The following is a 138,117-nucleotide window of genomic DNA, read 5'->3' as shown; positions in this document are numbered from 1 at the left end:
CTCTCTCGGACTCTCTCTCTCTCGGACTCTCTCTCTCTCGGACTCTCTCTCTCTCTCGGACTCTCTCTCTCTCTCGGACTCTCTCTCTCTCTCGGACCCTCTCTCTCTCTCGGACTCTCTCTCTCTCTCTCTCGGACTCTCTCTCTCTCTCGGATTCTCTCTCGGACTCTCTCCCTCTCGGACTCTCTCTCTCTCTCGGACTCTCTCTCGGACTCTCTCTCTCGGACTCTCTCTCTCTCTCGGACTCTCTCTCTCTCTCGGACTCTCTCTCTCTCTCAGACTCTCTCTCTCTCTCTCTCTCTCGGACTCTCTCTCTCTCTCTCGGACTCTCTCTCTCGGACTCTCTCTCTCTCGGACTCTCTCTCTCTCGGACTCTCTCTCTCTCTCGGACTCTCTCTGTCTCTCGGACTCTCTCTCTCGGACTCTCTCTCTCTATCTCTCTCGGACTCTCTCTCTCGGACTCTCTCTCTCTCGGACTCGCTCTCTCTCTCGGACTCTCTCTCTCTCGGACTCTCTCTCTCGGACTCTCTCTCTCGGACTCTCTCTCGGACTCTCTCTCTCTCGGACTCTCTCTCGGACTCTCTCTCTCTCGGACTCTCTCTCTCTCGGACTCTCTCTCTCTCGGACTCTCTCTCTCGGACTCTCTCTCTCTCTCGGAATCTCTCTCTCTCTCGGACTCTCTCTCTCTCGGCTCTCGGACCCTCTCTCGGACTCTCTCTCGGACTCGCTCTCTCTCGGACTCTCTCTCTCGGACTCTCTCTCTCTCTCTCTCGGACTCTCTCTCTCTCTCTCTCTCGGACTCTCTCTCTCTCTCTCTCGGACTCTCTCTCTCTTTCTCGGACTCTCTCTCTCTCTCGGACTCTCTCTCTCTCTCGGACTCGCTCTCTCTCGGACTCGCGCTCTCTCGGACTCGCGCTCTCTCGGACTCGCCCTCTCTCTCTCACACTGTCTCTCTCGGACTCGCCCTCTCTCTCTCACACTGTTTCTCTCGGACTCGCCCTCTCTCTCTCACACTGTCTCTCTCGGACTCGCCCTCTCTCTCTCACACTGTCTCTCTCGGACTCGCCCTCTCTCTCTCACACTGTCTCTCTCGGACTCGCCCTCTCTCTCTCACACTGTCTCTCTCGGACTCGCTCTCTCTCTCACACTGTCTCTCTCGGACTCGCCCTCTCTCTCTCACACTGTCTCTCTCGGACTCGCCCTCCCTCTCTCACACTGTCTCTCTCGGACTCGCCCTCTCTCTCTCACACTGTCTCTCTCGGACTCGCCCTCTCTCTCTCACACTGTCTCTCTCGCACTCGCCCTCTCTTTCTCACACTGTCTCTCTCGGACTCTCTCTCTCTCGGACTCTCTCTCTCTCTCGGACTCTCTCTCTCTCTCGGACTCTCTCTCTCTCTCGGACTCTCTCTCTCTCTCGGACTCTCTCTCTCTCTCTCTCTCGGACTCTCTCTCGGACTCTCTCTCGGACTCTCTCTCTCTCGCACTCTCTCTCTCTCGGACTCTCTCTCTCGGACTCTCTCTCTCTCGGACTCTCTCTCTCTCGGACTCTCTCTCTCGGACTCTCTCTCTCTCGGACTCTCTCTCTCTGACTCTCTCTCTCGGACTCTCTCTCTCTCGGACTCTCTCTCTCTCAGACTCTCTCTCTCGGACTCTCTCTCGGACTCTCTCTCTCGGACTCTCTCTCTCTCGGACTCTCTCTCGGACTCTCTCTCTCTCTCTCTCGGACTCTCTCTCTCTCGGAATCTCTCTCTCTCTCGGACTCTCTCTCTCTCGGCTCTCGGACCCTCTCTCGGACTCTCTCTCGGACTCGCTCTCTCTCGGACTCTCTCTCTCTCTCGGACTCTCTCTCTCTCTCTCTCGGACTCTCTCTCTCTCTCTCTCTCGGACTCTCTCTCTCTCTCTCTCGGACTCTCTCTCTCTTTCTCGGACTCTCTCTCTCTCTCGGACTCTCTCTCTCTCTCGGACTCGCTCTCTCTCGGACTCGCGCTCTCTCGGACTCGCGCTCTCTCGGACTCGCCCTCTCTCTCTCACACTGTCTCTCTCGGACTCGCCCTCTCTCTCTCACACTGTTTCTCTCGGACTCGCCCTCTCTCTCTCACACTGTCTCTCTCGGACTCGCCCTCTCTCTCTCACACTGTCTCTCTCGGACTCGCCCTCTCTCTCTCACACTGTCTCTCTCGGACTCGCCCTCTCTCTCTCACACTGTCTCTCTCGGACTCGCTCTCTCTCTCACACTGTCTCTCTCGGACTCGCCCTCTCTCTCTCACACTGTCTCTCTCGGACTCGCCCTCCCTCTCTCACACTGTCTCTCTCGGACTCGCCCTCTCTCTCTCACACTGTCTCTCTCGGACTCGCCCTCTCTCTCTCACACTGTCTCTCTCGCACTCGCCCTCTCTTTCTCACACTGTCTCTCTCGGACTCTCTCTCTCTCGGACTCTCTCTCTCTCTCGGACTCTCTCTCTCTCTCGGACTCTCTCTCTCTCTCGGACTCTCTCTCTCTCTCTCTCTCGGACTCTCTCTCGGACTCTCTCTCGGACTCTCTCTCTCTCGCACTCTCTCTCTCTCGGACTCTCTCTCTCGGACTCTCTCTCTCTCGGACTCTCTCTCTCTCGGACTCTCTCTCTCGGACTCTCTCTCTCTCGGACTCTCTCTCTCGGACTCTCTCTCTCGGACTCTCTCTCTCTCGGACTCTCTCTCTCTCAGACTCTCTCTCTCGGACTCTCTCTCGGACTCTCTCTCTCGGACTCTCTCTCTCTCGGACTCTCTCTCGGACTCTCTCTCTCTCTCTCTCGGACTCTCTCTCTCTCGGACCCTCTCTCGGACCCTCTCTCAGACTCGCTCTCTCTCGGACTCTCTCTCTCTCTCTCTCGGACTCTCTCTTTCTCGGACTCTCTCTCTCGGACTCGCTCTCTCTCGGACTCGCTCTCTCTCGGACTCGCGCTCTCTCGGACTCGCGCTCTCTCCGACTCGCGCTCTCTCGGACTCGCGCTCTCTCGGACTCGCGCTCTCTCGGACTCGCGCTCTCTCGGTCTCGCGCTCTCTCTCTCACACTGTCTCTCTCGGACTCGCCCTCTCTCTCTCACACTGTCTCTCTCGGACTCGCCCTCTCTCTCTCACACTGTCTCTCTCGGACTCGCCCTCTCTCTCTCACACTGTCTCTCTCGGACTCGCCCTCTCTCTCTCACACTGTCTCTCTCGGACTCGCCCTCTCTCTCTCACACTGTCTCTCTCGGACTCGCCCTCTCTCTCTCACACTGTCTCTCTCGGACTCGCCCTCTCTCTCTCACACTGTCTCTCTCGGACTCGCCCTCTCTCTCTCACACTGTCTCTCTCGGACTCGCCCTCTCTCTCTCACACTGTCGCTCTCGGACTCGCCCTCTCTCTCTCACACTGTCTCTCTCGGACTCGCCCTCTCTCTCTCACACTGTCTCTCTCGGACTCGCCCTCTCTCTCTCACACTGTCTCTCTCGGACTCGCCCTCTCTCTCTCACACTGTCTCTCTCGGACTCGCCCTCTCTCTCTCACACTGTCTCTCTCGGACTCGCCCTCTCTCTCTCACACTGTCTCTCTCGGACTTGCCCTCTCTCTCTCACACTGTCTCTCTCGGACTCGCCCTCTCTCTCTCTCACACTGTCTCTCTCGGACTCGCCCTCTCTCTCTCACACTGTCTCTCTTGGACTCGCCCTCTCTCTCTCACACTGTCTCTCTCGGACTCGCCCTCTCTCTCTCACACTGTCTCTCTCGGACTCGCCCTCTCTCTCTCACACTGTCTCTCTCGGACTCGCCCTCTCTCTCTCACACTGTCTCTCTCGGACTCGCCCTCTCTCTCTCACACTGTCTCTCTCGGACTCGCCCTCTCTCTCTCACACTGTCTCTCTCGGACTCGCCCTCTCTCTCTCTCACACTGTCTCTCTCGGACTCGCCCTCTCTCTCTCACACTGTCTCTCTCGGACTCGCCCTCTCTCTCTCACACTGTCTCTCTCGGACTCGCCCTCTCTCTCTCACACTGTCTCTCTCGGACTCGCCCTCTCTCTCTCACACTGTCTCTCTCGGACTCGCCCTCTCTCTCTCACACTGTCTCTCTCAGACTCGCCCTCTCTCTCTCACACATTTTCTCTCTCATACTCTCTCTCACACACTGTCTCTCAGACTCACTCTCTCACTCACACTGTCTCTCTCATACTCAATCTCTCACACACTGGCTCTCAGACTCACTCTCACACACACTGTCTCTCTCAGACTCACTCTCTCTCACACTGTCTCTCAGCCTCAATCTCTCACACTGTCTCACTCAGACTCACTATCTCACACACACAGAAGATAGGAGCAGGAGTAGACCATTCGGCCCCTCGAGCCTGCTCCGCCATTCAATGAGATCATGGCTGATCTTCCAAATTCAGTACCCTGTCCCTGCTTTCTCCCCATATCCCTTGATGCCTTTAGCCTTAAGAAATATATCCAACTCCTTCTTGAATATATTTAATGAATTGGCCTCCACTGCATTCTGTGGTAGAGAATTCCACAGGTTCACCACTTTCTGGGTGAAGAAATTCCTCCTCATCTCAGTCCTAAATGGCTTACCCCTTATCCTTCGACTGTGACCCCTGGTTCTGGACTCCTTGGCCATCGGGAACATCTTCCTGCATCTAGTCTGTCCAGTCCTGTTAGAATTTTATATGTTTCAATGAGATACCCTCTCGTTCTTCTAAACTGCAGCGAGTATAAGCCCAATAGATCCAATCTCTCCTCATACGTCATTCCTGCCATCTCAGGTATCAGTCTGGTGAATCTTCACTGCGCTCCCTCCATGGCAAGAACATCCTTCCTCAGATAAGGCGACCAAAACTGCACACAATACTCAAGGTGTGGTCCCAACAAGGCCCGGTACAACTGCAGCAAGACATCCTTGTTCCTGTACTCGAATCCTCTCACTACGAAGGCCAACATACCATTTGCCTTCTTAACCGCATGCTGCACCTGCATGCTTACCTTCAGCGACGGGTGCACAAGGACACCCAGGTCTCCTTGCACTTCCCCTTCTCCCAATCTATTGCCATTCAGATAATAATCTGCCTTCCTGTTTTTGCCACCAAAGTGGATAACCTCGCTTTTATCCACGTTGTACTGCATCTGCCATGCTTCTGTCCAATCACCCAACCTGTCCAAATCATACTGGAGATTCTCGGCATCCTCCTCACAGCACACATGCCCACCCAGCTTTGTGTCATCTGCAAACTTGGAGATATTACATCTAGTTCCCTCGTCTAGCTCATTTATATATATTGTGAATAGCTGGTCTCTCACGGTCTCTCTCAGACTCACTCTCACACAGTCTCTCTCAGACTCACTCTCTCACACACTGTCTCTCTCAGACTCTCTCTCTCACACACTGTCTCTGTCAGACTTACTCCCTCACACGCAGCCTCTGGGTCTCTCTCTCACACACGGTCTCTGTCAGACTCTCACTTCTTCTTAGGCAGTCCCTTGGAACAGAGGATGACTTGCTTCATTACTGATAATTAGTTCTCAAGTGACTGATGAGTCCAATGCAGGACCTACAGTCTCTGTCACAGGTGGGGCAGATAGTGCTTGAAGGGGTGGGTGGGTGTGGTGCCTGGGTTGACGTGCGCTCCTTCCACTGTTTGCGCTTGGCTTCCGCTTGCTCCCGTCGAAGAGACTCGAGGTGTTCGGCGCCTTCCCGGATGCTTCTCCTCCACTTTGCCTGGTTTTGGGCCAGGGACTCCCAGGTGTCGGTGGGGATGTTGCACTTTTTCAAGGAGGTTTTTAGGGTGCCCTTGAAGCATTTCCTCTGCCCACCTGGTGCTCTCATGCCGTGTCAGAGCTCCGAGTAGAGCGCTTGTTTTGGGAGTCTCGTATCGAGCATGCGGACGATGTGGCCCATCCATCAGAGCTGATCGAGCGTGGTCAAAGCTTCAATACTGGGGATGTTGCCTGAGCGAGAGCACATACATTCATGCGCCTATCCTGCCAATGGATTTGCAGGATCTTGCGGAGGCAGCGTTGGAGGTACCTCTCCAGGGCTTTCAGTTGCCTGTTGGACATGGTCCATATCTCTGAAGCACACAGGAGGGCGGGAATCACGACTGCTCTGTAGACCATGAGCTTGGTGCCGGGTTCGACGCCCTGGTCTTCAAACATGCTCTTCCTCAGGCGACCGAAAACTGCACCGGCAAACTGAAGGTGGAGTTGCACTTCATCATCTGCCTCTGAGTCTCACTCTCTCATACACCGTCTCTCAGACTCACTCTCTCACACACTGTCTCTTTTAGACTCACTCTCTCACACACTGTCTCTTTTAGACTCACTCTCTCACACACCGTCTCTCAGGCTCTCTCTCTCACACACTGTCTCTCTCAGACTCACTCTCTCTCAGACTCACTCTCTCTCAGAAGGTTGTGGTTTCAAGTCCCATTCCAAAGACTTGAGCACATAAAGCTATGCTGACACTCCAGTGCAGTGCTGAGGGAGCTCTGCACTGTCGGAGGTGCAGTCTTTCAGATGAGACGTTAAGCCGAGATCCCGTCTACTCTCTCAGGTGGATGTAAATGATCCCATGGCACTATTTCGAGGATGACCAGCGGTCCTGGCCAATATTTATCCCTCAACCAACATAACAGAAACAGATTATCTGCTCATTATCACGTTGCTGTTTGTGGGAGCTTGCTGTGCACTAATTGGCGGCTGCGTTTCCCACATTACAACAGCAACTCCACTTCAAAAGTACTTTCTTTGTTATTATTGCTATTGTCATATATTCCTATCGCACTTTTGCCCTGAATTACATTGAATTTACAGCACAGAAACAGGCCATTGGGCCCAACTGGTGTATCGCGGTGTTTGTGATTGACACAAGCCTCCTCCCAGCCCTCTTCACCTCACCTTTCAGCATCTCCTTCTATTCCTTTCACCCTCAGCTGCTGATCAAGCTGCCCCTCAAATGCGCCTGTGCTGTTCGCCTCAACTACCCCTTGTGGGAGCGAGTTCCACATTCTAACCACTCTCTGGGCAAAGAAGTTTCTCCTGAATTCCTGGTGGGATTTATTAATGGCCAGCTTGTATTTATGGAGCCTAGTCCTGGTCTCCCCCCACAAGTGGAAGAATCTCTCCACGTCTACCCTATCAAACCCTTTCATAATCTTATACAACTCTGAGCTCACCCCTCAGCCCTCTCTTTTCTACAGTCTTGTTCTGCCTTTCCTGATAATTATAACCTCTTAGTTTTGGTATCAACCTTGTAAATCTTTTTTGCATCTTCTTCAGTGTCTCTCCATCCTTTTTATAATATGGAGACCAGAACTGTGAAATTAAAGTTAAATGTGGTCTAACCAAGGTTCAATACAAGTTTAACAAATCTTGTCTGCTTTCAATTCGATCCCTTTAGAAACGAACTCAAGGACTTGGTTTGGTTTTTTTGGCCTTATTAACCTGGGTCACTACTTTTAGTGATTTGAGTATCTGTCCCCCAGATCCCTTTGCTCATCTGCCCCAGTTAGACTATTAATTTCCAAGCAGTCTGTGGCCTCCTTATTCTTCCTTTGAAAATGTAAAATCTCTCGCTTATCTATATTGAAATTAATTTGACAATTACACGTCTATTCTGCAAGTTTATTAATGCTCTCTTGTATTTTGTCGCAGTCTTTCCCAGTATTGACTAAACTCCCCCAATTTGGTGTCATCTGCAAATTTTGAGATTGTATTTCCGATTCTCAAGTCCAAACCGTTTGTGTAAATTGTGAACAGTGGTCCCAGCACTGATCCTTGTGGAACAGCACTTCCCAACATTTTCCAGTCAGGGAAGCTCCCCTTAACCCCTACTCTCTGTTTTCCATTCTGCAGCTAGCTTGCTATCCATTCTGTTACCTGTCCCCTGAATCCACATGCTCTGACCATAGTCATGAGTCTACGATGCGGTACCTTATCGAAGGCCTTTGGAAAATCCAAATCTATTACATCTACTGTATTATCCTTGTCTTCTCTTTGTTACTACTTCACAGAATTGAATAAGGTTGGTCATGCATGACCTTCCCTTTTGAAATCCATCCTGACTATTCTTTATTACGTTTTCTGTTTCCACATGTTTTTCTACTGTGGGTACATTGCAGGATATTGTCATACATGCTTAGTGGCCATATGTGCGGGTATCATAGATATTGTTGACATGAATCAACTGAGCGGCCTGCGGTTGGCGCTGTCCAGGGAGAGTATGAAAACTTGGGCACGGGCCCAACTTGCGCAGGACATACATGACAGGAACTAGTGAAGGACACAACTGGACATCCATCTTGTAAAACATTTGATTAAAGCTTTGTTTAATGCTTAGACCAAGTGCCCAGTAGTTTTCTTACATCAATTATCATATTGCTTTCCCTGTTCTCTGGAGGTATTGTATGATATGGGATATACCTCAAACATCCATTGCCTTTATTACCTCTAGACTTGACGATTCCAACGCTCTCCTGGCCAGCGTCCCACCTTCTACCTTCCGTAAACTGCAGGTCATCCAAAACTCTGCTGTCCGTGTCCAACTCGCACCAATCCCGTTCACCCATCACCCCTGAGCTCGCTGACCTACATTGACTCCCGGTTAGGCAACGGCTCAGTTTAAAATTCTCATCTTTGTTTTCAAATCCCTCCCGGGCCTCACCCCTCCCTATCTTTGTAATCTCTTCCAGCCCCACAAAACTCCCTCCGAGGTATCTGTGCTCCTCTAATTCTGGCCTCTTGAGCATCCCTGATTTTAATCACTCCTCCATTAGTGGCCGTGCCTTCAGCTGCCTCGGCCCTAAGCACTGAATTTCCTCTCTAAACCTCTCTACCTCTCTTTCCTCCTTTAAACCTTTGAACAACATTTTGGCCATTTACCCTAATGTGGCTCGTTGTCAAATTTTGTCTGAAATGCTCCAATGAATCATCCTGGGAATTTTTACCATTTTTAGTACGTTAAAGATGCTATATATATACACAAGTTGTTGTTGTATTACCCTCATGTCGAAGCTTTGTAGGATATTGTCATATATCCCTATTGCCCTTATTGAGGTATTGGAGGATATTGTCATATATCCCTATTGCCCTTATTGAGGTATTGGATGATATTGTCATATATTCCTATTGCCCTTATTGAGATATTGTAGGATATTGTCATATATCCCTATTGCTCTTATTGAGGTATTGGAGGATATTGTCATATATCCCTATTGCCCATATTGAGGTATTGGAGGATATTGTCATATATCCCTGTTACCTTATTTAGATATTATAGGATATTGTCACATATCCCTATTGCCCTTATTGAGGTATTGGAGGATATTGTCATATATCCCTATTGCTCTTATTGAGGTATTGGAGGATATTGTCATATATCCCTATTGCCCATATTGAGGTATTGGAGGATATTGTCATATATCCCTGTTGCCTTATTTAGATATTATAGGATATTGTCACATATCCCTATTGCCCTTATTGAGGTATTGTAGGATATTGTCATATATCCCTATTGCCCTTATTGAGGTATTGGAGGATAATGTCATATATCACTATTGCCCTTATTGAGGTATTGGAGGATATTGTCATATATTCCTATTGCCCTTATTGAAGTATTGGAGGATATTGTCATATATCCCTATTGCTGTTATTGAGGTATTGTAGGATATTGTCCTATATCCCTATTACCCATATTGAGGTATTGTAGGATATTGTCATATATCCCTATTGCCCTTATTGAGGTATTGTAGGATATTGTCATATATCCCTATTGCCCTGATGTGGAATATGAGAAGCACAGGACATAGAAACAGGAAGAGGCCCTTCAGCCCATCGAGCCTGTTCCTTCATTCAATGAGATCGTGGCTGATCTGTGTCCTAACTCCATCCACCCGACTTAGCTCCAGATCCTTTAATACCCTTGGCGATGATAAATCTATCGAACTCAGATATGAAATTATTATTTGAGCTGACTTCGACTGCTTTTTGTGGGAGAGGGTTCCACACTTCTACCACCCTTTGTGTGAAGAAGTGTTTCCTAAATTCTCTCCTGAATGGCCTGGCTCTGATTTTAAGGTTATTACCCGTTGTTCGAGACTCCTCCACCAGTGGAAATAGTTTTTCTCTGTCTATCCTATCAATTCCTTTCAAAATCCTGGAAACCTCAATCAACTCACCCCTTAACCTTCTATATTCCAGGAACAGAAGCCAGGTTTATGTAATCTCGCCTCATACTTTAACCCTTGGTCCCAGTTAACATGCTCCAAGTCCAGGATATCCTTTACCAGGTGCGGTGCCCAGAACTGTACACAGTGCTCCAGATGAGATCTAACCAGGGCTTTGTATAGCTCGAGCAATCCCCCTTGTATTCTGGCCCTCTCAATATAAAGGGGGAGGAATTGGGTGAGTAGTGCCACCTGTTAGCGCCTAAAGAGGCAGGCAGTGGCTGTAGCGCCACTGGCTGCACCTCCCGTGATATTCAGGAGGGGCGCTAGTGGTGGCGTTAGCCTGTTGTGCTGCGCCACCACCGATGATGTCATCGGTGTGCGCAGCGCCCCATTCATGCCCCGTTAGCGAAATTTGGTAGCGAATGGCGCAGTTGCGCTGTTCGTTACCCGCACCCGGTTCACGGGGCATTACTGTGCCGGCAGCGGCGCAAGTTAAGGTGGAGGTGCGGGGCGGCCGCCTGCCAGCACCTCCATCCCCGGCCTCCTAACCCCACCCCCCGCGGCATTGCCGGCTGTTTCCCGAGAGCCCGGCACTTCTCCTTGCTGCCGGGCTCATTTGCCGGCACTCGCGATCGGGGTTTGCGCTGTTGCAGTCACCTCCCCCTTAACAGTGGGAGGAAGGCCTGCAGTACCGCAGCGTGCCGTGCTGCAGCGTGTGGCGCTGCGGCACGTTGCGCTGCGATAATCAGTTTCAGCACCCTAAGAGGGACGCGGAGCGACACGAGTCTCGCCCCGTGTCCCTCGAGGGGCACTGAAACTGAATTTCTGGCGATCGGTATTACTACGATCGCTGCGCTAAATCCTGCGCTCAGGCGACTTTTGCGCCACTTTGGCGCCACAACCCAATTTCTAGGCAAAGGCTCACATTCCATTGGCTTTGTTGATTATTTTTTGTACCTGATCACTATATTTTAGTGATCTCTTTACACAAACCCTTAAATGTCTTTGGACCTTCACTGCTCCCAGCTTTCCACCATTTAAACAATACTCACATCTGTCTTTCTTTGGTCCAGAATGGATGACCTCACATTTAACTGTTGAATTCCAGCTGCCACAGTTTTGCCCACTCAGTTAATCTATCAATGTCTCTTTGTAATTTTATGCTCCCCTCTGCACTACTTACTGTGCCACCTATCTTTGTGTCATCGGCACACCTGGATATATGGCTCGCTATTATGTTATCCCTGTCATTAATAAATATAGTGAATAGTTGAACCCCCAGCACAGATTCTTGTGGACACCACAAGTCACTTCCTTCCAATTCGAGTACATTCCCACTGTCCCTACTCTCTGTCTCCCACCGCCTAACCAATCTCCTAACGAGCCCAATAATTTGCCTTCAATTCCATGACCTTTAATTTTAGCTAACAGTCTCTTATACGGAACCTCATTGAATCCCTTCTGGAAGTCCATATACAACATATCCACAGACATTCCTCTGTCTACTACTTCAGCTAATTCCTCAAAGTTCAATGAGGTTCGTTAGACATGACCTGCCCTCTACACATCCATATTGCCTCTCTCTAATCAACTCACATTTCTCTCAGTGCTCAGTCACTTTTTCCTTGGCTGTAGGAGATTGTCATATATTCCTATCTCCCGTGTGGATGTATTACAGGATATTGTCAAACATCCTTTATCTCCAATACAAGTTCGAGGTGAAGGGAAACAGTGAAAAAACCTTTGACTTTGTTCAATAAAGTTATAATCAATCAGATACTGAAATATAACCCCTTCCATGCAGTGTATATGAGATATTGGTACCAATAAAACTCACACACCCCAGAGATACCGGCTTTGCTCCTCAAAGAGTCGATTTGAAGAGTTCCCCTTTTTTATCACTCTGAGCTTCAGATTGTTGTATTCTTATATTTATCATATTGGGACACGTGTGTGAATCATAAACCATCACTCCCTCCCTGTGTGTATCCTGATGATACAGTGGTTCTCATTTGTTCGGGAAGCCTTGGATGTTTGATCGCTTCCAACCTTTATTACAAAGACAACGTTTGTCTCTTCTCCACATGAGCAGTCAAAATTCCTGCTTCACACTCCCCCCTGCTGTGATAAAAGTCTGTCTCTTTCAGTGTGTGTCTTTCTCTCCTGTGTTTTAAACTTGCTCCATCCGGAGGGACCACCCGGCATCGAACTCGGCACCAGCTAAGAACACGGCAATGGCACACCCAGCCCGGTCGACCCTGCAAAGTCCTCCTCACCAACATCTGGGGAATTGTGCCAGAATTGGGAGAGCTGTAACACAGACGAGTCAAGCAACAGCCTGACATAGTCATAATCACAGAATCATACCTTTCAGCCAATGCCCCAAACTCCTCCATCACTATCCCTGGGTATGTCCTGTCCCACCGGCAGGACAGACCCACCAGGGGTGGCGGCACTGTGGTATACAGTCGGGAGGGAGTGGCCCTGGGAGTCCTCAACATTGACTCCGGACCCCATAAAAGTCTCGTTGCTTCAGGTCAAGCATGGGCAAGGAAACCTCCTGCTGATTACCACCTCCCTCCCACCCTCAGCTGATGAATCAGTGCTCCTCCATGTTGAACACCACTTGGAAGAAGCACTGAGAGTAGCAAGGGCACAGAATGTACTCTGGGTGGGGGACTTCAATGTCCATCACCATGAGTGGTTCGGTAGCACCACTACTGACCGAGCTGGCTGAATCCAGAAAGACATATCTGCCAGTCTGGGCCTCCGGCAGGTGGTGAGAGAACCAACATGAGGGAAAAACCTACTTGACCTCGTCCTCACCAATCTACCTGTCGCAGATGGATCTTTCCATGACAGCATTGGCAGCAGCGACCACCGCACAGTCACTGAGGAGACGAAGGCCTGTCATCACACGAAGAACACCCTCCATCATGTTGTGTGGCACTACCACCGTGCTAATTGGGACAGATTCAGAACAGATCTAGCAGCTCAAAACTGGGCATCCATGTGGCGCTGTGGGCCATCAGCAACAGCAGAATAGTATTCAACCACAATCTGTACCACCAAGGCCTGGCCTGGTTCAATAAGGAGTGCAGAAAACCATGCCAGGAGTAGCAGCAGGCGTACCAAAAATGAAGTGCTAAAAAGCGGAAGCAGCATGCTATAGACAGGGTGAAGTGATCCCACAATCAATGGATCAGACCAAAGCTCTGCAGTCCTGCCACATTCAGTCGTGAATGGTGGTGGACAATTAAACAACTAACGGGAGGAGGAGGCACCATGAATATCCCCATCCTCAATGATGGCGGAGCCCAGCACGTGAGTGCAAAAACACGGCTGAAGCGTTTACCACCACGTTCATCACCATCTCACCCCCTCTCACTCTCTCTTGGCCCTCTCTCTCTCCCTCCCCTCTCTCTCCATCCCCTCTCTCTCCCGCCCCCTCTCTCTCCCGCCCCCTCTCTCCCGCCCGCTCTCTCTCCCGCCCCCTCTCTCTCCCGCCCCCTCTCTCTCCCGCCCCCTCTCTCTCCCGCCCCCTCTCTCTCCCGAACCCGTTCTCTCTCTACCTCCGTTCTCTCGCTCATCCTCTCTCTCACTCCCTCCCCGCTCTCTCTCCCTCCCCCTCTCTCTCCCTCCCCACTCCCTCTCTTTCTCTCCCTCCCCCCTCCCTCTCTTTCTCTCTCTCCCTCGCTCCCTCTCTCTCCCACCCTACGATTCACACTGTTGTCTCCCTATTAATGTGTCCAGTTTTAGATGTGGCCGTGTAATAATACTGTGTAATGTCGATGTAATGAGTACAGACTCTGAACACAAAGCTTCCTGTGGGTAATTGGGGAGAGGAACACCAGCAGACTCTGCAGGAATTCCCACTGGGAGCACAAATTCATAACATCAACTAGTTTATGTCGATTAGATTTGATTGGCTTTCAGGGAAATATTTTTACATCAATTTAAACATCAACCCACAGCTGTACGATGGGGTTAATTATGAGGTCATTGTGATGAAATATTCCATTCATCACTGCCTGTGACTGTGGTTGGTTTCAGGTTCCCCCTTACCATTGTATTGCCTGTGACTGTGGTTGGTTTCAGGTTTCTCCTCACCATTGTATTGTGTATTGGAATGTATTGAATGTGTTGTGTGTAGGGCTCCGCCCATACCTGGCCTCTATGTAAGCCAGCTCAGTCTGGCCTCACAGCCAGTACTGCAGACCTCCAGGGAAGATACCTCTCTCCACTGCGTGTTATCTTCTAAGTTAATAAAAGCCTTGTTTTGTTTCGCTAACATCGAGTCTCGGGATTATTGAGGCACATCAATTTTATTAACTTATTTTTCAACACAATGGATCAACTCCTGAAACCCGAACGTTTGGATTTGGATCAGCATGCTCCGGACGCATCAGCACGCTTCGGACACTGGTTTATGTGTATGGAATTCTTCCTGGACAATTCCGCAGCCGTCAAAGACGCTACGGACGCTGCGAGTATGAAACTCGGAATTCTGCGGAATTGGGTAAGCCACCGGGTTTACCCCCTCATCCAAGACGCCGACACGTACCTGGCCGCCTGCGACATCTTAAAGGCGCATTACCAGCAGCCTACGAATGAGGTGTATGCTAGGCATCTGCTCGCCACTCGCGCACAGCGACCTGGGTAATCGGTGGAGGAGTTCCTAGGCACCCTGAAAATGCTTGGCAAAGACTGCAAGTGCCGAGATGTAAAAGCCGCAGTGTACACCGACGAGCTTGTTCGCGATGCCTTTATCACAGGCCTCAGCTCCACTTACATCCGGCAAAGACTGCTGGAAAAAACGGGATTGGACCTGAAACAGGCTGCGGACACCGCGCGATCACTGGATGTGGCCCAGAGAAACTCGGACGCCTACTCTTCAGCCCATGCCGTCCACGCCGCCACGTGTGCACCAAGGGCGCCGCCATCTTGGAAGGCATCTTCCCCGCCCGGCAGCCCGACACCGTCGGGGCCCCGCTCTCCCCCCCAGAAGCCCTACGACAGCCGCGACGCGTCGGGGACCCAACTGCTACTTCTGCGGGCAGCCAAAGCACACCAGAAACCTGTGCCCGGCGAAAGGCACCACCTGCTTTAAGTGCGGTAAGAAGGGGCACTTTGGGAAGGTGTGCAGAGGGAACCCCGCTGGAAAACCAAAACCCGCCACCGCCGCGTGTGTGCCGTGGGAGCGGCCATCTTGGACGCCATCTTGCCCGACCTCGTGGGGTCGCCATCTTGTGAGCAGACAGCGCGGACGCCATCTTGTCTCGATCAGGGCCCTACAGTGGCATCGGTCACAGTGGACCAGACCAGGCCCCACCCGCTATCCAAATCAATGCTGGACATCGAGGTAAACGGGTGCGGGGTTAAATGTTTAATTGACAGTGGAAACACGGAGAGTTTTATCCACCCGGAACTGGCATGACAACTCTCCCTAAAGGTGGTCCCCACTCGGGGTACCATGTCTATGGCTGATAAAACCCAGACATCGACCATTCTGGGTTACTGCACGGTACAATTGTCCGTTAACGGGACTGTATACGATAATTTTAAAGTATTAATCATGAAGAATCTATGCGCGAGCGTGATCTTGGGCCTGGATTTCCAGTGCAACCACCAAAGCATCACGCTCAAGTACGGTGGGTCCCAGCCGCCCCTCACAGTGTGCGGCCTGGCTACCCTGAAGGTAAAGCCGCCTTCGCTATTCGCGAACCTCACCCCTAACTGCCGGCCAATAGCAACCAAAAGCAGGAGGTACAGCTGGGAGGACAGGCGGTTTATCGCAACCGAGGTAGACACGCTCCTGAAAGAGCGCATTATTGAATGCAGCAATAGCCCGTGGCGCGCCCAAGTGGTGGTGGTAAGGGGTAGCGAGAAGAAATGGATGGTGATCGACTATAGCCAAACGATCAACAGGTACACCCAACTAGACGCCTACCCGCTACCCCGCATATCAGAAATGGTGAACCAAATCGCCCAATACCGGGTGTTCTCCACCATCGACCTCAAGTCAGCGTACCACCAGCTCCCTATCAGACCAGAGGACCGCCCGTACACCGCCTTCGAGGCGAACGGACGCCTCTACCAATTCCTCAGAGTCCCCTTTGGGGTGACGAATGGGGTCTCGGTCTACCAGAGGGAGATGGATCGCATGGTCGATGACCACCACTTGCAGGCAACCTTCCCCTACCTCAACAACGTCACCATCTGCGGTCACAACCAGCAGGATCACGACTCGAACCTCGAGAGTTTCCTGAAAACCGCACAAAAACTCAACCTCACCTACAACGAGGACAAGTGCATTTTCAACACCACGCGCCTCTGCATACTAGGCAGCGTGGTGGAGAATGGGGAAATCGGACCTGACCCCGACCGGTTGCGCCCCCTACGGGAGCTGCCCCTGCCCAACACTCCCAAAGCCCTGAAAAGGTGCCTGGGGTTATTTTCTTATTATTCCCAATGGGTCCCCAACTACTCCGACAAAGCCCGCCCCCTCTTGAAAGCATCCTCTTTTCCGCTCTCTGCTGAGGCCCACGCCGCCTAAAAAGCATTAAGCAGGATATTGAGCGGGCCACGCTACAGGCAGTGGACGAGAACACTCCATTTCAAGTGGAAAGTGATGCGTCTGACTTTGCCTTGGTGGCCACCCTCAACCAGGCGGGGCGGCCCGTAACTTTCTTCTCGAGGACCCTCCAAGGGCCCGAGATCAGACACTCCTCCGTGGAAAAGGAGGCCCAAGCCATCGTGGAGGCAGTGCGCCACTGGCGCCACTACCTAGCCGGCAAATGCTTCACCCTACTTACCGACCAGCGGTCGGTAGTGTTTATGTTCAATAACAAACAGAGGGGGAAGATCAAAAATGATAAGATTCTTAGGTGGCGGATCGAGCTCTCCACCTTCGAGTATGACATCATTTACCGGCCAGGGGCCCTTAACGAATCCCCAGATGCCCTCTCAGGAGGGATGTGTGCCAGCGCCACCGGGGATCGGCTACAGACCCTCCACAACGACCTCTGCCACCCAGGGGTCACGCGGCTGTTCCACTTCATAAAGTCCCGCAACTTACCCTGCTCGATTGAGGAAGTTCGGTCTCTGACCAGGGACTGCCGCACTTGCGCTGAGTGCAAGCCTCGGTTCTACCACCCAGATAGAGCCCACTTAATCAAAGCTACACGGCCCTTTGAGCGGCTCAGCTTAGATTTCAAGGGCCCCCTCCCGTCCGTCGACCGCAATGTTTACTTCCTGAACATTGTGGACGAACACTCCCGGTTCCCATTCGCCTTCCCCTGCCCAGACATGACCAGCGCCACGGTCATTAAATGCCTCAACAGCCTGTTCTGCCTGTTCGGTATGCCGAGCTACATCCACACGGATAGGGGGGCGTCCTTCATGAGTGAAGAGCTACGCCAGTACATGCTGTCCAGGGGGATCACCACGAGCCGTACCACCAGCTACAACCCCCGGGGTAACGGTCAAGTGGAGCGAGAGAACGGGACAGTATGGAAAGCAGTCACTCTAGCTCTAAGGACCAAGGGCCTCCCTATCTCCCGCTGGCAGGAAGTCCTCTCAGATGTGCTCCATTCGATACGGTCGCTATTGTGTACTGCCACTAATGCCACGCCTCATGAACGAATGTTTAGCTTCCCCCGGAAATCCACCTCAGGCGTATCCATGCCGTCATGGCTCTCCACCCCGGGTCCGGTATTCGTGCGAAGGCATGTGAGGGGCCATAAGACGGACCCTCTCGTGGAGCCAGTGCACCTACTCTATACCAACCCCCAATACGCGTATGTCCGGCACGCCGACGGAAGGGAGGACACCGTGTCAATAAAAGATGTCGCCCCAGCCGGTAACGACAACAACCATGGCAATAGCAGCAACAACGACCACAGCAACTCTTACCCACCCACTACTCTTTCATCACCCCCGGAAGAACATCGACCAACGGCACCCCCACCAGCTACCCCTTCAACAACCCTGGCGGCACCCCCGGCAGAGACCCAGGAGGCCACCGGGGATACCCAGCCGACACCCGCGACACCACAACAGCCACGTCGGTCGCAGAGGACTACCAAACCCCCGAACAGACTAAATCTATAGAAGGGGTGAATGTGATTAAATATTCCATTCATCACTGCCTGTGACTGTGGTTGGCTTCAGGTTCCCCCTTACCATTGTATTGCCTGTGACTGTGGTTGGTTTCAGGTTTCTCCTCACCATTGTATTGTGTATTGGAATGTATGGAATGTGTTGTGTGTAGGGCTCCGCCCATACCTGGCCTCTATGTAAGCCAGCTCAGTCTGGCCTCACAGCCAGTACTGCAGACCTCCAGGGAAGATACCTCTCTCCACTGCGTGTTATCTTCTAAGTTAATAAAAGCCTTGTTTTGTTTCGCTAACATCGAGTCTCGGGATTATTGAGGCACATCAGTCATCATCAGCAGTGAGGTCATCAGCTGGCAGGTCAGGTGACCGCTTGAGCCACAAGGCATCACAACCCGATCTGTGACTGGATTCAGAGCCCAAACCCTGTCACAATGGCCTTTTCAAATCAATTTACTGGCTGCTGGAAAACACAGCAGGTAAACTTTGTGTTTGACCGCGAGGAGAGCGAGTGAGAGATTTACAAAACACAATCAACTCTTGTGAAGATCAGTGAGTAAAGGCTGAGAGCTCTGTGCTCGAGCAGACCGTGAGTTTATCAATAGGAGATAGGCCGAGAAATTCCTTTCCCCGAGAATGGGTGCGGGGATCGGGATGGGCTCGCAACACAGGCCCGTTCGGAGGACTGCAGGCTGTTTGCCAACTTCGTGCTGCCGACTCTGCTGAGCACTGAGCACGGGGGGGTGAATAACGCCAAGGGCGCGGGTCCGATCCCCGTACGGGCCATCAGCCTAATTTTATGGTCTTTCCGAAAACATAAAATACAAACTTTAGAAGGAAGCCAATGCAGACAGAATCTCACGGGGGATTTATTTGGATTAACATCCACTGCACCTTTGCCACCGGGGCTGAGAGACACGTCTTTCCGTTTATTTGTCTTTCTGGGTTTGCTGATGAAAGTTGAACAGGCGGCCTGTTCCCGATAATGGTCACAAGCAGGTAAGAGACAGACAGAGCGGCTCTGACCCCGTGAGATGGGCAAAAGGCTTCAGTTCAGGAGAAATGCATCAATGAATTGTTCGCCCAGCACCGAGAGAGACAACATCCAGAGAAAAACACAGGAGGAAATCGATTTCAAGTGGATGCCTACCCGCACTTGGTGCCGTGCTTTCGCAAACACGTCTTTTGTGTGCTCGTCTAAAAAATGTCATTTTGTCCGAACAGTTTGCCTGTCGCGAAAGGATCTGAATTGCAAAGGAGCAGGCAGGAAAAACTGCATTGCTGCGCTTGCTGGCAGGAGGCTTGCTGCAGCTTCCCTGGTGGTCTACTGGTTAGGATTCGGCGCTCTCATCGCCGCGGCCCGGGTTCGATTCCCGGTCAGGGAACAGTGCGTTTTGGGGCTGTTTGAATTGCCCGATTTGTAGAGCCTCTCAATCGAGCTTGAGCGCACCACAGTCCGGAAGGGTCAGCGCGCTACCTGCTTCCAGCACGATTCGCTGGAACCACAGTCTCTCCCGCAATTCTCCAAACACCGATGGATTCTTTGGGCGGTTGCCCTCGGTCGGCGCCCGTTGCTCAGACTACGACCTTCCAGGACCTTCCTTTCAGGTGAGATCCCCGAGAGATGATGCCACACTGCAGGTGAGTTCGAACTTACTCGTCGCCACCGTAAAGTCTGCACCTCAATAATACACGCACTTCGGGAGAACAGTTTAACATGTACTTTACTGAACAAGAGGCAGCTTGAAACTGAAACTACAGAAGCCTGCTAGGGCCTTTTATACAGGGGTGGTCACTGCCAGTACTGCAGTCTAAGACCAGTTATTCCCTTAAAGGTACATACACAACAGAGAACAATAAATCAACCGTCATTGATTCAGGCAGCAAACGGTCCAGCAACCGTGGTTGGTACGCAGATGCCTTCACCCTGTATGTCCGAAATTTCCAGCAACTGGGACAACAAGAATTCAGGTTCCACAGAGATTTGAACTCTGATTGCTGGATTCAGAGTCCAGAGTGCTAACCATTACACCATGGAACCGTTGCTGAAGATTTCATTAGCTCTTTTCTCAAAATCAACAACCTTAACGTCTCCACCATTCAACTTTGTCTCGGCATGGTCTCATCCTTAACTTCAGCTTGCCCAATTGCCCCTCTGCTAAGTCTCGTTTCTGAGCAAATCACACAGCCGCCTTGATGGATCTTGGTTCTCAAAACGCTGCTTCTTTCTCACACTGCTCAGAGCAGCTTGTATTACAGTCCTGCCTGATAAAATGTGTATAAACCTTGCAAGGCACTGCTGCACTAAAGAAAAGCAATTGTTAACTTTTTTCGAGAATACGAAGTGCAATGCCTACGTTTCAAGAAGCTCTGCTTTCAATTACAACAAGTATGCCAGCCGAATGCAGCTTGCAAAGAAAATGCTGAGCGATCTGCTGTGGAATCAAATGAAGCACTGAACAATACATATCTTTCTGCTCCGCTCATTTGGAACAGGGAATGAGAGGTTCAGCCTATCATCTGATGTCGAGAACAATAAATCAACCGTCATTGATTAAGGCAGCAAAAGCCCAGTAACCGTGGTTGGTATGCAGATGCCAAGCATGTATGCCCCAAATTTCCAGCAGCTGGGACAACAAGAATTCAGGTCCCACCGAGATTTGAACACGGATCACTGGATTTAAAGTCCAGAGTGGTCACCATTACACCGTGCAACCGTCGCCGAAGAATTCATTAGAATCTTTTCTTAAAATCAACAACATTACCGTCACCACCATTATACTTTGTCTCGGTCTGGTCTCATCCTTAACTTCAGCTTGCCCACTTGCCCCTCTGCTAAGCCTCGGTTCTGAGTAAATCACACAGCTGCCTTGATGGCTATCGGTTCACAAATCTCTGCTTCTTTTTCACACTGCTCATAGCAGCTTGTATTGCAGTCCTGCTAGGTAAAATGTGAATAATCTTTGCAAGGCACTGCTGCACGAAAGATAAGCAATTGTTAACTTTTTTCGAGAATACGAAGTGCAATGTCTACGTTTCAAGAATCACTGCTTTCAATTTCAACAAGTATGCCAGCCGAATGCAGCTTGCAAAGAAAATGTTGAGCAATCTGCTGTGCAGTGAAACGAAGCACTGGACAACACACATCTTTCTCCCCCGCTTATTTGGAACTGGGAATGAGAGGTTGAGCCTATCATCTGATGTCCAGAACAATAAATCAACCGTCATCGATTCAGGCAGCAAACGGTCCCGTAACCGTGGTTGGTATGCAGATGCCAAGCTTGTATGTCCCAAATTTCCAGCAGCTGGGACAAGAATTCAGGTTCCACCGAGATTTGAATTTGGATCGCTGGATTCAGAGTCCAGAGTGCTTACCATTACACCATGGAACCTTTGCGGAACAGTTCCCTAGATTCTTTTCTCAAAATCAACAACATTACCATCTCCACCATTATACTTTGTCTCGGCCTGGTCTCATCCTTAACTTCAGCTTGCCCACTTGCCCCTCTGCTAAGCCTCGGTTCTGAGCAAATCACACAGCTACCTTGATGGCTATCGGTTCACAAATCTCTGCTTCTTTTTCACACTGCTCATGGCAGATTGCATTGCAGTCCTGCCAGGTAAAATGAGTATAATCTTTGCAAGGCACAGCTGCACGAAAGATAAGCAATTGTTAACTTTTTTCGGGAATACGAAGTGCAATGCCTACGTTTCAAGAAGCACTGCTTTCAATTTCAGCAAGTATGCCAGCCGAATGCAGCTTGCAAAGAAAATGTTGAGCAATCTGCTGTGCAGTCAAACGAAGCACTGGACAACACACATCTTTCTCCCCCTCTTATTTGGAACTGGGAATAAGAGGTTGAGCCTATCATCTGATGTCGAGAACAATAAATCAACCATCATTGATTCAGGCAGCAAACGGTCCCGTAACCGTGGTTGGCATGCAGATGCCAAGCTTGTATGTCCCAAATTTCCAGCAGCTGGGACAACAAGAATTCAGGTTCCACTGAGATTTGAACACTGATCGCTGGATTCAAAGTCCAGAGTGCTCACCATTATACCATGGAACCGTCGCCGAACAATTTATTAGAATCTTTTCTTAAAATCAACAACATTACCGTCACCACCATTATACTTTGTCGCGGTCTGGTCTCATCCTTAACTTCAGCTTGCCCCTCTGCTAAGCTTCGGTTCTGAGCAAATCACACAGCTGCCTTGATGGGTTTCGGTTCACAAATCTCAGCTTCTTTTTCACACTGCTCATGGCAGATTGCATTGCAGTCCTGCCAGGTAAAATGAGTATAATCTTTGCAAGGCACTGCTGCACGAAAGATAAGCAATTGTTAACGTTTTTCGAGAATACGAAGTGCAATGCCTACGTTTCAAGAAGCACTGCTTTCAATTTCAGCAAGTATGCCAGCCGAATGCAGCTTGGAAAGGAAATGTTGAGCATTCTGCTGTGCAGTCAAACGAAGCACTGGACAATACACATCTTTCTCCCCCGCTTATTTGGAACTGGGAATGAGAGGTTGAGCCTATCATCTGATGTCCAGAACAATAAACCAAACGTCATTGATTCAGGCAGCAAACGGTCCCGTAACCGTGGTTGGTAGGCAGATGCCAAGCTTGTATGTCCCAAATTTCCAGCAGCTGGGACAACAATAATGCAGGTTCCACCAAGATTTGAACTCGGATCGCTGGACTCAACGTCCAGAGTGGTCACCATTACACCATGCAACCGTCGCCGAAAAATTCATTAGAATCTTTTCTTAAAATCAACAACATTACCGTCGCCACCATTATACTTTGTCGCGGTCTGGTCTCATCCTTAACTTCAGCTTGCCCCTCTGCTAAGCTTCGGTTCTGAGCAAATCACACAGCTGCCTTGATGGGTTTCGGTTCACAAATCTCAGCTTCTTTTTCACACTGCTCATGGCAGATTGCATTGCAGTCCTGCCAGGTAAAATGAGTATAATCTTTGCAAGGCACTGCTGCACGAAAGATGAGCAATTGTTAACTTTTTTCGAGAATATGAAGTGCAATGCCAACGTTTCAAGAAGCACTGCTTTCAATTTCAGCAAGTATGCCAGCCGAATGCAGCTTGCAAAGCAAATGTTGAGCATTCTGCTGTGCAGTCAAACGAAGCACTGGACAACACACATCTTTCTCCCCCTCTTATTTGGAACTGGGAATAAGAGGTTGAGCCTATCATCTGATGTCGAGAACAATAAATCAACCGTCATTGATCCAGGCAGCAAACGGTCCCATAACCGTGATTGTTATGAAGATGCCAAGCTTGTATGTCCCAAGTTTCCAGCAGCTGGGACAACAAGAATTCAGGTTCCACCGAGATTTGAACTCGGATCGCTGGATTCAAAGTCCAGAGTGCTCACCATTACACCATGGAACCTTTGTTGCTAAATTCATTTGAATCTTTTCTTAAAATCAACAACATTACCGTCTCCACCATTATACTTTGTCTCGGCCAGGTCTCATCCTTAACTTCAGCTTGCCCAGTTGCCCTTCTGCTAAGCCTCGGTTCTGAGTAAATCACACAGCTGCCTTGATGGCTATCGGTTCACAAATCTCTGTTTCTTTTTCACACTGCTCATAGCATCTTGTATTGCAGTCCTGCCAGGTAAAATGTGAATAATCTTTGCAAGGCACTGCTGCACGACAGATAAGCAATTGTTTACTTTTTTCGAGAATACGAAGTGCAATGTCTACGTTTCAAGAAGCACTGCTTTCAATTTCAACAAATATGCCAGCCGAATGCAGCTTGCAAAGCAAATGTTGAGCATTCTGCTGTGCAGTCAAACGAAGCACTGGACAACACACATCTTTCTCCCCCTCTTATTTGGAACTGGGAATAAGAGGTTGAGCCGATCATCTGATGTCGAGAACAATAAATCAACCGTCATTGATCCAGGCAGCAAACGGTCCCATAACCGTGATTGTTATGAAGATGCCAAGCTTGTATGTCCCAAATTTCCAGCAGCTGGGACAACAAGAATTCAGGTTCCACCGAGATTTGAACTCGGATCGCTGGATTCAAAGTCCAGAGTGCTCACCATTACACCATGGAACCTTTGCTGATAAATTTATTTGAATCTTTTCTTAAAATCAACAACATTACCATCTCCACCATTATACTTTGTCTCGGCCAGGTCTCATCCTTAACTTCAGCTTGCCCACTTGCCCCTCTGCTAAGCCTGGGTTCTGAGTAAATCACACAGCTGCCTTGATGGCTATCGGTTCACAAATCTCAGCTTCTTTTTCACACTGCTCACAGCATCTTGTATTGCAGTCCTGCCAGGTAAAATGTGAATAATCTTTGCAAGGCACTGCTGCACGATAGATAAGCAATTGTTAACTTTTTTCGAGAATATGAAGTGCAATGTCTACGTTTCAAGAAGCACTGCTTTCAATTTCAACAAGTATGCCAGCCGAATGCAGCTTGCAAAGAAAATGTTGAGCAATCTGCTGTGCAGTGAAATAAAGCACTGGACAATACATATCTTTCTCTCCCGCTTATATTGGAACCGGGAATGAGAGATTGAGCCTATCATCTGATGTCCAGAACAATAAATCAACTGTCATCGATTCAGGCAGCAAACGGTCCCGTAACCGTGGGTGGTATGCAGATGCCAATCTTGTATGTCCCAAATTTCCAGCAGTTGGGACAACAATAACTCAGGTTCCACCGAGATTGGAACTTGGATCGCTGGAGTCAAAGTCCAGAGTGCTTACCATTACACCATGGAACCTTTGCTGAATAGCTCCCTCTATTCTTTTCTCAAAATCAACAACATTACCATCTCCACCATTATACTTTGTCTCGGCCTGGTCTCTTCCTTAACTTCAGCTTGCCCACTTGCCCCTCTGCTAAGACTCGGTTCTGAGTAAATCACACAGCTGCCTTGATGGCTATCGGTTCACAAATCTCAGCATCTTTTTCACACTGCTCATAGCATCTTGTATTGCAGTCCTGCCAGGTAAAATGTGAATAATCTTTGCAAGGCACTGCTGCACGATAGATAAGCAATTGTTAACTTTTTTCGAGAATACGAAGTGCAATGTCTACGTTTCAAGAAGCACTGCTTTCAATTTCAACAAGTCTGCCAGCCGAATGCAGCTTGGAAAGGAAATGTTGAGCATTCTGCTGTGCAGTCAAACGAAGCACTGGACAACACACATCTTTCTCCTCCTCTTATTTGGAACTGGGAATGAGAGGTTGAGCCTATCATCTCGATGTCGAGAACAATAAACCAACCGTCATTGATCCAGGCAGCAAACGGTCCCGTAACCGTGGTTGTTATGAAGATGCCAAGCTTGTATGTCCCAAATTTCAGCAGCTGGGACAACAAGAATTCAAGTTCCACCGAGATTTGAACTCGGAATCGCTGGATTCAGAGCCCAGAGTGCTTACCATTACACCATGGAACCTTCGCTGAACAGTCCCTAGATTCTTTTCTCAAAATCAACAACATTACCATCTCCACCATTATACTTTTCTCGGACTGGTCTCATCCTTAACTTCAGCTTGCCCACTTGCCCCTCTGCTAAGCTTCGGTTCTGAGCAAATCACACAGCTGCCTTGATGGCTATCGGTTCACAAATCTCAGCTTCTTTTTCACACTGCTCATGGCAGATTGCATTGCAGTCCTGCCAGGTAAAATGAGTATAATCTTTGCAAGGCACTGCTGTACGAAAGATGAGCAATTGTTAACTTTTTTCGAGAATACGAAGTGCAATGCCTACGTTTCAAGAAGCACTCCTTTCAATTTCAGCAAGTATGCCATCCGAATGCAGCTTGCAAAGAAAATGTTGAGCATTCTGCTGTGCAGTCAAACGAAGCACTGGACAACACACATCTTTCTCCCCCTCTTATTTGGAACTGGGAATAAGAGTTTGAGCCTATCATCTGATGTCGAGAACAATAAATCAACCGTCATTGATCCAGGCAGCAAACGGTCCCATAACCGTGGTTGTTGTGAAGATGCCAAGCTTGTATGTCCCAAATTTCAGCAGCTGGGACAACAAGAATTCAGGTTCCACCGAGATTTGAACTCGGATCGCTGGATTCAGAGCCCAGAGAGCTTACCATTACACCATGGAACCTTCGCTGAACAGTCCCTAGATTCTTTTCTCAAAATCAACAACATTACCATCTCCACCATTATACATTGTCTCGGACTGGTCTCATCCTTAACTTCAGCTTGCCCACTTGCCCCTCTGCTAAGCTTCGGTTCTGAGCAAATCACACAGCTGCCTTGATGGCTATCGGTTCACAAATCTCAGCTTCTTCTTCACACTGCTCATGGCAGATTGCATTGCAGTCGTGCCAGGTAAAATGAGTATAATCTTTGCAAGGCACAGCTGCACGAAAGATAAGCAATTGTTAACTTTTTTCGAAGAATACGAAGTGCAATGCCTACGTTTCAAGAAGCATTGCTTTCAATTTCAGCAAGTATGCCAGCCGAATGCAGCTTGCAAAAAAAATGGTGAGCATTCTGCTGTGCAGTCAAACGAAGCACTGGACAACACACATCTTTCTCCCCCTCTTATTTGGAACTGGGAATGAGAGGTTGAGCCTATCATCTGATGTCGAGAACAATAAATCAACCGTCATTGATTCAGGCAGCAAACGGTCCCGTAACCGTGGTTGGTATGCAGATACCAAGCTTGTCTGTCCCAAATTTCAGCAGCTGGGACAACAAGAATGCAGGTTCCACCGAGATTTGAACTCGGATCGTTGCATTCAGAGCCCAGAGTGCTTACCATTACACCATGGAACCTTTGCTGAACAGTCCCTAGATTCTTTTCTCAAAATCAACAACATTACCATCTCCACCATTATACTTTGTCTCGGACTGGTCTCATCCTTAACTTCAGCTTGCCCGCTTGCCCCTCTGCTAAGCTTCGGTTCTGAGAAAATCACACAGCTGCCTTGATGGCTATCGGTTCACAAATCTCAGCTTGTTCACACTGCTCATGGCAGATTGCATTGCAGTCCTGCCAGGTAAAATGAGTATCATCTTCGCAAGGCACTGCTGCACGAAAGATAAGCAATTGTTAACTTTTTTCGAGAATACGAAGTGCAATGCCTACGTTTCAAGAAGCACTGCTTTCAATTTCAGCAAGTATGCCAGCCGAATGCAGCTTGGAAAGGAAATGTTGAGCATTCTGCTGTGCAGTCAACCGAAGCACTGGACAACACACATCTTTCTTCTTCTCTTATTTGGAACTGGGAATGAGAGGTTGAGCCTATCATCTGATGTCGAGAACAATAAACCAACCGTCATTGATCCAGGCAGCAAACAATCCCGTAACCGTGGTTGTTATGAAGATGCCAAGCTTGTTTGTCCCAAATTTCCAGCAGCTGGGACAACAAGAATTCAGGTTCCACCAAGATTTGAACTCGGATCGCAGAATTCAAAGTCCAGAGTGCTCACCATTACACCATGGATCCTTCGCTGATAAATTTATTTGAATCTTTTCTTAAAATCAACAACATTACCGTCTCCACCATTATACTTTGTCTCGGCCAGGTCTCATCCTTAACTTCAGCTTGCCCACTTGCCCCTCTGCTAAGCCTCGGTTCTGAGTAAATCACACAGCTGCCTTGATGGCTATCGGTTCACAAATCTCAGCTTCTTTTTCACACTGCTCATAGCATCTTGTATTGCAGTCCTGCCAGGTAAAATGTGAATAATCTTTGCAAGGCACTGCTGCACGATAGATAAGCAATTGTTAACTTTTTTCGAGAATACGAAGTGCAATGTCTACGTTTCAAGAAGCACTGCTTTCAATTTCAACAAGTATGCCAGCCGAATGCAGCTTGCAAAGAAAATGTTGAGCAATCTGCTGTGCAGTGAAATGAAGCACTGGACCATACACATCTTTCTCCCCCGCTTATATTGGAACTGGTAATGAGAGGTTGAGCCTATCATCTGATGTCCAGAACAATAAATCAACCGTCATCGATTCAGGGAGCAAACGGTCCCGTAACCGTGGTTGGTATGCAGATGCCAATCTTGTATGTCCCAAATTTCCAGCAGCTGGGACAACAATAATTCAGGTTCCACCGAGATTTGAATTTGGATCGCTGGATTCAGAGTCCAGAGTGCTTATCATTACACCATGGAACCTTGGCTGAATAGCTCCCTCTATTCTTTTCTCAAAATCAACAACATTACCATCTCCACCATTATACTTTGTCTCGGCCTGGTCTCATCCTTAACTTCAGCTTGCCCACTTGCCCCTCTGCTAAGCTTCGGTTCTGAGCAAATCACACAGCTGCCTTGATGGCTATCGGTTCACAAATCTCAGCTTCTTTTTCACACTGCTCATGGCAGATTGCATTGCAGTCCTGCCAGGTAAAATGAGTATAATCTTTGCAAGGCACAGCTGCACGAAAGATAAGCAATTGTTAACTTTTTTCGAAGAATACGAAGTGCAATGCCTACGTTTCAAGAAGCACTGCTTTCAATTTCAGCAAGTATGCCAGCCGAATGCAGCTTGCAAAGAAAATGTTGAGCATTCTGCTGTGCAGTGAAACGAAGCACTGGACAACACATATCTTTCTCCCCCTCTTATTTGGAACTGGGAATGAGAGGTTGAGCCTATCATCTGATGTCGAGAACAATCAATCAACCGTCATTGATTCAGGCAGCAAACGGTCCCGAAACCGTGGTTGGTATGCAGATAGCAAGCTTGTGTGTCCCAAATTTCAGCAGCTGGGACAACAAGAATTCAAGTTTCACCGAGATTTGAACTCGGATCGCTGGATTCAGAGCCCAGAGTGCTTACCATTACACGATGGAACCTTCGCTGAGCAATCCCTAGATTCTTTTCTCAAAATCAACAACATTACCATCTCCACCATTATACTTTTCTCGGACTGGTCTCATCCTTAACTTCAGCTTGCCCACTTGCCCCTCTGCTAAGCTTCGGTTCTGAGCAAATCACACAGCTGCCTTGATGGCTATCGGTTCACAAATCTCAGCTTCTTTTTCACACTGCTCATGGCAGATTGCATTGCAGTCCTGGCAGGTAAAATGAGTATAATCTTTGCAAGGCACTGCTGCACGAAAGATGAGCAATTGTTAACTTTTTTCGAGAATATGAAGTGCAATGCCTACGTTTCAAGAAGCACTGCTTTCAATTTCAGCAAGTATGCCATCCGAATGCAGCTTGCAAAGAAAATGTTGAGCACTCTGCTGTGCAGTCAAACGAAGCACTGGACAACACACATCTTTCTCCCCCTCTTATTTGGAACTGGGAATAAGAGGTTGAGCCTATCATCTGATGTCGACAACAATAAATCAACCGTCATTGATTCAGGCAGCAAACGGTCCCGTAACCGTGGTTGGTATGCAGATACCAAGCTTGTGTGTCCCAAATTTCAGCAGCTGGGACAACAAGAATTCAGGTTCCACCGAGATTTTAACTCAGATCGCTGGATTCAGAGCCCAGAGTGCTTACCATTACACCGTGGAACCTTCACTGAGCAGTCCCTAGATTCTTTTCTCAAAACCAACAACATTACCATCTCCACCATTATACTTTTCTCGGACTGGTCTCATCCTTAACTTCAGCTTGCCCACTTGCCCCTCTGCTAAGCTTCGGTTCTGAGCAAATCACACAGCTGCCTTGATGGCTATCGGTTCACAAATCTCAGCTTCTTCTTCACACTGCTCATGGCAGATTGTATTGCAGTCCTGCCAGGTAAAATGAGTATAATCTTTGCAAGGCACTGCTGCACGAAAGATGAGCAATTGTTAACTTTTTTCGAGAATATGAAGTGCAATGCCTACGTTTCAAGAAGCACTGCTTTCAATTTCAGCAAGTATGCCATCCGAATGCAGCTTGCAAAGAAAATGTTGAGCATTCTGCTGTGCAGTCAAACGAAGCACTGGACAACACACATCTTTCTCCCCCTCTTATTTGGAACTGGGAGTAAGAGGTTGAGCCTATCATCTGATGTCGAGAACAATAAATCAACCGTCATTGATCCAGGCAGCAAACGGTCCCGTAACCGTGGTTGTTATGAAGATGCCAAGCTTGTATGTCCCAAATTTCAGCAGCTGGGACAACAAGAATTCAGGTTCCACCGAGATTTGAACTCGGATCGCTGGATTCAGAGTCCAGAGTGCTCACCATTACACCATGGAACCTTTGCTGATAAATCTATTGGAATCTTTTCTTAAAATCAACAACATTACCGTCTGCACCATTACACTTTGTCTCGGCCAGGTCTCATCCTAAACTTCAGCTTGCCCACTTGCCCCTCTGCTAAGCCTCGGTTCTGAGTAAATCACACAGCTGCCTTGATGGCTATCGGTTCACAAATCTCAGCTCCTTTTTCACACTGCTCATAGCATCTTGTATTGGAGTCCTGCCAGGTAAAATGTGAATAATCTTTGCAAGGCACTGCTGCACGATAGATAAGCAATTGTTAACTTTTTTCGAGAATACGAAGTGCAATGTCTGCATTTCAAGAAGCACTGCTTTCAATTTCAACAAGTATGCCAGCCGAATGCAGCTTGGAAAGGAAATGTTGAGCATTCTGCTGTGCAGTCAAACGAAGCACTGGACAACACACATCTTTCTCCTACCTCTTATTTGGAACTGGGAATGAGAGGTTGAGCCTCTCATCTTGATGTCCAGAACAATAAACCAACCGTCGTTGATCCAGGCAGCAAACGGTCCCGTAACCGTGGTTGTTATGAAGATGCCAAGCTTGTATGTCCCAAATTTCAGCAGCTGGGACAAAAAGAATTCAAGTTCCACCGAGATTTGAACTCGGATCGCTGGATTCAGAGCCCAGAGTGCTTACCATTACACCATGGAACCTTCGCTGAACAGTCCCTAGATTCTTTTCTCAAAATCAACAACATTACCATCTCCACCATTATACTTTTCTCGGACTGGTCTCATCCTTAACTTCAGCTTGCCCACTTGCCCCTCTGCTAAGCTTCGGTTCTGAGCAAATCACACAGCTGCCTTGATGGCTATCGGTTCACAAATCTCAGCTTCTTTTTCACACTGCTCATGGCAGATTGCATTGCAGTCCTGCCAGGTAAAATGAGTATAATCTTTGCAAGGCACTGCTGCACGAAAGATGAGCAATTGTTAACTTTTTTCGAGAATATGAAGTGCAATGCCTACGTTTCAAGAAGCACTGCTTTCAATTTCAGCAAATATGCCATCCGAATGCAGCTTGCAAAGAAAATGTTGAGCATTCTGCTGTGCAGTCAAACGAAGCACTGGACAACACACATCTTTCTCCCCCTCTTATTTGGAACTGGGAATAAGAGGTTGAGCCTATCATCTGATGTCGAGAACAATAAATCAACCGTCATTGACCCAGGCAGCAAACGGTCCCATAACCGTGGTTGTTATGAAGATGCCAAGCTTGTATGTCCCAAATTTCCAGCAGCTGGGACAACAAGAATTCAGGTTCCACCGAGATTTAAACTCGGATCGCTGGATTCAGAGTCCAGAGTGCTTACCATTACACCATGGAACCTTTGCTGAACAGTTCCTTAGATTCTTTTCTCAAAATCAACAACATTACCATCTCCACCATTATACTTTGTCTCGGCCTGGTCTCATCCTTAACTTCAGCTTGCCCACTTGCCCCTCTGCTCAGCTTCGGTTCTGAGCAAATCACACAGCTGCCTTGATGGCTATCGGTTCACAAATCTCAGCTTCTTTTTCACACTGCTCATGGCAGATTGCATTGCAGTCCTGCCAGGTAAAATGAGTATAATCTTTGCAAGGCACAGCTGCACGAAAGATAAGCAATTGTTAACTTTTTTCGAAGAATACGAAGTGCAATGCCTACGTTTCAAGAAGCACTGCTTTCAATTTCAGCAAGTATGCCAGCCGAATGCAGCTTGCAAAGAAAATTTTGAGCATTCTGCTGTGCAGTCAAACGAAGCACTGGACAACACACATCTTTCTCCCCGTCTTATTTGGAACTGGGAATGAGAGGTTGAGCCTATCATCTGATGTCGAGCACAATCAATCAACCGTCATTGATTCAGACAGCAAACGGTCCCGTAACCGTGGTTGGTATGCAGATTCCAAGCTTGAATGTCCCAAATTTCAGCAGCTGGGACAACAAGAATTCAGGTTCCACCGAGATTTGAACTCGGATCGCTGGATTCAAAGTCCAGAGTGCTCACCATTACACCATGGAACCTTCGCTGAACAGTCCCTTAGATTCTTTTCTCAAAATCAACAACATTACCATCTCCACCATTGTACTTTGTCTCGGCCTGGTCTCATCCTCAACGTCAGCTTGCCCACTTGCCCCTCTGCTAAGCTTCGGTTCTGAGCAAATCACACAGCTGCCTTGATGGCTATCGGTTCACGAATCTCAGCTTCTTTTTCACACTGCTCATGGCAGATTGCATTGCAGCCCTGCCAGGTAAAATGAGTATAATCTTTGCAAGGCACAGCTGCACGAAAGATAAGCAATTGTTAACCTTTTTCGAGAATACGAAGTGCAATGCCTACGTTTCAAAAGCACTGCTTTCAATTTCAGCAAGTATGCCAGCCGAATGCAGCTTGCAAAGAAAATGTTGAGCATTCTGCTGTGCAGTCAAACGAAGCACTGGACAACGCACATCTTTCTCCCCCGCTTATTTGGAACTGGGAATAAGAGGTTGAGCCTTTCATCTGATGTCCAGAACAATAAACCAACCGTCATTGATCCAGGCAGCAAACGGGCCCATAACCATGGTTGTTATGAAGATGCCAAGTTTGCATGTCCCAAATTTCCAGCAGCTGGGACAACAAGAATTCAGGTTCCACCGAGATTTGAACTTGGATCACTGGATTCAGAGCCCAGAGTGCTTACCATTACACCATGGAACCTTTGCTCAACAGTGCCCTAGATTCTTTTCTCAAAATCAACAACATTACCATCTCCACCATTCTACTTTGTCTCGGCCTGGTCTCTTCCTTAACTTCAGCTTGCCCCTCTGCTAAGCTTCGGTTCTGAGCAAATCACACAGCTGCCCTGATGGCTATCGGTTCACAAATCTCAGCTTCTTTTTCACACTGCTCATGGCAGATTGCATTGCAGCCCTGCCAGGTAAAATGAGTATAATCTTTGCAAGGCACAGCTGCACGAAAGGTAAGCAATTGTTAACTTTTTTCGAAGAATACGAAGTGCAATGCCTACTTTTCAAGAAGCACTGCTTTCAATTTCAGCAAGTATGCCAGCCGAATGCAGCTTGCTAAGAAAATGTTGAGCATTCTGCTGTGCAGTCAAACGAAGCACTGGACAGCACACATCTTTCTCCCCCTCTTATTTGGAACTGGGAATGAGAGGTTGAGCCTATCATCTGATGTCGAGAACAATAAATCAACCTTCATTGATTCAGGCAGCAAACGGTCCCGTAATCTTGGTTGGTATGCAGATACCAAGCTTGTATGTCCCAAATTTCAGCAGCTGGGACAACAATAATTCAGGTTCCACCGAGATTTGAACTCGGATCGCTGGATTCAGAGCCCAAAGTGCTCACCATTACAACATGTAACCTTTGCTAATAAATTTATTTGAATCTTTTCTTAAAATCAACAACATTACCGTCTCCACCATTATACTTTGTCTCGGCCAGGTCTCATCCTTCAATTCAGATTGCCCACTTGCCCCTCTGCTAAGCCTCGGTTCTGAGTAAATCACACAGCTGCCTTGATGGCTATCGGTTCACAAATCTCTGTTTCTTTTTCACACTGCTCATAGCATCTTGTATTGCAGTCCTGCCAGGTAAAATGTGAATAATCTTTGCAAGGCACTGCTGCACGATAGATAAGCAATTGTTAACTTTTTTCGAGAATACGAAGTGCAATGTCTACGTTTCAAGAAGCACTGCTTTCAATTATCAACAAGTATGCCAGCCGAATGCAGCTTGCAAAGAAAATGTTGAGCAATCTGCTGTGCAGTCAAACTAAGCACTGGACAACACACATCTTTCTCCCCCGCTTATTTGGAACTGGGAATGAGAGGTTGAGCCTATCATCTGATGTTCAGAACAATAAATCAACCGTCATCGATTCAGGCAGCAAACGGTCCTGTCACCGTGGTTGGTATGCAGATGCCAATCTTGTATGTCCCAAATTTCCAGCAGCTGGGACAACAATAATTCAGGTTCCACCGAGATTTGAACTCGGATCGCTGGATTCAGAGTCCAGAGTGCTTACCATTACAACATGTAACCTTTGCTGAATAGTTCATTAGATTCTTTTCTCAAAATCAACAACATTACCATCTCCACCATTATACTTTGTCTCGGCCTGGTCTCATCCTTAACTTCAGCTTGCCCCTCTGCTAAGCTTCGGTTCTGAGCAAATCACACAGCTGCCTTGATGGCTATCAGTTCACAAATCTCAGCTTCTTTTTCACACTGCTCATGGCAGCTTGCATTGCAGTCCTGCCAGGTAAAATGAGTATAATCTTTGCAAGGCACTGCTGCACGAAAGATAAGCAATTGTTAACTTTTTTCGAGAATACGAAGTGCAATGCCTACGTTTCAAGAAGCACTGCTTTCAATTTCAGCAAGTATGCCAGCCGAATGCAGCTTGGAAAGGAAATGTTGAGCATTCTGCTGTACAGTCAAACGAAGCACTGGACAACACACATCTTTCTCCTCCTCTTATTTGGAACTGGGAATGAGAGGTTGAGCCTGTCATCTGATGTCGAGAACAATAAATCAACCGTCATTGACCCAGGCAGCAAACGGTCCCATAACCGTGGTTGTTTTGAATATGCCAAGCTTGTATGTCCCAAATTTCCAGCAGCTGGGACAACAAGAATTCAGGTTCCACCGAGATTTAAACTCGGATCGCTGGATTCAGAGTCCAGAGTGCTTACCATTACACCATGGAACCTTTGCTGAACAGTTCTTTAGATTCTTTTCTCAAAATCAACAACATTACCATCTCCACCATTATACTTTGTCTCGGCCTGGTCTCATCCTTAACTTCAGCTTGCCCACTTGCCCCTCTGCTCAGCTTCGGTTCTGAGCAAATCACACAGCTGCCTTGATGGCTATCGGTTCACAAATCTCAGCTTCTTTTTCACACTGCTCATGGCAGATTGCATTGCAGTCCTGCCAGTTAAAATGAGTATAATCTTTGCAAGGCACAGCTGCACGAAAGATAAGCAATTGTTAACTTTTTTCGAAGAATACGAAGTGCAATGCCTACGTTTCAAGAAGCACTGCTTTCAATTTCAGCAAGTATGCCAGCCGAATGCAGCTTGCAAAGAAAATTTTGAGCATTCTGCTGTGCAGTCAAACGAAGCACTGGACAACACACATCTTTCTCCCCGTCTTATTTGGAACTGGGAATGAGAGGTTGAGCCTATCATCTGATGTCGAGCACAATCAATCAACCGTCATTGATTCAGACAGCAAACGGTCCCGTAACCGTGGTTGGTATGCAGATTACAAGCTTGAATGTCCCAAATTTCAGCAGCTGGGACAACAAGAATTCAGGTTCCACCGAGATTTGAACTCGGATCGCTGGATTCAAAGTCCAGAGTGCTCACCATTACACCATGGAACCTTCGCTGAACAGTCCCTTAGATTCTTTTCTCAAAATCAACAACATTACCATCTCCACCATTATACTTTTCTCGGACTGGTCTCATCCTTAACTTCAGCTTGCCCACTTGCCCCTCTGCTAAGCTTCGGTTCTGAGCAAATCACACAGCTGCCTTGATGGCTATCGGTTCACAAATCTCAGCTTCTTTTTCACACTGCTCATGGCAGATTGTATTGCAGTCCTGCCAGGTAAAATGAGTATAATCTTTGCAAGGCACTGCTGCACGAAAGATGAGCAATTGTTAACTTTTTTCGAGAATATGAAGTGCAATGCCTACGTTTCAAGAAGCACTGCTTTCAATTTCAGCAAGTATGCCATCCGAATGCAGCTTGCAAAGAAAATGTTGAGCATTCTGCTGTGCAGTCAAACGAAGCACTGGACAACACACATCTTTCTCCCCCTCTTATTTGGAACTGGGAGTAAGAGGTTGAGCCTATCATCTGATGTCGAGAACAATAAATCAACCGTCATTGATCCAGGCAGCAAACGGTCCCATAACCGTGGTTGTTATGAAGATGCCAAGCTTGTATGTCCCAAATTTCAGCAGCTGGGACAACAAGAATTCAGGTTCCACCGAGATTTGAACTCGGATCGCTGGATTCAAAGTCCAGAGTGCTCACCATTACACCATGGAACCTTTGCTGATAAATCTATTGGAATCTTTTCTTAAAATCAACAACATTACCGTCTGCACCATTACACTTTGTCTCGGCCAGGTCTCATCCTAAACTTCAGCTTGCCCACTTGCCCCTCTGCTAAGCCTCGGTTCTGAGTAAATCACACAGCTGCCTTGATGGCTATCGGTTCACAAATCTCAGCTCCTTTTTCACACTGCTCATAGCATCTTGTATTGGAGTCCTGCCAGGTAAAATGTGAATAATCTTTGCAAGGCACTGCTGCACGATAGATAAGCAATTGTTAACTTTTTTCGAGAATACGAAGTGCAATGTCTGCATTTCAAGAAGCACTGCTTTCAATTTCAACAAGTATGCCAGCCGAATGCAGCTTGGAAAGGAAATGTTGAGCATTCTGCTGTGCAGTCAAACGAAGCACTGGACAACACACATCTTTCTCCTACCTCTTATTTGGAACTGGGAATGAGAGGTTGAGCCTCTCATCTTGATGTCCAGAACAATAAACCAACCGTCGTTGATCCAGGCAGCAAACGGTCCCGTAACCGTGGTTGTTATGAAGATGCCAAGCTTGTATGTCCCAAATTTCAGCAGCTGGGACAACAAGAATTCAAGTTCCACCGAGATTTGAACTCGGATCGCTGGATTCAGAGCCCAGAGTGCTTACCATTACACCATGGAACCTTCGCTGAACAATCCCTAGATTCTTTTCTCAAAATCAACAACATTACCATCTCCACCATTATACTTTTCTCGGACTGGTCTCATCCTTAACTTCAGCTTGCCCACTTGCCCCTCTGCTAAGCTTCGGTTCTGAGCAAATCACACAGCTGCCTTGATGGCTATCGGTTCACAAATCTCAGCTTCTTTTTCACACTGCTCATGGCAGATTGCATTGCAGTCCTGCCAGGTAAAATGAGTATAATCTTTGCAAGGCACTGCTGCACGAAAGATGAGCAATTGTTAACTTTTTTCGAGAATATGAAGTGCAATGCCTACGTTTCAAGAAGCACTGCTTTCAATTTCAGCAAATATGCCATCCGAATGCAGCTTGCAAAGAAAATGTTGAGCATTCTGCTGTGCAGTCAAACGAAGCACTGGACAACACACATCTTTCTCCCCCTCTTATTTGGAACTGGGAATAAGAGGTTAAGCCTATCATCTGATGTCGAGAACAATAAATCAACCGTCATTGACCCAGGCAGCAAACGGTCCCATAACCGTGGTTGTTATGAAGATGCCAAGCTTGTATGTCCCAAATTTCCAGCAGCTGGGACAACAAGAATTCAGGTTCCATCGAGATTTAAACTCGGATCGCTGGATTCAGAGTCCAGAGTGCTTACCATTACACCATGGAACCTTTGCTGAACAGTTCCTTAGATTCTTTTCTCAAAATCAACAACATTACCATCTCCACCATTATACTTTGTCTCGGCCTGGTCTCATCCTTAACTTCAGCTTGCCCACTTGCCCCTCTGCTCAGCTTCGGTTCTGAGCAAATCACACAGCTGCCTTGATGGCTATCGGTTCACAAATCTCAGCTTCTTTTTCACACTGCTCATGGCAGATTGCATTGCAGTCCTGCCAGGTAAAATGAGTATAATCTTTGCAAGGCACAGCTGCACGAAAGATAAGCAATTGTTAACTTTTTTCGAAGAATACGAAGTGCAATGCCTACGTTTCAAGAAGCACTGCTTTCAATTTCAGCAAGTATGCCAGCCGAATGCAGCTTGCAAAGAAAATTTTGAGCATTCTGCTGTGCAGTCAAACGAAGCACTGGACAACACACATCTTTCTCCCCGTCTTATTTGGAACTGGGAATGAGAGGTTGAGCCTATCATCTGATGTCGAGCACAATCAATCAACCGTCATTGATTCAGACAGCAAACGGTCCCGTAACCGTGGTTGGTATGCAGATTCCAAGCTTGAATGTCCCAAATTTCAGCAGCTGGGACAACAAGAATTCAGGTTCCACCGAGATTTGAACTCGGATCGCTGGATTCAAAGTCCAGAGTGCTCACCATTACACCATGGAACCTTCGCTGAACAGTCCCTTAGATTCTTTTCTCAAAATCAACAACATTACCATCTCCACCATTGTACTTTGTCTCGGCCTGGTCTCATCCTCAACGTCAGCTTGCCCACTTGCCCCTCTGCTAAGCTTCGGTTCTGAGCAAATCACACAGCTGCCTTGATGGCTATCGGTTCACGAATCTCAGCTTCTTTTTCACACTGCTCATGGCAGATTGCATTGCAGCCCTGCCAGGTAAAATGAGTATAATCTTTGCAAGGCACAGCTGCACGAAAGATAAGCAATTGTTAACCTTTTTCGAGAATACGAAGTGCAATGCCTACGTTTCAAAAGCACTGCTTTCAATTTCAGCAAGTATGCCAGCCGAATGCAGCTTGCAAAGAAAATGTTGAGCATTCTGCTGTGCAGTCAAACGAAGCACTGGACAACGCACATCTTTCTCCCCCGCTTATTTGGAACTGGGAATAAGAGGTTGAGCCTATCATCTGATGTCCAGAACAATAAACCAACCGTCATTGATCCAGGCAGCAAACGGGCCCATAACCATGGTTGTTATGAAGATGCCAAGTTTGCATGTCCCAAATTTCCAGCAGCTGGGACAACAAGAATTCAGGTTCCACCGAGATTTGAACTTGGATCACTGGATTCAGAGCCCAGAGTGCTTACCATTACACCATGGAACCTTTGCTCAACAGTGCCCTAGATTCTTTTCTCAAAATCAACAACATTACCATCTCCACCATTCTACTTTGTCTCGGCCTGGTCTCTTCCTTAACTTCAGCTTGCCCCTCTGCTAAGCTTCGGTTCTGAGCAAATCACACAGCTGCCCTGATGGCTATCGGTTCACAAATCTCAGCTTCTTTTTCACACTGCTCATGGCAGATTGCATTGCAGCCCTGCCAGGTAAAATGAGTATAATCTTTGCAAGGCACAGCTGCACGAAAGGTAAGCAATTGTTAACTTTTTTCGAAGAATACGAAGTGCAATGCCTACTTTTCAAGAAGCACTGCTTTCAATTTCAGCAAGTATGCCAGCCGAATGCAGCTTGCTAAGAAAATGTTGAGCATTCTGCTGTGCAGTCAAACGAAGCACTGGACAGCACACATCTTTCTCCCCCTCTTATTTGGAACTGGGAATGAGAGGTTGAGCCTATCATCTGATGTCGAGAACAATAAATCAACCTTCATTGATTCAGGCAGCAAACGGTCCCGTAATCTTGGTTGGTATGCAGATACCAAGCTTGTATGTCCCAAATTTCAGCAGCTGGGACAACAATAATTCAGGTTCCACCGAGATTTGAACTCGGATCGCTGGATTCAGAGCCCAAAGTGCTCACCATTACAACATGTAACCTTTGCTAATAAATTTATTTGAATCTTTTCTTAAAATCAACAACATTACCGTCTCCACCATTATACTTTGTCTCGGCCAGGTCTCATCCTTCAATTCAGATTGCCCACTTGCCCCTCTGCTAAGCCTCGGTTCTGAGTAAATCACACAGCTGCCTTGATGGCTATCGGTTCACAAATCTCTGTTTCTTTTTCACACTGCTCATAGCATCTTGTATTGCAGTCCTGCCAGGTAAAATGTGAATAATCTTTGCAAGGCACTGCTGCACGATAGATAAGCAATTGTTAACTTTTTTCGAGAATACGAAGTGCAATGTCTACGTTTCAAGAAGCACTGCTTTCAATTATCAACAAGTATGCCAGCCGAATGCAGCTTGCAAAGAAAATGTTGAGCAATCTGCTGTGCAGTCAAACTAAGCACTGGACAACACACATCTTTCTCCCCCGCTTATTTGGAACTGGGAATGAGAGGTTGAGCCTATCATCTGATGTTCAGAACAATAAATCAACCGTCATCGATTCAGGCAGCAAACGGTCCTGTCACCGTGGTTGGTATGCAGATGCCAATCTTGTATGTCCCAAATTTCCAGCAGCTGGGACAACAATAATTCAGGTTCCACCGAGATTTGAACTCGGATCGCTGGATTCAGAGTCCAGAGTGCTTACCATTACAACATGTAACCTTTGCTGAACAGTTCATTAGATTCTTTTCTCAAAATCAACAACATTACCATCTCCACCATTATACTTTGTCTCGGCCTGGTCTCATCCTTAACTTCAGCTTGCCCCTCTGCTAAGCTTCGGTTCTGAGCAAATCACACAGCTGCCTTGATGGCTATCGGTTCACAAATCTCAGCTTCTTTTTCACACTGCTCATGGCAGATTGCATTGCAGTCCTGCCAGGTAAAATGAGTATAATCTTTGCAAGGCACAGCTGCACGAAAGATAAGCAATTGTTAACTTTTTTCGAAGAATACGAAGTGCAATGCCTCCGTTTCAAGAAGCACTGCTTTCAATTTCAGCAAGTATGCCAGCCGAATGCAGCTTGCAAAGAAAATGTTGAGCATTCTGCTATGCAGTCAAACGAAGCCCTGGACAACACATATCTTTCTCCCCCTCTTATTTGGAACTGGGAATGAGAGGTTGAGCCTATCATCTGATGTCGAGAACAATAAATCAACCGTCATTGATTCAGGCAGCAAACAGTCCCGTAACCGTGGTTGGTATGCAGATACCAAGCTTGTATGTCCCAAATTTCAGCAGCTGGGACAAAAAAATTCAGGTTCCACCGAGATTTGAACTCGCATCGCTGGATTCAAAGTCCAGAGTGCTCACCATTACACCATGGAACCTTTGCTGAACAGTCCCTTGATTCTTTTCTCAAAATCAACAACATTACCATCTCCACCATTATACTTTGTCTCGGCCTGGTCTCATCCTTAACGTCAGCTTGCCCACTTGCCCCTCTGCTAAGCTTCGGTTCTGAGCAAATCACACAGCTGCCTTGATGGCTATCAGTTCACAAATCTCAGCTTCTTTTTCACACTGCTCATGGCAGCTTGCATTGCAGTCCTGCCAGGTAAAATGAGTATAATCTTTGCAAGGCACTGCTGCACGAAAGATAAGCAATTGTTAACTTTTTTCGAGAATACGAAGTGCAATGCCTACGTTTCAAGAAGCACTGCTTTCAATTTCAGCAAGTATGCCAGCCGAATGCAGCTTGGAAAGGAAATGTTGAGCATTCTGCTGTGCAGTCAAACGAAGCACTGGACAACACACATCTTTCTCCTCCTCTTATTTGGAACTGGGAATGAGAGGTTGAGCCTGTCATCTGATGTCGAGAACAATAAATCAACCGTCATTGACCCAGGCAGCAAACGGTCCCATAACCGTGGTTGTTTTGAATATGCCAAGCTTGTATGTCCCAAATTTCCAGCAGCTGGGACAACAAGAATTCAGGTTCCACCGAGATTTAAACTCGGATCGCTGGATTCAGAGTCCAGAGTGCTTACCATTACACCATGGAACCTTTGCTGAACAGTTCTTTAGATTCTTTTCTCAAAATCAACAACATTACCATCTCCACCATTATACTTTGTCTCGGCCTGGTCTCATCCTTAACTTCAGCTTGCCCACTTGCCCCTCTGCTCAGCTTCGGTTCTGAGCAAATCACACAGCTGCCTTGATGGCTATCGGTTCACAAATCTCAGCTTCTTTTTCACACTGCTCATGGCAGATTGCATTGCAGTCCTGCCAGGTAAAATGAGTATAATCTTTGCAAGGCACAGCTGCACGAAAGATAAGCAATTGTTAACTTTTTTCGAAGAATACGAAGTGCAATGCCTACGTTTCAAGAAGCACTGCTTTCAATTTCAGCAAGTATGCCAGCCGAATGCAGCTTGCAAAGAAAATTTTGAGCATTCTGCTGTGCAGTCAAACGAAGCACTGGACAACACACATCTTTCTCCCCGTCTTATTTGGAACTGGGAATGAGAGGTTGAGCCTATCATCTGATGTCGAGCACAATCAATCAACCGTCATTGATTCAGACAGCAAACGGTCCCGTAACCGTGGTTGGTATGCAGATTACAAGCTTGAATGTCCCAAATTTCAGCAGCTGGGACAACAAGAATTCAGGTTCTACCGAGATTTGAACTCGGATCGCTGGATTCAAAGTCCAGAGTGCTCACCATTACACCATGGAACCTTCGCTGAACAGTCCCTTAGATTCTTTTCTCAAAATCAACAACATTACCATCTCCACCATTATACTTTTCTCGGACTGGTCTCATCCTTAACTTCAGCTTGCCCACTTGCCCCTCTGCTAAGCTTCGGTTCTGAGCAAATCACACAGCTGCCTTGATGGCTATCGGTTCACAAATCTCAGCTTCTTTTTCACACTGCTCATGGCAGATTGTATTGCAGTCCTGCCAGGTAAAATGAGTATAATCTTTGCAAGGCACTGCTGCACGAAAGATGAGCAATTGTTAACTTTTTTCGAGAATATGAAGTGCAATGCCTACGTTTCAAGAAGCACTGCTTTCAATTTCAGCAAGTATGCCATCCGAATGCAGCTTGCAAAGAAAATGTTGAGCATTCTGCTGTGCAGTCAAACGAAGCACTGGACAACACACATCTTTCTCCCCCTCTTATTTGGAACTGGGAGTAAGAGGTTGAGCCTATCATCTGATGTCGAGAACAATAAATCAACCGTCATTGATCCAGGCAGCAAACGGTCCCATAACCGTGGTTGTTATGAAGATGCCAAGCTTGTATGTCCCAAATTTCAGCAGCTGGGACAACAAGAATTCAGGTTCCACCGAGATTTGAACTCGGATCGCTGGATTCAAAGTCCAGAGTGCTCACCATTACACCATGGAACCTTTGCTGATAAATCTATTGGAATCTTTTCTTAAAATCAACAACATTACCGTCTGCACCATTACACTTTGTCTCGGCCAGGTCTCATCCTAAACTTCAGCTTGCCCACTTGCCCCTCTGCTAAGCCTCGGTTCTGAGTAAATCACACAGCTGCCTTGATGGCTATCGGTTCACAAATCTCAGCTCCTTTTTCACACTGCTCATAGCATCTTGTATTGGAGTCCTGCCAGGTAAAATGTGAATAATCTTTGCAAGGCACTGCTGCACGATAGATAAGCAATTGTTAACTTTTTTCGAGAATACGAAGTGCAATGTCTGCATTTCAAGAAGCACTGCTTTCAATTTCAACAAGTATGCCAGCCGAATGCAGCTTGGAAAGGAAATGTTGAGCATTCTGCTGTGCAGTCAAACGAAGCACTGGACAACACACATCTTTCTCCTACCTCTTATTTGGAACTGGGAATGAGAGGTTGAGCCTCTCATCTTGATGTCCAGAACAATAAACCAACCGTCGTTGATCCAGGCAGCAAACGGTCCCGTAACCGTGGTTGTTATGAAGATGCCAAGCTTGTATGTCCCAAATTTCAGCAGCTGGGACAACAATAATTCAAGTTCCACCGAGATTTGAACTCGGATCGCTGGATTCAGAGCCCAAAGTGCTTACCATTACACCATGGAACCTTCGCTGAACAATCCCTAGATTCTTTTCTCAAAATCAACAACATTACCATCTCCACCATTATACTTTTCTCGGACTGGTCTCATCCTTAACTTCAGCTTGCCCACTTGCCCCTCTGCTAAGCTTCGGTTCTGAGCAAATCACACAGCTGCCTTGATGGCTATCGGTTCACAAATCTCAGCTTCTTTTTCACACTGCTCATGGCAGATTGCATTGCAGTCCTGCCAGGTAAAATGAGTATAATCTTTGCAAGGCACTGCTGCACGAAAGATGAGCAATTGTTAACTTTTTTCGAGAATATGAAGTGCAATGCCTACGTTTCAAGAAGCACTGCTTTCAATTTCAGCAAATATGCCATCCGAATGCAGCTTGCAAAGAAAATGTTGAGCATTCTGCTGTGCAGTCAAACGAAGCACTGGACAACACACATCTTTCTCCCCCTCTTATTTGGAACTGGGAATAAGAGGTTGAGCCTATCATCTGATGTCGAGAACAATAAATCAACCGTCATTGACCCAGGCAGCAAACGGTCCCATAACCGTGGTTGTTATGAAGATGCCAAGCTTGTATGTCCCAAATTTCCAGCAGCTGGGACAACAAGAATTCAGGTTCCACCGAGATTTAAACTCGGATCGCTGGATTCAGAGTCCAGAGTGCTTACCATTACACCATGGAACCTTTGCTGAACAGTTCCTTAGATTCTTTTCTCAAAATCAACAACATTACCATCTCCACCATTATACTTTGTCTCGGCCTGGTCTCATCCTTAACTTCAGCTTGCCCACTTGCCCCTCTGCTCAGCTTCGGTTCTGAGCAAATCACACAGCTGCCTTGATGGCTATCGGTTCACAAATCTCAGCTTCTTTTTCACACTGCTCATGGCAGATTGCATTGCAGTCCTGCCAGGTAAAATGAGTATAATCTTTGCAAGGCACAGCTGCACGAAAGATAAGCAATTGTTAACTTTTTTCGAAGAATACGAAGTGCAATGCCTACGTTTCAAGAAGCACTGCTTTCAATTTCAGCAAGTATGCCAGCCGAATGCAGCTTGCAAAGAAAATTTTGAGCATTCTGCTGTGCAGTCAAACGAAGCACTGGACAACACACATCTTTCTCCCCGTCTTATTTGGAACTGGGAATGAGAGGTTGAGCCTATCATCTGATGTCGAGCACAATCAATCAACCGTCATTGATTCAGACAGCAAACAGTCCCGTAACCGTGGTTGGTATGCAGATTCCAAGCTTGAATGTCCCAAATTTCAGCAGCTGGGACAACAAGAATTCAGGTTCCACCGAGATTTGAACTCGGATCGCTGGATTCAAAGTCCAGAGTGCTCACCATTACACCATGGAACCTTCGCTGCACAGTCCCTTAGATTCTTTTCTCAAAATCAACAACATTACCATCTCCACCATTGTACTTTGTCTCGGCCTGGTCTCATCCTCAACGTCAGCTTGCCCACTTGCCCCTCTGCTAAGCTTCGGTTCTGAGCAAATCACACAGCTGCCTTGATGGCTATCGGTTCACGAATCTCAGCTTCTTTTTCACACTGCTCATGGCAGATTGCATTGCAGCCCTGCCAGGTAAAATGAGTATAATCTTTGCAAGGCACAGCTGCACGAAAGATAAGCAATTGTTAACCTTTTTTTAGAATACGAAGTGCAATGCCTACGTTTCAAAAGCACTGCTTTCAATTTCAGCAAGTATGCCAGCCGAATGCAGCTTGCAAAGAAAATGTTGAGCATTCTGCTGTGCAGTCAAACGAAGCACTGGACAACGCACATCTTTCTCCCCCGCTTATTTGGAACTGGGAATAAGTGGTTGAGCCTATCATCTGATGTCCAGAACAATAAACCAACCGTCATTGATCCAGGCAGCAAACGGGCCCATAACCATGGTTGTTATGAAGATGCCAAGTTTGCATGTCCCAAATTTCCAGCAGCTGGGACAACAAGAATTCAGGTTCCACCGAGATTTGAACTTGGAATCACTGGATTCAGAGCCCAGAGTGCTTACCATTACACCATGGAACCTTTCCTCAACAGTGCCCTAGATTCTTTTCTCAAAATCAACAACATTACCATCTCCACCATTCTACTTTGTCTCGGCCTGGTCTCTTCCTTAACTTCAGCTTGCCCCTCTGCTAAGCTTCGGTTCTGAGCAAATCACACAGCTGCCCTGATGGCTATCGGTTCACAAATCTCAGCTTCTTTTTCACACTGCTCATGGCAGATTGCATTGCAGCCCTGCCAGGTAAAATGAGTATAATCTTTGCAAGGCACAGCTGCACGAAAGGTAAGCAATTGTTAACTTTTTTCGAAGAATACGAAGTGCAATGCCTACTTTTCAAGAAGCACTGCTTTCAATTTCAGCAAGTATGCCAGCCGAATGCAGCTTGCTAAGAAAATGTTGAGCATTCTGCTGTGCAGTCAAACGAAGCACTGGACAGCACACATCTTTCTCCCCCTCTTATTTGGAACTGGGAATGAGAGGTTGAGCCTATCATCTGATGTCGAGAACAATAAATCAACCTTCATTGATTCAGGCAGCAAACGGTCCCGTAATCTTGGTTGGTATGCAGATACCAAGCTTGTATGTCCCAAATTTCAGCAGCTGGGACAACAATAATTCAGGTTCCACCGAGATTTGAACTCGGATCGCTGGATTCAGAGCCCAAAGTGCTCACCATTACAACATGTAACCTTTGCTAATAAATTTATTTGAATCTTTTCTTAAAATCAACAACATTACCGTCTCCACCATTATACTTTGTCTCGGCCAGGTCTCATCCTTCAATTCAGATTGCCCACTTGCCCCTCTGCTAAGCCTCGGTTCTGAGTAAATCACACAGCTGCCTTGATGGCTATCGGTTCACAAATCTCTGTTTCTTTTTCACACTGCTCATAGCATCTTGTATTGCAGTCCTGCCAGGTAAAATGTGAATAATCTTTGCAAGGCACTGCTGCACGATAGATAAGCAATTGTTAACTTTTTTCGAGAATACGAAGTGCAATGTCTACGTTTCAAGAAGCACTGCTTTCAATTATCAACAAGTATGCCAGCCGAATGCAGCTTGCAAAGAAAATGTTGAGCAATCTGCTGTGCAGTCAAACTAAGCACTGGACAACACACATCTTTCTCCCCCGCTTATTTGGAACTGGGAATGAGAGGTTGAGCCTATCATCTGATGTTCAGAACAATAAATCAACCGTCATCGATTCAGGCAGCAAACGGTCCTGTCACCGTGGTTGGTATGCAGATGCCAATCTTGTATGTCCCAAATTTCCAGCAGCTGGGACAACAATAATTCAGGTTCCACCGAGATTTGAACTCGGATCGCTGGATTCAGAGTCCAGAGTGCTTACCATAACAACATGTAACCTTTGCTGAACAGTTCATTAGATTCTTTTCTCAAAATCAACAACATTACCATCTCCACCATTATACTTTGTCTCGGCCTGGTCTCATCCTTAACTTCAGCTTGCCCCTCTGCTAAGCTTCGGTTCTGAGCAAATCACACAGCTGCCTTGATGGCTATCGGTTCACAAATCTCAGCTTCTTTTTCACACTGCTCATGGCAGATTGCATTGCAGTCCTGCCAGGTAAAATGAGTATAATCTTTGCAAGGCACAGCTGCACGAAAGATAAGCAATTGTTAACTTTTTTCGAAGAATACGAAGTGCAATGCCTCCGTTTCAAGAAGCACTGCTTTCAATTTCAGCAAGTATGCCAGCCGAATGCAGCTTGCAAAGAAAATGTTGAGCATTCTGCTATGCAGTCAAACGAAGCCCTGGACAACACATATCTTTCTCCCCCTCTTATTTGGAACTGGGAATGAGAGGTTGAGCCTATCATCTGATGTCGAGAACAATAAATCAACCGTCATTGATTCAGGCAGCAAACAGTCCCGTAACCGTGGTTGGTATGCAGATACCAAGCTTGTATGTCCCAAATTTCAGCAGCTGGGACAAAAAAATTCAGGTTCCACCGAGATTTGAACTCGCATCGCTGGATTCAAAGTCCAGAGTGCTCACCATTACACCATGGAACCTTTGCTGAACAGTCCCTTGATTCTTTTCTCAAAATCAACAACATTACCATCTCCACCATTATACTTTGTCTCGGCCTGGTCTCATCCTTAACGTCAGCTTGCCCACTTGCCCCTCTGCTAAGCTTCGGTTCTGAGCAAATCACACAGCTGCCTTGATGGCTATCAGTTCACAAATCTCAGCTTCTTTTTCACACTGCTCATGGCAGCTTGCATTGCAGTCCTGCCAGGTAAAATGAGTATAATCTTTGCAAGGCACTGCTGCACGAAAGATAAGCAATTGTTAACTTTTTTCGAGAATACGAAGTGCAATGCCTACGTTTCAAGAAGCACTGCTTTCAATTTCAGCAAGTATGCCAGCCGAATGCAGCTTGGAAAGGAAATGTTGAGCATTCTGCTGTGCAGTCAAACGAAGCACTGGACAACACACATCTTTCTCCTCCTCTTATTTGGAACTGGGAATGAGAGGTTGAGCCTGTCATCTGATGTCGAGAACAATAAATCAACCGTCATTGACCCAGGCAGCAAACGGTCCCATAACCGTGGTTGTTTTGAATATGCCAAGCTTGTATGTCCCAAATTTCCAGCAGCTGGGACAACAAGAATTCAGGTTCCACCGAGATTTAAACTCGGATCGCTGGATTCAGAGTCCAGAGTGCTTACCATTACACCATGGAACCTTTGCTGAACAGTTCTTTAGATTCTTTTCTCAAAATCAACAACATTACCATCTCCACCATTATACTTTGTCTCGGCCTGGTCTCATCCTTAACTTCAGCTTGCCCACTTGCCCCTCTGCTCAGCTTCGGTTCTGAGCAAATCACACAGCTGCCTTGATGGCTATCGGTTCACAAATCTCAGCTTCTTTTTCACACTGCTCATGGCAGATTGCATTGCAGTCCTGCCAGGTAAAATGAGTATAATCTTTGCAAGGCACAGCTGCACGAAAGATAAGCAATTGTTAACTTTTTTCGAAGAATACGAAGTGCAATGCCTACGTTTCAAGAAGCACTGCTTTCAATTTCAGCAAGTATGCCAGCCGAATGCAGCTTGCAAAGAAAATTTTGAGCATTCTGCTGTGCAGTCAAACGAAGCACTGGACAACACACATCTTTCTCCCCGTCTTATTTGGAACTGGGAATGAGAGGTTGAGCCTATCATCTGATGTCGAGCACAATCAATCAACCGTCATTGATTCAGACAGCAAACAGTCCCGTAACCGTGGTTGGTATGCAGATTACAAGCTTGAATGTCCCAAATTTCAGCAGCTGGGACAACGAGAATTCAGGTTCTACCGAGATTTGAACTCGGATCGCTGGATTCAAAGTCCAGAGTGCTCACCATTACACCATGGAACCTTCGCTGAACAGTCCCTTAGATTCTTTTCTCAAAATCAACAACATTACCATCTCCACCATTATACTTTTCTCGGACTGGTCTCATCCTTAACTTCAGCTTGCCCACTTGCCCCTCTGCTAAGCTTCGGTTCTGAGCAAATCACACAGCTGCCTTGATGGCTATCGGTTCACAAATCTCAGCTTCTTTTTCACACTGCTCATGGCAGATTGTATTGCAGTCCTGCCAGGTAAAATGAGTATAATCTTTGCAAGGCACTGCTGCACGAAAGATGAGCAATTGTTAACTTTTTTCGAGAATATGAAGTGCAATGCCTACGTTTCAAGAAGCACTGCTTTCAATTTCAGCAAGTATGCCATCCGAATGCAGCTTGCAAAGAAAATGTTGAGCATTCTGCTGTGCAGTCAAACGAAGCACTGGACAACACACATCTTTCTCCCCCTCTTATTTGGAACTGGGAGTAAGAGGTTGAGCCTAACATCTGATGTCGAGAACAATAAATCAACCGTCATTGATCCAGGCAGCAAACGGTCCCATAACCGTGGTTGTTATGAAGATGCCAAGCTTGTATGTCCCAAATTTCCAGCAGCTGGGACAACAATAATTCAGGTTCCACCGAGATTTGAACTCGGATCGCTGGATTCAGAGTCCAGAGTGCTTACCATTACAACATGTAACCTTTGCTGAACAGTTCATTAGATTCTTTTCTCAAAATCAACAACATTACCATCTCCACCATTATACTTTGTCTCGGCCTGGTCTCATCCTTAACTTCAGCTTGCCCCTCTGCTAAGCTTCGGTTCTGAGCAAATCACACAGCTGCCTTGATGGCTATCGGTTCACAAATCTCAGCTTCTTTTTCACACTGCTCATGGCAGATTGCATTGCAGTCCTGCCAGGTAAAATGAGTATAATCTTTGCAAGGCACAGCTGCACGAAAGATAAGCAATTGTTAACTTTTTTCGAAGAATACGAAGTGCAATGCCTCCGTTTCAAGAAGCACTGCTTTCAATTTCAGCAAGTATGCCAGCCGAATGCAGCTTGCAAAGAAAATGTTGAGCATTCTGCTATGCAGTCAAACGAAGCCCTGGACAACACATATCTTTCTCCCCCTCTTATTTGGAACTGGGAATGAGAGGTTGAGCCTTTCATCTGATGTCGAGAACAATAAATCAACCGTCATTGATTCAGGCAGCAAACAGTCCCGTAACCGTGGTTGGTATGCAGATACCAAGCTTGTATGTCCCAAATTTCAGCAGCTGGGACAAAAAAGTTCAGGTTCCACCGAGATTTGAACTCGCATCGCTGGATTCAAAGTCCAGAGTGCTCACCATTACACCATGGAACCTTTGCTGAACAGTCCCTTGATTCTTTTCTCAAAATCAACAACATTACCATCTCCACCATTATACTTTGTCTCGGCCTGGTCTCATCCTTAACGTCAGCTTGCCCACTTGCCCCTCTGCTAAGCTTCGGTTCTGAGCAAATCACACAGCTGCCTTGATGGCTATCAGTTCACAAATCTCAGCTTCTTTTTCACACTGCTCATGGCAGCTTGCATTGCAGTCCTGCCAGGTAAAATGAGTATAATCTTTGCAAGGCACTGCTGCACGAAAGATAAGCAATTGTTAACTTTTTTCGAGAATACGAAGTGCAATGCCTACGTTTCAAGAAGCACTGCTTTCAATTTCAGCAAGTATGCCAGCCGAATGCAGCTTGGAAAGGAAATGTTGAGCATTCTGCTGTGCAGTCAAACGAAGCACTGGACAACACACATCTTTCTCCTCCTCTTATTTGGAACTGGGAATGAGAGGTTGAGCCTGTCATCTGATGTCGAGAACAATAAATCAACCGTCATTGACCCAGGCAGCAAACGGTCCCATAACCGTGGTTGTTTTGAATATGCCAAGCTTGTATGTCCCAAATTTCCAGCAGCTGGGACAACAAGAATTCAGGTTCCACCGAGATTTAAACTCGGATCGCTGGATTCAGAGTCCAGAGTGCTTACCATTACACCATGGAACCTTTGCTGAACAGTTCTTTAGATTCTTTTCTCAAAATCAACAACATTACCATCTCCACCATTATACTTTGTCTCGGCCTGGTCTCATCCTTAACTTCAGCTTGCCCACTTGCCCCTCTGCTCAGCTTCGGTTCTGAGCAAATCACACAGCTGCCTTGATGGCTATCGGTTCACAAATCTCAGCTTCTTTTTCACACTGCTCATGGCAGATTGCATTGCAGTCCTGCCAGGTAAAATGAGTATAATCTTTGCAAGGCACAGCTGCACGAAAGATAAGCAATTGTTAACTTTTTTCGAAGAATACGAAGTGCAATGCCTACGTTTCAAGAAGCACTGCTTTCAATTTCAGCAAGTATGCCAGCCGAATGCAGCTTGCAAAGAAAATTTTGAGCATTCTGCTGTGCAGTCAAACGAAGCACTGGACAACACACATCTTTCTCCCCGTCTTATTTGGAACTGGGAATGAGAGGTTGAGCCTATCATCTGATGTCGAGCACAATCAATCAACCGTCATTGATTCAGACAGCAAACGGTCCCGTAACCGTGGTTGGTATGCAGATTACAAGCTTGAATGTCCCAAATTTCAGCAGCTGGGACAACAAGAATTCAGGTTCTACCGAGATTTGAACTCGGACCGCTGGATTCAAAGTCCAGAGTGCTCACCATTACACCATGGAACCTTCGCTGAACAGTCCCTTAGATTCTTTTCTCAAAATCAACAACATTACCATCTCCACCATTATACTTTTCTCGGACTGGTCTCATCCTTAACTTCAGCTTGCCCACTTGCCCCTCTGCTAAGCTTCGGTTCTGAGCAAATCACACAGCTGCCTTGATGGCTATCGGTTCACAAATCTCAGCTTCTTTTTCACACTGCTCATGGCAGATTGTATTGCAGTCCTGCCAGGTAAAATGAGTATAATCTTTGCAAGGCACTGCTGCACGAAAGATGAGCAATTGTTAACTTTTTTCGAGAATATGAAGTGCAATGCCTACGTTTCAAGAAGCACTGCTTTCAATTTCAGCAAGTATGCCATCCGAATGCAGCTTGCAAAGAAAATGTTGAGCATTCTGCTGTGCAGTCAAACGAAGCACTGGACAACACACATCTTTCTCCCCCTCTTATTTGGAACTGGGAGTAAGAGGTTGAGCCTATCATCTGATGTCGAGAACAATAAATCAACCGTCATTGATCCAGGCAGCAAACGGTCCCATAACCGTGGTTGTTATGAAGATGCCAAGCTTGTATGTCCCAAATTTCAGCAGCTGGGACAACAAGAATTCAGGTTCCACCGAGATTTGAACTCGGATCGCTGGATTCAAAGTCCAGAGTGCTCACCATTACACCATGGAACCTTTGCTGATAAATCTATTGGAATCTTTTCTTAAAATCAACAACATTACCGTCTGCACCATTACACTTTGTCTCGGCCAGGTCTCATCCTAAACTTCAGCTTGCCCACTTGCCCCTCTGCTAAGCCTCGGTTCTGAGTAAATCACACAGCTGCCTTGATGGCTATCGGTTCACAAATCTCAGCTCCTTTTTCACACTGCTCATAGCATCTTGTATTGGAGTCCTGCCAGGTAAAATGTGAATAATCTTTGCAAGGCACTGCTGCACGATAGATAAGCAATTGTTAACTTTTTTCGAGAATACGAAGTGCAATGTCTGCATTTCAAGAAGCACTGCTTTCAATTTCAACAAGTATGCCAGCCGAATGCAGCTTGGAAAGGAAATGTTGAGCATTCTGCTGTGCAGTCAAACGAAGCACTGGACAACACACATCTTTCTCCTACCTCTTATTTGGAACTGGGAATGAGAGGTTGAGCCTCTCATCTTGATGTCCAGAACAATAAACCAACCGTCGTTGATCCAGGCAGCAAACGGTCCCGTAACCGTGGTTGTTATGAAGATGCCAAGCTTGTATGTCCCAAATTTCAGCAGCTGGGACAACAAGAATTCAAGTTCCACCGAGATTTGAACTCGGATCGCTGGATTCAGAGCCCAGAGTGCTTACCATTACACCATGGAACCTTCGCTGAACAATCCCTAGATTCTTTTCTCAAAATCAACAACATTACCATCTCCACCATTATACTTTTCTCGGACTGGTCTCATCCTTAACTTCAGCTTGCCCACTTGCCCCTCTGCTAAGCTTCGGTTCTGAGCAAATCACACAGCTGCCTTGATGGCTATCGGTTCACAAATCTCAGCTTCTTTTTCACACTGCTCATGGCAGATTGCATTGCAGTCCTGCCAGGTAAAATGAGTATAATCTTTGCAAGGCACTGCTGCACGAAAGATGAGCAATTGTTAACTTTTTTCGAGAATATGAAGTGCAATGCCTACGTTTCAAGAAGCACTGCTTTCAATTTCAGCAAATATGCCATCCGAATGCAGCTTGCAAAGAAAATGTTGAGCATTCTGCTGTGCAGTCAAACGAAGCACTGGACAACACACATCTTTCTCCCCCTCTTATTTGGAACTGGGAATAAGAGGTTGAGCCTATCATCTGATGTCGAGAACAATAAATCAACCGTCATTGACCCAGGCAGCAAACGGTCCCATAACCGTGGTTGTTATGAAGATGCCAAGCTTGTATGTCCCAAATTTCCAGCCGCTGGGACAACAAGAATTCAGGTTCCACCGAGATTTAAACTCGGATCGCTGGATTCAGAGTCCAGAGTGCTTACCATTACACCATGGAACCTTTGCTGAACAGTTCCTTAGATTCTTTTCTCAAAATCAACAACATTACCATCTCCACCATTATACTTTGTCTCGGCCTGGTCTCATCCTTAACTTCAGCTTGCCCACTTGCCCCTCTGCTCAGCTTCGGTTCTGAGCAAATCACACAGCTGCCTTGATGGCTATCGGTTCACAAATCTCAGCTTCTTTTTCACACTGCTCATGGCAGATTGCATTGCAGTCCTGCCAGGTAAAATGAGTATAATCTTTGCAAGGCACAGCTGCACGAAAGATAAGCAATTGTTAACTTTTTTCGAAGAATACGAAGTGCAATGCCTACGTTTCAAGAAGCACTGCTTTCAATTTCAGCAAGTATGCCAGCCGAATGCAGCTTGCAAAGAAAATTTTGAGCATTCTGCTGTGCAGTCAAACGAAGCACTGGACAACACACATCTTTCTCCCCGTCTTATTTGGAACTGGGAATGAGAGGTTGAGCCTATCATCTGATGTCGAGCACAATCAATCAACCGTCATTGATTCAGACAGCAAACGGTCCCGTAACCGTGGTTGGTATGCAGATTCCAAGCTTGAATGTCCCAAATTTCAGCAGCTGGGACAACAAGAATTCAGGTTCCACCGAGATTTGAACTCGGATCGCTGGATTCAAAGTCCAGAGTGCTCACCATTACACCATGGAACCTTCGCTGAACAGTCCCTTAGATTCTTTTCTCAAAATCAACAACATTACCATCTCCACCATTGTACTTTGTCTCGGCCTGGTCTCATCCTCAACGTCAGCTTGCCCACTTGCCCCTCTGCTAAGCTTCGGTTCTGAGCAAATCACACAGCTGCCTTGATGGCTATCGGTTCACGAATCTCAGCTTCTTTTTCACACTGCTCATGGCAGATTGCATTGCAGCCCTGCCAGGTAAAATGAGTATAATCTTTGCAAGGCACAGCTGCACGAAAGATAAGCAATTGTTAACCTTTTTCGAGAATACGAAGTGCAATGCCTACGTTTCAAAAGCACTGCTTTCAATTTCAGCAAGTATGCCAGCCGAATGCAGCTTGCAAAGAAAATGTTGAGCATTCTGCTGTGCAGTCAAACGAAGCACTGGACAACGCACATCTTTCTCCCCCGCTTATTTGGAACTGGGAATAAGAGGTTGAGCCTATCATCTGATGTCCAGAACAATAAACCAACCGTCATTGATCCAGGCAGCAAACGGGCCCATAACCATGGTTGTTATGAAGATGCCAAGTTTGCATGTCCCAAATTTCCAGCAGCTGGGACAACAAGAATTCAGGTTCCACCGAGATTTGAACTTGGAATCACTGGATTCAGAGCCCAGAGTGCTTACCATTACACCATGGAACCTTTGCTCAACAGTGCCCTAGATTCTTTTCTCAAAATCAACAACATTACCATCTCCACCATTCTACTTTGTCTCGGCCTGGTCTCTTCCTTAACTTCAGCTTGCCCCTCTGCTAAGCTTCGGTTCTGAGCAAATCACACAGCTGCCCTGATGGCTATCGGTTCACAAATCTCAGCTTCTTTTTCACACTGCTCATGGCAGATTGCATTGCAGCCCTGCCAGGTAAAATGAGTATAATCTTTGCAAGGCACAGCTGCACGAAAGGTAAGCAATTGTTAACTTTTTTCGAAGAATACGAAGTGCAATGCCTACTTTTCAAGAAGCACTGCTTTCAATTTCAGCAAGTATGCCAGCCGAATGCAGCTTGCTAAGAAAATGTTGAGCATTCTGCTGTGCAGTCAAACGAAGCACTGGACAGCACACATCTTTCTCCCCCTCTTATTTGGAACTGGGAATGAGAGGTTGAGCCTATCATCTGATGTCGAGAGCAATAAATCAACCTTCATTGATTCAGGCAGCAAACGGTCCCGTAATCTTGGTTGGTATGCAGATACCAAGCTTGTGTGTCCCAAATTTCAGCAGCTGGGACAACAATAATTCAGGTTCCACCGAGATTTGAACTCGGATCGCTGGATTCAGAGCCCAAAGTGCTTACCATTACACCATGGAACCTTTGCTAATAAATTTATTTGAATCTTTTCTTAAAATCAACAACATTACCATCTCCACCATTATACTTTGTCTCGGCCAGGTCTCATCCTTCACTTCAGATTGCCCACTTGCCCCTCTGCTAAGCCTCGGTTCTGAGTAAATCACACAGCTGCCTTGATGGCTATCGGTTCACAAATCTCTGTTTCTTTTTCACACTGCTCATAGCATCTTGTATTGCAGTCCTGCCAGGTAAAATGTGAATAATCTTTGCAAGGCACTGCTGCACGATAGATAAGCAATTGTTAACTTTTTTCGAGAATACGAAGTGCAATGTCTACGTTTCAAGAAGCACTGCTTTCAATTATCAACAAGTATGCCAGCCGAATGCAGCTTGCAAAGAAAATGTTGAGCAATCTGCTGTGCAGTCAAACTAAGCACTGGACAACACACATCTTTCTCCCCCGCTTATTTGGAACTGGGAATGAGAGGTTGAGCCTATCATCTGATGTTCAGAACAATAAATCAACCGTCATCGATTCAGGCAGCAAACGGTCCTGTCACCGTGGTTGGTATGCAGATGCCAATCTTGTATGTCCCAAATTTCCAGCAGCTGGGACAACAATAATTCAGGTTCCACCGAGATTTGAACTCGGATCGCTGGATTCAGAGTCCAGAGTGCTTACCATTACAACATGTAACCTTTGCTGAACAGTTCATTAGATTCTTTTCTCAAAATCAACAACATTACCATCTCCACCATTATACTTTGTCTCGGCCTGGTCTCATCCTTAACTTCAGCTTGCCCCTCTGCTAAGCTTCGGTTCTGAGCAAATCACACAGCTGCCTTGATGGCTATCGGTTCACAAATCTCAGCTTCTTTTTCACACTGCTCATGGCAGATTGCATTGCAGTCCTGCCAGGTAAAATGAGTATAATCTTTGCAAGGCACAGCTGCACGAAAGATAAGCAATTGTTAACTTTTTTCGAAGAATACGAAGTGCAATGCCTCCGTTTCAAGAAGCACTGCTTTCAATTTCAGCAAGTATGCCAGCCGAATGCAGCTTGCAAAGAAAATGTTGAGCATTCTGCTATGCAGTCAAACGAAGCCCTGGACAACACATATCTTTCTCCCCCTCTTATTTGGAACTGGGAATGAGAGGTTGAGCCTGTCATCTGATGTCGAGAACAATAAATCAACCGTCATTGATTCAGGCAGCAAACAGTCCCGGAACCGTGGTTGGTATGCAGATACCAAGCTTGTATGTCCCAAATTTCAGCAGCTGGGACAAAAAGAATTCAGGTTCCACCGAGATTTGAACTCGCATCGCTGGATTCAAAGTCCAGAGTGCTCACCATTACACCATGGAACCTTTGCTGAACAGTCCCTTGATTCTTTTCTCAAAATCAACAACATTACCATCTCCACCATTATACTTTGTCTCGGCCTGGTCTCATCCTTAACTTCAGCTTGCCCACTTGCCCCTCTGCTTAGCTTCGGTTCTGAGCAAATCACACAGCTGCCTTGATGGCTATCGGTTCACAAATCTCAGATTCTTTTTCACACTGCTCATGGCAGATTGCATTGCAGTCCTGCCAGGTAAAATGAGTATAATCTTTGCAAGGCACAGCTGCACGAAAGATAAGCAATTGTTAACTTTTTTCGAAGAATACGAAGTGCAATGCCTACGTTTCAAGAAGCACTGCTTTCAATTTCAGCAAGTATGCCAGCCGAATGCAGCTTGCAAAGAAAATTTTGAGCATTCTGCTGTGCAGTCAAACGAAGCACTGGACAACACACATCTTTCTCCCCGTCTTATTTGGAACTGGGAATGAGAGGTTGAGCCTATCATCTGATGTCGAGCACAATCAATCAACCGTCATTGATTCAGACAGCAAACGGTCCCGTAACCGTGGTTGGTATGCAGATTACAAGCTTGAATGTCCCAAATTTCAGCAGCTGGGACAACAAGAATTCAGGTTCCACCGAGATTTGAACTCGGATCGCTGGATTCAAAGTCCAGAGTGCTCACCATTACACCATGGAACCTTCGCTGAACAGTCCCTTAGATTCTTTTCTCAAAATCAACAACATTACCATCTCCACCATTGTACTTTGTCTCGGCCTGGTCTCATCCTCAACGTCAGCTTGCCCACTTGCCCCTCTGCTAAGCTTCGGTTCTGAGCAAATCACACAGCTGCCTTGATAGCTATCGGTTCACGAATCTCAGCTTCTTTTTCACACTGCTCATGGCAGATTGCATTGCAGCCCTGCCAGGTAAAATGAGTATAATCTTTGCAAGGCACAGCTGCACGAAAGATAAGCAATTGTTAACCTTTTTCGAGAATACGAAGTGCAATGCCTACGTTTCAAAAGCACTGCTTTCAATTTCAGCAAGTATGCCAGCCGAATGCAGCTTGCAAAGAAAATGTTGAGCATTCTGCTGTGCAGTCAAACGAAGCCCTGGACAACACATATCTTTCTCCCCCTCTTATTTGGAACTGGGAATGAGAGGTTGAGCCTATCATCTGATGTCGAGAACAATAAATCAACCGTCATTGATTCAGGCAGCAAACAGTCCCGTAACCGTGGTTGGTATGCAGATACCAAGCTTGTATGTCCCAAATTTCAGCAGCTGGGACTAAAAGAATTCAGGTTCCACCGAGATTTGAACTCGCATCGCTGGATTCAAAGTCCAGAGTGCTCACCATTACACCATGGAACCTTTGCTGAACAGTCCCTTGATTCTTTTCTCAAAATCAACAACATTACCATCTCCACCATTATACTTTATCTCGGCCTGGTCTCATCCTTAACGTCAGCTTGCCCACTTGCCCCTCTGCTAAGCTTCGGTTCTGAGCAAATCACACAGCTGCCTTGATGGCTATCAGTTCACAAATCTCAGCTTCTTTTTCACACTGCTCATGGCAGATTGCATTGCAGTCCTGCCAGGTAAAATGAGTATAATCTTTGCAAGGCACTGCTGCACGAAAGATAAGCAATTGTTAACTTTTTTCGAGAATACGAAGTGCAATGCCTACGTTTCAAGAAGCACTGCTTTCAATTTCAGCAAGTATGCCAGCCGAATGCAGCTTGGAAAGGAAATGTTGAGCATTCTGCTGTGCAGTCAAACGAAGCACTGGACAACACACATCTTTCTCCTCCTCTTATTTGGAACTGGGAATGAGAGGTTGAGCCTGTCATCTGATGTCGAGAACAATAAATCAACCGTCATTGACCCAGGCAGCAAACGGTCCCATAACCGTGGTTGTTTTGAATATGCCAAGCTTGTATGTCCCAAATTTCCAGCAGCTGGGACAACAAGAATTCAGGTTCCACCGAGATTTGAATTCGGATCGCTGGATTCAGAGTCCAGAGTGCTTACCATTACAACATGTAACCTTTGCTGAACAGTTCATTAGATTCTTTTCTCAAAATCAACAACATTACCATCTCCACCATTATACTTTGTCTCGGCCTGGTCTCATCCTTAACTTCAGCTTACCCCTCTGCTAAGCTTCGGTTCTGAGCAAATCACACAGCTGCCTTGATGGCTATCGGTTCACAAATCTCAGCTTCTTTTTCACACTGCTCATGGCAGATTGCATTGCAGTCCTGCCCGGTAAAATGAGTATAATCTTTGCAAGGCACAGCTGCACGAAAGATAAGCAATTGTTAACTTTTTTCGAAGAATACGAAGTGCAATGCCTACGTTTCAAGAAGCACTGCTTTCAATTTCAGCAAGTATGCCAGCCGAATGCAGCTTGCAAAGAAAATGTTGAGCATTCTGCTGTGCAGTCAAACGAAGCACTGGACAACGCACACCTTTCTCCCCCGCTTATTTGGAACTGGGAATAAGAGGTTGAGCCTATCATCTGATGTCCAGAACAATAAACCAACCGTCATTGATTCAGGCAGCAAACGGTCCCGTAATCTTGGTTGGTATGCAGATGCCAAGCTTGTGTGTCCCAAATTTCAGCAGCTGGGACAACAATAATTCAGGTTCCACCGAGATTTGAACTCGGATCGCTGGATTCAGAGCCCAAAGTGCTTACCATTACACCATGGAACCTTTGCTAATAAATTTATTTGAATCTTTTCTTAAAATCAACAACATTACTGTCTCCACCATTATACTTTGTCTCGGCCAGGTCTCATCCTTCACTTCAGATTGCCCACTTGCCCCTCTGCTAAGCCTCGGTTCTGAGTAAATCACACAGCTGCCTTGATGGCTATCGGTTCACAAATCTCTGTTTCTTTTTCACACTGCTCATAGCATCTTGTATTGCAGTCCTGCCAGGTAAAATGTGAATAATCTTTGCAAGGCACTGCTGCACGATAGGTAAGCAATTGTTAACTTTTTTCGAGAATACGAAGTGCAATGTCTACGTTTCAAGAAGCACTGCTTTCAATTATCAACAAGTATGCCAGCCGAATGCAGCTTGCAAAGAAAATGTTGAGCAATCTGCTGTGCAGTCAAACTAAGCACTGGACAACACACATCTTTCTCCCCCGCTTATTTGGAACTGGGAATGAGAGGTTGAGCCTATCATCTGATGTTCAGAACAATAAATCAACCGTCATCGATTCAGGCAGCAAACGGTCCTGTCACCGTGGTTGGTATGCAGATGCCAATCTTGTATGTCCCAAATTTCCAGCAGCTGGGACAACAATAATTCAGGTTCCACCGAGATTTGAACTCGGATCGCTGGATTCAGAGTCCAGAGTGCTTACCATTACAACATGTAACCTTTGCTGAACAGTTCCTTAGATTCTTTTCTCAAAATCAACAACATTACCATCTCCACCATTATATTTTGTCTCGGCCTGGTCTCATCCTTAACTTCAGCTTGCCCCTCTGCTAAGCTTCGGTTCTGAGCAAATCACACAGCTGCCTTGATGGCTATCGGTTCACAAATCTCAGCTTCCTTTTCACACTGCTCATGGCAGATTGCATTGCAGTCCTGCCAGGTAAAATGAGTATAATCTTTGCAAGGCACAGCTGCACGAAAGATAAGCAATTGTTAACTTTTTTCGAAGAATACGAAGTGCAATGCCTCCGTTTCAAGAAGCACTGCTTTCAATTTCAGCAAGTATGCCAGCCGAATGCAGCTTGCAAAGAAAATGTTGAGCATTCTGCTATGCAGTCAAACGAAGCCCTGGACAACACATATCTTTCTCCCCCTCTTATTTGGAACTGGGAATGAGAGGTTGAGCCTATCATCTGATGTCGAGAACAATAAATCAACCGTCATTGATTCAGGCAGCAAACAGTCCCGTAACCGTGGTTGGTATGCAGATACAAAGCTTGTATGTCCCAAATTTCAGCAGCTGGGACAAAAAGAATTCAGGTTCCACCGAGATTTGAACTCGCATCGCTGGATTCAAAGTCCAGAGTGCTCACCATTACACCATGGAACCTTTGCTGAACAGTCCCTTGATTCTTTTCTCAAAATCAACAACATTACCATCTCCACCATTATACTTTGTCTCGGCCTGGTCTCATCCTTAACGTCAGCTTGCCCACTTGCCCCTCTGCTAAGCTTCGGTTCTGAGCAAATCACACAGCTGCCTTGATGGCTATCAGTTCACAAATCTCAGCTTCTTTTTCACACTGCTCATGGCAGATTGGATTGCAGTCCTGCCAGGTAAAATGAGTATAATCCTTGCAAGGCACTGCTGCACGAAAGATAAGCAATTGTTAACTTTTTTCGAGAATACGAAGTGCAATGCCTACGTTTCAAGAAGCACTGCTTTCAATTTCAGCAAGTATGCCAGCCGAATGCAGCTTGGAAAGGAAATGTTGAGCATTCTGCTGTGCAGTCAAACGAAGCACTGGACAACACACATCTTTCTCCTCCTCTTATTTGGAACTGGGAATGAGAGGTTGAGCCTGTCATCTGATGTCGAGAACAATAAATCAACCGTCATTGACCCAGGCAGCAAACGGTCCCATAACCGTGGTTGTTTTGAATATGCCAAGCTTGTGTGTCCCAAATTTCCAGCAGCTGGGACAACAAGAATTCAGGTTCCACCGAGATTTAAACTCGGATCGCTGGATTCAGAGTCCAGAGTGCTTACCATTACACCATGGAACCTTTGCTGAACAGTTCTTTAGATTCTTTTCTCAAAATCAACAACATTACCATCTCCACCATTATACTTTGTCTCGGCCTGGTCTCATCCTTAACTTCAGCTTGCCCACTTGCCCCTCTGCTCAGCTTCGGTTCTGAGCAAATCACACAGCTGCCTTGATGGCTATCGGTTCACAAATCTCAGCTTCTTTTTCACACTGCTCATGGCAGATTGCATTGCAGTCCTGCCAGGTAAAATGAGTATAATCTTTGCAAGGCACAGCTGCACGAAAGATAAGCAATTGTTAACTTTTTTCGAAGAATACGAAGTGCAATGCCTACGTTTCAAGAAGCACTGCTTTCAATTTCAGCAAGTATGCCAGCCGAATGCAGCTTGCAAAGAAAATTTTGAGCATTCTGCTGTGCAGTCAAACGAAGCACTGGACAACACACATCTTTCTCCCCGTCTTATTTGGAACTGGGAATGAGAGGTTGAGCCTATCATCTGATGTCGAGCACAATCAATCAACCGTCATTGATTCAGACAGCAAACGGTCCCGTAACCTTGGTTGGTATGCAGATTACAAGCTTGAATGTCCCAAATTTCAGCAGCTGGGACAACAAGAATTCAGGTTGCACCGAGATTTGAACTCGGATCGCTGGATTCAAAGTCCAGAGTGCTCACCATTACACAATGGAACCTTCGCTGAACAGTCCCTTAGATTCTTTTCTCAAAATCAACAACATTACCATCTCCACCATTGTACTTTGTCTCGGCCTGGTCTCATCCTCAACGTCAGCTTGCCCACTTGCCCCTCTGCTAAGCTTCGGTTCTGAGCAAATCACACAGCTGCCTTGATGGCTATCGGTTCACGAATCTCAGCTTCTTTTTCACACTGCTCATGGCAGATTGCATTGCAGCCCTGCCAGGTAAAATGAGTATAATCTTTGCAAGGCACAGCTGCACGAAAGATAAGCAATTGTTAACCTTTTTCGAGAATACGAAGTGCAATGCCTACGTTTCAAAAGCACTGCTTTCAATTTCAGCAAGTATGCCAGCCGAATGCAGCTTGCAAAGAAAATGTTGAGCATTCTGCTGTGCAGTCAAACGAAGCCCTGGACAACACATATCTTTCTCCCCCTCTTATTTGGAACTGGGAATGAGAGGTTGAGCCTATCATCTGATGTCGAGAACAATAAATCAACCGTCATTGATTCAGGCAGCAAACAGTCCCGTAACCGTGGTTGGTATGCAGATACCAAGCTTGTATGTCCCAAATTTCAGCAGCTGGGACTAAAAGAAGTCAGGTTCCACCGAGATTTGAACTCGCATCGCTGGATTCAAAGTCCAGAGTGCTCACCATTACACCATGGAACCTTTGCTGAACAGTCCCTTGATTCTTTTCTCAAAATCAACAACATTACCATCTCCACCATTATACTTTGTCTCGGCCTGGTCTCATCCTTAACGTCAGCTTGCCCACTTGCCCCTCTGCTAAGCTTCGGTTCTGAGCAAATCACACAGCTGCCTTGATGGCTATCAGTTCACAAATCTCAGCTTCTTTTTCACACTGCTCATGCCAGATTGCATTGCAGTCCTGCCAGGTAAAATGAGTATAATCTTTGCAAGGCACTGCTGCACGAAAGATAAGCAATTGTTAACTTTTTTCGAGAATACGAAGTGCAATGCCTACGTTTCAAGAAGCACTGCTTTCAATTTCAGCAAGTATGCCAGCCGAATGCAGCTTGGAAAGGAAATGTTGAGCATTCTGCTGTGCAGTCAAACGAAGCACTGGACAACACACATCTTTCTCCTCCTCTTATTTGGAACTGGGAATGAGAGGTTGAGCCTGTCATCTGATGTCGAGAACAATAAATCAACCGTCATTGACCCAGGCAGCAAACGGTCCCATAACCGTGGTTGTTTTGAATATGCCAAGCTTGTATGTCCCAAATTTCCAGCAGCTGGGACAACAAGAATTCAGGTTCCACCGAGATTTAAACTCGGATCGCTGGATTCAGAGTCCAGAGTGCTTACCATTACACCATGGAACCTTTGCTGAACAGTTCTTTAGATTCTTTTCTCAAAATCAACAACATTACCATCTCCACCATTATACTTTGTCTCGGCCTGGTCTCATCCTTAACTTCAGCTTGCCCACTTGCCCCTCTGCTCAGCTTCGGTTCTGAGCAAATCACACAGCTGCCTTGATGGCTATCGGTTCACAAATCTCAGCTTCTTTTTCACACTGCTCATGGCAGATTGCATTGCAGTCCTGCCAGGTAAAATGAGTATAATCTTTGCAAGGCACAGCTGCACGAAAGATAAGCAATTGTTAACTTTTTTCGAAGAATACGAAGTGCAATGCCTACGTTTCAAGAAGCACTGCTTTCAATTTCAGCAAGTATGCCAGCCGAATGCAGCTTGCAAAGAAAATTTTGAGCATTCTGCTGTGCAGTCAAACGAAGCACTGGACAACACACATCTTTCTCCCCGTCTTATTTGGAACTGGGAATGAGAGGTTGAGCCTATCATCTGATGTCGAGCACAATCAATCAACCGTCATTGATTCAGACAGCAAACGGTCCCGTAACCGTGGTTGGTATGCAGATTACAAGCTTGAATGTCCCAAATTTCAGCAGCTGGGACAACAAGAATTCAGGTTCTACCGAGATTTGAACTCGGACCGCTGGATTCAAAGTCCAGAGTGCTCACCATTACACCATGGAACCTTCGCTGAACAGTCCCTTAGATTCTTTTCTCAAAATCAACAACATTACCATCTCCACCATTATACTTTGTCTCGGCCTGGTCTCATCCTTAACTTCAGCTTGCCCACTTGCCCCTCTGCTCAGCTTCGGTTCTGAGCAAATCACACAGCTGCCTTGATGGCTATCGGTTCACAAATCTCAGCTTCTTTTTCACACTGCTCATGGCAGATTGCATTGCAGTCCTGCCAGGTAAAATGAGTATAATCTTTGCAAGGCACAGCTGCACGAAAGATAAGCAATTGTTAACCTTTTTCGAGAATACGAAGTGCAATGCCTACGTTTCAAAAGCAGTGCTTTCAATTTCAGCAAGTATGCCAGCCGAATGCAGCTTGCAAAGAAAATGTTGAGCATTCTGCTGTGCAGTCAAACGAAGCACTGGACAACGCACGTCTTTCTCCCCCGCTTATTTGGAACAAGAGGTTGAGCCTATCATCTGATGTCCAGAACAATAAACCAACCGTCATTGATCCAGGCAGCAAACGGGCCCATAACCATGGTTGTTATGAAGATGCCAAGTTTGCATGTCCCAAATTTCCAGCAGCTGGGACAACAAGAATTCAGGTTCCACCGAGATTTGAACTATGGATCACTGGATTCAGAGCCCAGAGTGCTTACCATTACACCATGGAACCTTTGCTCAACAGTGCCCTAGATTCTTTTCTCAAAATCAACAACATTACCATCTCCACCATTCTACTTTGTCTCGGCCTGGTCTCTTCCTTAACTTCAGCTTGCCCCTCTGCTAAGCTTCGGTTCTGAGCAAATCACACAGCTGCCTTGATGGCTATCGGTTCACGAATCTCAGCTTCTTTTTCACACTGCTCATGGCAGATTGCATTGCAGCCCTGCCAGGTAAAATGAGTATAATCTTTGCAAGGCACAGCTGCACGAAAGATAAGCAATTGTTAACCTTTTTCGAGAATACGAAGTGCAATGCCTACGTTTCAAAAGCACTGCTTTCAATTTCAGCAAGTATGCCAGCCGAATGCAGCTTGCAAAGAAAATGTTGAGCATTCTGCTGTGCAGTCAAACGAAGCACTGGACAACGCACATCTTTCTCCCCCGCTTATTTGGAACTGGGAATAAGAGGTTGAGCCTATCATCTGATGTCCAGAACAATAAACCAACCGTCATTGATCCAGGCAGCAAACGGGCCCATAACCATGGTTGTTATGAAGATGCCAAGTTTGCATGTCCCAAATTTCCAGCAGCTGGGACAACAAGAATTCAGGTTCCACCGAGATTTGAACTTGGAATCACTGGATTCAGAGCCCAGAGTGCTTACCATTACACCATGGAACCTTTGCTCAACAGTGTCCTAGATTCTTTTCTCAAAATCAACAACATTACCATCTCCACCATTCTACTTTGTCTCGGCCTGGTCTCTTCCTTAACTTCAGCTTGCCCCTCTGCTAAGCTTCGGTTCTGAGCAAATCACACAGCTGCCCTGATGGCTATCGGTTCACAAATCTCAGCTTCTTTTTCACACAGCTCATGGCAGATTGCATTGCAGCCCTGCCAGGTAAAATGAGTATAATCTTTGCAAGGCACAGCTGCACGAAAGGTAAGCAATTGTTAACTTTTTTCGAAGAATACGAAGTGCAATGCCTACTTTTCAAGAAGCACTGCTTTCAATTTCAGCAAGTATGCCAGCCGAATGCAGCTTGCTAAGAAAATGTTGAGCATTCTGCTGTGCAGTCAAACGAAGCACTGGACAGCACACATCTTTCTCCCCCTCTTATTTGGAACTGGGAATGAGAGGTTGAGCCTATCATCTGATGTCGAGAACAAGAAATCAACCTTCATTGATTCAGGCAGCAAACGGTCCCGTAATCTTGGTTGGTATGCAGATACCAAGCTTGTGTGTCCCAAATTTCAGCAGCTGGGACAACAATAATTCAGGTTCCACCGAGATTTGAACTCGGATCGCTGGATTCAGAGCCCAGAGTGCTTACCATTACACCATGGAACCTTTGCTAATAAATTTATTTGAATCTTTTCTTAAAATCAACAACATTACCGTCTCCACCATTATACTTTGTCTCGGCCAGGTCTCATCCTTCACTTCAGCTTGCCCACTTGCCCCTCTGCTAAGCCTCGGTTCTGAGTAAATCACACAGCTGCCTTGATGGCTATCGGTTCACAAATCTCTGTTTCTTTTTCACACTGCTCATAGCATCTTGTATTGCAGTCCTGCCAGGTAAAATGTGAATAATCTTTGCAAGGCACTGCTGCACGATAGATAAGCAATTGTTAACTTTTTTCGAGAATACGAAGTGCAATGTCTACGTTTCAAGAAGCACTGCTTTCAATTATCAACAAGTATGCCAGCCGAATGCAGCTTGCAAAGAAAATGTTGAGCAATCTGCTGTGCAGTCAAACTAAGCACTGGACAACACACATCTTTCTCCCCCGCTTATTTGGAACTGGGAATGAGAGGTTGAGCCTATCATGTGATGTCCAGAACAATAAACCAACCGTCATTGATCCAGGCAGCAAACGGGCCCATAACCATGGTTGTTATGAAGATGCCAAGTTTGCATGTCCCAAATTTCCAGCAGCTGGGACAACAATAATTCAGGTTCCACCGAGATTTGAACTCGGATCGCTGGATTCAGAGTCCAGAGTGCTTACCATTACAACATGTAACCTTTGCTGAACAGTTCATTAGATTCTTTTCTCAAAATCAACAACATTACCATCTCCACCATTATACTTTGTCTCGGCCTGGTCTCATCCTTAACTTCAGCTTGCCCACTTGCCCCTCTGCTCAGCTTCGGTTCTGAGCAAATCACACAGCTGCCTTGATGGCTATCGGTTCACAAATCTCAGCTTCTTTTTCACACTGCTCATGGCAGATTGCATTGCAGTCCTGCCAGGTAAAATGAGTATAATCTTTGCAAGGCACAGCTGCACGAAAGATAAGCAATTGTTAACCTTTTTCGAGAATACGAAGTGCAATGCCTACGTTTCAAAAGCAGTGCTTTCAATTTCAGCAAGTATGCCAGCCGAATGCAGCTTGCAAAGAAAATGTTGAGCATTCTGCTGTGCAGTCAAACGAAGCACTGGACAACGCACATCTTTCTCTCCCGCTTATTTGGAACAAGAGGTTGAGCCTATCATCTGATGTCTAGAACAATAAACCAACCGTCATTGATCCAGGCAGCAAACGGGCCCATAACCATGGTTGTTATGAAGATGCCAAGTTTGCATGTCCCAAATTTCCAGCAGCTGGGACAACAAGAATTCAGGTTCCACCGAGATTTGAACTATGGATCACTGGATTCAGAGCCCAGAGTGCTTACCATTACACCATGGAACCTTTGCTCAACAGTGCCCTAGATTCTTTTCTCAAAATCAACAACATTACCATCTCCACCATTCTACTTTGTCTCGGCCTGGTCTCTTCCTTAACTTCAGCTTGCCCCTCTGCTAAGCTTCGGTTCTGAGCAAATCACACAGCTGCCTTGATGGCTATCGGTTCACGAATCTCAGCTTCTTTTTCACACTGCTCATGGCAGATTGCATTGCAGCCCTGCCAGGTAAAATGAGTATAATCTTTGCAAGGCACAGCTGCACGAAAGATAAGCAATTGTTAACCTTTTTCGAGAATACGAAGTGCAATGCCTACGTTTCAAAAGCACTGCTTTCAATTTCAGCAAGTATGCCAGCCGAATGCAGCTTGCAAAGAAAATGTTGAGCATTCTGCTGTGCAGTCAAACGAAGCACTGGACAACGCACATCTTTCTCCCCCGCTTATTTGGAACTGGGAATAAGAGGTTGAGCCTATCATCTGATGTCCAGAACAATAAACCAACCGTCATTGATCCAGGCAGCAAACGGGCCCATAACCATGGTTGTTATGAAGATGCCAAGTTTGCATGTCCCAAATTTCCAGCAGCTGGGACAACAAGAATTCAGGTTCCACCGAGATTTGAACTTGGAATCACTGGATTCAGAGCCCAGAGTGCTTACCATTACACCATGGAACCTTTGCTCAACAGTGTCCTAGATTCTTTTCTCAAAATCAACAACATTACCATCTCCACCATTCTACTTTGTCTCGGCCTGGTCTCTTCCTTAACTTCAGCTTGCCCCTCTGCTAAGCTTCGGTTCTGAGCAAATCACACAGCTGCCCTGATGGCTATCGGTTCACAAATCTCAGCTTCTTTTTCACACAGCTCATGGCAGATTGCATTGCAGCCCTGCCAGGTAAAATGAGTATAATCTTTGCAAGGCACAGCTGCACGAAAGGTAAGCAATTGTTAACTTTTTTCGAAGAATACGAAGTGCAATGCCTACTTTTCAAGAAGCACTGCTTTCAATTTCAGCAAGTATGCCAGCCGAATGCAGCTTGCTAAGAAAATGTTGAGCATTCTGCTGTGCAGTCAAACGAAGCACTGGACAGCACACATCTTTCTCCCCCTCTTATTTGGAACTGGGAATGAGAGGTTGAGCCTATCATCTGATGTCGAGAACAAGAAATCAACCTTCATTGATTCAGGCAGCAAACGGTCCCGTAATCTTGGTTGGTATGCAGATACCAAGCTTGTGTGTCCCAAATTTCAGCAGCTGGGACAACAATAATTCAGGTTCCACCGAGATTTGAACTCGGATCGCTGGATTCAGAGCCCAGAGTGCTTACCATTACACCATGGAACCTTTGCTAATAAATTTATTTGAATCTTTTCTTAAAATCAACAACATTACCGTCTCCACCATTATACTTTGTCTCGGCCAGGTCTCATCCTTCACTTCAGCTTGCCCACTTGCCCCTCTGCTAAGCCTCGGTTCTGAGTAAATCACACAGCTGCCTTGATGGCTATCGGTTCACAAATCTCTGTTTCTTTTTCACACTGCTCATAGCATCTTGTATTGCAGTCCTGCCAGGTAAACTGTGAATAATCTTTGCAAGGCACTGCTGCACGATAGATAAGCAATTGTTAACTTTTTTCGAGAATACGAAGTGCAATGTCTACGTTTCAAGAAGCACTGCTTTCAATTATCAACAAGTATGCCAGCCGAATGCAGCTTGCAAAGAAAATGTTGAGCAATCTGCTGTGCAGTCAAACTAAGCACTGGACAACACACATCTTTCTCCCCCGCTTATTTGGAACTGGGAATGAGAGGTTGAGCCTATCATGTGATGTCCAGAACAATAAACCAACCGTCATTGATCCAGGCAGCAAACGGGCCCATAACCATGGTTGTTATGAAGATGCCAAGTTTGCATGTCCCAAATTTCCAGCAGCTGGGACAACAATAATTCAGGTTCCACCGAGATTTGAACTCGGATCGCTGGATTCAGAGTCCAAAGTGCTTACCATTACAGCATGTAACCTTTGCTGAACAGTTCATTAGATTCTTTTCTCAAAATCAACAACATTACCATCTCCACCATTATACTTTGTCTCGGCCTGGTCTCATCCTTAACGTCAGCTTCCCCACTTGCCCCTCTGCTAAGCTTCGGTTCTGAGCAAATCACACAGCTGCCTTGATGGCTGTCGGTTCACGAATCTCAGCTTCTTTTTCACACTGCTCATGGCAGATTGCATTGCAGCCCTGCCAGGTAAAATGAGTATAATCTTTGCAAGGCGCAGCTGCACGAAAGATAAGCAATTGTTAACTTTTTTCGAGAATACGAAGTGCAATGCCTACGTTTCAAAAGCACTGCTTTCAATTTCAGCAAGTATGCCAGCCGAATGCAGCTTGCAAAGAAAATGTTGAGCATTCTGCTGTGCAGTCAAACGAAGCCCTGGACAACACATATCTTTCTCCCCCTCTTATTTGGAACTGGGAATGAGAGGTTGAGCCTATCATCTGATGTCGAGAACAATAAATCAACCATCATTGATTCAGGCAGCAAACAGTCCCGTAACCGTGGTTGGTATGCAGATACCAAGCTTGTATGTCCCAAATTTCAGCAGCTGGGGCTAAAAGAATTCAGGTTCCACCGAGATTTGAACTCGCATCGCTGGATTCAAAGTCCAGAGTGCTCACCATTACACCATGGAACCTTTGCTGAACAGTCCCTTGATTCTTTTCTCAAAATCAACAACATTACCATCTCCACCATTATACTTTGTCTCGGCCTGGTCTCATCCTTAACGTCAGCTTGCCCACGTGCCCCTCTGCTCAGCCTCGGTTCTGAGTAAATCACACAGCTGCCTTGATGGCTATCGGTTCACAAATCTCAGCTTCTTTTTCACACTGCTCATGGCAGATTGCATTGCAGTCCTGCCAGGTAAAATGAGTATAATCTTTGCAAGGCACTGCTGCACGAAAGATGAGCAATTGTTAACTTTTTTCGAGAATATGAAGTGCAATGCCTCCGTTTCAAGAAGCACTGCTTTCAATTTCAGCAAGTATGCCATCCGAATGCAGCTTGCAAAGAAAATGTTGAGCATTCTGCTGTGCAGTCAAACGAAGCACTGAACAACACACATTTTTCTCCCCCTCTTATTTGGAACTGGGAATAAGAGGTTGAGCCTGTCATCTGATGTCGAGAACAATAAATCAACCGTCATTGATCCAGGCAGCAAACGGTCCCATAACCGTGGTTGTTATGAAGATGCCAAGCTTGTATGTCCCAAATTTCAGCAGCTGGGACAACAAGAATTCAGGTTCCACCGAGATTTGAACTCGGATCGCTGGATTCAGAGCCCAGAGTGCTTACCATTACACCATGGAACCTTCGCTGAACAGTCCCTAGATTCTTTTTCAAAATCAACAACATTACCATCTCCACCATTACACATTGTCTCGGACTGGTCTCATCCTTAACTTCAGCTTGCCCACTTGCCCCTCTGCTAAGCTTCGGTTCTGAGCAAATCACACAGCTGCCTTGATGGCTATCGGTTCACAAATCTCAGCTTCTTTTTCACACTGCTCATGGCAGATTGCTTTGCAGTCCTGCCAGGTAAAATGAGTATAATCTTTGCAAGGCACTGCTGCACGAAAGATGAGCAATTGTTAACTTTTTTCGAGAATATGAAGTGCAATGCCTCCGTTTCAAGAAGCACTGCTTTCAATTTCAGAAAGTATGCCATCCGAATGCAGCTTGCAAAGAAAATGTTGAGCATTCTGCTGTGCAGTCAAACGAAGCACTGGACAACGCACACCTTTCTCCCCCGCTTATTTGGAACTGGGAATAAGAGGTTGAGCCTATCATCTGATGTCCAGAACAATAAACCAACCGTCATTGATCCAGGCAGCAAACGGGCCCATAACCATGGTTGTTATGAAGATGCCAAGTTTGCATGTCCCAAATTTCCAGCAGCTGGGACAACAAGAATTCAGGTTCCACCGAGATTTGAACTTGGAATCACTGGATTCAGAGCCCAGAGTGCTTACCATTACACCATGGAACCTTTGCTCAACAGTGTCCTAGATTCTTTTCTCAAAATCAACAACATTACCATCTCCACCATTCTACTTTGTCTCGGCCTGGTCTCTTCCTTAACTTCAGCTTGCCCCTCTGCTAAGCTTCGGTTCTGAGCAAATCACACAGCTGCCCTGATGGCTATCGGTTCACAAATCTCAGCTTCTTTTTCACACAGCTCATGGCAGATTGCATTGCAGCCCTGCCAGGTAAAATGAGTATAATCTTTGCAAGGCACAGCTGCACGAAAGGTAAGCAATTGTTAACTTTTTTCGAAGAATACGAAGTGCAATGCCTACTTTTCAAGAAGCACTGCTTTCAATTTCAGCAAGTATGCCAGCCGAATGCAGCTTGCTAAGAAAATGTTGAGCATTCTGCTGTGCAGTCAAACGAAGCACTGGACAGCACACATCTTTCTCCCCCTCTTATTTGGAACTGGGAATGAGAGGTTGAGCCTGTCATCTGATGTCGAGAACAATAAATCAACCTTCATTGATTCAGGCAGCAAACGGTCCCGTAATCTTGGTTGGTATGCAGATGCCAAGCTTGTGTGTCCCAAATTTCAGCAGCTGGGACAACAATAATTCAGGTTCCACTGAGATTTGAACTCGGATCGCTGGATTCAGAGCCCAAAGTGCTTACCATTACACCATGGAACCTTTGCTAATAAATTTATTTGAATCTTTTCTTAAAATCAACAACATTACTGTCTCCACCATTATACTTTGTCTCGGCCAGGTCTCATCCTTCACTTCAGATTGCCCACTTGCCCCTCTGCTAAGCCTCGGTTCTGAGTAAATCACACAGCTGCCTTGATGGCTATCGGTTCACAAATCTCTGTTTCTTTTTCACACTGCTCATAGCATCTTGTATTGCAGTCCTGCCAGGTAAAATGTGAATAATCTTTGCAAGGCACTGCTGCACGATAGGTAAGCAATTGTTAACTTTTTTCGAGAATACGAAGTGCAATGTCTACGTTTCAAGAAGCACTGCTTTCAATTATCAACAAGTATGCCAGCCGAATGCAGCTTGCAAAGAAAATGTTGAGCAATCTGCTGTGCAGTCAAACTAAGCACTGGACAACACACATCTTTCTCCCCCGCTTATTTGGAACTGGGAATGAGAGGTTGAGCCTATCATCTGATGTTCAGAACAATAAATCAACCGTCATCGATTCAGGCAGCAAACGGTCCTGTCACCGTGGTTGGTATGCAGATGCCAATCTTGTATGTCCCAAATTTCCAGCAGCTGGGACAACAATAATTCAGGTTCCACCGAGATTTGAACTCGGATCGCTGGATTCAGAGTCCAGAGTGCTTACCATTACAACATGTAACCTTTGCTGAACAGTTCATTAGATTCTTTTCTCAAAATCAACAACATTACCATCTCCACCATTATATTTTGTCTCGGCCTGGTCTCATCCTTAACTTCAGCTTGCCCCTCTGCTAAGCTTCGGTTCTGAGCAAATCACACAGCTGCCTTGATGGCTATCGGTTCACAAATCTCAGCTTCCTTTTCACACTGCTCATGGCAGATTGCATTGCAGTCCTGCCAGGTAAAATGAGTATAATCTTTGCAAGGCACAGCTGCACGAAAGATAAGCAATTGTTAACTTTTTTCGAAGAATACGAAGTGCAATGCCTCCGTTTCAAGAAGCACTGCTTTCAATTTCAGCAAGTATGCCAGCCGAATGCAGCTTGCAAAGAAAATGTTGAGCATTCTGCTATGCAGTCAAACGAAGCCCTGGACAACACATATCTTTCTCCCCCTCTTATTTGGAACTGGGAATGAGAGGTTGAGCCTATCATCTGATGTCGAGAACAATAAATCAACCGTCATTGATTCAGGCAGCAAACAGTCCCGTAACCGTGGTTGGTATGCAGATACAAAGCTTGTATGTCCCAAATTTCAGCAGCTGGGACAAAAAGAATTCAGGTTCCACCGAGATTTGAACTCGCATCGCTGGATTCAAAGTCCAGAGTGCTCACCATTACACCATGGAACCTTTGCTGAACAGTCCCTTGATTCTTTTCTCAAAATCAACAACATTACCATCTCCACCATTATACTTTGTCTCGGCCTGGTCTCATCCTTAACGTCAGCTTGCCCACTTGCCCCTCTGCTAAGCTTCGGTTCTGAGCAAATCACACAGCTGCCTTGATGGCTATCAGTTCACAAATCTCAGCTTCTTTTTCACACTGCTCATGGCAGATTGGATTGCAGTCCTGCCAGGTAAAATGAGTATAATCTTTGCAAGGCACTGCTGCACGAAAGATAAGCAATTGTTAACTTTTTTCGAGAATACGAAGTGCAATGCCTACGTTTCAAGAAGCACTGCTTTCAATTTCAGCAAGTATGCCAGCCGAATGCAGCTTGGAAAGGAAATGTTGAGCATTCTGCTGTGCAGTCAAACGAAGCACTGGACAACACACATCTTTCTCCTCCTCTTATTTGGAACTGGGAATGAGAGGTTGAGCCTGTCATCTGATGTCGAGAACAATAAATCAACCGTCATTGACCCAGGCAGCAAACGGTCCCATAACCGTGGTTGTTTTGAATATGCCAAGCTTGTGTGTCCCAAATTTCCAGCAGCTGGGACAACAAGAATTCAGGTTCCACCGAGATTTAAACTCGGATCGCTGGATTCAGAGTCCAGAGTGCTTACCATTACACCATGGAACCTTTGCTGAACAGTTCTTTAGATTCTTTTCTCAAAATCAACAACATTACCATCTCCACCATTATACTTTGTCTCGGCCTGGTCTCATCCTTAACTTCAGCTTGCCCACTTGCCCCTCTGCTCAGCTTCGGTTCTGAGCAAATCACACAGCTGCCTTGATGGCTATCGGTTCACAAATCTCAGCTTCTTTTTCACACTGCTCATGGCAGATTGGATTGCAGTCCTGCCAGGTAAAATGAGTATAATCTTTGCAAGGCACTGCTGCACGAAAGATAAGCAATTGTTAACTTTTTTCGAGAATACGAAGTGCAATGCCTACGTTTCAAGAAGCACTGCTTTCAATTTCAGCAAGTATGCCAGCCGAATGCAGCTTGCAAAGAAAATTTTGAGCATTCTGCTGTGCAGTCAAACGAAGCACTGGACAACACACATCTTTCTCCCCGTCTTATTTGGAACTGGGAATGAGAGGTTGAGCCTATCATCTGATGTCGAGCACAATCAATCAACCGTCATTGATTCAGACAGCAAACGGTCCCGTAACCTTGGTTGGTATGCAGATTACAAGCTTGAATGTCCCAAATTTCAGCAGCTGGGACAACAAGAATTCAGGTTCCACCGAGATTTGAACTCGGATCGCTGGATTCAAAGTCCAGAGTGCTCACCATTACACAATGGAACCTTCGCTGAACAGTCCCTTAGATTCTTTTCTCAAAATCAACAACATTACCATCTCCACCATTGTACTTTGTCTCGGCCTGGTCTCATCCTCAACGTCAGCTTGCCCACTTGCCCCTCTGCTAAGCTTCGGTTCTGAGCAAATCACACAGCTGCCTTGATGGCTATCGGTTCACGAATCTCAGCTTCTTTTTCACACTGCTCATGGCAGATTGCATTGCAGCCCTGCCAGGTAAAATGAGTATAATCTTTGCAAGGCACAGCTGCACGAAAGATAAGCAATTGTTAACCTTTTTCGAGAATACGAAGTGCAATGCCTACGTTTCAAAAGCACTGCTTTCAATTTCAGCAAGTATGCCAGCCGAATGCAGCTTGCAAAGAAAATGTTGAGCATTCTGCTGTGCAGTCAAACGAAGCCCTGGACAACACATATCTTTCTCCCCCTCTTATTTGGAACTGGGAATGAGAGGTTGAGCCTATCATCTGATGTCGAGAACAATAAATCAACCGTCATTGATTCAGGCAGCAAACAGTCCCGTAACCGTGGTTGGTATGCAGATACCAAGCTTGTATGTCCCAAATTTCAGCAGCTGGGACTAAAAGAAGTCAGGTTCCACCGAGATTTGAACTCGCATCGCTGGATTCAAAGTCCAGAGTGCTCACCATTACACCATGGAACCTTTGCTGAACAGTCCCTTGATTCTTTTCTCAAAATCAACAACATTACCATCTCCACCATTATACTTTGTCTCGGCCTGGTCTCATCCTTAACGTCAGCTTGCCCACTTGCCCCTCTGCTAAGCTTCGGTTCTGAGCAAATCACACAGCTGCCTTGATGGCTATCAGTTCACAAATCTCAGCTTCTTTTTCACACTGCTCATGCCAGATTGCATTGCAGTCCTGCCAGGTAAAATGAGTATAATCTTTGCAAGGCACTGCTGCACGAAAGATAAGCAATTGTTAACTTTTTTCGAGAATACGAAGTGCAATGCCTACGTTTCAAGAAGCACTGCTTTCAATTTCAGCAAGTATGCCAGCCGAATGCAGCTTGGAAAGGAAATGTTGAGCATTCTGCTGTGCAGTCAAACGAAGCACTGGACAACACACATCTTTCTCCTCCTCTTATTTGGAACTGGGAATGAGAGGTTGAGCCTGTCATCTGATGTCGAGAACAATAAATCAACCGTCATTGACCCAGGCAGCAAACGGTCCCATAACCGTGGTTGTTTTGAATATGCCAAGCTTGTATGTCCCAAATTTCCAGCAGCTGGGACAACAAGAATTCAGGTTCCACCGAGATTTAAACTCGGATCGCTGGATTCAGAGTCCAGAGTGCTTACCATTACACCATGGAACCTTTGCTGAACAGTTCTTTAGATTCTTTTCTCAAAATCAACAACATTACCATCTCCACCATTATACTTTGTCTCGGCCTGGTCTCATCCTTAACTTCAGCTTGCCCACTTGCCCCTCTGCTCAGCTTCGGTTCTGAGCAAATCACACAGCTGCCTTGATGGCTATCGGATCACAAATCTCAGCTTCTTTTTCACACTGCTCATGGCAGATTGCATTGCAGTCCTGCCAGGTAAAATGAGTATAATCTTTGCAAGGCACAGCTGCACGAAAGATAAGCAATTGTTAACCTTTTTCGAGAATACGAAGTGCAATGCCTACGTTTGAAAAGCAGTGCTTTCAATTTCAGCAAGTATGCCAGCCGAATGCAGCTTGCAAAGAAAATGTTGAGCATTCTGCTGTGCAGTCAAACGAAGCACTGGACAACGCACATCTTTCTCCCCCGCTTATTTGGAACAAGAGGTTGAGCCTATCATCTGATGTCCAGAACAATAAACCAACCGTCATTGATCCAGGCAGCAAACGGGCCCATAATCATGGTTGTTATGAAGATGCCAAGTTTGCATGTCCCAAATTTCCAGCAGCTGGGACAACAAGAATTCAGGTTCCACCGAGATTTGAACTATGGATCACTGGATTCAGAGCCCAGAGTGCTTACCATTACACCATGGAACCTTTGCTCAACAGTGCCCTAGATTCTTTTCTCATAATCAACAACATTACCATCTCAACCATTCTACTTTGTCTCGGCCTGGTCTCTTCCTTAACTTCAGCTTGCCCCTCTGCTAAGCTTCGGTTCTGAGCAAATCACACAGCTGCCTTGATGGCTATCGGTTCACGAATCTCAGCTTCTTTTTCACACTGCTCATGGCAGATTGCATTGCAGCCCTGCCAGGTAAAATGAGTATAATCTTTGCAAGGCACAGCTGCACGAAAGATAAGCAATTGTTAACCTTTTTCGAGAATACGAAGTGCAATGCCTACGTTTCAAAAGCACTGCTTTCAATTTCAGCAAGTATGCCAGCCGAATGCAGCTTGCAAAGAAAATGTTGAGCATTCTGCTGTGCAGTCAAACGAAGCACTGGACAACGCACATCTTTCTCCCCCGCTTATTTGGAACTGGGAATAAGAGGTTGAGCCTATCATCTGATGTCCAGAACAATAAACCAACCGTCATTGATCCAGGCAGCAAACGGGCCCATAACCATGGTTGTTATGAAGATGCCAAGTTTGCATGTCCCAAATTTCCAGCAGCTGGGACAACAAGAATTCAGGTTCCACCGAGATTTGAACTTGGAATCACTGGATTCAGAGCCCAGAGTGCTTACCATTACACCATGGAACCTTTGCTGATAAATTTATTGGAATCTTTTCTTAAAATCAACAACATTACCGCCTCCACCATTACACTTTGTCTCGGCCAGGTCTCATCCTTAACTTCAGCTTGCCCACTTGCCCCTCTGCTCAGCCTCGGTTCTGAGTAAATCACACAGCTGCCTTGATGGCTATCGGTTCACAAATCTCAGCTTCTTTTTCACACTGCTCATGGCAGATTGCATTGCAGTCCTGCCAGGTAAAATGAGTATAATCTTTGCAAGGCACTGCTGCACGAAAGATGAGCAATTGTTAACTTTTTTCGAGAATATGAAGTGCAATGCCTCCGTTTCAAGAAGCACTGCTTTCAATTTCAGCAAGTATGCCATCCGAATGCAGCTTGCAAAGAAAATGTTGAGCATTCTGCTGTGCAGTCAAACGAAGCACTGAACAACACACATTTTTCTCCCCCTCTTATTTGGAACTGGGAATAAGAGGTTGAGCCTGTCATCTGATGTCGAGAACAATAAATCAACCGTCATTGATCCAGGCAGCAAACGGTCCCATAACCGTGGTTGTTATGAAGATGCCAAGCTTGTATGTCCCAAATTTCAGCAGCTGGGACAACAAGAATTCAGGTTCCACCGAGATTTGAACTCGGATCGCTGGATTCAGAGCCCAGAGTGCTTACCATTACACCATGGAACCTTCGCTGAACAGTCCCTAGATTCTTTTTCAAAATCAACAACATTACCATCTCCACCATTACACATTGTCTCGGACTGGTCTCATCCTTAACTTCAGCTTGCCCACTTGCCCCTCTGCTAAGCTTCGGTTCTGAGCAAATCACACAGCTGCCTTGATGGCTATCGGTTCACAAATCTCAGCTTCTTTTTCACACTGCTCATGGCAGATTGCTTTGCAGTCCTGCCAGGTAAAATGAGTATAATCTTTGCAAGGCACTGCTGCACGAAAGATGAGCAATTGTTAACTTTTTTCGAGAATATGAAGTGCAATGCCTCCGTTTCAAGAAGCACTGCTTTCAATTTCAGAAAGTATGCCATCCGAATGCAGCTTGCAAAGAAAATGTTGAGCATTCTGCTGTGCAGTCAAACGAAGCACTGGACAACACACATCTTTCTCCCCCTCTTATTTGGAACTGGGAATAAGAGGTTGAGCCTATCATCTGATGTCGAGAACAATAAATCAACTGTCATTGATTCAGGCAGCAAACGGTCCCGTAACCGTGGTTGGTATGCAGATACCAAGCTTGTATGTCCCAAATTTCAGCCGCTGGGACAACAAGAATTCAGTTTCCACCGAGATTTGAACCAGGATCGCTGGATTCAGAGCCCAGAGTTCTTACCATTACACCATGGAACCTTCACTGAACAGTCCCTAGATTCTTTTTCAAAATCAACAACATTACCATCTCCACCATTATACATTGTCTCGGACTGGTCTCATCCTTAACTTCAGCTTGCCCACTTGCCCCTCTGCTAAGCTTCGGTTCTGAGCAAATCACACAGCTGCCTTGATGGCTATCGGTTCACAAATCTCAGCTTCTTTTTCACACTGCTCATGGCAGATTGCATTGCAGTCCTGCCAGGTAAAATGAGTATAATCTTTGCAAGGCACTGCTGCACGAAAGATGAGCAATTGTTAACTTTTTTCGAGGATATGAAGTGCAATGCCTACGTTTCAAGAAGCACTGCTTTCAATTTCAGCAAGTATGCCATCCGAATGCAGCTTGCAAAGAAAATGTTGAGCATTCTGCTGTGCAGTCAAACGAAGCACTGGACAACACACATCTTTCTCCCCCTCTTATTTGGAACTGGGAATGAGAGGTTGAGCCTGTCATCTGATGTCGAGAACAATAAACCAACCGTCATTGATCCAGGCAGCAAACGGGCCCGTAACCGTGGTTGTTATGAAGATGCCAAGCTTGTATGTCCCAAATTTCCAGCAGCTGGGACAACAAGAATTCAGGTTTCACCGAGATTTGAACTCGGATCGCTGGATTCAGAGTCCAGAGTGCTTACCATTACACCATGGAACCTTTGCTGAACAGTTCTTTAGATTCTTTTCTCAAAATCAACAACATTACCATCTCCACCATTATACTTTGTCTCGGCCTGGTCTCATCCTTAACTTCAGCTTGCCCACTTGCCCCTCTGCTCAGCTTCGGTTCTGAGCAAATCACACAGCTGCCTTGATGGCTATCGGTTCACAAATCTCAGCTTCTTTTTCACACTGCTCATGGCAGATTGCATTGCAGCCCTGCCAGGTAAAATGAGTATAATCTTTGCAAGGCACAGCTGCACGAAAGATAAGCAATTGTTAACTTTTTTCGAAGAATACGAAGTGCAATGCCTACTTTTCAAGAAGCACTGCTTTCAATTTCAGCAAGTATGCCAGCCGAATGCAGCTTGCAAAGAAAATGTTGAGCATTCTGCTGTGCAGTCAAACGAAGCACTGGACAACACACATCTTTCTCCCCCTCTTATTTGGAACTGGGAATGAGAGGTTGAGCCTATCATCTGATGTCGAGAACAATAAATCAACCGTCATTGATTCAGGCAGCAAACGGTCCCGTAACCTTGGTTGGTATGCGGATACCAAAGCTTGTGTGTCCCAAATTTCAGCAGCTGGGACAACAATAATTCAGGTTCCACCGAAATTTGAACTCGGATCGCTGGATTCAGAGCCCAGAGTGCTTACCATTGCACCATGGAACCTTTGCTGATAAATTTATTTGAATCTTTTCTTAAAATCAACAACATTACCGTCTCCACCATTATACTTTGTCTCGGTCTGGTCTCATCCTTACCTTCAGCTTGCCCACTTGCCCCTCTGCTAAGCCTCGGTTCTGAGTAAATCACACAGCTGCCTTGATGGCTATCGGTTCACAAATCTCTGTTTCTTTTTCACAGTGCTCATAGCATCTTGTATTGCAGTCCTGCCAGGTAAAATGTGAATAATCTTTGCAAGGCACTGCTGCACGATAGATAAGCAATTGTTAACTTTTTTCGACAATACGAAGTGCAATGTCTACGTTTCAAGAAGCACTGCTTTCAATTATCAACAAGTATGCCAGCCGAATGCAGCTTGCAAAGAAAATGTTGAGCAATCTGCTGTGCAGTCAAACGAAGCACTGGACAACACACATCTTTCTCCCCCACTTATTTGGAACTGGGAATGAGAGGTTGAGCCTATCATCTGATGTCCAGAACAATAAATCAACCGTCATCGATTCAGGCAGCAAACGGTCCCGTAACCGTGGTTGGTATGCAGATGCCAATCTTGTGTGTCCCAAATTTCCCGCAGCTGGGGCAACAATAATTCAAGTTTCACCGAGATTTGAACTCGGATCGCTGTATTCAGAGCCCAGAGTGCTTACCATTACACCATGGAACCTTTGCTGAGCAGTTCCCTAGATTCTTTTCTCAAAATCAACAACATTACCATCTCCACCATTATACTTTGTCTCGGCCTGGTCTCATCCTTAACGTCAGGTTGCCCACTTGCCCCTCTGCTGAGCCTCGGTTCTGAGTAAATCACACAGCTGCCTTGATGGCTATCGGTTCACAAATCTCAGCTTCTTTTTCAGACTGCTCATGGCAGATTGCATTGCAGTCCTGCCAGGTAAAATGAGTATAATCTTTGCAAGGCACAGCTGCACGAAAGATAAGCAATTGTTAACTTTTTTCGAAGAATACGAAGTGCAATGCCTACGTTTCAAGAAGCACTGCTTTCAATTTCAGCAAGTATGCCAGCCGAATGCAGCTTGCAAAGAAAATGTTGAGAATTCTGCTGTGCAGTCAAACGAAGCCCTGGACAACACATATCTTTCTCCCCCTCTTATTTGGAACTGGGAATGAGAGGTTGAGCCTATCATCTGATGTCGAGAACAATAAATCAACCGTCATTGATTCAGGCAGCAAACAGTCCCGTAACCGTGGTTGGTATGCAGATACCAAGCTTGTATGTCCCAAATTTCAGCAGCTGGGACAAAAAGAATTCAGGTTCCACCGAGATTTGAACTCGCATCGCTGGATTCAAAGTCCAGAGTGCTCACCATTACACCATGGAACCTTTGCTGAACAGTCCCTTGATTCTTTTCTCAAAATCAACAACATTACCATCTCCACCATTATACTTTGTCTCGGCCTGGTCTCATCCTTAACGTCAGCTTGCCCACTTGCCCCTCTGCTAAGCTTCGGTTCTGAGCAAATCACACAGCTGCCTTGATGGCTATCGGTTCACAAATCTCAGCTTCTTTTTCACACTGCTCATGGCAGATTGCATTGCAGTCCTGCCAGGTAAAATGAGTATAATCTTTGCAAGGCACTGCTGCACGAAAGATAAGCAATTGTTAACTTTTTTCGAGAATACGAAGTGCAATGCCTACGTTTCAAGAAGCACTGCTTTCAATTTCAGCAAGTATGCCAGCCGAATGCAGCTTGGAAAGGAAATGTTGAGCATTCTGCTGTGCAGTCAAACGAAGCACTGGACAACACACATCTTTCTCCTCCTCTTATTTGGAACTGGGAATGAGAGGTTGAGCCTGTCATCTGATGTCGAGAACAATAAATCAACCGTCATTGACCCAGGCAGCAAACGGTCCCATAACCGTGGTTGTTTTGAATATGCCAAGCTTGTATGTCCCAAATTTCCAGCAGCTGGGACAACAAGAATTCAGGTTCCACCGAGATTTAAACTCGGATCGCTGGATTCAGAGTCCAGAGTGCTTACCATTACACCATGGAACCTTTGCTGAACAGTTCTTTAGATTCTTTTCTCAAAATCAACAACATTACCATCTCCACCATTATACTTTGTCTCGGCCTGGTCTCATCCTTAACTTCAGCTTGCCCACTTGCCCCTCTGCTCAGCTTCGGTTCTGAGCAAATCGCACAGCTGCCTTGATGGCTATCGGTTCACAAATCTCAGCTTCTTTTTCACACTGCTCATGGCATCTTGTATTGCAGTCCTGCCAGGTAAAATGTGAATAATCTTTGCAAGGCACTGCTGCACGATAGATAAGCAATTGTTAACTTTTTTCGAGGAATACGAAGTGCAATGCCTACGTTTCAAGAAGCACTGCTTTCAATTTCAGCAAGTATGCGAGCAGAATGCAGCTTGCAAAGAAAATTTTGAGCATTCTGCTGTGCAGTCAAACGAAGCACTGGACAACACACATCTTTCTCCCCCTCTTATTTGGAACTGGGAATGAGAGGTTGAGCCTATCATCTGATGTCAAGAACAATAAATCAACCGTCATTGATTCAGGCAGCAAATGGTCCCGGAACCGTGGTTGGTATGTGTGGTAAACCACTGTTATAGTTATCACTGTATATTGTTCTCACTGTTCTCACTGTCACATCACTACACGAGGTCGCCTCTTGTCGCACTGTTATACCTGGGCTGACCACCTCCGACTCCGCCCATTACCTGCCCAGGTATAAAGGTAGCTGACTGGCTAGTATTCCTCCCTGTTGGATCGGATCACCCACGAGGGTGGGCTCTGTTATTTAGCCAATAAAAACCTTCAGTTACGTTCTTAACTCGTCGCCTTTTATTGGACTAATTGATAGGCATATCAATTTTATTGACTAAATTTTAAAGATGTCTGATAATGAACAGCAACAGCAAGGAGCTCACCCAGCAGCACAGCAACAGCAGCCTCCAGACAACGGGCCACACCAGCCGGCTTGGCTGCAAGCCTTGAAACCACCATACCTGGATCTAAACCCACAGGCACCAAACGCAGCCCTCAACTTCAAACACTGGCTGGACTGCTTCGAATCCTACCTGGAAGAATCCGGCGCCCCGCAGAGATCCAAACTAAGACTTCTGAACGCCCAAGCGAGCCCGAGAGTATACGCACTCATACAGGACACGACTACGTACGAGGCCGCTATCAACCTACTGAAACAGCAGTACCGCAGCCCGGTAAATTACATGTACACCAGGCACCTCCTAAGATCCCGCCCGCAACAGCCAGGAGAGTCTGTAGCTGAATTTTTACGGGCGCTAAGAGCACTCGGCAGGAACTGTGACTTTAAAGCGGTGACGGCTGTTGAAAATACGGAAGATAATATCCGCGATGCCTTTGTGAAAGGCCTACGGTCCGACTACTCACGGCAAAGACTGCTTGAAGCTAAAGACCTCGACCTGGACAAAGCTGAAGCCCTCGCTCTCTCCCTGGAGGTGGCCCATCAGGACCAGGAGGCGTTTTCCAGGTACTGCTCGCGACCCTGGGACTCGGGCCCGACCCCTACCGCAATACCCTTCGCAGCGCCGCCCCCGGGACCTACCTCAGCGTCGGCGTCCCGGACCCGACCGGGCCCGCCACCCCCGGTACCGGCTCCGACATCGGGCACCCGCGATCGGGCCGCCGGCTGCTTCTTTTGCGGCCAGGAGAAGCACCCGAGGTCGCGCTGCCCAGCCAGGAACTCTACCTGCACAACCTGCAGGAAGAAAGGCCACTTCTCTAAGGCCTGCAGGAGCGGATCTTCAGAGGCCAGCAGTGCCTCATGCGAACTGTGGGGGCGGCCATCTTCTTTCATGGCAACTGAGGCCAGTATCCCCACACGTGAGTCATGGGGGCGGCCATCTTTGATCAAGGCAACCGACCCCAATAGTGCCTCATGTGAGTTATGGGGGCAGCCATCTTCTCCGCCATTTTGTCCTACCTCGTGGGAGACGCCATTATACCCACCACGCCCGACTGCCACCGGGCCCCCGGACCCGACGACCGCCTCGCCCGCAGACGACAACGACTCACTTACCTACACGCTAGCCTCCGTCACTCTGGATCAAGCCCGCCCACACCACCTGTCCAAGTCGATGATGGACATCAAAGTAAACGGCCACGCCACGACCTGCCTGTTCGACAGCGGAAGCACGGAGAGCTTCATCCACCCAGACACGGTGAGCCACTACTCCCTCCCTGTCCTGCCAACGCGCAACCGAATCTCGATGGCATCGAGGTCCCACGCCACGGACATTAGCGGCTACTGTGCTGTGACCTTGTCGGTTAAGGGTACAGAGTATAAAAACTTTAAACTCCTCGTCCTCCCCCAGCTCTGCGCTGCCGTCCTACTAGGGCTGGACTTCCAATCCCACCTCCAAAGTGTAACCCTAGCATACGGTGGACCCCTCCCCCCACTCACAGTCGACAACCAGCGAAGGTTAAACCGCCCACCGCGTAACACCTGCAGCCTATCCACCCTCAAGGTGCCGCCACCTTCCCTGTTCGCTAACCTCACCCCCGACTGCAAACCCGTCGCTACCAAGAGCAGGCGGTACAGCGCTGGGGACAGAGCTTTCATTAGCTCTGAGGTGCAGCGTCTCCTGAAGGAGGGCATCATCGAGGGGAGCAACAGCCCCTGGCGTGCCCAGGTCGTGTTCGTTAAGACCGGCGATAAAAATCGCCTGGTCATCGACTACAGCCAGACCATAAACAGATACACCCAGTTGGACGCATACCCCCTTCCCCGCATATCTGACATGGTCAATCAGATTGCACAATACCGCGTATTCTCGACCATCGACCTTAAGTCGGCCTACCACCAACTCCCTATCCACCCCGAGGACCGCCAGTACACCGCCTTCGAGGCGAATGGGCGCCTATACCACTTCCTTAGGGTCCCCTTCGGTGTCACCAACGCGGTCTCGGTCTTCCAAAGGGAGATGGACCGGATGGTTGACCAGAACGGACTGCAGGCCACATTCCCCTACCTAGATAACGTCACCATCTGCGGCCGCGACCGGCAGGACCACGACGTGAATCTGGAGAAATTCCTCCGTACGGCCCAACGGCTGAACCTCACCTACAATAAGGAGAAATGCGTGTTTAACACAGCGCGCCTTGCCATCCTTGGCTGTGTAGTAGAGAACGGAGTCATCGGCCCCGACCCCGAAAGAATGCGCCCCCTCATGGAGCTACCCCTCCCCCACTGTCCAAAAGCACTTAGGAGAACCCTGGGGCTTTTCGCCTACTATGCCCAATGGGTACCCAATTATGCGGACAAAGCCAGACCCCTCCTGAAAACCACATCCTTCCCCCTCACGGAAGAGGCGTGCGCGGCCTTCTCCCTCATTAAGGGAGACATAGCCAAGGCCACAATGCACGCAGTGGATGAGTCAATCCCCTTCCAAGTGGAGAGCGATGCATCCGACTTCGCCCTAGCCGCTACCCTTAACCAGGAGGGTAGGCCGGTAGCCTTCTTCTCAAGGACCCTACAGGGCCCCGAGACCCGACACTCGTCGGTCGAGAAGGAAGCCCAGGCAATTGTGGAGGCAGTACGGCGCTGGAGGCACTACTTGGCAGGCAAACGATTTACCCTCCTCACCGACCAACGCTCGGTTGCCTTCATGTTTAATAACAAGCTGAGGGGCAAGATCAAGAACGACAAAATCTTGAGGTGGAGAATCGAGCTTTCCACCTATGATTATGAGATCTTGTACCGGCCCGGTAAACTGAACGACCCCCCTGATGCTCTTTCACGCATTACATGCGCCAGCGCGCAAAGTGATAGACTTCAGACCCTCCACAATGACCTCTGCCACCCCGGAGTCACCAGACTCTACCATTTCATTAAGGCCCGCAACCTGCCATACTCCATCGAGGAGGTCAGGACCATGACCAGGAACTGCCAGATCTGTGCTGAGTGCAAACCGCACTTCTATAAGCCGGACAGAGCAAGCCTGATCAAGGCCACCCGCCCCTTCGAGCGTCTGAGCATCGACTTCAAGGGGCCCCTACCGTCATCCGACCGTAATGTGTACTTCCTCAACATCGTTGATGAGTACTCCCGTTTCCCCTTTGCCTTCCCCTGCCCAGACATGACCAGTAACACGGTCATTAAATGCCTGAACAAACTCTTCGCCTTGTTCGGGTTCCCGAACTATATACATAGTGACCGGGGCGCCTCCTTCATGAGCGAGGAACTCCGTCAGTTCCTATTGGAGAGGGGTATTGCAGCAAGCAGGACCACCAGCTACAACCCCCGAGGGAACGGCCAGGTGGAAAGAGAGAACGCGACGGTATGGAAGGCCACCCTCTTAGCCTTAAAGTCTAAGGGCCTCCCAACCTCCCGCTGGCAAGAGGTCCTCCCGATTGCGCTGCACTCCATCCGGTCACTACTTTGCACTGCCATTAACACCACCCCCCATGCCCGAATGTTTGTCTTCCCCAGGAAGTCGACTACGGGAACCACCCTACCAACCTGGCTGACCTCTCCGGGACCCGTCTTGCTGCGAAAGCACGTGAGGGCCCATAAAACGGACCCCCTGGTCGAGAAGGTGAACCTCCTGCACGCCAACCCCCAGTACGCCTATGTGGCTTACCCAGACGGACGGGAGGACACTGTCTCCTTACGAGACCTCGCACCCTCACCCCCCCCTCCCAACCCCCCGAGTCCAGCCGAGGTAGACGGCATGCCGGAACCCCACGAGCCTTTGCCGACTACGCAGACACCAGCTTTAACACCGGATAATGTAACACCGCCGCTGCGACGATCGGAGAGGCTAACGAAGCCTCCGGACAGACTGACATACCAGAGCTGGTAATACACTTCACCCCGCCGGACTCTAATCTAAACAAGGGGTGAATGTGGTAAACCACTGTTATAGTTATCACTGTATATTGTTCTCACTGTTCTCACTGTCACATCACTACACGAGGTCGCCTCTTGTCGCACTGTTATACCTGGGCTGACCACCTCCGACTCCGCCCATTACCTGCCCAGGTATAAAGGTAGCTGACTGGCTAGTATTCCTCCCTGTTGGATCGGATCACCCACGAGGGTGGGCTCTGTTATTTAGCCAATAAAAACCTTCAGTTACGTTCTTAACTCGTCGCCTTTTATTGGACTAATTGATAGGCATATCAGTATGCAGATACCAAGCTTGTATGTCCCAAATTTCCAGCAGCTGGGACAACAAGAATTCAGGTTTCACCGAGATTTGAACTCGGATCGCTGGATTAAAATCCAGAGTGCTCACCATTACACCATGGAACCTTTGCTGATAAATTTATTGGAATCTTTTCTTAAAATCAACAACATTACCGTCTCCACCATTACACTTTGTCTCGGCCAGGTCTCATCCTTAACTTCAGCTTGCCCACTTGCCCCTCTGCTCAGCCTCGGTTCTGAGTAAATCACACAGCTGCCTTGATGGCTATCGGTTCACAAATCTCAGCTTCTTTTTCACACTGCTCATAGCATCTTGTATTGCAGTCCTGCCAGGTAAAATGTGAATAATCTTTGCAAGGCACTGCTGCACGATAGATAAGCAATTGTTAACTTTTTTCGAGAATACGAAGTGCAATGTCTACGTTTCAAGAAGCACTGCTTTCAATTTCAACAAGTATGCCAGCCGAATGCAGCTTGGAAAGGAAATGTTGAGCATTCTGCTGTGCAGTCAAACGAAGCACTGGACAACACACATCTTTCTCCTCCTCTTATTTGGAACTGGGAATAAGAGGTTGAGCCTATCATCTCGATGTCGAGAACAAAAAACCAACCGTCGTTGATCCAGGCAGCAAACGGTCCCGTAACCGTGGTTGTTATGAAGATGCCAAGCTTGTGTGTCCCAAATTTCAGCAGCTGGGACAACAAGAATTCTAGTTCCACCGAGATTTGAACTCGGATCGCAGGATTCAGAGCCCAGAGTGCTTACCATTACACCATGGAACCTTCGCTGAACAGTCCGTAGATTCTTTTTCAAAATCAACAACATTACCATCTCCACCATTACACATTGTCTCGGACTGGTCTCATCCTTAACTTCAGCTTGCCCACTTGCCCCTCTGCTAAGCTTCGGTTCTGAGCAAATCACACAGCTGCCTTGATGGCTATCGGTTCACAAATCTCAGCTTCTTTTTCACACTGCTCATGGCAGATTGTTTTGCAGTCCTGCCAGGTAAAATGAGTATAATCTTTGCAAGGCACTGCTGCACGAAAGATGAGCAATTGTTAACATCTTTCGAGAATATGAAGTGCAATGCCTCCGTTTCAAGAAGCACTGCTTTCAATTTCAGAAAGTATGCCATCCGAATGCAGCTTGCAAAGAAAATGTTGAGCATTCTGCTGTGCAGTCAAACGAAGCCCTGGACAACACATATCTTTCTCCCCCTCTTATTTGGAACTGGGAATGAGAGGTTGAGCCTATCATCTGATGTCGAGAACAATAAATCAACTGTCATTGATTCAGGCAGCAAACGGTCCCGTAACCGTGGTTGGTATGCAGATACCAAGCTTGTATGTCCCAAATTTCAGCCGCTGGGACAACAAGAATTCAGTTTCCACCGAGATTTGAACCAGGATTGCTGGATTCAGAGCCCAGAGTTCTTACCATTACACCATGGAACCTTCACTGAACAGTCCCTAGATTCTTTTTCAAAATCAACAGCATTACCATCTCCACCATTATACATTGTCTCGGACTGGTCTCATCCTTAACTTCAGCTTGCCCACTTGCCCCTCTGCTAAGCTTCGGTTCTGAGCAAATCACACAGCTGCCTTGATGGCTATCGGTTCACAAATCTCAGCTTCTTTTTCACACTGCTCATGGCAGATTGCATTGCAGTCCTGCCAGGTAAAATGTGAATAATCTTTGCAAGGCACTGCTGCACGATAGATAAGCAATTGTTAACTTTTTTCGAGATACGAAGTGCAATGTCTACGTTTCAAGAAGCACTGCTTTCAATTTCAACAAGTATGCCAGCCGAATGCAGCTTGCAAAGAAAATGTTGAGCATTCTGCTGTGCAGTCAAACGAAGCACTGGACAACACACATCTTTCTCCCCCTCTTATTTGGAACTGGGAATAAGATGTCGAGCCTATCATCTGATGTCGAGCACAAAAAATCAACCGCCATTGATCCAGGCAGCAAACGGTCCAGTAACAGTGATTGTTATGAAGATGCCAAGCTTGTATGTCCCAAATTTTCAGCAGCTGGCACAACACGAATTCAGGTTCCAACGAGATTTGAATTCGGCTTGGTGGATTCAGAGTCCAGAGTGCTCACCATTACACCATGTAACCGTTGCTGAAGATTTCATTTGATTCTTTCCTCAAAATCAACAACATTACCATCTCCACCATTATACTTTGTCTCGGCCAGGCCTCATCCTTCACTTCAGCTTGCCCACTTGCCCCTCTGCTAAGCCTCGGTTCTGAGTAAATCACACAGCTGCCTTGATGGCTATCGGTTCACAAATCTCTGTTTCTTTTTCACACTGCTCATAGCATCTTGTATTGCAGTCCTGCCAGGTAAAATGTGAATAATCTTTGCAAGGCACTGCTGCACGATAGATAAGCAATTGTTAACTTTTTTCGAGAATACGAAGTGCAATGTCTACGTTTCAAGAAGCACTGCTTTCAATTATCAACAAGTATGCCAGCCGAATGCAGCTTGCAAAGAAAATGTTGAGCAATCTGCTGTGCAGTCAAACTAAGCACTGGACAACACACATCTTTCTCCCCCGCTTATTTGGAACTGGGAATGAGAGGTTGAGCCTATCATCTGATGTCCAGAACAATAAACCAACCGTCATTGATCCAGGCAGCAAACGGGCCCATAACCATGGTTGTTATGAAGATGCCAAGTTTGCATGTCCCAAATTTCCAGCAGCTGGGACAACAAGAATTCAGGTTCCACCGAGATTTGAATTTGGATCACTGGATTCAGAGCCCAGAGTGCTTACCATTACACCATGGAACCTTTGCTCAACAGTGCCCTAGATTCTTTTCTCAAAATCAACAACATTACCATCTCCACCATTCTACTTTGTCTCGGCCTGGTCTCTTCCTTAACTTTAGCTTGCCCCTCTGCTAAGCTTCGGTTCTGAGCAAATCACACAGCTGCCCTGATGGCTATCGGTTCACAAATCTCAGCTTCTTTTTCACACAGCTCATGGCAGATTGCATTGCAGCCCTGCCAGGTAAAATGAGTATAATCTTTGCAAGGCACAGCTGCACGAAAGGTAAGCAATTGTTAACTTTTTTCGAAGAATACGAAGTGCAATGCCTACTTTTCAAGAAGCACTGCTTTCAATTTCAGCAAGTATGCCAGCCGAATGCAGCTTGCTAAGAAAATGTTGAGCATTCTGCTGTGCAGTCAAACGAAGCACTGGACAGCACACATCTTTCTCCCCCTCTTATTTGGAACTGGGAATGAGAGGTTGAGCTGATCATCTGATGTCGAGAGCAATAAATCAACCTTCATTGATTCATGCAGCAAACGGTCCCGTAATCTTGGTTGGTATGCAGATACCAAGCTTGTGTGTCCCAAATTTCAGCAGCTGGGACAACAATAATTCAGGTTACACCGAGATTTGAACTCGGATTGCTGGATTCAGAGCCCAGAGTGCTTACCATTACACCATGGAACCTTTGCTAATAAATTTATTTGAATCTTTTCTTAAAATCAACAACATTACCGTCTCCACCATTATACTTTGTCTCGGCCAGGTCTCATCCTTCACTTCAGCTTGCCCACTTGCCCCTCTGCTAAGCCTCGGTTCTGAGTAAATCACACAGCTGCCTTGATGGCTATCGGTTCACAAATCTCTGTTTCTTTTTCACACTGCTCATAGCATCTTGTATTGCAGTCCTGCCAGGTAAAATGTGAATAATCTTTGCAAGGCACTGCTGCACGATAGATAAGCAATTGTTAACTTTTTTCGAGAATACGAAGTGCAATGTCTACGTTTCAAGAAGCACTGCTTTCAATTATCAACAAGTATGCCAGCCGAATGCAGCTTGCAAAGAAAATGTTGAGCATTCTGCTGTGCAGTCAAACTAAGCACTGGACAACACACATCTTTCTCCCCCTCTTATTTGGAACTGGGAATGAGAGGTTGAGCCTATCATCTGATGTCCAGAACAATAAATCAACCGTCATCGATTCAGGCAGCAAACGGTCCTGTCACCGTGGTTGGTATGCAGATGCCAATCTTGTATGTCCCAAATTTCCAGCAGCTGGGACAACAATAATTCAGGTTCCACCGAGATTTGAACTCGGATCGCTGGATTCAGAGTCCAGAGTGCTTACCATTACAACATGTAACCTTTGCTGAACAGTTCATTAGATTCTTTTCTCAAAATCAACAACATTACCATCTCCACCATTATACTTTGTCTCGGCCTGGTCTCATCCTTAACGTCAGCTTCCCCACTTGCCCCTCTGCTAAGCTTCGGTTCTGAGCAAATCACACAGCTGCCTTGATGGCTGTCGGTTCACGAATCTCAGCTTCTTTTTCACACTGCTCATGGCAGATTGCATTGCAGCCCTGCCAGGTAAAATGAGTATAATCTTTGCAAGGCGCAGCTGCACGAAAGATAAGCAATTGTTAACTTTTTTCGAGAATACGAAGTGCAATGCCTACGTTTCAAAAGCACTGCTTTCAATTTCAGCAAGTATGCCAGCCGAATGCAGCTTGCAAAGAAAATGTTGAGCATTCTGCTGTGCAGTCAAACGAAGCCCTGGACAACACATATCTTTATCCCCCTCTTATTTGGAACTGGGAATGAGAGGTTGAGCCTATCATCTGATGTCGAGAACAATAAATCAACCATCATTGATTCAGGCAGCAAACAGTCCCGTAACCGTGGTTGGTATGCAGATACCAAGCTTGTATGTCCCAAATTTCAGCAGCTGGGACTAAAAGAATTCAGGTTCCACCCAGATTTGAACTCGCATCGCTGGATTCCATGTCCAGAGTGCTCACCATTACACCATGGATCCTTTGCTGAACAATCCCTTGATTCTTTTCTCAAAATCAACAACATTACCATCTCCACCATTATACTTTGTCTCGGCCTGGTCTCATCCTTAACGTCAGCTTGCCCACTTGCCCCTCTGCTAAGCTTCGGTTCTGAGCAAATCACACAGCTGCCTTGATGGCTATCAGTTCACAAATCTCAGCTTCTTTTTCACACTGCTCATGGCAGATTGGATTGCAGTCCTGCCAGGTAAAATGAGTATAATCTTTGCAAGGCACTGCTGCACGAAAGATAAGCAATTGTTAACTTTTTTCGAGAATACGAAGTGCAATGCCTACGTTTCAAGAAGCACTGCTTTCAATTTCAGCAAGTATGCCAGCCGAATGCAGCTTGGAAAGGAAATGTTGAGCATTCTGCTGTGCAGTCAAACGAAGCACTGGACAACACACATCTTTCTCCTCCTCTTATTTGGAACTGGGAATGAGAGGTTGAGCCTGTCATCTGATGTCGAGAACAATAAATCAACCATCATTGATTCAGGCAGCAAACAGTCCCGTAACCGTGGTTGGTATGCAGATACCAAGCTTGTATGTCCCAAATTTCAGCAGCTGGGACTAAAAGAATTCAGGTTCCACCCAGATTTGAACTCGCATCGCTGGATTCAAAGTCCAGAGTGCTCACCATTACACCATGGAACCTTCGCTGAACAGTCCCTTAGATTCTTTTCTCAAAATCAACAACATTACCATCTCCACCATTGTACTTTGTCTCGGCCTGGTCTCATCCTCAACGTCAGCTTGCCCACTTGCCCCTCTGCTAAGCTTCGGTTCTGAGCAAATCACACAGCTGCCTTGATGGCTATCGGTTCACGAATCTCAGCTTCTTTTTCACACTGCTCATGGCAGATTGCATTGCAGCCCTGCCAGGTAAAATGAGTATAATCTTTGCAAGGCACAGCTGCACGAAAGATAAGCAATTGTTAACCTTTTTCGAGAATACGAAGTGCAATGCCTACGTTTCAAAAGCACTGCTTTCAATTTCAGCAAGTATGCCAGCCGAATGCAGCTTGCAAAGAAAATGTTGAGCATTCTGCTGTGCAGTCAAACGAAGCACTGGACAACGCACATCTTTCTCCCCCGCTTATTTGGAACTGGGAATAAGAGGTTGAGCCTATCATCTGATGTCCAGAACAATAAACCAACCGTCATTGATCCAGGCAGCAAACGGGCCCATAACCATGGTTGTTATGAAGATGCCAAGTTTGCATGTCCCAAATTTCCAGCAGCTGGGACAACAAGAATTCAGGTTCCACCGAGATTTGAACTTGGATCACTGGATTCAGAGCCCAGAGTGCTTACCATTACACCATGGAACCTTTGCTCAACAATGCCCTAGATTCTTTTCTCAAAATCAACAACATTACCATCTCCACCATTCTACTTTGTCTCGGCCTGGTCTCTTCCTTAACTTCAGCTTGCCCTTCTGCTAAGCTTCGGTTCTGAGCAAATCACACAGCTGCCCTGATGGCTATTGGTTCACAAATCTCAGCTTCTTTTTCACACTGCTCATGGCAGATTGCATTGCAGCCCTGCCAGGTAAAATGAGTATAATCTTTGCAAGGCACAGCTGCACGAAAGGTAAGCAATTGTTAACTTTTTTCGAAGAATACGAAGTGCAATGCCTACTTTTCAAGAAGCACTGCTTTCAATTTCAGCAAGTATGCCAGCCGAATGCAGCTTGCTAAGAAAATGTTGAGCATTCTGCTCTGCAGTCAAACGAAGCACTGGACAGCACACATCTTTCTCCCCCTCTTATTTGGAACTGGGAATGAGAGGTTGAGCCTGTCATCTGATGTCGAGAACAATAAATCAACCTTCATTGATTCAGGCAGCAAACAGTCCCGTAATCTTGGTTGGTATGCAGATGCCAAGCTTGTGTGTCCCAAATTTCAGCAGCTGGGACAACAATAATTCAGGTTCCACCGAGATTTGAACTCGGATCGCTGGATTCAGAGCCCAAAGTGCTTACCATTACACCATGGAACCTTTGCTAATAAATTTATTTGAATCTTTTCTTAAAATCAACAACATTACCGTCTCCACCATTATACTTTGTCTCGGCCAGGTCTCATCCTTCACTTCAGATTGCCCACTTGCCCCTCTGCTAAGCCTCGGTTCTGAGTAAATCACACAGCTGCCTTGATGGCTATCGGTTCACAAATCTCTGTTTCTTTTTCACACTGCTCATAGCATCTTGTATTGCAGTCCTGCCAGGTAAAATGTGAATAATCTTTGCAAGGCACTGCTGCACGATAGATAAGCAATTGTTAACTTTTTTCGAGAATACGAAGTGCAATGTCTACGTTTCAAGAAGCACTGCTTTCAATTATCAACAAGTATGCCAGCCGAATGCAGCTTGCAAAGAAAATGTTGAGCAATCTGCTGTGCAGTCAAACTAAGCACTGGACAACACACATCTTTCTCCCCCGCTTATTTGGAACTGGGAATGAGAGGTTGAGCCTATCATCTGATGTTCAGAACAATAAATCAACCGTCATCGATTCAGGCAGCAAACGGTCCTGTCACCGTGGTTGGTATGCAGATGCCAATCTTGTATGTCCCAAATTTCCAGCAGCTGGGACAACAATAATTCAGGTTCCACCGAGATTTGAACTCGGATCGCTGGATTCAGAGTCCAGAGTGCTTACCATTACAACATGTAACCTTTGCTGAACAGTTCATTAGATTCTTTTCTCAAAATCATCAGCATTACCATCTCCACCATTATACTTTGTCTCGGCCTGGTCTCATCCTTAACTTCAGCTTGCCCCTCTGCTAAGCTTCGGTTCTGAGCAAATCACACAGCTGCCTTGATGGCTATCGGTTCACAAATCTCAGCTTCTTTTTCACACTGCTCATGGCAGATTGCATTGCAGTCCTGCCAGGTAAAATGAGTATAATCTTTGCAAGGCACAGCTGCACGAAAGATAAGCAATTGTTAACTTTTTTCGAAGAATACGAAGTGCAATGCCTCCGTTTCAAGAAGCACTGCTTTCAATTTCAGCAAGTATGCCAGCCGAATGCAGCTTGCAAAGAAAATGTTGAGCATTCTGCTATGCAGTCAAACGAAGCCCTGGACAACACATATCTTTCTCCCCCTCTTATTTGGAACTGGGAATGAGAGGTTGAGCCTATCATCTGATGTCGAGAACAATAAATCAACCGTCATTGATTCAGGCAGCAAACAGTCCCGTAACCGTGGTTGGTATGCAGATACCAAGCTTGTATGTCCCAAATTTCAGCAGCTGGGACAAAAAGAATTCAGGTTCCACCGAGATTTGAACTCGCATCGCTGGATTCAAAGTCCAGAGTGCTCACCATTACACCATGGAACCTTTGCTGAACAGTCCCTTGATTCTTTTCTCAAAATCAACAACATTACCATCTCCACCATTATACTTTGTCTCGGCCTGGTCTCATCCTTAACGTCAGCTTGCCCACTTGCCCCTCTGCTAAGCTTCGGTTCTGAGCAAATCACACAGCTGCCTTGATGGCTATCAGTTCACAAATCTCAGCTTCTTTTTCACACTGCTCATGGCAGCTTGCATTGCAGTCCTGCCAGGTAAAATGAGTATAATCTTTGCAAGGCACTGCTGCACGAAAGATAAGCAATTGTTAACTTTTTTCGAGAATACGAAGTGCAATGCCTACGTTTCAAGAAGCACTGCTTTCAATTTCAGCAAGTATGCCAGCCGAATGCAGCTTGGAAAGGAAATGTTGAGCATTCTGCTGTGCAGTCAAACGAAGCACTGGACAACACACATCTTTCTCCTCCTCTTATTTGGAACTGGGAATGAGAGGTTGAGCCTGTCATCTGATGTCGAGAACAATAAATCAACCGTCATTGACCCAGGCAGCAAACGGTCCCATAACCGTGGTTGTTTTGAATATGCCAAGCTTGTGTGTCCCAAATTTCCAGCAGCTGGGACAACAAGAATTCAGGTTCCACCGAGATTTAAACTCGGATCGCTGGATTCAGAGTCCAGAGTGCTTACCATTACACCATGGAACCTTTGCTGAACAGTTCTTTAGATTCTTTTCTCAAAATCAACAACATTACCATCTCCACCATTATACTTTGTCTCGGCCTGGTCTCATCCTTAACTTCAGCTTGCCCACTTGCCCCTCTGCTCAGCTTCGGTTCTGAGCAAATCACACAGCTGCCTTGATGGCTATCGGTTCACAAATCTCAGCTTCTTTTTCACACTGCTCATGGCAGATTGCATTGCAGTCCTGCCAGGTAAAATGAGTATAATCTTTGCAAGGCACAGCTGCACGAAAGATAAGCAATTGTTAACTTTTTTCGAAGAATACGAAGTGCAATGCCTACGTTTCAAGAAGCACTGCTTTCAATTTCAGCAAGTATGCCAGCCGAATGCAGCTTGCAAAGAAAATTTTGAGCATTCTGCTGTGCAGTCAAACGAAGCACTGGACAACACACATCTTTCTCCCCGTCTTATTTGGAACTGGGAATGAGAGGTTGAGCCTATCATCTGATGTCGAGCACAATCAATCAACCGTCATTGATTCAGACAGCAAACGGTCCCGTAACCTTGGTTGGTATGCAGATTACAAGCTTGAATGTCCCAAATTTCAGCAGCTGGGACAACAAGAATTCAGGTTCCACCGAGATTTGAACTCGGATCGCTGGATTCAAAGTCCAGAGTGCTCACCATTACACAATGGAACCTTCGCTGAACAGTCCCTTAGATTCTTTTCTCAAAATCAACAACATTACCATCTCCACCATTGTACTTTGTCTCGGCCTGGTCTCATCCTCAACGTCAGCTTGCCCACTTGCCCCTCTGCTAAGCTTCGGTTCTGAGCAAATCACACAGCTGCCTTGATGGCTATCAGTTCACAAATCTCAGCTTCTTTTTCACACTGCTCATGGCAGATTGGATTGCAGTCCTGCCAGGTAAAATGAGTATAATCTTTGCAAGGCACTGCTGCACGAAAGATAAGCAATTGTTAACCTTTTTCGAGAATACGAAGTGCAATGCCTACGTTTCAAAAGCACTGCTTTCAATTTCAGCAAGTATGCCAGCCGAATGCAGCTTGCAAAGAAAATGTTGAGCATTCTGCTGTGCAGTCAAACGAAGCCCTGGACAACACATATCTTTCTCCCCCTCTTATTTGGAACTGGGAATGAGAGGTTGAGCCTATCATCTGATGTCGAGAACAATAAATCAACCGTCATTGATTCAGGCAGCAAACAGTCCCGTAACCGTGGTTGGTATGCAGATACCAAGCTTGTATGTCCCAAATTTCAGCAGCTGGGACTAAAAGAATTCAGGTTCCACCGAGATTTGAACTCGCATCGCTGGATTCAAAGTCCAGAGTGCTCACCATTACACCATGGAACCTTTGCTGAACAGTCCCTTGATTCTTTTCTCAAAATCAACAACATTACCATCTCCACCATTATACTTTGTCTCGGCCTGGTCTCATCCTGAACGTCAGCTTGCCCACTTGCCCCTCTGCTAAGCTTCGGTTCTGAGCAAATCACACAGCTGCCTTGATGGCTATCAGTTCACAAATCTCAGCTTCTTTTTCACACTGCTCATGGCAGATTGCATTGCAGTCCTGCCAGGTAAAATGAGTATAATCTTTGCAAGGCACTGCTGCACGAAAGATAAGCAATTGTTAACTTTTTTCGAGAATACGAAGTGCAATGCCTACGTTTCAAGAAGCACTGCTTTCAATTTCAGCAAGTATGCCAGCCGAATGCAGCTTGGAAAGGAAATGTTGAGCATTCTGCTGTGCAGTCAAACGAAGCACTGGACAACACACATCTTTCTCCTCCTCTTATTTGGAACTGGGAATGAGAGGTTGAGCCTGTCATCTGATGTCGAGAACAATAAATCAACCGTCATTGACCCAGGCAGCAAACGGTCCCATAACCGTGGTTGTTTTGAATATGCCAAGCTTGTATGTCCCAAATTTCCAGCAGCTGGGACAACAAGAATTCAGGTTCCACCGAGATTTAAACTCGGATCGCTGGATTCAGAGTCCAGAGTGCTTACCATTACACCATGGAACCTTTGCTGAACAGTTCTTTAGATTCTTTTCTCAAAATCAACAACATTACCATCTCCACCATTATACTTTGTCTCGGCCTGGTCTCATCCTTAACTTCAGCTTGCCCACTTGCCCCTCTGCTCAGCTTCGGTTCTGAGCAAATCACACAGCTGCCTTGATGGCTATCGGTTCACAAATCTCAGCTTCTTTTTCACACTGCTCATGGCAGATTGCATTGCAGTCCTGCCAGGTAAAATGAGTATAATCTTTGCAAGGCACAGCTGCACGAAAGATAAGCAATTGTTAACCTTTTTCGAGAATACGAAGTGCAATGCCTACGTTTCAAAAGCAGTGCTTTCAATTTCAGCAAGTATGCCAGCCGAATGCAGCTTGCAAAGAAAATGTTGAGCATTCTGCTGTGCAGTCAAACGAAGCACTGGACAACGCACATCTTTCTCCCCCGCTTATTTGGAACAAGAGGTTGAGCCTATCATCTGATGTCCAGAACAATAAACCAACCGTCATTGATCCAGGCAGCAAACGGGCCCATAACCATGGTTGTTATGAAGATGCCAAGTTTGCATGTCCCAAATTTCCAGCAGCTGGGACAACAAGAATTCAGGTTCCACCGAGATTTGAACTATGGATCACTGGATTCAGAGCCCAGAGTGCTTACCATTACACCATGGAACCTTTGCTCAACAGTGCCCTAGATTCTTTTCTCAAAATCAACAACATTACCATCTCCACCATTCTACTTTGTCTCGGCCTGGTCTCTTCCTTAACTTCAGCTTGCCCCTCTGCTAAGCTTCGGTTCTGAGCAAATCACACAGCTGCCTTGATGGCTATCGGTTCACGAATCTCAGCTTCTTTTTCACACTGCTCATGGCAGATTGCATTGCAGCCCTGCCAGGTAAAATGAGTATAATCTTTGCAAGGCACAGCTGCACGAAAGATAAGCAATTGTTAACCTTTTTCGAGAATACGAAGTGCAATGCCTACGTTTCAAAAGCACTGCTTTCAATTTCAGCAAGTATGCCAGCCGAATGCAGCTTGCAAAGAAAATGTTGAGCATTCTGCTGTGCAGTCAAACGAAGCACTGGACAACGCACATCTTTCTCCCCCGCTTATTTGGAACTGGGAATAAGAGGTTGAGCCTATCATCTGATGTCCAGAACAATAAACCAACCGTCATTGATCCAGGCAGCAAACGGGCCCATAACCATGGTTGTTATGAAGATGCCAAGTTTGCATGTCCCAAATTTCCAGCAGCTGGGACAACAAGAATTCAGGTTCCACCGAGATTTGAACTTGGAATCACAGCCCAGAGTGCTTACCATTACACCATGGAACCTTTGCTCAACAGTGCCCTAGATTCTTTTCTCAAAATCAAGAACATTACCATCTCCACCATTCTACTTTGTCTCGGCCTGGTCTCTTCCTTAACTTCAGCTTGCCCCTCTGCTAAGCTTCGGTTCTGAGCAAATCACACAGCTGCCCTGATGGCTATCGGTTCACAAATCTCAGCTTCTTTTTCACACAGCTCATGGCAGATTGCATTGCAGCCCTGCCAGGTAAAATGAGTATAATCTTTGCAAGGCACAGCTGCACGAAAGGTAAGCAATTGTTAACTTTTTTCGAAGAATACGAAGTGCAATGCCTACTTTTCAAGAAGCACTGCTTTCAATTTCAGCAAGTATGCCAGCCGAATGCAGCTTGCTAAGAAAATGTTGAGCATTCTGCTGTGCAGTCAAACGAAGCACTGGACAGCACACATCTTTCTCCCCCTCTTATTTGGAACTGGGAATGAGAGGTTGAGCCTATCATCTGATGTCGAGAACAAGAAATCAACCTTCATTGATTCAGGCAGCAAACGGTCCCGTAATCTTGGTTGGTATGCAGATACCAAGCTTGTGTGTCCCAAATTTCAGCAGCTGGGACAACAATAATTCAGGTTCCACCGAGATTTGAACTCGGATCGCTGGATTCAGAGCCCAGAGTGCTTACCATTACACCATGGAACCTTTGCTAATAAATTTATTTGAATCTTTTCTTAAAATCAACAACATTACCGTCTCCACCATTATACTTTGTCTCGGCCAGGTCTCATCCTTCACTTCAGCTTGCCCACTTGCCCCTCTGCTAAGCCTCGGTTCTGAGTAAATCACACAGCTGCCTTGATGGCTATCGGTTCACAAATCTCTGTTTCTTTTTCACACTGCTCATAGCATCTTGTATTGCAGTCCTGCCAGGTAAAATGTGAATAATCTTTGCAAGGCACTGCTGCACGATAGATAAGCAATTGTTAACTTTTTTCGAGAATACGAAGTGCAATGTCTACGTTTCAAGAAGCACTGCTTTCAATTATCAACAAGTATGCCAGCCGAATGCAGCTTGCAAAGAAAATGTTGAGCAATCTGCTGTGCAGTCAAACTAAGCACTGGACAACACACATCTTTCTCCCCCGCTGATTTGGAACTGGGAATGAGAGGTTGAGCCTATCATGTGATGTCCAGAACAATAAACCAACCGTCATTGATCCAGGCAGCAAACGGGCCCATAACCATGGTTGTTATGAAGATGCCAAGTTTGCATGTCCCAAATTTCCAGCAGCTGGGACAACAATAATTCAGGTTCCACCGAGATTTGAACTCGGATCGCTGGATTCAGAGTCCAGAGTGCTTACCATTACAACATGTAACCTTTGCTGAACAGTTCATTAGATTCTTTTCTCAAAATCAACAACATTACCATCTCCACCATTATACTTTGTCTCGGCCTGGTCTCATCCTTAACGTCAGCTTCCCCACTTGCCCCTCTGCTAAGCTTCGGTTCTGAGCAAATCACACAGCTGCCTTGATGGCTGTCGGTTCACGAATCTCAGCTTCTTTTTCACACTGCTCATGGCAGATTGCATTGCAGCCCTGCCAGGTAAAATGAGTATAATCTTTGCAAGGCGCAGCTGCACGAAAGATAAGCAATTGTTAACTTTTTTCGAGAATACGAAGTGCAATGCCTACGTTTCAAAAGCACTGCTTTCAATTTCAGCAAGTATGCCAGCCGAATGCAGCTTGCAAAGAAAATGTTGAGCATTCTGCTGTGCAGTCAAACGAAGCCCTGGACAACACATATCTTTCTCCCCCTCTTATTTGGAACTGGGAATGAGAGGTTGAGCCTATCATCTGATGTCGAGAACAATAAATCAACCATCATTGATTCAGGCAGCAAACAGTCCCGTAACCGTGGTTGGTATGCAGATACCAAGCTTGTATGTCCCAAATTTCAGCAGCTGGGACTAAAAGAATTCAGGTTCCACCGAGATTTGAACTCGCATCGCTGGATTCAAAGTCCAGAGTGCTCACCATTACACCATGGAACCTTTGCTGAACAGTCCCTTGATTCTTTTCTCAAAATCAACAACATTACCATCTCCACCATTATACTTTGTCTCGGCCTGGTCTCATCCTTAACGTCAGCTTGCCCACTTGCCCCTCTGCTAAGCTTCGGTTCTGAGCAAATCACACAGCTGCCTTGATGGCTATCAGTTCACAAATCTCAGCTTCTTTTTCACACTGCTCATGGCAGATTGCATTGCAGTCCTGCCAGGTAAAATGAGTATAATCTTTGCAAGGCACTGCTGCACGAAAGATAAGCAATTGTTAACTTTTTTCGAGAATACGAAGTGCAATGCCTACGTTTCAAGAAGCACTGCTTTCAATTTCAGCAAGTATGCCAGCCGAATGCAGCTTGGAAAGGAAATGTTGAGCATTCTGCTGTGCAGTCAAACGAAGCACTGGACAACACACATCTTTCTCCTCCTCTTATTTGGAACTGGGAATGAGAGGTTGAGCCTATCATCTGATGTCGAGAACAATAAATCAACCATCATTGATTCAGGCAGCAAACAGTCCCGTAACCGTGGTTGGTATGCAGATACCAAGCTTGTATGTCCCAAATTTCAGCAGCTGGGACTAAAAGAATTCAGGTTCCACCGAGATTTGAACTCGCATCGCTGGATTCAAAGTCCAGAGTGCTCACCATTACACCATGGAACCTTTGCTGAACAGTCCCTTGATTCTTTTCTCAAAATCAACAACATTACCATCTCCACCATTATACTTTGTCTCGGCCTGGTCTCATCCTTAACGTCAGCTTGCCCACTTGCCCCTCTGCTAAGCTTCGGTTCTGAGCAAATCACACAGCTGCCTTGATGGCTATCAGTTCACAAATCTCAGCTTCTTTTTCACACTGCTCATGGCAGATTGCATTGCAGTCCTGCCAGGTAAAATGAGTATAATCTTTGCAAGGCACTGCTGCACGAAAGATAAGCAATTGTTAACTTTTTTCGAGAATACGAAGTGCAATGCCTACGTTTCAAGAAGCACTGCTTTCAATTTCAGCAAGTATGCCAGCCGAATGCAGCTTGGAAAGGAAATGTTGAGCATTCTGCTGTGCAGTCAAACGAAGCACTGGACAACACACATCTTTCTCCTCCTCTTATTTGGAACTGGGAATGAGAGGTTGAGCCTGTCATCTGATGTCGAGAACAATAAATCAACCGTCATTGACCCAGGCAGCAAACGGTCCCATAACCGTGGTTGTTTTGAATATGCCAAGCTTGTATGTCCCAAATTTCCAGCAGCTGGGACAACAAGAATTCAGGTTCCACCGAGATTTGAACTCGGATCGCTGGATTCAGAGTCCAGAGTGCTTACCATTACACCATGGAACCTTTGCTGAACATTTCCTTAGATTCTTTTCTCAAAATCAACAACATTACCATCTCCACCATTATAATTTGTCTCGGCCTGATCTCATCCTTAACTTCAGCTTGCCCACTTGCCCCTCTGCTAAGCTTCGGTTCTGAGCAAATCACACAGCTGCCTTGATGGCTATCGGTTCACAAATCTCAGCTTCTTTTTCACACTGCTCATGGCAGATTGCATTGCAGTCCTGCCAGGTAAAATGAGTATAATCTTTGCAAGGCACAGCTGCACGAAAGATAAGCAATTGTTAACTTTTTTCGAAGAATACGAAGTGCAATGCCTACGTTTCAAGAAGCACTGCTTTCAATTTCAGCAAGTATGCGAGCAGAATGCAGCTTGCAAAGAAAATTTTGAGCATTCTGCTGTGCAGTCAAACGAAGCACTGGACAACACACATCTTTCTCCCCCTCTTATTTGGAACTGGGAATGAGAGGTTGAGCCTATCATCTGATGTCAAGAACAATAAATCAACCGTCATTGATTCAGGCAGCAAATGGTCCCGGAACCGTGGTTGGTATGCAGATACCAAGCTTGTATGTCCCAAATTTCCAGCAGCTGGGACAACAAGAATTCAGGTTTCACCGAGATTTGAACTCGGATCGCTGGATTAAAATCCAGAGTGCTCACCATTACACCATGGAACCTTTGCTGATAAATTTATTGGAATCTTTTCTTAAAATCAACAACATTACCGCCTCCACCATTACACTTTGTCTCGGCCAGGTCTCATCCTTAACTTCAGCTTGCCCACTTGCCCCTCTGCTCAGCCTCGGTTCTGAGTAAATCACACAGCTGCCTTGATGGCTATCGGTTCACAAATCTCAGCTTCTTTTTCACACTGCTCATAGCATCTTGTATTGCAGTCCTGCCAGGTAAAATGTGAATAATCTTTGCAAGGCACTGCTGCACGATAGATAAGCAATTGTTAACTTTTTTCGAGAATACGAGGTGCAATGTCTACGTTTCAAGAAGCACTGCTTTCAATTTCAACAAGTATGCCAGCCGAATGCAGCTTGGAAAGGAAATGTTGAGCATTCTGCTGTGCAGTCAAACGAAGCACTGGACAACACACATCTTTCTCCTCCTCTTATTTGGAACTGGGAATAAGAGGTTGAGCCTATCATCTCGATGTCGAGAACAAAAAACCAACCGTCGTTGATCCAGGCAGCAAACGGTCCCGTAACCGTGGTTGTTATGAAGATGCCAAGCTTGTGTGTCCCAAATTTCAGCAGCTGGGACAACAAGAATTCAAGTTGCACCGAGATTTGAACTCGGATCGCTGGATTCAGAGCCCAGAGTGCTTACCATTACACCATGGAACCTTCGCTGAACAGTCCCTAGATTCTTTTCTCAAAATCAACAACATTACCATCTCCACCATTATACTTTTCTCGGACTGGTCTCATCCTTAACTTCAGCTTGCCCACTTGCCCCTCTGCTAAGCTTCGGTTCTGAGCAAATCACACAGCTGCCTTGATGGCTATCGGTTCACAAATCTCAGCTTCTTTTTCACACTGCTCATGGCAGATTGCATTGCAGTCCTGCCAGGTAAAATGAGTATAATCTTTGCAAGGCACTGCTGCACGAAAGATGAGCAATTGTTAACTTTTTTCGAGAATATGAAGTGCAATGCCTCCGTTTCAAGAAGCACTGCTTTCAATTTCAGCAAGTATGCCATCCGAATGCAGCTTGCAAAGAAAATGTTGAGCATTCTGCTGTGCAGTCAAACGAAGCACTGAACAACACACATTTTTCTCCCCCTCTTATTTGGAACTGGGAATAAGAGGTTGAGCCTGTCATCTGATGTCGAGAACAATAAATCAACCGTCATTGATCCAGGCAGCAAACGGTCCCATAACCGTGGTTGTTATGAAGATGCCAAGCTTGTATGTCCCAAATTTCAGCAGCTGGGACAACAAGAATTCAGGTTCCACCGAGATTTGAACTCGGATCGCTGGATTCAGAGCCCAGAGTGCTTACCATTACACCATGGAACCTTTGCTGAACAGTTCATTAGATTCTTTTCTCAAAATCAACAACATTACCATCTCCACCATTATACTTTGTCTCGGCCTGGTCTCATCCTTAACTTCAGCTTGCCCCTCTGCTAAGCTTCGGTTCTGAGCAAATCACACAGCTGCCTTGATGGCTATCGGTTCACAAATCTCAGCTTCTTTTTCACACTGCTCATGGCAGATTGCATTGCAGTCCTGCCAGGTAAAATGAGTATAATCTTTGCAAGGCACAGCTGCACGAAAGATAAGCAATTGTTAACTTTTTTCGAAGAATACGAAGTGCAATGCCTCCGTTTCAAGAAGCACTGCTTTCAATTTCAGCAAGTATGCCAGCCGAATGCAGCTTGCAAAGAAAATGTTGAGCATTCTGCTATGCAGTCAAACGAAGCCCTGGACAACACATATCTTTCTCCCCCTCTTATTTGGAACTGGGAATGAGAGGTTGAGCCTATCATCTGATGTCGAGAACAATAAATCAACCGTCATTGAGTCAGGCAGCAAACAGTCCCGTAACCGTGGTTGGTATGCAGATACCAAGCTTGTATGTCCCAAATTTCAGCAGCTGGGACAAAAAGAATTCAGGTCCCACCGAGATTTGAACTCGCATCGCTGGATTCAAAGTCCAGAGTGCTCACCATTACACCATGGAACCTTTGCTGAACAGTCCCTTGATTCTTTTCTCAAAATCAACAACATTACCATCTCCACCATTATACTTTGTCTCGGCCTGGTCTCATCCTTAACGTCAGCTTGCCCACTTGCCCCTCTGCTAAGCTTCGGTTCTGAGCAAATCACACAGCTGCCTTGATGGCTATCAGTTCACAAATCTCAGCTTCTTTTTCACACTGCTCATGGCAGCTTGCATTGCAGTCCTGCCAGGTAAAATGAGTATAATCTTTGCAAGGCACTGCTCCACGAAAGATAAGCAATTGTTAACTTTTTTCGAGAATACGAAGTGCAATGCCTACGTTTCAAGAAGCACTGCTTTCAATTTCAGCAAGTATGCCAGCCGAATGCAGCTTGGAAAGGAAATGTTGAGCATTCTGCTGTGCAGTCAAACGAAGCACTGGACAACACACATCTTTCTCCTCCTCTTATTTGGAACTGGGAATGAGAGGTTGAGCCTGTCATCTGATGTCGAGAACAATAAATCAACCGTCATTGACCCAGGCAGCAAACGGTCCCATAACCGTGGTTGTTTTGAATATGCCAAGCTTGTGTGTCCCAAATTTCCAGCAGCTGGGACAACAAGAATTCAGGTTCCACCGAGATTTAAACTCGGATCGCTGGATTCAGAGTCCAGAGTGCTTACCATTACACCATGGAACCTTTGCTGAACAGTTCTTTAGATTCTTTTCTCAAAATCAACAACATTACCATCTCCACCATTATACTTTGTCTCGGCCTGGTCTCATCCTTAACTTCAGCTTGCCCACTTGCCCCTCTGCTCAGCTTCGGTTCTGAGCAAATCACACAGCTGCCTTGGTGGCTATCGGTTCACAAATCTCAGCTTCTTTTTCACACTGCTCATGGCAGATTGCATTGCAGTCCTGCCAGGTAAAATGAGTATAATCTTTGCAAGGCACAGCTGCACGAAAGATAAGCAATTGTTAACTTTTTTCGAAGAATACGAAGTGCAATGCCTACGTTTCAAGAAGCACTGCTTTCAATTTCAGCAAGTATGCCAGCCGAATGCAGCTTGCAAAGAAAATTTTGAGCATTCTGCTGTGCAGTCAAACGAAGCACTGGACAACACACATCTTTCTCCCCGTCTTATTTGGAACTGGGAATGAGAGGTTGAGCCTATCATCTGATGTCGAGCACAATCAATCAACCGTCATTGATTCAGACAGCAAACGGTCCCGTAACCTTGGTTGGTATGCAGATTACAAGCTTGAATGTCCCAAATTTCAGCAGCTGGGACAACAAGAATTCAGGTTCCACCGAGATTTGAACTCGGATCGCTGGATTCAAAGTCCAGAGTGCTCACCATTACACAATGGAACCTTCGCTGAACAGTCCCTTAGATTCTTTTCTCAAAATCAACAACATTACCATCTCCACCATTGTACTTTGTCTCGGCCTGGTCTCATCCTCAACGTCAGCTTGCCCACTTGCCCCTCTGCTAAGCTTCGGTTCTGAGCAAATCACACAGCTGCCTTGATGGCTATCGGTTCACGAATCTCAGCTTCTTTTTCACACTGCTCATGGCAGATTGCATTGCAGCCCTGCCAGGTAAAATGAGTATAATCTTTGCAAGGCACAGCTGCACGAAAGATAAGCAATTGTTAACCTTTTTCGAGAATACGAAGTGCAATGCCTACGTTTCAAAAGCACTGCTTTCAATTTCAGCAAGTATGCCAGCCGAATGCAGCTTGCAAAAAAATGTTGAGCATTCTGCTGTGCAGTCAAACGAAGCACTGGACAACGCACATCTTTCTCCCCCGCTTATTTGGAACAAGAGGTTGAGCCTATCATCTGATGTCCAGAACAATAAACCAACCGTCATTGATCCAGGCAGCAAACGGGCCCATAACCATGGTTGTTATGAAGATGCCAAGTTTGCATGTCCCAAATTTCCAGCAGCTGGGACAACAAGAATTCAGGTTCCACCGAGATTTGAACTATGGATCACTGGATTCAGAGCTCAGAGTGCTTACCATTACACCATGGAACCTTTGCTCAACAGTGCCCTAGATTCTTTTCTCAAAATCAACAACATTACCATCTCCACCATTCTACTTTGTCTCGGCCTGGTCTCTTCCTTAACTTCAGCTTGCCCCTCTGCTAAGCTTCGGTTCTGAGCAAATCACACAGCTGCCTTGATGGCTATCGGTTCACGAATCTCAGCTTCTTTTTCACACTGCTCATGGCAGATTGCATTGCAGCCCTGCCAGGTAAAATGAGTATAATCTTTGCAAGGCACAGCTGCACGAAAGATAAGCAATTGTTAACCTTTTTCGAGAATACGAAGTGCAATGCCTACGTTTCAAAAGCACTGCTTTCAATTTCAGCAAGTATGCCAGCCGAATGCAGCTTGCAAAGAAAATGTTGAGCATTCTGCTGTGCAGTCAAACGAAGCACTGGACAACGCACATCTTTCTCCCCCGCTTATTTGGAACTGGGAATAAGAGGTTGAGCCTATCATCTGATGTCCAGAACAATAAACCAACCGTCATTGATCCAGGCAGCAAACGGGCCCATAACCATGGTTGTTATGAAGATGCCAAGTTTGCATGTCCCAAATTTCCAGCAGCTGGGACAACAAGAATTCAGGTTCCACCGAGATTTGAACTTGGAATCACTGGATTCAGAGCCCAGAGTGCTTACCATTACACCATGGAACCTTTGCTCAACAGTGCCCTAGATTCTTTTCTCAAAATCAACAACATTACCATCTCCACCATTCTACTTTGTCTCGGCCTGGTCTCTTCCTTAACTTCAGCTTGCCCCTCTGCTAAGCTTCGGTTCTGAGCAAATCACACAGCTGCCCTGATGGCTATCGGTTCACAAATCTCAGCTTCTTTTTCACACAGCTCATGGCAGATTGCATTGCAGCCCTGCCAGGTAAAATGAGTATAATCTTTGCAAGGCACAGCTGCACGAAAGGTAAGCAATTGTTAACTTTTTTCGAAGAATACGAAGTGCAATGCCTACTTTTCAAGAAGCACTGCTTTCAATTTCAGCAAGTATGCCAGCCGAATGCAGCTTGCTAAGAAAATGTTGAGCATTCTGCTGTGCAGTCAAACGAAGCACTGGACAGCACACATCTTTCTCCCCCTCTTATTTGGAACTGGGAATGAGAGGTTGAGCCTATCATCTGATGTCGAGAACAAGAAATCAACCTTCATTGATTCAGGCAGCAAACGGTCCCGTAATCTTGGTTGGTATGCAGATACCAAGCTTGTGTGTCCCAAATTTCAGCAGCTGGGACAACAATAATTCAGGTTCCACCGAGATTTGAACTCGGATCGCTGGATTCAGAGCCCAGAGTGCTTACCATTACACCATGGAACCTTTGCTAAAAAATTTATTTGAATCTTTTCTTAAAATCAACAACATTACCGTCTCCACCATTATACTTTGTCTCGGCCAGGTCTCATCCTTCACTTCAGCTTGCCCACTTGCCCCTCTGCTAAGCCTCGGTTCTGAGTAAATCACACAGCTGCCTTGATGGCTATCGGTTCACAAATCTCTGTTTCTTTTTCACACTGCTCATAGCATCTTGTATTGCAGTCCTGCCAGGTAAAATGTGAATAATCTTTGCAAGGCACTGCTGCACGATAGATAAGCAATTGTTAACTTTTTTCGAGAATACGAAGTGCAATGCCTACGTTTCAAAAGCACTGCTTTCAATTTCAGCAAGTATGCCAGCCGAATGCAGCTTGCAAAGAAAATGTTGAGCATTCTGCTGTGCAGTCAAACGAAGCCCTGGACAACACATATCTTTCTCCCCCTCTTATTTGGAACTGGGAATGAGAGGTTGAGCCTATCATCTGATGTCGAGAACAATAAATCAACCATCATTGATTCAGGCAGCAAACAGTCCCGTAACCGTGGTTGGTATGCAGATACCAAGCTTGTATATCCCAAATTTCAGCAGCTGGGACTAAAAGAATTCAGGTTCTACCGAGATTTGAACTCGCATCGCTGGATTCAAAGTCCAGAGTGCTCACCATTACACCATGGAACCTTTGCTGAACAGTCCCTTGATTCTTTTCTCAAAATCAACAACATTACCATCTCCACCATTATACTTTGTCTCGGCCTGGTCTCATCCTTAACGTCAGCTTGCCCACTTGCCCCTCTGCTAAGCTTCGGTTCTGAGCAAATCACACAGCTGCCTTGATGGCTATCAGTTCACAAATCTCAGCTTCTTTTTCACACTGCTCATGGCAGATTGCATTGCAGTCCTGCCAGGTAAAATGAGTATAATCTTTGCAAGGCACTGCTGCACGAAAGATAAGCAATTGTTAACTTTTTTCGAGAATACGAAGTGCAATGCCTACGTTTCAAGAAGCACTGCTTTCAATTTCAGCAAGTATGCCAGCCGAATGCAGCTTGGAAAGGAAATGTTGAGCATTCTGCTGTGCAGTCAAACGAAGCACTGGACAACACACATCTTTCTCCTCCTCTTATTTGGAACTGGGAATGAGAGGTTGAGCCTGTCATCTGATGTCGAGAACAATAAATCAACCGTCATTGACCCAGGCAGCAAACGGTCCCATAACCGTGGTTGTTTTGAATATGCCAAGCTTGTATGTCCCAAATTTCCAGCAGCTGGGACAACAAGAATTCAGGTTCCACCGAGATTTGAACTCGGATCGCTGGATTCAGAGTCCAGAGTGCTTACCATTACACCATGGAACCTTTGCTGAACATTTCCTTAGATTCTTTTCTCAAAATCAACAACATTACCATCTCCACCATTATAATTTGTCTCGGCCTGATCTCATCCTTAACTTCAGCTTGCCCACTTGCCCCTCTGCTAAGCTTCGGTTCTGAGCAAATCACACAGCTGCCTTGATGGCTATCGGTTCACAAATCTCAGCTTCTTTTTCACACTGCTCATGGCAGATTGCATTGCAGTCCTGCCAGGTAAAATGAGTATAATCTTTGCAAGGCACAGCTGCACGAAAGATAAGCAATTGTTAACTTTTTTCGAAGAATACGAAGTGCAATGCCTACGTTTCAAGAAGCACTGCTTTCAATTTCAGCAAGTATGCGAGCAGAATGCAGCTTGCAAAGAAAATTTTGAGCATTCTGCTGTGCAGTCAAACGAAGCACTGGACAACACACATCTTTCTCCCCCTCTTATTTGGAACTGGGAATGAGAGGTTGAGCCTATCATCTGATGTCAAGAACAATAAATCAACCGTCATTGATTCAGGCAGCAAATGGTCCCGGAACCGTGGTTGGTATGCAGATACCAAGCTTGTATGTCCCAAATTTCCAGCAGCTGGGACAACAAGAATTCAGGTTTCACCGAGATTTGAACTCGGATCGCTGGATTAAAATCCAGAGTGCTCACCATTACACCATGGAACCTTTGCTGATAAATTTATTGGAATCTTTTCTTAAAATCAACAACATTACCGCCTCCACCATTACACTTTGTCTCGGCCAGGTCTCATCCTTAACTTCAGCTTGCCCACTTGCCCCTCTGCTCAGCCTCGGTTCTGAGTAAATCACACAGCTGCCTTGATGGCTATCGGTTCACAAATCTCAGCTTCTTTTTCACACTGCTCATAGCATCTTGTATTGCAGTCCTGCCAGGTAAAATGTGAATAATCTTTGCAAGGCACTGCTGCACGATAGATAAGCAATTGTTAACTTTTTTCGAGAATACGAGGTGCAATGTCTACGTTTCAAGAAGCACTGCTTTCAATTTCAACAAGTATGCCAGCCGAATGCAGCTTGGAAAGGAAATGTTGAGCATTCTGCTGTGCAGTCAAACGAAGCACTGGACAACACACATCTTTCTCCTCCTCTTATTTGGAACTGGGAATAAGAGGTTGAGCCTATCATCTCGATGTCGAGAACAAAAAACCAACCGTCGTTGATCCAGGCAGCAAACGGTCCCGTAACCGTGGTTGTTATGAAGATGCCAAGCTTGTGTGTCCCAAATTTCAGCAGCTGGGACAACAAGAATTCAAGTTGCACCGAGATTTGAACTCGGATCGCTGGATTCAGAGCCCAGAGTGCTTACCATTACACCATGGAACCTTCGCTGAACAGTCCCTAGATTCTTTTCTCAAAATCAACAACATTACCATCTCCACCATTATACTTTTCTCGGACTGGTCTCATCCTTAACTTCAGCTTGCCCACTTGCCCCTCTGCTAAGCTTCGGTTCTGAGCAAATCACACAGCTGCCTTGATGGCTATCGGTTCACAAATCTCAGCTTCTTTTTCACACTGCTCATGGCAGATTGCATTGCAGTCCTGCCAGGTAAAATGAGTATAATCTTTGCAAGGCACTGCTGCACGAAAGATGAGCAATTGTTAACTTTTTTCGAGAATATGAAGTGCAATGCCTCCGTTTCAAGAAGCACTGCTTTCAATTTCAGCAAGTATGCCATCCGAATGCAGCTTGCAAAGAAAATGTTGAGCATTCTGCTGTGCAGTCAAACGAAGCACTGAACAACACACATTTTTCTCCCCCTCTTATTTGGAACTGGGAATAAGAGGTTGAGCCTGTCATCTGATGTCGAGAACAATAAATCAACCGTCATTGATCCAGGCAGCAAACGGTCCCATAACCGTGGTTGTTATGAAGATGCCAAGCTTGTATGTCCCAAATTTCAGCAGCTGGGACAACAAGAATTCAGGTTCCACCGAGATTTGAACTCGGATCGCTGGATTCAGAGCCCAGAGTGCTTATCATTACACCATGGAACCTTCGCTGAACAGTCCCTAGATTCTTTTTCAAAATCAACAACATTACCATCTCCACCATTACACATTGTCTCGGACTGGTCTCATCCTTAACTTCAGCTTGCCCACTTGCCCCTCTGCTAAGCTTCGGTTCTGAGCAAATCACACAGCTGCCTTGATGGCTATCGGTTCACAAATCTCAGCTTCTTTTTCACACTGCTCATGGCAGATTGCTTTGCAGTCCTGCCAGGTAAAATGAGTATAATCTTTGCAAGGCACTGCTGCACGAAAGATGAGCAATTGTTAACTTTTTTCGAGGATATGAAGTGCAATGCCTACGTTTCAAGAAGCACTGCTTTCAATTTCAGCAAGTATGCCATCCGAATGCAGCTTGCAAAGAAAATGTGGAGCATTCTGCTGTGCAGTCAAACGAAGCACTGGACAACACACATCTTTCTCCCCCTCTTATTTGGAACTGGGAATGAGAGGTTGAGCCTGTCATCTGATGTCGAGAACAATAAACCAACCGTCATTGATCCAGGCAGCAAACGGGCCCGTAATCGTGGTTGTTATGAAGATGCCAAGCTTGCATGTCCCAAATTTCCAGCAGCTGGGACAACAAGAATTCAGGTTTCACCGAGATTTGAACTCGGATCGCTGGATTCAAAGTCCAGAATGCTTACCATTACACCATGGAACCTTTGCTGAACAGTTCCTTAGATTCTTTTCTCAAAATCAACAACATTACCATCTCCACCATTATACTTTGTCTCGGCCTGGTCTCATCCTTAACTTCAGCTTGCCCACTTGCCCCTCTGCTCAGCTTCGGTTCTGAGCAAATCACACAGCTGCCTTGATGGCTATCGGTTCACAAATCTCAGCATCTTTTTCACACTGCTCATGGCAGATTGCATTGCAGCCCTGCCAGGTAAAATGAGTATAATCTTTGCAAGGCACAGCTGCACGAAAGATAAGCAATTGTTAACTTTTTTCGAAGAATACGAAGTGCAATGCCTACTTTTCAAGAAGCACTGCTTTCAATTTCAGCAAGTATGCCAGCCGAATGCAGCTTGCAAAGAAAATGTTGAGCATTCTGCTGTGCAGTCAAACGAAGCACTGGACAACACACATCTTTCTCACCCTCTTATTTGGAACTGGGAATGAGAGGTTGAGCCTATCATCTGATGTCGAGAACAATAAATCAACCGTCATTGATTCAGGCAGCAAACGGTCCCGTAACCTTGGTTGGTATGCGGATACCAAAGCTTGTGTGTCCCAAATTTCAGCAGCTGGGACAACAATAATTCAGGTTCCACCGAAATTTGAACTCGGATCGCTGGATTCAGAGCCCAGAGTGCTTACCATTACACCATGGAACCTTTGCTGATAAATTTATTTGAATCTTTTCTTAAAATCAACAACATTACCGTCTCCACCATTATACTTTGTCTCGGTCTGGTCTCATCCTTACCTTCAGCTTGCCCACTTGCCCCTCTGCTAAGCCTCGGTTCTGAGTAAATCACACAGCTGCCTTGATGGCTATCGGTTCACAAATCTCTGTTTCTTTTTCACAGTGCTCATAGCATCTTGTATTGCAGTCCTGCCAGGTAAAATGTGAATAATCTTTGCAAGGCACTGCTGCACGATAGATAAGCAATTGTTAACTTTTTTCGACAATACGAAGTGCAATGTCTACGTTTCAAGAAGCACTGCTTTCAATTATCAACAAGTATGCCAGCCGAATGCAGCTTGCAAAGAAAATGTTGAGCAATCTGCTGTGCAGTCAAACGAAGCACTGGACAACACACATCTTTCTCCCCCACTTATTTGGAACTGGGAATGAGAGGTTGAGCCTATCATCTGATGTCCAGAACAATAAATCAACCGTCATCGATTCAGGCAGCAAACGGTCCCGTAACCGTGGTTGGTATGCAGATGCCAATCTTGTGTGTCCCAAATTTCCCGCAGCTGGGGCAACAATAATTCAAGTTTCACCGAGATTTGAACTCGGATCGCTGTATTCAGAGCCCAGAGTGCTTACCATTACACCATGGAACCTTTGCTGAGCAGTTCCCTAGATTCTTTTCTCAAAATCAACAACATTACCATCTCCACCATTATACTTTGTCTCGGCCTGGTCTCATCCTTAACGTCAGGTTGCCCACTTGCCCCTCTGCTGAGCCTCGGTTCTGAGTAAATCACACAGCTGCCTTGATGGCTATCGGTTCACAAATCTCAGCTTCTTTTTCAGACTGCTCATGGCAGATTGCATTGCAGTCCTGCCAGGTAAAATGAGTATAATCTTTGCAAGGCACAGCTGCACGAAAGATAAGCAATTGTTAACTTTTTTCGAAGAATACGAAGTGCAATGCCTACGTTTCAAGAAGCACTGCTTTCAATTTCAGCAAGTATGCCAGCCGAATGCAGCTTGCAAAGAAAATGTTGAGCATTCTGCTGTGCAGTCAAACGAAGCCCTGGACAACACATATCTTTCTCCCCCTCTTATTTGGAACTGGGAATGAGAGGTTGAGCCTATCATCTGATGTCGAGAACAATAAATCAACCGTCATTGATTCAGGCAGCAAACAGTCCCGTAACCGTGGTTGGTATGCAGATACCAAGCTTGTATGTCCCAAATTTCAGCAGCTGGGACAAAAAGAATTCAGGTTCCACCGAGATTTGAACTCGCATCGCTGGATTCAAAGTCCAGAGTGCTCACCATTACACCATGGAACCTTTGCTGAACAGTCCCTTGATTCTTTTCTCAAAATCAACAACATTACCATCTCCACCATTATACTTTGTCTCGGCCTGGTCTCATCCTTAACGTCAGCTTGCCCACTTGCCCCTCTGCTAAGCTTCGGTTCTGAGCAAATCACACAGCTGCCTTGATGGCTATCAGTTCACAAATCTCAGCTTCTTTTTCACACTGCTCATGGCAGCTTGCATTGCAGTCCTGCCAGGTAAAATGAGTATAATCTTTGCAAGGCACTGCTGCACGAAAGATAAGCAATTGTTAACTTTTTTCGAGAATACGAAGTGCAATGCCTACGTTTCAAGAAGCACTGCTTTCAATTTCAGCAAGTATGCCAGCCGAATGCAGCTTGGAAAGGAAATGTTGAGCATTCTGCTGTGCAGTCAAACGAAGCACTGGACAACACACATCTTTCTCCTCCTCTTATTTGGAACTGGGAATGAGAGGTTGAGCCTGTCATCTGATGTCGAGAACAATAAATCAACCGTCATTGACCCAGGCAGCAAACGGTCCCATAACCGTGGTTGTTTTGAATATGCCAAGCTTGTATGTCCCAAATTTCCAGCAGCTGGGACAACAAGAATTCAGGTTCCACCGAGATTTAAACTCGGATCGCTGGATTCAGAGTCCAGAGTGCTTACCATTACACCATGGAACCTTTGCTGAACAGTTCTTTAGATTCTTTTCTCAAAATCAACAACATTACCATCTCCACCATTATACTTTGTCTCGGCCTGGTCTCATCCTTAACTTCAGCTTGCCCACTTGCCCCTCTGCTGAGCCTCGGTTCTGAGTAAATCACACAGCTGCCTTGATGGCTATCGGTTCACAAATCTCAGCTTCTTTTTCAGACTGCTCATGGCAGATTGCATTGCAGTCCTGCCAGGTAAAATGAGTATAATCTTTGCAAGGCACAGCTGCACGAAAGATAAGCAATTGTTAACTTTTTTCGAAGAATACGAAGTGCAATGCCTACGTTTCAAGAAGCACTGCTTTCAATTTCAGCAAGTATGCGAGCAGAATGCAGCTTGCAAAGAAAATTTTGAGCATTCTGCTGTGCAGTCAAACGAAGCACTGGTCAACACACATCTTTCTCCCCCTCTTATTTGGAACTGGGAATGAGAGGTTGAGCCTATCATCTGATGTCAAGAACAATAAATCAACCGTCATTGATTCAGGCAGCAAATGGTCTCGGAACCGTGGTTGGTATGCAGATACCAAGCTTGTATGTCCCAAATTTCCCGCAGCTGGGACAACAAGAATTCAGGTTTTACCGAGATTTGAACTCGGATCGCTGGATTAAAATCCAGAGTGCTCACCATTACACCATGGAACCTTTGCTGATAAATTTATTGGAATCTTTTCTTAAAATCAACAACATTACCGTCTCCACCATTACACTTTGTCTCGGCCAGGTCTCATCCTTAACTTCAGCTTGCCCACTTGCCCCTCTGCTCAGCCTCGGTTCTGAGTAAATCACACAGCTGCCTTGATGGCTATCGGTTCAGAAATCTCAGCTTCTTTTTCACACTGCTCATAGCATCTTGTATTGCAGTCCTGCCAGGTAAAATGTGAATAATCTTTGCAAGGCACTGCTGCACGATAGATAAGCAATTGTTAACTTTTTTCGAGAATACGAAGTGCAATGTCTACGTTTCAAGAAGCACTGCTTTCAATTTCAACAAGTATGCCAGCCGAATGCAGCTTGGAAAGGAAATGTTGAGCATTCTGCTGTGCAGTCAAACGAAGCACTGGACAACACACATCTTTCTCCTCCTCTTATTTGGAACTGGGAATAAGAGGTTGAGCCTATCATCTCGATGTCGAGAACAAAAAACCAACCGTCGTTGATCCAGGCAGCAAACGGTCCCGTAACCGTGGTTGTTATGAAGATGCCAAGCTTGTGTGTCCCAAATTTCAGCAGCTGGGACAACAAGAATTCTAGTTCCACCGAGATTTGAACTCGGATCGCAGGATTCAGAGCCCAGAGTGCTTACCATTACACCATGGAACCGTTGCTGAATATTTCATTAGATTCTTTCCTCAAAATCAACAACATTACCGTCTCCACCATTATACTTTGTCTCGGCCTGGTCTCATCCTTAACTTCAGCTTGCCCACTTGCCCCTCTGCTAAGCCTCGGTTCTGAGCAAATCACACAGCTGCCTTGATGGCTATCAGTTCACAAATCTCTGCTTCTTTTTCACACTGCTCATAGCAGCTTGTATTGCAGTCCTGCCAGGTAAAATGTGAATAATCTTTGCAAGGCACTGCTGCACGAAAGATAAGCAATTGTTAACTTTTTTCGAGAATACGAAGTGCAATGCCTACGTTTCAAGAAGCACTGCTTTCAATTTCAACAAGTCTGCCAGCCGAATGCAGCTAGCAAAGATAATATTGAGCAATCTGCTGTGCAGTCAAACGAAGCACTGGACAATACACATCTTTCTGCCCCGCTTGTTCGGAACTGGGAAAGAGAGGTTGAGCCTATCATCTGATGTCGAGAACAATAAATCAACCGTCATTGATTCAGGCAGCAAACGGTCCATTCACCGTGGTTGGTATGCAAATGCCAAGCTTCTTTGTCTCTAATTTCCAGCAGCTGGGGCAAGAAGAATTTAGGTTCTGCCAAAATTTGAATTCAGATCGTTGGATTCAGAGTCCCGAGTGCTCACCCTTACACCATGGAGCCGTTACAGAAAAGTTCTTTAGATTCCTTTTTCAAAATCAACAACATTACCATCTCCACCTGATGTGCCTCAATAATTCCGAGACTCGATGTTAGTGAAATAAAACAAGGCTTTTATTAACTTAGAAGGTAACACACAGTGGAGAGAGGTATCTTCCATCTGGAGGTCTGCAGTACTGGATATGAGGCCAGACTGAGCTTGCTTACATAGGGGCCTGGTATGGGCGGAGCCCTACACACAATACATTACAATATACAATACAATGGTGAGGAGACGGAACTGAGGTAAGGGAACTGAAACCTGAAACCAACCACAGTCACAGGCAGTGATGAATGGAGTATTTGATCACACCACCATTATACTTTGTCTCGGCCTGGTCTCATCCTTAACTTCAGCTTGCCCACTTGCCCCTCTGCTAAGCCTCGGTTCTGAGTAAATCACACAGCTGCCTTGATGGCTATCGGTTCACAAATCTCTGCTTCTTTTTCACACTGCTCATAGCAGCTTGTATTGCAGTCCTGCCAGGTAAAATGTGAATAATCTTTGCAAGGCACTGCTGCACGAAAGATAAGCAATTGTTAACTTTTTTCGAGAATACGAAGTGCAATGTCTACGTTTCAAGAAGCACTGCTTTCAATTTCAACATATATGCCAGCCGAATGCAGCTTGCAAAGAAAATGTTGAGCATTCTGCTGTTCAGTCAAACGAAGCACTGGACAACACACATCTTTCTCCCCCTCTTATTTGGAACTGGGAATGCGAGGTTGAGCCTATCATCTGATGTCGAGAACAATAAATCAACCGTCATTGATCCAGGCAGCAAACGGTCCCGTAACAGTGGTTGTTATGAAGATGCCAAGCTTGTATGTCCCAAATTTCCAGCAGCTGGGACAACACGAATTCAGGTTCCAGCGAGATTTAACTCGGCTTGGTGGAGTCAGAGTCCAGAGTGCTCACCATTACGCCATGGAACCGTTGCTGAAGATTTCATTAGATTCTTTCCTCAAAATCAACAACATTACCGTCTCCACCATTATACTTTGTCTCGGCCTGGTCTCATCCTTAACTTCAGCTTGCCCACTTGCCCCTCTGCTAAGCCTCGGTTCTGAGCAAATCACACAGCTGCCTTGATGGCTATCGGTTCACAAATCTCTGCCTCTTTTTCACACTGCTCATAGCAGCTTGTATTGCAGTCCTGCCAGGTAAAATGTGAATAATCTTTGCAAGGCACTGCTGCACGAAAGATAAGCAATTGTTAACTTTTTTCGAGAATACGAAGTGCAATGTCTACGTTTCAAGAAGCACTCCTTTCAATTTCAACAAATATGCAAGCCGAATGCAGCTTGCAAAGAAAATGTTGAGGAATCTGCTGTGCAGTCAAACGAAGCACTGGACAACACATATCTTTCTTCCCCGCTTATTTGGAACTGGGAATGAGAGGTTGAGCCTATCATCTGATGTCGAGAACAATAAATCAACCGTCATTGATTCAGGCAGCAAACGGTCCCGTAACCGTGGTTGCTATGCAGATGCCAAGCTTGTATGTCCCAAATTTCCAGCAGCTGGGACAACAAGAAATCTGGTTCCACCGAGATTTAAACTCGCATCGCTGGATTCAAAGTCCAGAGTGGTCACCATTACACCATGGAACCTTTGCTGAAAAAATCATGAGAATCTTTTCTTAAAATGAACAACATTACCGTCGCCACCATTATACTTTGTCTCGGTCTGGTCTCATCCTTAATTTCAGCTTGCCCACTTGCCCCTCTGCTAAGGCTCGGTTCTCAGTAAATCACAAAGCTGCCTTGATGGCTATCGGTTCACAAATCTCTGCTTCTTTTTCACACTGCTCATAGCAGCTTGTATTACAGTCCTGCCAGGGAAAATGTGAATAATCTTTGCAAGGCACTGCTGCACGAAAGATAAGCAATTGTTAACTTTTTTCGAGAATACGAAGTGCAATGTCTACGTTTCAAGAAGCACTGCTTTCAATTTCAACAAGTATGCCAGCCGAATGTAGCTTGCAAAGAAAATGTTGAGCAATTTGCTGTGCAGTCAAAGGAAGCACTGGACAACACACATTTTTCTCCCCGGCTTATTTGGAACTGGGAATGAGAGGTTGAGCCTATCATCTGATTTCGAGAACAATAAATCAACCGTCATTGATTCAGTCAGCAAACGGTCCCGTAACCGTGGTTGGTATGCAGATGCCAAGCTTGTATGTCCCAAATTTCCAGCAGCTGGGACAATAAGAATTCAGGTTCCACCGAGATTTGAACTCGGATCGTTGGATTCAAAGCCCAGAGTGCTTATCATTGCACCATAGAACCTTTGCGTAACAGTTCCCTAGATTCTTTTCTCAAAATCAACAACATTACCATCTCCACCATTATACTTTGTCTCGGCCTGGTCTCATCCTTAACTTCAGCTTGCCCACTTGCCCCTCTGCTAAGCTTCGGTTCTGAGCAAATCACACAGCTGCCTTGATGGCTATCGGTTCACAAATCTCAGCTTCTTTTTCACACTGCTCATGGCAGATTGTATTGCAGTCCTGCCAGGTAAAATGAGTATAATCTTTGCAAGGCACTGCTGCACGAAAGATAAGCAATTGTTAACTTTTTTCGAGAATACGAAGTGCAATGCCTACGTTTCAAGAAGCACTGCTTTCAATTTCAGCAAGTATGCCAACCGAATGCAGCTTGCAAAGAAAATGTTGAGCATTCTGCTGTTCAGTCAAACGAAGCACTTGACAACACACATCTTTCTCCCCCTCTTCATTTGGAACTGGGAATGTGAGGTTGAGCCTATCATCTGATGTGGAGATCAATAAATCATCCGTCATTGATACAGGCAGCAAACGGTTCCGTAATCGTGGTTGTTATGAAGATGCCAAGCTTGTATGTCCCAAATTTCCAGCAGCTGGGACAACACGAATTCAGGTTCCAGCGAGATTTGAACTCGGCTTGGTGGATTCAGAGGGCTCACCATTACACCATGGAACCGTTGCTGAAGATTTCATTAGATTCTTTCCTCAAAATCAACAGCATTACCGTCTCCACCATTATACTTTGTCTCGGCCTGGTCTCATCCTTAACTTCAGCTTGCCCATTTGCCCCTCTGCTAAGCCTCGGTTCTGAGTAAATCACACAGCTGCCTTGATGGCTATCGGTTCACAAATCTCTGCTTCTTTTTCACACTGCTCATAGCAGCTTGTATTGCAGTCCTGCCAGGTAAAATGTGAATCATCTTTGCAAGGCACTGCTGCACGAAAGATAAGCTATTGTTAACTTTTTTCGAGAATACGAAGTACAATGCCTACTTTTCAAGAAGCACTGATTTCAATTTCAACAAGTATGCCAGCTGGATGCAGCTTGCAAAGAAAATGTTGAGGAATCTGCTGTGCAGTCAAACGAAGCACTGGACAACACATATCTTTCTTCCCCGCTTATTTGGAACTGGGAATGAGAGGTTGAGCCTATCATCTGATGTCGAGAACAATAAATCAAACGTCATTGATTCAGGTAGCAAACGGTCCCGTAACCGTGGTTGCTATGCAGATGCCAAGCTTGTATGTCCCAAATTTCCAGCAGCTGGGACAACAAGAAATCAGGTTCCACCGAGATTTAAACTCGCATCGCTGGATTCAAAGTCCAGAGTGCTCACCATTACACCATGGAACCTTTGCTAAAAAATCATGAGAATCTTTTCTTAAAATCAACAACATTACCGTCTCCACCATTATACTTTGTCTCGGTCTGGTCTCATCCTTAACTTCAGCTTGCCCACTTGCCCCTCTGCTAAGGCTCGGTTCTGAGTAAATCACACAGCTGCCTTGATGGCTATCGGTTCACAAATCTCTGCTTCTTTTTCACACTGCTCATAGCAGCTTGTATTGCAGTCCTGCCAGGTAAAATGTGAATAATCTTTGCAAGGCACTGCTGCACGAAAGATAAGCAATTGTTAACTTTTTTCGGGAATACGAAGTGCAATGCCTACGTTTCAAGAAGCACTGCTTTCAATTTCAACAAGTCTGCCAGCCGAATGCAGCTTGCAAAGATAATATTGAGCAATCTGCTGTGCAGTCAAACGAAGCACTGGACAATACACATCTTTCTGCCCCGCTTGTTCGGAACTGGGAATGCGAGGTTGAGCCTATCATCTGATGTCGAGAACAATAAATCAACCGTCATTGATTCAGGCAGCAAACGGTCCAGTCACCGTGGTTGGTATGCAAATGCCAAGCTTGTATGTCCCTAATTTCCAGCAGCTGGGGCAAGAAGAATTTAGGTTCTGCCAAGATTTGAATTCAGATCGCTGGATTCAGAGTCCCGAGTGCTCACCCTTACACCATGGATCCATTACAGAAAAGTTTTTAGATTCTTTTTTCAAAATCAACAACATTACCATCTCCACCTGATGTGCCTCAATAATTCCGAGACTCGATGTTAGTGAAATAAAACAAGGCTTTTATTAACTTAGAAGGTAACACACAGTGGAGAGAGGTATCTTCCATCTGGAGGTCTGCAGTACTGGATATGAGGCCAGACTGAGCTTGCTTACATAGGGGCCTGGTATGGGCGGAGCCCTACACACAATACATTACAATATACAATACAATGGTGAGGAGACGGAACTGAGGTAAGGGAACTGAACCCTGAAACCAACCACTGTCACAGGCAGTGATGAATGGAGTATTTGATCACACCACCATTATACTTTGTCTCGGCCTGGTCTCATCCTTAACTTCAGCTTGCCCACTTGCCCGTCTGCTAAGCCTCGGTTCTGAGTAAATCACACAGCTGCCTTGATGGCTATCGGTTCACAAATCTCTGCTTCTTTTTCACACTGCTCATAGCAGCTTGTATTGCAGTCCTGCCAGGTAAAATGTGAATAATCTTTGCAAGGCACTGCTGCACGAAAGATAAGCAATTGTTAAATTTTTTCGAGAATACGAAGTGCAATGTCTACGTTTCAAGAAGCACTGCTTTCAATTTCAACAAGTATGCCAGCCGAATGCAGCTTGCAAAGAAGATGTTGAGCAATCTGCTGTGCAGTCAAACGAAGCACTGGACAATACACATCTTTCTCCCCCGCTTATTTGGAACTGCGAATGAGAGGTTCAGCCTATCATCTGATGTCGAGAACAATAAATCAACCGTCATTGATTCAGGCAGCAAATGGTCCCGTAACCGTGGTTGGTATGCAGATGCCAAGCTTGTATGTCCCAAATTTCCAGCAGCTGGGACAACAAGAATTCAGGTTCCACCAAGATTTGAACTTGGATCGCTGGACTCAAAGTCCAGAGTGGTCACCATTACATCAGGCAACCGTCGCTGAAGAATTCATTAGAATCTTTTCTTAAAATCAACAACATTACCGTCTCCACCATTATACTTTGTCTCGGCCAGGTCTCATCCTTAACTTCAGCTTGCCCACTTGCCCCTCTGCTAAGCCTCGGTTCTGTGCAAATCACGCAGCTGCCTTGATGGCTATCGGTTCACAAATCTCTGCTTCTTTTTCACACTGCTCATGGCAGCTTGCATTGCAGTACTGCCAGGTAAAATGTGTATAATCTTTGCAAGGCACTGCTGCACGGAAGATAAGCAATTGTTAACTTTTTTCGAGAATACGAAGTGCAATGCCTACGTTTCAAGAAGCACTGCTTTCAATTTCAACAAGTATGCCAGCCGAATGCAGCTTGCAAAGAAAATGTTGAGCAATCTGCTGTGCAGTCAAACGAAGCTCCTGATTCTTATGTAACTTATGTAACAGGTTACGGAGTTGGGGATAATTGGTGTAGGGCTTCCAGACGTCATTGGGTCCCCATTTTAAAGTCCCCACATTGTGGTTTACAACAAAGCTCAGAGTAATATGCCAGTTAGCTACAGTGGGTTGAACCAGAGAATGGTGGACAATGAGAAGCTGGGGCAGGTAAATCTGGACGGCTGCAGTGGCACCAACTGGTGACATAGAGAGTTGCCTTTATCATTATTATTATTGACAGAGCAATTTATTACAGAAAAGTTGGCACAGAAGTGTGACAAAATAGGGACAGGAGGTTTTGTAATAAGGAACTGGCGCAGATGAAATGTTTTTATTACAATTTATTGAACCGATACATATATGGAATGAGTGATACAGTAATTTGATACATTTGAACATATATAAAGTGCACGTGGGGATATTGAGAGTATTTGGATATAATCATTCTTGCATATTATGGACATTGTGCCCGGGTACGAGAACTAAATCAAGCAGGTTATTGTTCCTCAACATGTAAAGGAAATCAAATGTAATTAGTCCTGCCTCTCGTCAGAAGTCAATTCAAAGTGGATTTGTGTCATATATATGTGTGTATATATAAATCAATTTAATATTTACTTAATAGTTGTTTCAAGACCAGCAAAACACAGAACACTGGGCATAACGGCATGAGATCATGGGGCAACCGTAACTTACAGGATATAATAGTTAATCCATCCTCGGATCACAGCCATCTAACAACTCTGCCCAGAACTGAATACAATACTCCAACTGAGGCCTAAACAGGGCTTTGTATAGCTGCAGCATAACTTCTGCCCCGTTGTATTCTAGCTTTCTAGATATTAAGGCCAGCATTCCATTTGCCTTTTTGATTATTTTCCATACCTGTTCATGAGATTTTATTGATCTATGTACATGGAACCTCGAGTCTCTTTGGACAGCAAAGGGGTGCAAAAACACTGTAGAAGGGGAATGCAAGAATAAACCTGTGAAAAGTTTTTACTGGTATAGTATGATAAAGAGGGAGGCGAAGGAGAATGTGGGCCCCTTAAAGACAGATTCCTTTCTACAAAACTTCCTATCACTTTTTTGTCACACTTCTGTGCCAACTTTTCTGCAATAAATTGCTCTGTCCATAAGAATAATGGCAACTCTCTATGTCACCACTTGGTGCCGCTGCAGCAGCACAGATTTACCAGCCCAGCTTCTCAGTGTGCACTCGTCTCTGGTTCAACCCACTGTAGCTACCTTGCATATTACTCTAAGCTTTGTTGCAAACCACAATGTGGGGACTTTAAAATGGAGAACCAATGAAGTCTGGAAGCCCTACTCCAATTAACCCCAACTCCCTAACCCTGTCATGTAAGAAACATAAGAATCAGGAGCAGGATTAGGCCTTTCAGCCCCTCAAGCCTGCTCCGCCATTCAATTAGATCATGGCTGATCTTCGACCTCAACTACACTTTCCCACCCGATCCCCATATTTCCTGATTCCCTCAGGGCCCAAAAGCACTGACAATTGCAGGGATGAGAGACTTACTCCTCACTTTTATATTCCAAACCCCTTGCAATAAAGGCCAAAATGCATCCACCTTCCTAATTTTTTGGTGTACCTTCATATTGTAGGCAGGCATTCTTTACCTGCTTTATGGCAAATTACCTTCCTTTACCTGGTTTACGGTACTTTACCTGGTCAGACAGCCTTTTTGCCACTGCACTTTGACCAGCTCCAAACAGCGGTCTCGATTCGCTATAGCCCTCCTTCGAGTTCTGACGGGAGGAACTTATAATTAATGATATATTAAAACGGACAAATGGTCTGGATGCAAGAAAGTCAAACTTTATTAAAACTAAGAAACTACACCACACGATCTTGTAATCACGCTAAAATTGCTTAAAGAGGGGAGGAAAAAAACGGACACAACGAGGGAAATCGACTAAAATACAATTCTAATGAAATCCCCACTTTACTCCCACCCCTAAGCCTATCCTAAGTTGCCTTGTGGAAGACCAGAAAAATATATGCTCACCACTGCAGTGCCAGCTGCGTGTCCCACGAGATCTTCACTGTCCTGAAGTAAAGAAACACCCCAGTGTTTTAAAAGCAAACTGCTGGTGTTACTTCTTCAGACAGACTGCCACACTGTAGAGAGCACATGGAGGCAAGCCAGAGAGAGAGAGATGCCTCTGAGAAGCTATCTCTTACACCCCAGTTTTGGGGCCGAAATGTTCCCGCCCAGATCCGGAAGTTTCTGGGCTAAAGCAAAAGGGATCCAACTGTCCCCATTGTCCAGAAATGGGTGCTTCAAACCCATTCATTTTAAACTGTTCCCTTCCTCAGTTTAAGTGTTTCTTTTCAAATGTCTGTGCTGAGCCTTCGAACCATCTCCATTCACCCTGATGGGTTTTGAATGGAGTTGTATTACTATGTAAACAGAAACCCATTATCTTGTGGTCACTGCAACCGCAGTCAATTGGTTTAATCCCTTGTGCAAATAGCCTTTTGCAGTTTCTGTAAACAAACATCGATTGTCTCTGCAGGGAGGGAACCTCCCCTTCTGATTGACAGAATTTGACTGCCGTTGCTTCACAGACACAGAAAGCTGCTTCCAGGCCCTTTGTCCTTGGCCACGCAGTCTGACGGCCATTTTATCCCTGGGCAATTTACCAAACTCAAGAGTACCTTTTTTTAATAAAAATGTGCTGTCTTAAGGTGTGCGATTTTTTTACAAAGTTCTTTGATTCCAGTGTTGTCCAAGTGCTGCCTAGCTTAACGCAGACTTCTTGCGGTTCTGGGTATGTTATAAAAAAAATCCAACCCAGAGACAATTTAAATCACGCAAACTCTTCGTCCACGATGTGGGTTAATATTTCCCGATCTTCGGGGGCTGAGGGGATTTTGCAAACCCCTACATTCGCACCTTGGATACTTCCAACTTGCTTGTAGTATCCTCTTGAAGAAGTGAGCAAAGATTTCTGACACCCGACAAACAACCATCCCCTGTATTTACCTATAGCTACCTATCACTGATTCCCCAACCTGTCTATTCCCCTCAAATCCGAGAAAACCGTGGTACGGTAGGCATCTACAGATACATCAATTACAAAATGTTACAAGAAGGGTCTCATACCCCTGCACCACTTGTTACATTATAACATATTACAAAATGTTGCAATCTTGGTTATACAATGTAATCAGAATGATTTCAAGCACGTAGAGTGTCCTACGCCTCTGCAGCACTTGGAACTGTAAAACAAAATACAAAAATCTCCATTAAACATTTGAAACAAAATGCTGAAATAAACCCCGACCATCACGTGCCAATGAAGGGCCACGAAATTCGAGTGAGTATTGCTCCTCCCACCCGGGCAGTAAATGTTCCTTCCACCCCCCCTTTTAATGGTCTTAAACTTTTAAAACATACAGAATGGATTTTACAGAACAGTCCCAAGCCATTCCCTTCTCCCTTTGTGGAGGCGGGGTACCCCTCATGTTTCACAGACCGAGACCGGGGAGTATGGGATCGCAACTCCCAATCCTTCCCCCTCCCATCTTCCCTTGACTGGCTGCAGAAAATGATGGGTGCCTGTGTGGCGTCTCTCACTGGCCCCACACTCAAATCTTGGATCCCAGATCTGGCCACTCACTCATCCTTCCCAGCCACAGTTAGACTCCAACTTTGCCTGTGGGCCCCGGGTGAGTTCCTCCCTTCCCCGAATGCACCCATGCGACTCTTGAGTCTCCCCCTCCCCTTTACAATCTTTCCCGGGCCATCACCACCCAGTCCCCGGGGAACACGTCCCTATCTGACAAGGCGCCTGTGCTTCCCCACCATGACTCCTCAATGGCGAGGTCTCCAGCAAGTGAAATTCGGTCAGGATAGTGCTGGGTTGCGGCTGTGCCCCACCTAGCTGGGGCCATCACTACCACGTAGGATGAATCACACACAGAATCTACAGCGCAGATAGAGGCCATTTCAGCCCATCGAGCCTGCACCGACACATATCCCACCCTATCCCCGTAACCCCACGCATTTAATCCCCTAACACTAAGGGTCAATTTATCATAGCCAGATCAACCTAACCTGCACATCTTTGGACTGTGGGAGAAAATCGGAGCACCCAGAGGAAACCCACGCAGACACAGGGAGAATGTACAAACTCCACACAGACAGTCGCCCGAGGCCAGATTTGAACCCGGGTCCCTAGCGCTGTGAGGCAACAGTGCTAACCACTATGCCACCGTGCCCCCCTTGAGTAGGCAGGTTCCTCCGGACTCTGTCCAGTTTCTCCCGAAGGTCACTGTGGGGCCTCCTTCTGGATTTGTCCAATGGCGAGGTGATCACCAGCATTCTATATAACCATATCTTCATTCGGTGCCCAGCTCGGGCTGGGCGAACAGGTCTGCTCCTTTGTCCACTCTCCTGCAAAAGAACTTAAAAGGACATGCAGCCAAGTCTCTCACTGACCTGCTGCCTTAGGTGGAGACATGGTCGGGTCCCTTGACCTCGGACCAAAATACAAATATTTGGCACACTTACAAGCTTAAACTTTAAACTACTAGTTACATTCTAAACTTAAAATTTAAACACCTTAAAAGCAAGCTATAAACATTGGTAACTTAACACAAAGCTATAATACAAATGCCGCCCGTCTCCGGACGGCCAGGCTAATCTCTGGTGTCACTGTCGCAGATTACTGCTGCCTGCAGTGAAGCTGGACTGCCTCCTGCTTCTGGTCCCTGGCAGCTTATGGCTGCTAGTTGGGGACCTCTGTGATCTGTTTCCTCCCAGCTCGGAAGATTGCTCTTTGTGACAGGTACCCTGGTGACCATCTTATATTAGGCTTGGGGACCCGCTGAGACTTTCTGAGGGTCGTCTCTGCGGGGAAACTTTGGCTGACAGACCCTGAGCATGGGTCACAGCCCTAGCTGGCTAGGAACTTTCTCCCCCTGATGCAAACAGACCGCACTGTTTAATATACCTGGCAGCCTGCCAGTAATCCGGGTTTGTCTCCTTTTCCCTACCCACTCCTGTACTGGGGGCCGGCATCCCCTCACCACCCGCTGCTGGTGACTGAAAATCTTCCTCTCCAGGTCCAAAACCTGGTACCGGCTCCTTCCATATGTCCCCCACAAGAGGAATTTCAATCCTTTCCTCCCTAGAGTCCCACACCATAGGGGGAACCACTGTAGAAGCGGGCTGGGAAGTTTGTCCCTTGAAACAGGCAACTGCGCCTGCACGAACCTCCTCCCCTGAGTCCCCCGGCAGAGGCCGTGAAATCTCTGTATTCAATCAGGCGACAGCGCCTGCGCGGGAAAACTGAAGAGGAGCCGCTGGGGTCACAGGCTGGGGAACTGCACCTGTGCGAACCTGGTGTTGGGAAACCTCTCCCCGTGAACCTCCTGTTCAAAAGACTGGGGAATTCCTGCCTCCAGACCAGCGACTACACATGTGCGGGCAGTCTCTTCTGGGAATGAACTCGCAGCACCCTGCAGATGTTTACTCTCAGGCGGCTGTTTCTCTGTTTCTGAACTAGATAACTGGTTCAAATTTAAACTTAGGCCAAAACTTAGGTCCCACTGGGGCGGGGAAGTGTCCCAGTTGGTGGGCCGGACAACTTTTCCCTTGGAACAAGCCACAGTGCCTGTCTTTACAGCCTGTGAACTTGAACTTGTTACAATTTACATTGGTTGGCGTGGAACTACTTTGTGCACCGGGGTAGTTTTACTGCATTGACCATGGGGCTGTCCCTATCAACTATAATAGTATAGTCCCATGTAGAGTGGCTCTAAACTTCCCACCTGGGCATTGTATCTTACCATCACTAGGTCTCCTATCTCCCACTGGTGGCTCCTGCTAGGCTCCAGCAGCAGCCGGTTATTCCAATGCTGCTTCCTCATGCTGTCTGCTGCCTGCAGAAAAAATTCCCTTTTCCCATCTATCGCTCCTAGGGCTGCTGCGGTCTGCAGGTCTCCCATTAACTTAACAAATGCTGCCTGGCATCCCTCAACCCAGGACCACTCCACTCCCTTGTGTAGGAGACGGAGCAGAGGGGCCGCTGTGGCTGCATAGTCCTCTATAAATTCCCTGCAGTACCCCGTCAATCCCAGGAACGACCTCAGCCCTCTTACTGATTTGGGAATCGGTAACTCCTGGACCGCTTCCCTCCTTGCCTTATCTATCGACCTCTCTCCTGTGCGGACAGTCAGACCCAGGAATTAAACTTCTTGCTGACCCATCTGCGCCTTCTTGGGGTTGACTTTAAACCACTTTCTCTGCAGCAGCTCAGCCAGCAGTGGGCCATGCTCCCCGACCGAGTCGGTAAATAAGAGCAGATCATCCACATACTGCAGTAATTGAGTGGTTTGATTGAATTCCTTTAAACTATCCTTCATGCATTGGTGGAAGATGCCGGGGCTTTTGTAGAAACCCTGTGGCAGACAGGTCCAGGTATACTGCTGTCCCTTAAAGGTGAAGGCAAACTTATATTGCTCCTCCCATTTTAAAGGGATGGACCGGAACCCATTCGAAATTTCCAGCAGCGTGAATGTGTTCGCGGATGCTGGAATATTGCTAATAATATTAGCCACTGCTTCTACTGTGGGGGCACACATGGGGATATTGCTGTTAAGCACCCGATAGTCCACCGTGGCTCTCCATGAATTGTCCGGTTTCCTAACCGGCCAAAGTGGAGAATTAACATGAGTGGCTATGGGCCTCAACACTCCCTGTTTAACTAAGGAGGTGATGGCTGCCTCCATGTCGGGTTCTGCCTCCTTGGGGAAATTGTACTGCTTCTGTGGTCGGGCCATGGGTTCCCCATCTATTTTAAACTCAAACCCTGTGATCCTTCCGTAGACGTGTTTATGGGTGGCAAAGGCTGTGAGGTTTGCCTGCACGACTGCCTGCAGTGCCTCTGGGACATCATTTACCATGAGCCTTCTTTGGGCTTCACAGTACACAAGGTCCCCTTACCCTCCTTGGCCGGGATGACCACTACAACTTCTTCCCTGTCTGTGCTAGCCCCCCAAAGGCAATGGTTGCGGAGATCCACGAGGATCCCGTGGCCCACCAGGAAGTCGGCTCCTTGGATCCCGTTTCCTTCCTCCTTATTCCACTTTGCCAGGATGCACGTCCACTTAGTTTGGAGCGTGCCCAGACGGACGGAGAGGGATCTGGAGTATATCCCCGCCTGCTACTGACTGGTAAATTCCGATAGCATGTATGGAACCCCATCAAACAGAGGTGTGGTGGTGGGATTATCCATATGGATCACGATGCATGATGCCCCCGTATCCAATAGATAAGTCCCTGTAACCTTCTCTGTCTCCATCTGTACGAGCGGTCTCTTCCATTCATCTTACCGGAGATTACACAGACGGACAGGCTGCGCGTGCTCCAGTCATTGTGGGGAGGCAAAGGTGGGCAAGGGGTTTGCAGCACCACTGATGGCTGCTACCTTTCCGTGATTGGCCCTGAGGAACGATTTTATCGACTCCATGATGGACTCGACTGTATCGGGAGGAGTTTCTGTCTCTGCCTTCTGAGTTGGGGCTGCGGGGGTGCTGGCTTTATCGTCTCTCCAGGCTTTTTACAATCCCTGCGCCAATGGCCATCCTCCCCGCTCCTGTAACAAGTGACCTTGTTCTTGGAGGGTCGGCTCCCCTCCTGGCGACGCTCTTTCTTGAATTGAGTCCCAGGTTTAACCTTGTGGACCTTACCCTTTTGCTGGGGCTCCCACTATTCCTACTGTTCCTATATGCTACTGTGAGCTGCCGGATTACAGTCTCTTCGGTTGCTAGGGGGTCTCGGTGGTCAAACCAAGTATCAGCCTTTGCTTTTATCTGGGGCAGACAATTGGACACCAGGCAACAAAGCCATTGGGTCCGCTGCTGCGGGTTCAGGCGTGCCCTATTTTGCCCCCCTGTACATGCACTGTTGTAGACTGGCTACCGCCTGTCTGCAAATGTCTGTGGGGTCTCCTCTTCCTTCTGCGGTGTTTTTCCTTTGCGACCGAACGGACTGCTGTCGTTCGCACCCATGGCTTCCAGTATTTCCTCCTTTAGGTCCTCAAAACCCTTCTGCCCTCTCTTAGCCTCATCTGAAAGGGTCTGATAGAGCTTAGTATCTACAGGGAAAAGCAACATTTTGGCTTTCTCTTCGTCATCACAGCCATTAACACAGGCTGCCTGTTCTATCCCTTGCAAGTGCACTGAGGGGTCTCTCTTTTCGGAGAGCAGGGGAATATGTTTCACCAGGCCTCTGAGCTGTGGGGTATCATAGGGCACCAGATAGGTATGCTGAGCAGTCCCTGGGTCTTTATCGTTCACGGGCGGCCCGTACCTCCGTTGTGGGAGGGGGTACACTGGTCCTGATCCCCGCCTGCCTAGCGGGACCTGCTGGCGTTCTGCTACCACCCCATTGTCCACCCCTTCTTGCTGCCAGAGCTCCTCAAAACTCAGTGCCGTGGGCTGCTGTCTTGGGATCTCTAATTCCCTAGCAAGCTCTGTTCTGGGTGCTGCCTGTGGGGCGGTTTTATTTGGGCTGCTGGTACTGTCCGGTGGACTTCCCTTCGGACTTATGAGACATTCCATCCCTTCAGTCCTTAATAACTCCATACCCAAACTCTCTATCTTTCTGTTGCATGGGGTATGATCTGCTCCACTAAACCTTTGGTCGCAGGCCAGCTTATAAGCTGCCTTTACCTCCTTAACCTTTTCCTCCTGCTCTGTTACTTCTGAGGTGAGGTGGGTATTCTCTTCCCGCAGTCTCATCTCGTTCCTCCTTGCTTCTGTAATTTGGCACTTTAGGAACTCTATCTTGTGCTTCGCGTGGCTTTTGCCATCACTAGTTTCTTGGGTGAGGTGTGCGTTTTCCTCCTGTAGCTTCATCTCACTGTCCCTAGCCACTGTGGCTTCCTGCACAAGGTGCTCTATCTCTGCCCGGCATTTCATGACCTCTAGTGTAAGGCGTGCATTTTCTTCCCGCACCCTCATCCCACTATCTCTGGCCTTATTCACCTCTCTTATGAGGCATTCTACCTCCGCCTGGCATTTTTCAAACTCTGACTCCCTATTCTTGGCCTCTTTAACCTCCTCCCGCACCCTCATCTCACCCTTCTTAACCCAGCCACCTATACCATAAACGGTGAGCTTACACACTGCCGCTAACTTCTGCAGGGCTACCCGCAGACTAAAAGCAAGAAAAGCAAGAGCTGGTGCTTTCTCCAGATCCAGACCACTTATCATATCAAAAACTGCCTCCAGTCCTGCCACGGTCGCAAATTTGAAGGGGGCATTCTTTACATGTTTACGGTAATTTACCTTCCTTTACCTGGTTTACGGTAATTTACCTGGTCAGGCAGCGTTTTTGCCACTGCACTTTTTGCACTGCACAGCGGTTTCAAATCACTAAACCCCTCCTTCCAGTTCTGGCTGGAGGAACTTATAATTAATGATATATTAAAATGGACAAATTGTGTGGATGCAAGAAAGTCAAACTTTATTAAAACTAAGAAACTACACCACACGATCTTGTAATCACGGTAAAATTGCTTAATTAGGGGAGGTAAAAAACGGACACAACGAGGGAAATCGACTAAAATACAATTCTAACGAAATCCCCACTTTACTCCTATCATAAGTTGCCTTGTGGAAGGCCAGAAAAATATATGCTCACCACTGCAGTGCCAGCTCCATGTCCCACGAGAACTTCACTGTCCTGAAGTAAAGAAACACCCCAGTGTTTTAAAAGTAAACTGCTGGTGTTCTTTCTTCTTCAGACAGACGCCCATGCTGTAGAGGGCACACGGAGGCAAGCCAGAGAGAGAGAGAGATGCCTCTGAGAAGCTATCACTTATACACCAGTTTTGGTGCCGAAATGTGCTGGCCCAGATCCGGAGGTTTCTGGGCTAAAACAAAAGGGATCCAACTGTCCCCATTTTCCAGAAATGGGTGGTTCAAACCCATTCATTTTAAACTGTTCCCTTCCTCAGTTTAAGTGTTTCTTTTCAAATGTCTGTGCTGAGCCTTCGAACCATCTCCATTCAACCTGATGGGTTTTGAATGGAGTTGTATTACTATGTAAACAGAAACCCATTATCTTGTAGTCACTGAAACCGCAGTCAATTGGTTTAATCCCTTGTGCAAATATCCTTGTAGCAGTTTCTGTAAACAAACATCGATTGTCTCTGCAGGGAGGGGAAACTCCCCTTTTGATTGACAGAATTTGACTGCTGTTGCTTCACAGACACAGAAAGCTGCTTCCATGCCCTTTGTCCTTGGCCACGCAGTTTGACAGCCATTTTATCCCTGGGCAATTTACCAAACTCAAGAGTTCCTTTTTTTAATAAAATTGTACTGTCTTAAGGTGTGCGATTTCTTTACAAAGTTCTTTGAATCCGGTGTTGTCCAAGTGCTGCCTAGCTTAACGCAGCCTTCTTGCGGTTCTGGGTATGTTTTAAAACAATGTCCAACCCAGAGACAATTTAAATCACGCAAAGTCTTCGTCCACGATGTGGGTTAATATTTCCCAATCTTTGGGGGCTGAGGGGATTTTGCGAACCCCTACAATGTTACCTCTCTGTGTTTTGTGTACAAGGCAGACAAAGCCCTCTGAGCACCAACATTTAACAGTTCCTCGCCATTTAAAATAATATTCTGTTTTCTGATTCTTCCTACCAAAGTGAATAACCTTACATTTCCCCACAGTATACTCCATCTGCCAACTTATTGCACAATCACTTAATCTGTCTATATCCCTTTGCAGGTTCTGTGTGTCCACCTCACAGCTTACTCTCCCACCTATCTTTGTATCGTCAGCAAACTTGGGCACATTACACTCGCTCCCTTCATCTAACTCATTGATATAGAGTGTTTCGCCTTAATACCACACCTAGGGGGAAAATTCAGTTGTTTGCGCCTCCCATTAGTGCCTTAAGAGGGCACTAAATGGGCGTAAAGCAACTAGTGAATGGGCACGGCGATGCTTGCGCCGCTCGCAAAATTAACTAGACTTTTGCAGCGGCGCTAAACACTACCGCCACAATCTCTTGGGCTGGCAGATCATGACGTCAGTCAAGTGCACAATACTCCGGTAGCGCCCCGGAACAGATATTTAGTGGCGCCCCCTGCCTTACCGCCTGCCGCTAGCAACAACAGTTTGAGGAGAGCGTTATGCAGTCAGAAAGGGACTGGGGGAGCTTCCTGCCTTTTTTTGTTGGTGAAATTTTTTCACCACGCATTCTGAGAGAGAGAGCGAGAGAGACTTCTGGAGAGATTCAATGCTGTGTGAAGGAGTTTTGGGTACAGAGCAGCATTTTGCAGGTTTATTTTGGTTTGCACTTCCTTGCTTCACCAGCGCTCTGAGGTATCGCATCACTCCTCGGACTTTTTGCCTTAAGACTGGTGTGAAGCACCTGATTTAGCGCTCCAATCACCTCCAGGGGCAATAAAAGCCAAGTTTGCCGTCGGAGGTGATAATTAGTGCGCCAGGCACTAAATTTTGCGCATGGCCGATAATGGCGCCCCAAACGGGGCGATACTGAATTTTTCCCCCCTAGTCACAGTGCCCCGTGTGTGGCACTAATGGAGATTAACTGATAATAATAGAATGCTATTGAAAGATATAAACATAGTCAGTATCCTAAGGTACTGCACATGGCAAGGTTCCTCTTCGCTGTGTGTGCTATTTATCTCTGTCTCCTCCTTTGCTTCTTTCTCCCTATTTCTCTTCTCTTCAATCCTCAGTTCCTATGTTCACTTCTCTTTTTGTGCTTTTTTCACCCTACCCTTTTTCTTTTTTCCTTTCACATGGGAGCTGCTGGTTTGCATTGTGTTGTGGTGCACAATAAGCAGCCGCCAATGTCTTCCGGCAGCAATTTGTGGGTGGGACTTTGCCGGAATTACCTCCCGACCCATCCCCAAACACTCACGCCTCCCACCCCTCATTCCCATTGCATCCCCTGTATCGTTACCTTCCCACTGACCCCGCCCATTATTTTCGGCTCTCAAGAACATGAGAAATAGTAGCAGGAGTCAGCCATACGGTCACTCAAGCCAGCTCTGCCATTTAATAAGATCATGGCTGATCTTCGACCTCAAATCCACTTTCCCACCTGATCCCCATATCCCTTGATTCCCCTAGAGTCTAAAAAGCTATCGATCTCAGCCTTGAATATACTCAACGATTCAGCATTCACAGCCCTCTGGGGTAGAGAATTCCAAAGATTCACCACCCTCAGTGAAGAAATATCTCCTCATCTCAGTCGCCCCCTCCTTCTAGACTCTCCAGCCAGGGGAAACAGCTTCTCAGCATCTACCCTGCCAAGCCCCTTAAGAATTTTATACGTTTCAATGAGATCACCTCTCATTCTTCCAAACCCCAGAGCGCAAAGGCCCAATCTACTCAATCTCTCCACATAGGACAGCCCTCTCACCCCAGGAATCAGTCTGCTGAACCTTCATTGCACTCCCTCTAAGGCAAGTATATCCTGCCTTAGGAAAGGAGACCAAAACTCTGCACAGTACTCCAGGTGTGGTCTCAGCAAGGCCCTCTACAGTCGCAGCGACACTTTCCTCACTCTTACATTCAAACCCATTGAATTTCGTCTGCCATGTGCTCGCCCATTCCACCAGCCTGTCAATGACCTCTGTGTACACAGGGAAAAATAAACATAGAAACATAGAAGATAGGAGCAGGAGTAGGCCATTCGCCCCCTCGAGCCTACTCTGCCATTCAATGAGATCATGGCTGATCATCCAAACACAGTACCCTGTCCCTGCCCTCTCCCCATATCCCTTGATCCCTTTAGCCTTAAGAAATATATCTAACTCCTTCTTGAATATATTTAATGAATTGGCCTCAACTGCCTTCTGTGGTAGAGAATTCCATAGGTTCACCATTCTCTGGGTGAAGAAATTCCTCCTCATCTCAGTCCTAAATGGCTTACCCCTTATCGTTAGACTGTGGCCCCTGGGTCTGGACTGCCCCGCCATCGGGAACAGCCTTCCTGCATCTAGTCTGTCTAGTTCTGTTAGAATTGTATAAGTTTCAATGAGATCACCTCTCATTCTTCTGAACTCCAGCGAGTATAAGTCCAATTGAACTCATACGTCATTCCTGCCATCCCAGGTATCAGTCTGGTGAACCTTCGCTGCACTCCCTCCATGGCAAGAACATCCTCCCTCAGATAAGGCGACCAAAACTGCACACAATACTCAAGGTGTGGTCTCACCAAGGCCCTGTACAACTGCAGCAAGACATCCTTGTTCCTGTACTCAAACCCTCTCGATACGAAGGCCAACATACCATTTGCTTTCTTAACCGCCTGCTGCACCTGCATGCTTACCTTCAGCGACTGGTGCACAAGGACACTCAGGTCTCGTTGCACTTACCCTTCTCCCAATCTATTGCCGTTCAAATAATAATCTGCCTTCCTGTTTTTGCCAGCAAAGTGGATAACCTCAAATTTATTCACATTATACTGCATATGCCATGCATCTGCCCAATCAGCCAACCTGTCCAAATCATCCTGGAGTTTCTCGGTATCCTCC

At 46.3% G+C, this 138,117-nt stretch overlaps 64 non-coding genes across 64 annotated transcripts; 1 reads left to right on the top strand and 63 right to left on the bottom strand.

Moving 5' to 3' along the window:
- The first annotated feature begins 19,596 nt into the window (after nucleotides 1-19,596).
- Nucleotides 19,597-19,668, top strand: trnae-cuc (transfer RNA glutamic acid (anticodon CUC)). The gene has a single exon. It is a non-coding gene; the product is annotated as a tRNA-Glu (tRNA).
- Nucleotides 19,669-23,621: 3,953 nt separating this feature from the next.
- trnaq-uug (transfer RNA glutamine (anticodon UUG)) lies at nucleotides 23,622-23,693 on the bottom strand. Its single transcript has one exon. It is a non-coding gene; the product is annotated as a tRNA-Gln (tRNA).
- Nucleotides 23,694-24,299: 606 nt separating this feature from the next.
- trnaq-uug (transfer RNA glutamine (anticodon UUG)) lies at nucleotides 24,300-24,371 on the bottom strand. Its single transcript has one exon. It is a non-coding gene; the product is annotated as a tRNA-Gln (tRNA).
- A 6,019-nt stretch (nucleotides 24,372-30,390) lies between these two features.
- trnaq-cug (transfer RNA glutamine (anticodon CUG)) lies at nucleotides 30,391-30,462 on the bottom strand. Its single transcript has one exon. It is a non-coding gene; the product is annotated as a tRNA-Gln (tRNA).
- Nucleotides 30,463-31,745: 1,283 nt separating this feature from the next.
- trnaq-cug (transfer RNA glutamine (anticodon CUG)) lies at nucleotides 31,746-31,817 on the bottom strand. Its single transcript has one exon. It is a non-coding gene; the product is annotated as a tRNA-Gln (tRNA).
- A 606-nt stretch (nucleotides 31,818-32,423) lies between these two features.
- trnaq-uug (transfer RNA glutamine (anticodon UUG)) lies at nucleotides 32,424-32,495 on the bottom strand. The gene has a single exon. It is a non-coding gene; the product is annotated as a tRNA-Gln (tRNA).
- Nucleotides 32,496-35,119: 2,624 nt separating this feature from the next.
- Nucleotides 35,120-35,191, bottom strand: trnaq-cug (transfer RNA glutamine (anticodon CUG)). The gene has a single exon. It is a non-coding gene; the product is annotated as a tRNA-Gln (tRNA).
- Nucleotides 35,192-35,797: 606 nt separating this feature from the next.
- On the bottom strand, nucleotides 35,798-35,869 carry trnaq-uug (transfer RNA glutamine (anticodon UUG)). The gene has a single exon. It is a non-coding gene; the product is annotated as a tRNA-Gln (tRNA).
- A 604-nt stretch (nucleotides 35,870-36,473) lies between these two features.
- Nucleotides 36,474-36,545, bottom strand: trnaq-uug (transfer RNA glutamine (anticodon UUG)). The gene has a single exon. It is a non-coding gene; the product is annotated as a tRNA-Gln (tRNA).
- A 1,961-nt stretch (nucleotides 36,546-38,506) lies between these two features.
- trnaq-uug (transfer RNA glutamine (anticodon UUG)) lies at nucleotides 38,507-38,578 on the bottom strand. Its single transcript has one exon. It is a non-coding gene; the product is annotated as a tRNA-Gln (tRNA).
- A 2,623-nt stretch (nucleotides 38,579-41,201) lies between these two features.
- Nucleotides 41,202-41,273, bottom strand: trnaq-uug (transfer RNA glutamine (anticodon UUG)). Its single transcript has one exon. It is a non-coding gene; the product is annotated as a tRNA-Gln (tRNA).
- Nucleotides 41,274-41,878: 605 nt separating this feature from the next.
- On the bottom strand, nucleotides 41,879-41,950 carry trnaq-cug (transfer RNA glutamine (anticodon CUG)). Its single transcript has one exon. It is a non-coding gene; the product is annotated as a tRNA-Gln (tRNA).
- A 606-nt stretch (nucleotides 41,951-42,556) lies between these two features.
- trnaq-uug (transfer RNA glutamine (anticodon UUG)) lies at nucleotides 42,557-42,628 on the bottom strand. Its single transcript has one exon. It is a non-coding gene; the product is annotated as a tRNA-Gln (tRNA).
- A 604-nt stretch (nucleotides 42,629-43,232) lies between these two features.
- trnaq-uug (transfer RNA glutamine (anticodon UUG)) lies at nucleotides 43,233-43,304 on the bottom strand. Its single transcript has one exon. It is a non-coding gene; the product is annotated as a tRNA-Gln (tRNA).
- Nucleotides 43,305-44,587: 1,283 nt separating this feature from the next.
- Nucleotides 44,588-44,659, bottom strand: trnaq-cug (transfer RNA glutamine (anticodon CUG)). Its single transcript has one exon. It is a non-coding gene; the product is annotated as a tRNA-Gln (tRNA).
- Nucleotides 44,660-45,265: 606 nt separating this feature from the next.
- Nucleotides 45,266-45,337, bottom strand: trnaq-uug (transfer RNA glutamine (anticodon UUG)). The gene has a single exon. It is a non-coding gene; the product is annotated as a tRNA-Gln (tRNA).
- A 2,624-nt stretch (nucleotides 45,338-47,961) lies between these two features.
- On the bottom strand, nucleotides 47,962-48,033 carry trnaq-uug (transfer RNA glutamine (anticodon UUG)). The gene has a single exon. It is a non-coding gene; the product is annotated as a tRNA-Gln (tRNA).
- A 605-nt stretch (nucleotides 48,034-48,638) lies between these two features.
- trnaq-cug (transfer RNA glutamine (anticodon CUG)) lies at nucleotides 48,639-48,710 on the bottom strand. Its single transcript has one exon. It is a non-coding gene; the product is annotated as a tRNA-Gln (tRNA).
- Nucleotides 48,711-49,316: 606 nt separating this feature from the next.
- Nucleotides 49,317-49,388, bottom strand: trnaq-uug (transfer RNA glutamine (anticodon UUG)). The gene has a single exon. It is a non-coding gene; the product is annotated as a tRNA-Gln (tRNA).
- A 1,274-nt stretch (nucleotides 49,389-50,662) lies between these two features.
- trnaq-uug (transfer RNA glutamine (anticodon UUG)) lies at nucleotides 50,663-50,734 on the bottom strand. The gene has a single exon. It is a non-coding gene; the product is annotated as a tRNA-Gln (tRNA).
- Nucleotides 50,735-51,339: 605 nt separating this feature from the next.
- Nucleotides 51,340-51,411, bottom strand: trnaq-cug (transfer RNA glutamine (anticodon CUG)). Its single transcript has one exon. It is a non-coding gene; the product is annotated as a tRNA-Gln (tRNA).
- A 606-nt stretch (nucleotides 51,412-52,017) lies between these two features.
- Nucleotides 52,018-52,089, bottom strand: trnaq-uug (transfer RNA glutamine (anticodon UUG)). Its single transcript has one exon. It is a non-coding gene; the product is annotated as a tRNA-Gln (tRNA).
- Nucleotides 52,090-52,693: 604 nt separating this feature from the next.
- On the bottom strand, nucleotides 52,694-52,765 carry trnaq-uug (transfer RNA glutamine (anticodon UUG)). Its single transcript has one exon. It is a non-coding gene; the product is annotated as a tRNA-Gln (tRNA).
- Nucleotides 52,766-54,048: 1,283 nt separating this feature from the next.
- Nucleotides 54,049-54,120, bottom strand: trnaq-cug (transfer RNA glutamine (anticodon CUG)). The gene has a single exon. It is a non-coding gene; the product is annotated as a tRNA-Gln (tRNA).
- Nucleotides 54,121-54,726: 606 nt separating this feature from the next.
- trnaq-uug (transfer RNA glutamine (anticodon UUG)) lies at nucleotides 54,727-54,798 on the bottom strand. Its single transcript has one exon. It is a non-coding gene; the product is annotated as a tRNA-Gln (tRNA).
- A 2,625-nt stretch (nucleotides 54,799-57,423) lies between these two features.
- On the bottom strand, nucleotides 57,424-57,495 carry trnaq-uug (transfer RNA glutamine (anticodon UUG)). Its single transcript has one exon. It is a non-coding gene; the product is annotated as a tRNA-Gln (tRNA).
- Nucleotides 57,496-58,100: 605 nt separating this feature from the next.
- On the bottom strand, nucleotides 58,101-58,172 carry trnaq-uug (transfer RNA glutamine (anticodon UUG)). The gene has a single exon. It is a non-coding gene; the product is annotated as a tRNA-Gln (tRNA).
- A 604-nt stretch (nucleotides 58,173-58,776) lies between these two features.
- On the bottom strand, nucleotides 58,777-58,848 carry trnaq-uug (transfer RNA glutamine (anticodon UUG)). Its single transcript has one exon. It is a non-coding gene; the product is annotated as a tRNA-Gln (tRNA).
- Nucleotides 58,849-61,472: 2,624 nt separating this feature from the next.
- On the bottom strand, nucleotides 61,473-61,544 carry trnaq-uug (transfer RNA glutamine (anticodon UUG)). Its single transcript has one exon. It is a non-coding gene; the product is annotated as a tRNA-Gln (tRNA).
- Nucleotides 61,545-62,149: 605 nt separating this feature from the next.
- trnaq-cug (transfer RNA glutamine (anticodon CUG)) lies at nucleotides 62,150-62,221 on the bottom strand. The gene has a single exon. It is a non-coding gene; the product is annotated as a tRNA-Gln (tRNA).
- Nucleotides 62,222-63,503: 1,282 nt separating this feature from the next.
- trnaq-uug (transfer RNA glutamine (anticodon UUG)) lies at nucleotides 63,504-63,575 on the bottom strand. Its single transcript has one exon. It is a non-coding gene; the product is annotated as a tRNA-Gln (tRNA).
- Nucleotides 63,576-64,180: 605 nt separating this feature from the next.
- trnaq-cug (transfer RNA glutamine (anticodon CUG)) lies at nucleotides 64,181-64,252 on the bottom strand. The gene has a single exon. It is a non-coding gene; the product is annotated as a tRNA-Gln (tRNA).
- Nucleotides 64,253-64,858: 606 nt separating this feature from the next.
- Nucleotides 64,859-64,930, bottom strand: trnaq-uug (transfer RNA glutamine (anticodon UUG)). The gene has a single exon. It is a non-coding gene; the product is annotated as a tRNA-Gln (tRNA).
- A 1,939-nt stretch (nucleotides 64,931-66,869) lies between these two features.
- Nucleotides 66,870-66,941, bottom strand: trnaq-cug (transfer RNA glutamine (anticodon CUG)). Its single transcript has one exon. It is a non-coding gene; the product is annotated as a tRNA-Gln (tRNA).
- A 2,618-nt stretch (nucleotides 66,942-69,559) lies between these two features.
- On the bottom strand, nucleotides 69,560-69,631 carry trnaq-cug (transfer RNA glutamine (anticodon CUG)). Its single transcript has one exon. It is a non-coding gene; the product is annotated as a tRNA-Gln (tRNA).
- A 1,283-nt stretch (nucleotides 69,632-70,914) lies between these two features.
- trnaq-uug (transfer RNA glutamine (anticodon UUG)) lies at nucleotides 70,915-70,986 on the bottom strand. The gene has a single exon. It is a non-coding gene; the product is annotated as a tRNA-Gln (tRNA).
- A 604-nt stretch (nucleotides 70,987-71,590) lies between these two features.
- Nucleotides 71,591-71,662, bottom strand: trnaq-cug (transfer RNA glutamine (anticodon CUG)). Its single transcript has one exon. It is a non-coding gene; the product is annotated as a tRNA-Gln (tRNA).
- A 2,624-nt stretch (nucleotides 71,663-74,286) lies between these two features.
- On the bottom strand, nucleotides 74,287-74,358 carry trnaq-uug (transfer RNA glutamine (anticodon UUG)). Its single transcript has one exon. It is a non-coding gene; the product is annotated as a tRNA-Gln (tRNA).
- A 605-nt stretch (nucleotides 74,359-74,963) lies between these two features.
- On the bottom strand, nucleotides 74,964-75,035 carry trnaq-cug (transfer RNA glutamine (anticodon CUG)). The gene has a single exon. It is a non-coding gene; the product is annotated as a tRNA-Gln (tRNA).
- A 605-nt stretch (nucleotides 75,036-75,640) lies between these two features.
- trnaq-uug (transfer RNA glutamine (anticodon UUG)) lies at nucleotides 75,641-75,712 on the bottom strand. Its single transcript has one exon. It is a non-coding gene; the product is annotated as a tRNA-Gln (tRNA).
- A 604-nt stretch (nucleotides 75,713-76,316) lies between these two features.
- Nucleotides 76,317-76,388, bottom strand: trnaq-uug (transfer RNA glutamine (anticodon UUG)). Its single transcript has one exon. It is a non-coding gene; the product is annotated as a tRNA-Gln (tRNA).
- Nucleotides 76,389-76,993: 605 nt separating this feature from the next.
- trnaq-cug (transfer RNA glutamine (anticodon CUG)) lies at nucleotides 76,994-77,065 on the bottom strand. Its single transcript has one exon. It is a non-coding gene; the product is annotated as a tRNA-Gln (tRNA).
- A 1,946-nt stretch (nucleotides 77,066-79,011) lies between these two features.
- trnaq-cug (transfer RNA glutamine (anticodon CUG)) lies at nucleotides 79,012-79,083 on the bottom strand. Its single transcript has one exon. It is a non-coding gene; the product is annotated as a tRNA-Gln (tRNA).
- A 3,315-nt stretch (nucleotides 79,084-82,398) lies between these two features.
- Nucleotides 82,399-82,470, bottom strand: trnaq-uug (transfer RNA glutamine (anticodon UUG)). The gene has a single exon. It is a non-coding gene; the product is annotated as a tRNA-Gln (tRNA).
- A 605-nt stretch (nucleotides 82,471-83,075) lies between these two features.
- On the bottom strand, nucleotides 83,076-83,147 carry trnaq-cug (transfer RNA glutamine (anticodon CUG)). Its single transcript has one exon. It is a non-coding gene; the product is annotated as a tRNA-Gln (tRNA).
- A 13,291-nt stretch (nucleotides 83,148-96,438) lies between these two features.
- On the bottom strand, nucleotides 96,439-96,510 carry trnaq-uug (transfer RNA glutamine (anticodon UUG)). The gene has a single exon. It is a non-coding gene; the product is annotated as a tRNA-Gln (tRNA).
- Nucleotides 96,511-97,115: 605 nt separating this feature from the next.
- trnaq-cug (transfer RNA glutamine (anticodon CUG)) lies at nucleotides 97,116-97,187 on the bottom strand. The gene has a single exon. It is a non-coding gene; the product is annotated as a tRNA-Gln (tRNA).
- A 606-nt stretch (nucleotides 97,188-97,793) lies between these two features.
- Nucleotides 97,794-97,865, bottom strand: trnaq-uug (transfer RNA glutamine (anticodon UUG)). The gene has a single exon. It is a non-coding gene; the product is annotated as a tRNA-Gln (tRNA).
- Nucleotides 97,866-98,469: 604 nt separating this feature from the next.
- Nucleotides 98,470-98,541, bottom strand: trnaq-uug (transfer RNA glutamine (anticodon UUG)). Its single transcript has one exon. It is a non-coding gene; the product is annotated as a tRNA-Gln (tRNA).
- Nucleotides 98,542-99,146: 605 nt separating this feature from the next.
- Nucleotides 99,147-99,218, bottom strand: trnaq-cug (transfer RNA glutamine (anticodon CUG)). Its single transcript has one exon. It is a non-coding gene; the product is annotated as a tRNA-Gln (tRNA).
- A 1,930-nt stretch (nucleotides 99,219-101,148) lies between these two features.
- Nucleotides 101,149-101,220, bottom strand: trnaq-cug (transfer RNA glutamine (anticodon CUG)). The gene has a single exon. It is a non-coding gene; the product is annotated as a tRNA-Gln (tRNA).
- A 1,283-nt stretch (nucleotides 101,221-102,503) lies between these two features.
- On the bottom strand, nucleotides 102,504-102,575 carry trnaq-uug (transfer RNA glutamine (anticodon UUG)). The gene has a single exon. It is a non-coding gene; the product is annotated as a tRNA-Gln (tRNA).
- A 604-nt stretch (nucleotides 102,576-103,179) lies between these two features.
- On the bottom strand, nucleotides 103,180-103,251 carry trnaq-uug (transfer RNA glutamine (anticodon UUG)). The gene has a single exon. It is a non-coding gene; the product is annotated as a tRNA-Gln (tRNA).
- A 605-nt stretch (nucleotides 103,252-103,856) lies between these two features.
- Nucleotides 103,857-103,928, bottom strand: trnaq-cug (transfer RNA glutamine (anticodon CUG)). Its single transcript has one exon. It is a non-coding gene; the product is annotated as a tRNA-Gln (tRNA).
- Nucleotides 103,929-105,887: 1,959 nt separating this feature from the next.
- Nucleotides 105,888-105,959, bottom strand: trnaq-cug (transfer RNA glutamine (anticodon CUG)). The gene has a single exon. It is a non-coding gene; the product is annotated as a tRNA-Gln (tRNA).
- Nucleotides 105,960-106,557: 598 nt separating this feature from the next.
- trnaq-uug (transfer RNA glutamine (anticodon UUG)) lies at nucleotides 106,558-106,629 on the bottom strand. Its single transcript has one exon. It is a non-coding gene; the product is annotated as a tRNA-Gln (tRNA).
- Nucleotides 106,630-107,234: 605 nt separating this feature from the next.
- trnaq-cug (transfer RNA glutamine (anticodon CUG)) lies at nucleotides 107,235-107,306 on the bottom strand. The gene has a single exon. It is a non-coding gene; the product is annotated as a tRNA-Gln (tRNA).
- A 606-nt stretch (nucleotides 107,307-107,912) lies between these two features.
- On the bottom strand, nucleotides 107,913-107,984 carry trnaq-uug (transfer RNA glutamine (anticodon UUG)). The gene has a single exon. It is a non-coding gene; the product is annotated as a tRNA-Gln (tRNA).
- Nucleotides 107,985-109,922: 1,938 nt separating this feature from the next.
- On the bottom strand, nucleotides 109,923-109,994 carry trnaq-cug (transfer RNA glutamine (anticodon CUG)). Its single transcript has one exon. It is a non-coding gene; the product is annotated as a tRNA-Gln (tRNA).
- A 1,281-nt stretch (nucleotides 109,995-111,275) lies between these two features.
- Nucleotides 111,276-111,347, bottom strand: trnaq-cug (transfer RNA glutamine (anticodon CUG)). The gene has a single exon. It is a non-coding gene; the product is annotated as a tRNA-Gln (tRNA).
- Nucleotides 111,348-113,982: 2,635 nt separating this feature from the next.
- trnaq-uug (transfer RNA glutamine (anticodon UUG)) lies at nucleotides 113,983-114,054 on the bottom strand. Its single transcript has one exon. It is a non-coding gene; the product is annotated as a tRNA-Gln (tRNA).
- Nucleotides 114,055-116,018: 1,964 nt separating this feature from the next.
- Nucleotides 116,019-116,090, bottom strand: trnaq-uug (transfer RNA glutamine (anticodon UUG)). The gene has a single exon. It is a non-coding gene; the product is annotated as a tRNA-Gln (tRNA).
- Nucleotides 116,091-116,695: 605 nt separating this feature from the next.
- Nucleotides 116,696-116,767, bottom strand: trnaq-cug (transfer RNA glutamine (anticodon CUG)). The gene has a single exon. It is a non-coding gene; the product is annotated as a tRNA-Gln (tRNA).
- Nucleotides 116,768-122,407: 5,640 nt separating this feature from the next.
- Nucleotides 122,408-122,479, bottom strand: trnaq-uug (transfer RNA glutamine (anticodon UUG)). Its single transcript has one exon. It is a non-coding gene; the product is annotated as a tRNA-Gln (tRNA).
- Between the last annotated feature and the right edge of the window lie 15,638 nt (nucleotides 122,480-138,117).

Source organism: Somniosus microcephalus, unplaced genomic scaffold (genome assembly GCF_052327205.1).
Source record: "Somniosus microcephalus isolate GS21.2 unplaced genomic scaffold, FLI_Smic_1.0 unresolved_chr4, whole genome shotgun sequence".
Classification (NCBI taxonomy): domain Eukaryota; kingdom Metazoa; phylum Chordata; class Chondrichthyes; order Squaliformes; family Somniosidae; genus Somniosus; species Somniosus microcephalus.
Note: the sequence above shows the minus strand (reverse complement) of the source record. Positions and strands in the feature narration are given on the sequence as shown.